This window comes from Indicator indicator, chromosome 4 (assembly GCF_027791375.1).
Source record: "Indicator indicator isolate 239-I01 chromosome 4, UM_Iind_1.1, whole genome shotgun sequence".
Lineage (NCBI taxonomy): Eukaryota > Metazoa > Chordata > Aves > Piciformes > Indicatoridae > Indicator > Indicator indicator.
The window spans coordinates 12,420,908-12,563,112 of NC_072013.1; the positions used below are offsets into that span (position 1 = coordinate 12,420,908).

Consider the following 142,205-nt stretch of genomic DNA (forward strand, 5'->3'; position numbering starts at 1 on the left):
GTCATGGGTGTGGTGTCATGGGAGTGGTGTCGCTTGTTATCAATACAGGCTGTTCTGGTAGCCCTTGTTCAGCTGCTTCTTCCCATGCTTTCTCACACGTGCATGTTTCCATCCCTGCAGCATTCCTGCCAATCTTGGTATTTCTGTTAAGAATTTCTCCACAGGGGCTGGCTTTGCTGGATTGCTGTGGATGTAGTTTGGGGGAAGAGCTGGTTTCCTAAAAGAGATGTTCTGTCACATCTATGGGGGCTTTGTGTAGGTGAACATCTCCATATGCCCAAGTGGATTTGACCTGGCACCAAAAGTCCTTTACCCCTCTGGGGTAGCACCTCAGAAACAGAAACCTGCCTCCTGATATGCCTGGTGCTCTGTCCTGCTGAAACAATTTCCACACTAGGATTGCTTGAGGGAAATGCTTGCTGCTGTCCCAGAGGGGACTGTGCAGATGCTTAGCTATGGATATGGATTGTCCGGAATGATCACTGCTCTCCCTGCTGAAGTACTCTCTTGCCCAGCAGGCATTTTCCCTGGCAAGATGGTGTCTGTGAAGGTGTTTTTTTGCATTATCTGCTGTTCTTTCTGGAGATAATCAGGGATGAGGAAGAGGATGCAGCCATGGCTCTGTGTGTGTCTGACGATGTGTGTTTGGATCCACAGCTGGACCCACTCAGTAGTAAGTAGTCTCACGAAGCCATTGCTAAGCTGAGATACTCACTGGTAGTCCTGTGGCCTTGTCTGTAGCCTAATATGCGTCAGTGAGAGAAAGATTATGTTGTGCTCTAGGATAATAGGTGGAAATGCGATCCCTCTGAGCAGAGTGGCTTCTGCCTTCAGATTGAGATTGGGATGGGGGACATTTATGACCACAGCAAGGGGATGTGAAACTGGAAATGCTTTCAAGCCTAACAAGACACAGCCAGGTTGCCCAGTCGTGCTGCTCCTGTACACTCCTGGGTTCCTACCCAGGCTAGGTGGAATTGGTCCTGGGCTGTCCTGTGCTGCAGACAAACATCTTGAGCTGCTTGGTATCTGTGGAGAGTTGTCCTGGAGCAAGTGAGTGGCCACATGTTAAGACTGAACCTTAGCACAGTCTTTGCCCAGCTTTACCCCTGCTCTGTGCAACAGGGATCAGAACAACAGAGGCCTAAACTCTGCTGGTTGCCTCTTGGCAGGAAAGTGGCTCCTCTTCCAGAGGAATTAGAAGGGGGAACTACAGAGTCTTGACATGCACTAACTTTGCATGTTTGGGTTTTTTCAACAAAGATTGATCTCCCTTACAAAGAAAATCTCCTAATTATTTTAGCAATACATGGATAATCCCACCTTAGTAAATTCTCAGGCATCACCAACATTATTTCAGAGCTTTTTTCACACTGCTTGTCTACTAAAATCACTGTCCTTCCTTCAAGGGTAAGATCCCAGATTATCTGGAACTGGTTTATCATCACTCTATGGAAAAGCTGGATCCCATCTGAAATTTCTCTCCAAAAAAACTGTCTTGGATGTTGGTCTTCATGGGTCCATCAAGGGATTCCAGCTTTGCAGTATTGTTTCCTCCTGTTTTGTTTTGTAAGAGCTCAGGCATCACAACAGACAAATATTTTTCTCTAGACTCAGTATCCAAGACCTTTTCATGCTCAAGGCTGTGAAGATCATGAAATTAATTTGTAAAGTTTGGAGGTGGTCTCCTCAGCCAACTAACCAAACCCATGGTGACATCAGTGGTATACTTAAAAGATACATACCCTTGTGGCTAAATGGAGGGCACTAAGAAGTCATAGATCAGTGGTCATGTGTATAACTGGAAGAGACTGCTAGAAAACAGAAATGGAAACCTTTTGTTTTTTAATATGAAGCTTTTTATTCAATTGTTAAATAGAAAGAGGCAATAACTTAACTGTGCAGACAAAAAGAGGAGCAAACCGAGGGTAGAGAATTCATACATTTATATGGCTTGGGGAATAAACCTTCAGGGAGATGAAAACTTTGATTCTTACTAGAATTAAATTTCATACTGATCCAAGCCAGGATAAGAGCAAAATAGGAAACACATCATTTTGATATTCACAGAATTGGTTCTTCATGAAGTCAGTTGTGGATGCTGGGTCTTCTTTGGATTCTCACTGTAAGTGAAAGTAGAGAAGATTTAGCTGTCAAAGCTCCCTGAAGAAACTGTAGCATCTCTAAAATATATGAATGTTAAATAACATTTTATCTGTGATTTTAACTAGGATTGGTTTGTAGCTGTTAACACTACTAGTTAACAAGTTGTTAACACAAACTGGTACAGAGATGGAAGGCTCTTTCCTTCCATAGTTAGAGTGGACAGAGATAGATACTGCATCGAGGCAATGCAAAATTGCTGCTTGGATATAGAGTTAAGTCACTGGATTTTGTTGGCTTTATGTAAACACTGTGCTTGTTTTTGTCCTATGGCAAGTACAATGTGCTGTGATGTTGCTGGGCTTCCTTTCATCCTAGGGCAAGCTGCACTACTGTACAGATAGGCACATGGGTGTTCCTTATTCTAGCCGATTCAGACTGACTGGGAAGTTTGTGGTAACTTGTGTGGTTGTGGCCTTAGTTATTGATTAAATGGGACTGAAGAAGATGTATTTTAGGTGATCATGGGGATCCTGACCATAGAAATACTGGCATGGAACTGTGTGACCTGGTTTACCCTCTGAACTGTGTCTTTACAAACTGCATCTTTTCCAGAGGAGCAGCCTCTTTAAGTATCAGCACAGCAGAAATAAATCAAAATGCAGTATCACTAGCAGGAACATTAAACTGATGCTGCCCTCAGTAGCTTGTGCTTTGCTGTGGCATATATCTGAGAGGCAGGGCAAACAGAATCACCTGGCTAACGCCCTTGTTCTGAGCATGGCCACACCTGTCTGCATGAATAGATAATCTCACTATAGGTCTGATCCATTATGTTGAAATGGGTCTTGTATAGAGGAGGAGTTCCTCAGGCAGCGTTTTTCCTCTGTGAAGAGAGAGGTTGACATGACACAGATTGTTTTTCTGTGCCATTCTCATTCTCAGACCTACCAGAAGTAAAGGTGGCTTGGAAACCAGCAGCTGTTTTAGCACCATCTGTGACGAACTCTACGAGCATGAGGTTACTTGAAGCAACTAGCTCATTAGGTATCTTTGATCCACAGGTCTTGTCCATTAGAACTGGAGAAGACTTGCTAGATCCATCATAAACTTTAACATAATCACCCTGACAGCCTCTGGTTTTCTGCAGATCAAAGGCATGAAATCGCAGGGAAATCTGGAAGGGAAGAGAAAAACCAGCCTTTAAGAGACATATATGTGACTTTTTTCATGGAGTGTCCTTTAAGACAGACAGAATCCAAGCTGCGGCCAAGCCGAAACTAGAACTGTTTGCCCAGCCTTGCTTGTGGGGTTCAGATCTAAGGGGCCTGTGACTGAATGCTCCCAAGCTTAGGTTTCTTGATTTTGCAAACCTGAAGCCCCACACAGGGAGGTTTTTCCAGATCACAGCTCTGCAGTTGTCTTTGCCCATATCTGGCTTAAGGACATGAGGTAGGGACTGATGTGAAATCTCTCCCATGAAAAAGATCTTATCTGGCAACTGGCATGCAAAGTACAAAATGCTTTATATAGAAAGAAGTTGAGCCATATTCCAGGAGCACTGTTAACCTGTGTTTACCTTTTTGGATCGGGTTCGGAGGAGCCAGACACAATTGGTGTTATCTGAGTAATTTCTTGGGTGGTTGGCAGATCTTAGTGAGCCAGATGCTGCATCGAGAATAGTGCTGCAGCGACCTGAGGAAGAAACAAGGTTTGCTTCAGCAGCTCAGCTTACAGAAGCTCCCACTCATATGGTTACAGTCTCTTCAGAATGGGCTGGTCTTGATTCACTGATCTGCCAGCATTTGTGCCAGAGTACTGGTACATCTTGATAAAAATGGAGAGCAGTGTTGTCCTCATTTTTCCATGCTGCATAAGTATCTGCATCACAAGCAGTGGTTGGTAAAAGCATTAGCTATTATCATTAGCTCCATAGTTCACCAAGGGATCTTTCTGCACCTCCATAAACGGAGTGAGAGGTTTCAGTTCACTGCAAACGGTGATAGTGTTTGTGACTGAGATGGGGAAATCAAGTGTGGTTTGAATTGTCTCTGCAGTGTTTTAAGCTGGAAAGTACTTGGGCTTTCCTCTGTGCAAGGGCTGATAGTAATTCTTCCCATTTTTTCCCCGTTGACTGAACATTACTGAATAAACTTGTACGGTAGAGCTTCTAGTAGAAGTTAAAGAGTTAAAAATAAATACAAATTTAGAACAATAGCTTCAACGTTTGAAAACAGGACAAGGCATCAGGAAACTTCCAGTTCAGAGGAGCCTACAGCTGGTTTGGCTCAGGCCTTCAGTACAAACTGCAATGAGGAACAGAGATGTCCAGCTCTGTGGTGTTTATACTTATCTCCTGAGCTGTAAGAAGCCAGATTACTGCAGTGAAGTGTACAACATGGTATGCTGCTAGGCCAGTTGCACAGCAGCCATGTAGGCCAATGGTGAATGTGGTTTGTTTAACCTGGAAGGAGAAAACATTTTCTCACTGATCACAATGCGCCTCCAGCTTCACCGTTGCATTCTCTCCCACGGTAACCCTACCAGACACTATGAATTTAGGAGAATAATCTCACAGTTTTGGGTTAGAAACTGCTGCCTCCAGAGTGTGTCCAAACGTCCCATGAAGGATCCAAGTAGAACGTGGAAGGATGGCTTTGAGATACTTACGGCAGTTGTAAAGTTTGTTGATTTTGGCCACATCCAAGTTGCTTAGTCCCTGCCTCTGTCCAATGTGGACCGATCCATCAGGAATTGGGACAATAGTTGCTTTTCCAGTGGTATTAGAGAATGTATATCTAAAAAAAAAAAAAAAAAAAAAAGAAATTATGTTCTTTCAGTACAATTATTTCTTTCAGGGGTCAATGCCATGCTTTGGAGGGAGAACAGGAGTATCACCTGACTTTTGGCTAACAGTTCTATTCAGATAGGTTGGATTAAGATCGTAGAATGGTCTGGGTTGTAAGGGATCTCCAAAGGTCATCTAGTCCAACACCCTCTGTAGTAAGCAGGGGCATCGTCAGTTAGAGCTCAGAGCCCTGTTGAGCCTCCCCTTGAGTATCTCCAGGGCTGGGGCCCCAACCACCTCCCTGGACAGCCTACTCCAGTGTTCTGCTACCCTCATGATAAACAATTTGTTCCTAACGTCCAATCTAAATCTACTCTTCTCTAGTTTGAAGCCATTGTCCCTTGTCCTATCACTACAGGCTTTTGTAAAACAGTCTTTCTCCATCCTTGTAGGCCCCTTCAGGTACTAGAAGTGAACTCAATCTCAAGATGCCCTTCTTTGCATCCAAGCTCAGCTATGAGTGGCTCCCAAGTGGCAAGCTAAAGGACAATGAGTTAAACTTAGGGAGTACCTTGTCTGAACTACCTTGGTGTTTTTCTCAGAAGGGGAAATAGGGAAACTGGGAATTAGGGAGTTAGAGAAAAACTGATTCTAATATGGGATTTGAGTTCCACCACAAGCTACTTACTGGTAGTAGTGTAAGTGCTGCTACTTACGGGCCATAGTGCATTACTGAGGAGTAGTCATATGGAAGATCCAGGTTTTTGGAGTTTTCAAATTTTTTGAAGTCTGGTCTGTCTTCTGTAATATATAACATTGTACTTAGAACATGCTTCCTGTCTTCTCCCTTCAGGGAGGAAGGAAGAGTTGGGAACAGCAGGATGTATCTACACCACTTTCTACATTGAGGAGTTCAGAGGTACTTACGTGGACTGATGTAATCCCACATGATCTTCACGTAGTTATCCCTGTCGCTTCGAGAATGTTCATGCAAAAAGCCCAGAGCGTGGTCCAGTTCATGCTGAATCACTCCCTTCCACGTGCACCCTCCTTTCATCACAGACACAATCTGTCCACCTCCCACTTTCCCATAGTTGGACCAGCAGCTGAGGGAGGTATTGCACACCAAGAGAAGGCTTAGGGGATATTTATTGTCAGGAAGGCAAAGGGACAGTGCAGAGGACCTTGCTTCGCATATCTTGTGGAATTGGAAGGACTCCTTCCTGCCTACTCTGGTTGAGTCTACAGAAGGGTGAAAGTGACTATGGCATAAAGAACCACAAACAATCATCACTAAAGCTTCCTGGAAGCCACTGGCATGGACACTCCTGCATTCTGTGTTTACTCAAACAGTGAATTTGACTCCCTAGGAATAACCTCTTCCCCCCTCTTCTTCCTCCCCTCCCCCCCCCCCCCCTCCAAATACTGAACACTGTATCAGAGCTGGAGCTACAATGAATAGAATAGCACTTGTGAGCCAATAGGTTTTGAACATTTTTCTCAAAGGCTTTAATTCTGCCCTTGACAGCCAGTGTGATTCAGAGAACTGCTTATTTCACAAGCTGAACTTGGGTTTGCCTGTACAAATAAGACTCATAGTTATCTGTGAATACAAGACCTTAGATATATTTGCCACCTTAATGGTGCTTTTCCTGCATCACTTTGGTGTCTTTGCTGAGTCTCTGATGTCGTTCCTGAGTCCTTGCACTAGCAAGGTACCCAAGGGACTGTGATAAAGTTTCACTTCCAAATGCATTCTGCTTTCCACTCTGTCATAGAGTGAGCGAAGAGAAAACCAATGTAGAGAGAGCTTGTTGATTTATCATCCAACTCACCCATCAGCAGATTGAATGTTGAGGTAATCACGCTCTGCCTTGCGCTTCACAAAACTTATGCAAGTCAGTGCTTCAAATTCTGCCATGGCATCCTGGATTCCTTTTATGTGGCTCTCCTCTGGAAAAGAAAGGGTTCATTTTGGGGGTCATACATGGGCAATGGCAGCTGCCATTAAAATCTCTCATATGTGCTCAAAACCAGGGTAAATGAGAGACAGAAACAGTAATATAGGCTCTGTCTTGCTTTTTACTCAGTAATGAATTTCATTTAAGATATCAAAAGCCTGGCACAAGGCCCTTTTATCCTGATATTTGTCCAAATGGTTTCAAATGGGAGTGTTTTTTTCTCTTCAACTTCTTGTTTTAAATTGAAGTGGTGATTGTTGATGTGTCTTCTGTCTGGACACTGGAGACAGCTATGGCAAGTTATTTACTAATGAAGTCCATTGAAACCACACTGCTATAGAGAAGACAAAAGCAGGGGTTCTGGCAGGTACCAGTAGAGGGAATGGCTGTTCTTGGTTCCAAGAGACCAGACCCAAAACATCATGGATGCAGACTTCAAGGAAATTGAACCTCTTCTTTTTCCTGTCCAGGTCTTTGTAAATTGTAACTCTCAGGTGCTTGCGTAAGAAACTCCTGACAGTTGATTTAACCAACTGTTTGTGTGTCCTCTAGAAATAGGTTTCTACCTGAAGCTTATTGGATAAAATCCATTCTGGAAAAAAAAAAAAAAAAAAGAGATTGACGTTTACACCTACCGTAGGTTGGATCCAAGATGTAGGGGACACGAACAATCCCATCTCTGGACTTGGGCCAGTTGCAGTGGCGACAGCTGAAGGCACTCCGTACCCTTTGTGGAACTATGTCACCTTCTAGCAAGTACCTAGAGCTGTCTGTGGTGAGAGAGAAAGGAGAGAAGTGTCTGAGCTGTAGTTTGCTGGGTGCTTGCTAAGCACCTTTGGAGAAGTGTCACTCTCTATTCATCCTTCTCTTCAATTTGTCCCTAAGCATCTGCTCCTGGCTAGCATGATAAATGGTCTGTTGGGCTAGATCATCATTATCTGCTTCTCCGCCTTTGCTGCTGTGTCCTTAGCTAAGAGGAGAGATGGGAAGCTCCAGCTCTGCTGGGTGGAATTGAGGGAAGTTAGGGAGCAACTGAAAACAGTTGCAATAGCGAGAGGGATGCTGTATCTTGGTACTGTTTCATCATCCATTGGGTGGCTCTGAACAAAGGACATCAAGTATCTGCCCAGGAAGGGTGCTGGGCAAAGGTTGGAGGTGCCAAGAAGGCAAGCAAACTAAAGAGAGGGTGAGTATTGTCTAGAGAAAACTGTAGGAATGCTTGGTGTCAATCTCTACAGACAGTAGTAAAGCTTCCTGAGTGACTCCTGAAGGGGAAAACAGGAAAGCATCCAGATGGTTGAGCAGGGAATGTTTGGAAGCAGCAAGGAACAGGAAGTCTGCAGCAGGGCACAGATGTGTACTACACAGCCACATGACTGAAAGCGATGCTTGCACTCAGAAGAAAGGCAGTTAAATGATAAAGCATCCAGATAATCCCAGTTCTCTTTTTATGTTCAAAGAACAACAAAGATGTCAAGAACTAAAGCTGAAGAAGCTGCCTGGACAGTTTAGATGCTTCAATAGTTGGCATCATCTTCAGGATTGACACTGTGAGATGGCATGGGGTTTCAGCAGACCACGTAGTCCCTGTGGTCATCTTTTACATGATGGTATGTAAGATGGGCAAAATATTTGCACAGATTGTGGCAAGACATTGTGCCTCCCATATCACCCCCAAGAAGCAACCAAGAGGCACCCGTTACAAGCAGGGCTTTTGTGGTATTACCTTTGTTAACCTCCAGAATCCTGTTAAAAACAACTTCATCTTCAATGTCAGACTCTGTAGGCGATGGAGATTCTGTGCAGAAATACAAGAGTGTCACTTTCTCATTCCCAGAGGAAAGAGGAATCCTGTTTGTTAACCTGAGTTTACAGGAATTCACTTGAATCACATCCTGATCTAAGGTAGAACTTAGCCTATTTTCAGGGACTGGTGTAGTGTTCAGTCATGTAAACATCTTGTGAAACTCCTGGCTGCAGTTATTTTGGCATGAATCCAGTGCCAAGAGCCGTTCTCTTTCCTTCTCTCCCCTTTTTTACCCTAGCCATCCCACTTTAGGATGAAGATGACTCTTCTAAATCAGTTGTCCCAAATTCCTGCATAGCTCCTTTTGCACACTCAGCAGAGTTCTTCTGCACACACCCTTCACACCCAAACCCCCAACACAAGTCACCAGGAGCAAGAAAGGATGGAGAGCAGTCCTGCTGCTTGCTGCTGGATGTACTGGGCCTCTTGAAAACCACTTGAAAACACTTAAATCAGAATGGCATTCCTATTCCATGGGTTGGACTGATGTCCTCAGCTAGGCCCAGAGTCAGGAGCTTATAGGCATTGTGAGCAGAATCAACGAGCTCTGAGTGTTATGCAGTAAGTCTTGACATCAATAAAAAGCACAAGCACATGGCCTCTGTGCTTACCCTAACTTTTGGAAGTGACTTAAGCCAGGACATTATCCAAGCAGAACTATTTTCAGTAAGAGTTAACAGCTGAGGATTTTTAACAAGTCCAAACAATTGGCCCCAAGAGACTGCTTTGCACAAAGTGTTAGAGGGAGTACCTTGATCTAGCATGTCTTCTTTAAGATCAGTCTGGGTTAAGCATGGGTTATTTTCTGGAGTAACTGGGTAGCTAACAATCACTACATCCACACTGAGTAATACATACCACATGCATCGTCTTGTGTAGTCACCTGTAAGAATTATCTTGCATTAGAATTATTTCACACTTAACAGAAATGGTTAATAACATAATATACAAGGAATCCACATTGTGCAGGCTACCTCTGAAAGTATCTTTCACTAGTGCAATCTGGAGCTTTTATATACTGCTCCATGTGTAATCATCTCCTGTAGTAGGTAATTCTTCTTTCATATCTTGGCAAATATGGATATAATAAAGGGATGATCCTAGGAGACTCTGGAAACAGAATCTGAAGTGTGGAGTGAGATTCAGATCTTCTAGATTTATTAATGTTCCCACTAGTAGAAGTGAAATGTTAATGAAATGACCAATGAAGTCCTTCCAGTATCACCTCACAACACTGTGGTAAATTTTTGTCTCTGCCTAGCCCATATCTGGGGTAAACTACAGGAGTTGCTCTATCACCCCATGGCTCCTCAGCAGCAGAGAGGGGGCATTGGGAAAAAGAGAGGAGTCCCCTGGGCTGAAATTAGAGCAGGTTTAATGAAACAGCAAAGCTAACATCAATGCCAGTGTATAAAAGTTGTACTCAGCCCTGCAAAGGTACATCAGCCATGCTAGATGGGAAGGCAGTCCTCAGGAGAAGGAACGCGAGCACGGCCAGGATGGTCTCAGGAAACTTCCCCCTTCACTGAATGTGAGGTTTATGGGATGAGATAGACCGAAGAAGCATCTTGAGTCACCTGTCCTGGCTGACTACAAACTGCCAGTGGCCTGCATGCAGCCAATGACTGGCCTGGGATTCTGTCCCAGCAAAACTAGGACAGTATTGCTTCTAGGGAGCTGTGAAGGTGGGTATCCAGATGTGGGAGCCATGTCTGTACAGAGCAGATTGCCACACTTCCCTTGCGTTACAGAAATGAAAAGCAAGTTTTGCCTATGACCCCAGAGAAGGCAAAAGCTTCCTGGGGCGTGGGCACTGTGGAGCAGTAAATGGAAGATTGATGGAAACTGCTCCTTGTTACACTGAGAAGACATTCCTGCACAGGGTGGAGTCTTGACCTCAATTTAGATAATGCTGAACCCCAAAGTGATCAAAAGAGCTGCATTAGCTGTCCTTACCTCAGTGGCTTCTGTTGCTGCAAAAAGCAAGGAAGAATAAAAGAAAAAGGGACAAATTAGATTCTGATGCAGCCGCACAGCATTCAATGTGCAGGTCCCCTCAGCCATGGGAACTCTTTTGGCAGGTCCCTTTGGCTGGAGGAGAGCCAGGTGCAGTAACCAATGCATAGGCACAGAAATTAAATTGATGTTTATAGCAACAGCTTTGAACACTCCCAGTAGATGGTGCTGAGGGACAGAATCCTGGTCATCTGCTGTCTGAGAATCAGCAAAGCATTTTATCAGCTCCAGTGTGGAAAATGACAAAGGAACCTGGATATCCTTGCTGCGGGTACAGGTAAACCAGCTCTACAGCCCTCTCTGATCTCACAGTGTCAAAGTGTAAAGCTATAAAATGGGATTAAAGCCCTAATTTAACATAGGGTAAATAACCTCAGCAGTTTGAAAACATTCTGAGTCCTAAGATTGACTCTTTTCAGTGTGAGGTCTCTTACTTCTACCAAATGTTGGTTTCTAGATACATACAAGTGGAAAGTCTGGTCTGATATGTAACTTTCTGAGCAGAAACTTTACTGTAACGATTATCATAGAAGTTTAGAAGTTGGAAGGAACCTCCAGAGGTCATCTTGTTTGCTTTCCCTAAGACAGAAACAGTTTTATCTGTGTTGTTCTTTGACTACAGTTAATTAGACCTGTTCTGATGCATGATGGATATACTGCAAGCTTTTCTGGCAATCTGTTCCAGCTTGCCACTAATTGCACTCTTTCTTGTCACTGACACATAGAACAGTTAAGCAAGTAGTTCTTATTTCTAAGTTTTGGGTTTTTTTCCAAGAGAAGATGTGCCAAACTCTGTCACACCTTGCAGTGCCTTTTCCTTTTCACACTGCTTTATTGCCCAGACATACTGAGAGGACTTCCTCCTAGCCATAATCTTTCTAGAATCTGCAACAGAATCACTTCTTTTGAGCCAAGAAGGCTTCAGTCTGTGTGTCCAGACTGTTCTTTGGTTACACAGAATGGAAGTCCAGTGCAGTGCAGATGGTTTATGGTAGAGAAGCTCAGTTAGTTCCTACCAGCTGCACCAGAGAGATGCGTGGTTTTTAAAATACCTCTGCAAGGAAGCAGGTTTTTGGTATGAGTTGACTGGATTCAGAATTCATGCATCCAAGAGGCACTGGATTGACTGAGTAGTCAGTGGACATTCAGCCCCAGGTTCCAAGCACATAAAGCCTGCAACCCTTTAAAAAGGCCAGGTGAGAGCACAGAAGGATCTGCCATGCCCTTGATCAGATGAATATATGGCATGGTACAGCTTTCAAAATGGCACAGTTCATGTTCTCCCTGTACTGCAAATACTGAGAGCTGTCTCAAAAGGCACAAAAAATACTAACAATGGTACATTAAAACTCATTGCATCCCTTTGTCCCAGCAACCCTGCAACTTGTGAGTCCCAGCAACTACCTTGAACTTGAGCAAGCGTGTCACTCAGTTGGCTCCAGATACAATGAACTGTGATTTTATTTCATCCCTTTGCTTCCATGCCACAAATGACATGGTCAGTTCTCATTAGCCGTTTATTTCCTCTGACTAAGTCAAGCAAATTTTTCCAAGGCCTCTTCAACCCACAGCACATCAACCCCAACCTGGCAGTTTCTTGTTGGGGTTCAAGTATACTTCCAGATGTTTCCACAGATCTTGTCTGGAGGTCTGCAGTTCCCTCTTTCCGTTTCCGGAGCTACAAAATCTGTTCAGCTAAGCCTGTGCAACTTGTTTTCTGTCCCAGCACAAAGCAAAGCTTCCTCCTGACACCTTTTACTGCTGCACTGAGGAGGCAAATGGGTAGCAGTCTTTTGTAACACCCAACTTAATGGGAAGGGCTTATTAAAATGTTATTTTGAAGGCTGTTCAAGCACATCCCAATTAACCTAAGAAATCATGCCCCAAAGTATGTGTAAAACACCTCAGTCCTCAGCCCAGGAACAAATCAGGAAGCATGGCCTTACCCAAGAGGCCTGAGAGTGCTTTCACAGGCTGCAGAGCCAAGTCACTCACATCCCGACAAAGTGCATGGTGCACAGGCAAGAATTAACAGTTGTCTTTAGAGTACAGGATAAATCCTACTTACTTGCTGTGCTGTTTTCATGGTTGTCCTGCAAAAACCAAGAGGTAAAAGGCATTATTCTTCCATAGCTCATAAATGCAGCAGCAAGAGCATCAAAGGCCAAAGGGAAGCACTAAGTTACAAGATTTGCTGTATGTTATATTGTTAATATTTTTCGTAATTTATCAGAATGGGTCTCCACAGCTTCATCCCAGGTCAGGTAGAAGACAGAGCCTGGCTGCATGGAACTGCTCTCACCTGAATGGGGAAACTCAAGGTAGTGTGCAGCAGAAATGCAGCAAAGCCGAGGAACATCTTCAGATCCATTCTCCAGGCCCAAGAGAGCTGCAGTTCAGGTCCTTATCTCTGCCCATGCAGGAGCTCTGCTGCTAGATATACCATCAGAGCCAGCTGAGTCACCAGCACCAGCCAATGGCGATCCAGGCAAGAGGAAAAGGAAAACTTCTGCAGCCTCAACAACTAGTTTAGCCTCTGGGCATCTCCTGATGCTGTGCTGTCGCTGTCACTGTGATCTGCTGGGAGCTACAGCATCCCTTGGCTTCATCTTGTCATCCGTACTGCCCTCTGGAGTCCAATCAGCCTCGTGTGTGCTGCTTCTATTTTTTGGAGGAGCCTTCCTAGTGTGTTCACTTTGGCTGCTACTGCCTAAGACCACCTTGTTCCAAGATAACTTGTCAGTGTACTGTGTTGGTGGGATTTCAGATGGTAGGTGGCTTTTTTCTTTATGGCACAGAAGAGACAGGTGTGCGTTACTATGGAGCATACAATACATCACCACTTGGTGGTGTCTTCCCTGAGAAGATATCCTTCATCTGCTCAGCTCATGGTTCTAGAAGTTTTCATTTCCTCCTTTGTATTTCATATTTTCATGTGTTTCGTAAATTCTGGCAATCTGATGGCTGTAGAGTGCAGAAGAGGGCAACAAGCTGGTGAAGGGTTCTTACGAGAATAAATCTTATGAGGAGCAACTGAAGGAGCTGGGGCTGTTTAGTTTGGAAAGATGAAGCTGAGGGCCACCTCTTTGCTCTCTACAACTACCTGAAAGGAGGTTTTTAAGAGGCTGGTGCTGGTCTCTTCTCACAGGTAATTAGTGATAGAACAAGAGGGAATAGCCTCAAGCTATGACTGGGTAGGTTTAGACTGGACATTAGGAAAAAAAATTTCACAGAAAGAGTGGTCAGGCATTAGAATGTGCTGCCCAGGGAGGTGGTGGAGTCACCAACTCTGGAGAGTGTTTAAAGGTTGTTTGGGTGTGGTGCATGGGATATGGTTTAGGGGTGAACTTTCTAGAGTAGGGTTCTGCGTTGGACTTGGTGATCCTGAGGGATTTTTCCAACCTGAATGTTTCTGTGATTCTGTGACTAGCAGTTGAAAAGGAGAAAAAAGACAACAGCAGCATAAGCAGCACTTAGCTCACTTTGAGAATCATCAACAGACCTGCTGCTTGCTGGAGGGCCCTTGGTCCAGAAGTGGATGTGGGAGACAGTGAGCAAGAAATGCTTGTAAGAGGTAAACCATCCACTGAGCTTCTTATCACAGCAACCTCTTGTCAAAGCCTCTTCTTGCAGCAAAGCTCTGCTTGGTGAACTCTAAAGGTGCCATAGCTGGGGAATTTTTTGGTGCCTGATAGACACTTATTTTGTGTCAGAACACATTTTCCATGCAGGGAGAAGGCACCTGAATTACAGACTGTACAGATTCTCTCTATAGACCATGCCAGTGCTCAGGTACCTGCGGAGTAAGTTTTAAACCCATTCATGTTGTTACTCTTTTTCTGCATTAAAGAAGATGTTCTAGGAGTTACTCATGTAGGTGGATGAGTCAAGAAGCAGCAGAGGGCTTTCCACTTACCTGTCTCCAAGTCATGCCTGGTCAAGGCTAGGAGTTAACATGGTATGTAACTGAAATTGCTTGGTGGGGATTATTCTTCATTTTAGTGAGGGGAAGTTCACACATTGTGTGAATACAGTGAGTATTTTAGGGAGGTCTGGACCAACAAAGCCCAGTGATTAACATTACCCCACAGGGAGGCAGTACAAGGGAATACTGCTTCTCCCTCTCTGACCTTGCACTCTGGCTGAAGTATGGTGTGCCCTGGGCACCCGGCAGTGAAACGTAGGGTGGCACATGGTCCTTGTGACCACAAAAACAGATCAAGCAGGTGTTGTCAGTCTGCTGACACAGGCAGTTTGTGTGTCCTCTGTCTGCAGAAACTCCTGCACTAGGCAATGCTGAGTGCCTTTCTTCATGTTTGTGTTTCATAGGGGGGAACATCATGTGCAGCTCTGCAGTCTTAACAATGGTTCTCCAGAGTGCTGACTCAATTCCAGGGCAGAACAAATGTCCCTGGCACCAGGTGTCTTGGTATGCCAAAACCATACCAAAAAGACACTACAGAATGGGGCTTGTGTATAATCTGCTCCCATTAGAGTTCATTAGGGTATAATCTGCTTCTGTTAGAGTTCAGGGGGGAAAGGAAAGGTCAGAAAAAAAAAGTCCGGGAGCAAAAAGAGGGATCAGAGATAGTGAGAGAATAAAACAAAGTTAAAAATTTAGGAAGGTTGGTAACCTTAGCATCTTTGCAGCATGTTGTTGGGAAAATACTACATCCTCCTGAGTGACTGATTAGCTACTTGTACTCAGTAAAGAGAGAGGGAACTGAGCTGGAGAAAAGGATGCTGCCCAGTTCATGCTGGACATGCTAATATGGTGACAGATCACTGCATGACACCTATTCCATATGCAGACACTCTTGATGATAGGGGAAATTGCTGTTAGGATCAAGAATGTGGCACAGAACACACCACTAGCTCCTGTCCTGTCAGCAAAAGTGAAGCTGGTACCTCTAGCAGACAAAGTACCACAGGAATTGTCTTCAATCTTTAGGAACCCACCTGGGGCTTAGCAAAGAGAAGCTGTCTGCGTGTGTAGGAGAAAAGCACGTAGGAAATTTACTCAGGCTCGAGTTCTATCTATATGTCCTAGTTTCTGGTAGGCAGAAGGGACCACAGAGATTTTGCAGCTGGGAACAATGATTGGCAGGTGTCCAAAATGAGCAACAAAACATCAAGAATTACTTGAACAGTATTGTCATCTACAAGAAGTCTGTCAGCAAGAAGTGCACTGCTCCTGAAAGAGCTCTGTGAAACCTGGAGTTACTCCTGAGGACATACACTGCTCTGCAGAGACCTGTGTGCAGAACCAAGAACAGCTTCTGTTCACTTTTGGGCTTCTCACTAGAAGAAAGACATTGAGGTCCTGGAAGGTGTCCACAGAAGGGCAACAAAGCTGATGGAAGGTCCAGAGAAAAAGTCTTATGAGGAGCAGCTGAGGGTCCTGGGGTTGTTTAGTCTGGAGAACAGGGGGCTGAGGAGAGATGTCAATTGCTCTTTACAACTTCCTGGAAGGAGGTTGGAGTGAGGTGGAGGTTAGTCTCTTCTCCCTAATATCAGGTAATAGAGTGAGAGGAAATGGCCTAAAATTGTGCCAGGGGAGGTTTAGGTTGGATATTAGGACAAATTTCTTTGCTGCAAGAGTGGTCAGGCATTGGAACAGGCTGCCCAGGGAGGTGGTGAAGTCACCATCCCTGGAGGTGTTCAATATATGTGTGGCCATGGCACTTTGGGACATGGTTTAACAGCCATGATGGTGTTGGGTTGATTGTTGAACTCAATGATCTTAGAGGCCTTTTCCAGCCAAAATAATTCTATGATTCTATGATGCAGCAATGAAAAAAAACCCTGTTTTCTCTTATGTTGCATATGAGGATGCTCTGTAGAGTGTTCGCAGCAAACCCCAAACCAACAGATGTCTAAAAGTCACAATGCTTCTGTAGCCAATGTTCAGATTTAGCTCAGGCATGTGCCATTTAGTCATATGTGTTATGCAATTATTATTTCCTTCGGAGTATTTCAGTGTAAGCAGTTCCCACAATATAATGTAAAACATCAAGAGCTAGTTACAAAAAAAAAAAAAAAAAAGAAAGAAGATTACTATTACAGTTAACTGCTAACCTCTGTAACTACTAGCTGCTAATTGCTGAGCAGTAAAATGCAGGCAAAAAATACAACCAGGCGCATTTCTGTTGAATTTATGCAATAGTCACCATCCTCAATTCATGGTAAGATGTCACCGAATCCTAAAGGTTTAAAGTCATCTGGCTTTACCAAATCAAACCATTGAAGCAGTGGTTTGTCCACAAGGCAGACCTGCAGTTGCTGTGGATCCACATCATGTGAGTAAACACCACACAATTTCATTTACAGTCCAGGGTTTATGGCAAGTCTGGACCAGGAATATATTCTTTGGGACAGAACTGCTGAACATTGTTTCTCAGGAATGTCTGCTTTTGTGGGGCCTCTCAGTGTTTTGTCTCACTTTGATTTGGAAGAGGAATTCTGGTTTCAGCTGTGGGCTCACTGATTCTCAACCCCAATTCTCTGGCCAGAGAGTCTGCTCCCACACACTGCTTCCAGTTCAGTGCCTTTTAGCCTCCTTCTCACCAATTCCAGGTGTTGTAACACTCTGTTACACAGAGATTGTGTCCTTTTCTCTGCTGTCTTTATTATCAGATACTTCTCAGATATAAATCAGTCCTCACACAAGATTTTTCTGGTCTGGCTTAAGGGACTTTCACCCATTTAGTCTTCCTTGTGATTCAAGTCTTCTTGGTTCTACAATCATATCTTAGTACCTTCCAGGTTGCCTGTACCTTTTTGGCAATGCAGTGATGAGGAGTGGACAAATTCAGGTGAACTCAGCCAGCACTGCACTTGTGAGGACTGAAGCTCTTCTTGAAGCACTGGCAGCTGCTGAGGGTTTTATAGGTAGCCAGCACAGACTTCAGTTGAATGTCAGTCTTCTGTCATAAAAGACAGCTCTAGATAAGGCAAAGTGCAGTTAGAAGCTATTTTCCCACACTCAGAGCATACTTGTTCCTTCTATATGTTTACTTGTCCTTCATGTTCCTCTCTGCACTTCTTTGGATCCTACCTCCCAGAGAAGATCTGGATTTGCTCAACATGATTCCTATTCCTATTCCTATTCCATTGTGCTTCCAGTTTCTGAGGGGCTTTGGAGGGATTCCCATGTCCTTGCTAACACCATCTATAGCGATGAATGTGCATGGTCTGCAGACCTTGGTAGAGCACTTACACATCCTCCATGATATTAGTGACTGTCTCCATCCATAGTCCTGGCCTGGACAGTGCTTCTGTGAGACAACTCATGTAAATGGTGACCATTGCCACGCTACTGATCAGTCACTGTTGATTTTGATATTATGGATATTGATTTCTATTCAAAGAGCCAAACCTAGGAACTGTGACCTTCAGTCTGTCATCAGAAAATAGACAATGAAAAATAAGATGTTTGGGTTGTTGGGTCTTTTTTTGTGATAGATTGTTCTTTACCAAAGAAAACTAAACAGTTAGCAAGACCTAGTAAAGCAACAAATTGGGGAAGTCAAAATGTTGTCACTTCTAAAATAAATGTTGAAACAAAGATGATTTTGATTTCAAAATCGGCTTTCAAGGCCAAATTGAATGAAACATAACTTATCAATTAAAGTAGCATTTGTAATGATCCAGTGATTATGTAGGTTGAGGGAGGGGAGTGGAGGTGATGAAACTGGGACTTGGACAACTCTATTAATGAATTTCTGATTGTCTTGAAAGAAACAGCAAATTCCTTTCTGCTATCAGAAGAAGCCATCTCATTTGTCTGCTGCCCCTAGGTGAAGAATGGAGGGATCAAAGGTTTTAGATGATGTTTCCAGCCAAATGCTGTGCTGATTGCAAAGGAATCCCTGTGATGGGGTAAGGTGCAAGCTGCTGGAGCAGTGCCTGGGGTTATCTCTGGTCCCTCTGCCCAGGGAAGGGAGACATGCCATCACACCCTGCTGCACACGTACAGCTCTGGGGAGGCCTCCTGTCCCTGTTTCCTTGTGACAGGTTGTGCAATGCCAGCCAGGTCTTGGGCTTGATTTCATCTTCTGTGAGAAAGGCAGCTTTTGGTCACTCTAAGTGTGCCATGAAAGTTACCTTGGTGAACGCTGCTTTGGTGATATAACTAAGGGAATCAAAACATGCCTCGTGGGTGCTTCTGAGATGATGCATGGGAGCTGACTGTATGTGAAAAGCACATCCTCTGCCTTTCTTAAACACAGATCTGCTTGATAAAGAGTCCACAGGTAATCCTAGCCATTGTCTCTCACCCCGGAGCACATACACTCCCATACTCTATCATCACCATCAGCTAGCCACACTCCACTGACTGGTTTTCCCTTTGTACCTCATCAGAGAGGCTGGCTGTGCTGCCCATCTCCTTCCCTTTGCTTTTTATTCACTTGCTGGCTTCCCAACTGTCCTCTGGCGTTTTGAATGCTTCAAAAAGGGTCTCCAGAAGATGCTTGCAGTCTGACTGTGTAATTTTGAATGCCAGTTCTGTGGGCAGTGTGAGACTCCTGAGAATTACACCTGTTGACCATGTTAGCATATGGCTTTGCTTCCTCTTGTGGGAGGAAAAGTTGTAGCTCCTCTCAAGCCTCCTGGGCAGGTGGACTTGCACACCTTCCTTTCCTACTTCTGACTTTAGCTGGATCCAGAGAAAAGCACTTTAGGAAAAGTTAAAGCATAGCCCTTGCAGTCCCTACCTTGTTCTAAGAGATCTGCTCTCCAGGCGGACAGTAGTCACTAAATATTGACATTGGAAAGATGGCAGCATGGGTTCCTGCCTGTGACAGGACAGCCAGCAACTTTGTTTTGCTTATTGCCTGTTGTGAGTATGTTGATAAAACCCAGTGGGTCTCAGACAGCCAGGCTAGGGGGCTGGGGGCTAGGGGTCCTGAGCTGGACCTGCAGGGTCTGGCAAAGATACTGCAGTGGAGCTGGGGACAAAGGGCAAGTGAGTGCACTAGCAGGTTTGCAAGGGAGCGTGAAGGAGCACTGGCAGAGCTTTAGTGGGTAGGTGGGAGGCTGAAGGTTTCCCTGCACCGTGATGGCAGAAAAACCCTGTGGTTGGTTGTGCAGTGCAGCCTTCTCCTGGGCTGAACACCTCTCTCACCTCTCATTGCAGCAGTGTAGCTTTTACAGGGAAATAACTCACATTTTAAAAACTCTAACTACAAGTCAAGATTTACCAGTGTTATCTGTCACAGGAAAACCCCTCTTCATCCTCTCACAATTTCTGGTGGCTGCCTGTTCCATGAGGATCCTCTTCCTTTGTGCCATTCTAGGGCTCCTGCTACCCACATACAGAAATGCACCATAAATTGTCATGGATTTACCCTTCCAGCACTCCCGTCTGGAAAGGAGATAAGGGTTGAATGAGTAATGAGTACACACATGTACATCCCCTCCCACTACTGCTTTGCTCCATGTCACCCAGGAATTGTAGGAGGGAGGATCCTGGAGGAGGTGGGTGCCAGTCTGGTGCTTTCACCATTCCCTTGGGGCAGAGGGGACCTAACGGGGAACGGAGCATGACTACTACCTGAACCATAGCCAGTCTATCCCTGATGCTTCCCAGGGGAGCTGTACCTTCATTAACCTTGCCCTGCAGCTGTGATTACATTAAAGAAAAAGCTTCCAAGGGGCCTCTCTTTCCACTCATCTGCAGTGTCTCTGCCATCAGTTTCTGAACATGTTAATGGGGCACGGCCACATTACCCACTATTACCGTTTGTCAAGCACTTAATGTTCTCTCTGTTGCTCAATGAAGACATACCTCTCTTCAGAGAAGCTGCAGTGGAAATAGATTAGAGAGGCTGCCTTGAGGCCTTCTGCAGGAGAGGAAAGCCTAGCTATGTTTGCACAGGTCATTTGTTTTAGATTTATGTCATTTAGAAGTGTGCATGGCCAAACTTTAATCTGAGGGCTTTCAGGTCTAGCCTTTTGGCTTCAGGTTGGTCTTTGCTGTAGTTTCAGTTGTCAGTGGACTCAACTTTGGCTCTCAGTTCACAGGCTTGAATGCAGGAAAACCATCTATTTGTACTGGGAGATTTGAGCTGCAGTTCTGGTTTCTTGCAGGGATGGTGCTGTTATGGGTCTGCAGATGATACAGTGTGAGTTGAGCAACAACTCAAGGTCAAGGCACTCTGAGAAAGCCTCTGCTTAGAGGTCTGCTCCCATCCTTTCTGCATGTATCTGCCATCTGTCTCTGATAAGGAATGTCATAAACAGGATCTGTGAGGATATTTATATTCTTTCTTTAAATAAGTAAATTCTTTGCATAGGAAATAGAAGAAGTTGGTGATGTGGAATATTCAAAGCTGTTGGTTTCTGGAGAGGAGAGAATGGTGGAGTATTTATCCCTTTATTCTGATAATCTTTGCTGATCTAGAAGAGAGAGAGGTCCATATGTTACTCATTTTGGACCATCATCAAAAGGAGAAGAGAATGCAGAGTCCGTCTCTCCAAGAATTTATGAGGGCCATTAAAACAGTTTTTGTGGCCTGCCACTAGATGAATTATGGCTCTACCCTCACACCACTGCTGTTCTGGTGTCTCAAGGTTAGGCAAAGAATCAAGCACTAAGAGGGGTGACATAGCTAAAAAAAAAACAGTAAAATGCAAACAGAAAAAAAAATTTGCATATATCAGATGATCAAGTCAACCTTTTTACCTAACTAACCAGGAAAACTCTCTCACTTTTTGCCTGATCATGCAACTAACTGGACAGCAGTGGTGATGACCTGCAGATCCTCGTAGGAGCAGGCCCATGTTCATCCCTGCTGATGGGTGTATTTGACTAAAGCCTTCCCAGATGGAAACTCATGGGGATGTTCTTTGCTGGCAGTGAAGGCAGTTGGCCCAAATTAGGATCTGTTATGAGACAATTACAGCTTTTGCACGCTCCAGTGTATCACTGCTGTAGCTGATGGTTTAACTGCTGTCCTAGGGTGATCTAGAATAGCCTTTCATTAAGCAGTGTTTTCACTTAAATTCCTCACACTCTGCTGCTTACACACACATCTTTCCTATCAGCTGCTTGTGGGGTTAACAAACCAAGCCCAGGAAAAGGGAAGCGGCGGTGTTTCTCCAGTGATAGGCAGGCACTGTCACACTTGGAGTGCATTTCCTGTGGGATCACATCAGAATGGGTCATTTCCCCTAGGCAACTCTCCTGTCCCAGCCCAAGTTCCTGCGGGTGGTCAAGGGGCTGCCTCGCCTCTCTCCAGGGCTTCTCCTGCCCTGTGCCATTGAAGCCACCAAGGACTTGCAGCTCTTCTCCTGGTGGCAGGAACTGAAGCGGAGAATGAAGGTCTGAGTACATTTGGAGCCTGTATGGTGGTTGTGTGCTCCTCTTTTAAGTAAAATTGTGGAGGCAGGGGAAATACGAGGCTGATCCCTATAGTATACAACTGTCTAGGTCTGTAGCCCTCCACTTGTGTCTGTTCTCACCTGGCCAGATCTGGAAGGGAAAAAAGCTGGGGAGAAAATGGGACACTTCCATCTCTACCTTCAGTTTGGGTATAGCTTCTTCTCATCTGCCTTCCTTGCCCCTCACCTTTCCTTACATTGCCAGGCATGGGGAAGGAGGCCTTCTCCAAAATGAGGTCTGCCCTACCCATCAACAGTGCCACCAGAGGCAGTGGTGACAAGATGTCCTGTGCTGGTAGTGCAGCATGGCAGAATTTGCTGCCTGATAGCTGTAGCCCCATTTAGCCCTGTGATCCTTCTGGAAGCTGAATGTCTGATTTTTCCAAGAGACAAAGATGATTGCCATGTTTGGAAGTGATCCTGTTCTGTGGAAACAGAGGCAAAAGGATTTTATCTTTTCTCATGAGGTGCCTTTCTCATGAGGTTTAGAAGATCAAGCTATAAGCTTTGTACCTTTACATGAAGGAAGTTTCTGAGCTCCTTCTCACCAGGCAGGCTGCAGAGCATAGCATTATGAAGGGTGTGTGTGAAACCACACTCTGCAGAGACTGATGGCTTTTTGCCTTGTATTTTCTCTGCCTGTGACATGAATGGAAGGGGGTTGAGGAGCCTCCAGAAGGCACTGTATATCCCACTGTGACTGGAACAACCCCTCCGAGATTTTCAGGCTGTTTAGGCCACCTACATTGTTTTAAGTAAAGAAGTAGCCTCTGAATCTAGTTGTAGTGTGATTTTTGTGTCCTGATCTGTGCAGAACTAGCCAGACTGGGAAAAGAAGCTGCAGGCATCTGTCTCTCCTACACACTTTGCCACCCAACCCTTGAAGATTACACAACTGTCCCTGTTCCAGAGACAGGAGCCAACCTTTCCTTCCTACTGACTGCTACCAAGCGTGTCTCAATTTTGGAGATAAAGTTTGACGCAATTTTAGGTGAAATGCAAAGCTTAAACTTTGCTGGAACAAAAAAAAAAAAAAGTCTTTCTCTCTTCAATTATAGCTCTGGGGTGAGCTAATCTTAACTGTGTATTTTCATGTGATGATGCCAGGAAACATCTTCAGTGGATTTGGTACCTCAGAGGAATTAGGTTGCATGGACAGCAAGAAGAGCCTGGCACTGACCAAGAAGATGCAGCCTGCTGCTGAGATGGGGACACCTCACCTGAGATTTATGGGCATAAGTGATGAGGGCATTTGATATGTAACTAGTGGTGTGGCAGAAGATGTTGAGTGGTGAATGCAACTTGGATGGGGAAATCATGAGGTTTAACATGACTCTGTTAGGCTTAAGCTCATATGAAGTCTCTTGAGAGAAGACATGAGTGTCAACTTCAGAGTTCACATGTGAGGATTGGTAAGATACTGGTTTGGGCTCTGTAAGCTGTTTGTGAAATACGACAGTGGAAATGACTGAGTCAGGTAAGGGAATCTGCAGTAAGAGTTTCACTCTTCACCATAACTGCATCAGGCTTCTTTGTGTTTTACCTTGGCAAGGCCACTATGCTCTCGACACCATGGAAGTGCCAAAGTCCTGAAGGTGGTGGCTATCACGAGATCATTCTGATTAGGCCTGACTGTAAAGCTGTCAGTAACGGTGCTGGCTGGAGTGCAAACCGTGATAGACCTGTTGCTCTATTCCATACTGGACACCATTGATTCTGGATAGCAATTACCTGTCAAACTTGATCAGGATGAGGTCAGATCTCACTGTGATCTTGATCTGAAAAGCTAAAAATAGCACAGATTTCTGCAGACAGCAAAACCCATTCCAGTTCTCAGGTATTTCAGAGAAAGGCATGGAGGTCACAGCAGTGAAGCAGTAAGGATATTATAAGCATGAACCTATGGCACTCTTTGCACTAACTGTTTGTCAACAAACTTGATGGAAGACATCTGTCTTAATAGCTGGAGGCTGTTTGCTGAAAAGGCTGTTCTTGTAGAGGGTGTTTGTAAGGTCTGAAATGTGTATTCTGACATTTCTCAACTTCAGAACTAGAAACTGCAAGTCTCTCTTACCTGTAATGATTTCCTTTGCTCTTTCCTCCGTCTCTATGTCAAGGAACAGGATCAAGCAATGTTGTCTTAGGGAAAATTGTTCCTGTGCTGTTCTTGATTTGGTTAACAGTACAAAAGTCACTGCAGAAGTGATTGTCCCCCTGTACTTGGCACTGTTGAGGCCACATCTCAAATACTGGGTTCAGTTTGGGGACCGTCACTACAAGAAGGACATTGAGGTGCTAGAGCATGTCCAGAGAAGGGCGGCAAAGCTGGTGAAGGGTCTGGAGAACAAATCCTATGAAGGACTTCATAGGGAACTGAGGGAACTAGGGTTGTTAAGCTTGGAGAAAAGGAGGTTGAGGGGAGACCTTCTTGTTCTCTAGAACTCTCTGAAAAGAGGTTGGAGCCAGGTGGGGGTTGGTCTCATCTGTCTGATAACAAGTGACAGGATGGGAGGAAACAGCCTCAAGTTGTACCAGGGGAAGCTTAGTTTGGATGTGAGGAATAATTTCTTCACTGCAAGAGTTGTCAAGACCTGGAACAGACTGCCCAGGGTAGTGTGGAGTTCCCATTCCTGGAAGTATTGAAAAGCTGTGTAGATGTCTTTCTGAGGGACATGGTTTAGCACTGGACTTGGCAGTGCTGGGCTAGTGGTTGGACTTGATGATCTCAAAGGCCTTTTCTGGCCTAAGCAATCTGGTGACTGTCTGTTTGGCGCTAAGATTTATCACTGCTGAAGGACTTGCAGATTCTGCTGATGGGGGTATCTGGTGTTAGAGAGTGGACTGGTTCCTGATTTTTGTCTTGAGTTGATGCATAGACCACCGACTGACACCACCACCATGACCACATAGCTGCAAGGTGGAAGATTTCCTGTTCTCCAGCCGCAGGACTAGGCGCTTCCTGTTGCCTGAACATGGAGCCAATTATGAGAAATCAGATCTCGCCCCTAGGAGACAGAGGGATTTGAAGACCCCTGCTGTGTCTTTGAACTGTACAAAAAACAAGCTTTTGGTTCCTGATCATCAGGAGGGCGCTTGGTATCACTGAGTCGGTAAGCAGACACATCGCTTGGACTGGCAATCCTCAAGTCTCCCTCAGGGAGTCAACACCATCTGGCATCCCAGTCATCTGAATATTTGCAACATGACAGGGGCAGACCTTGGCCAGAGTAATTGTCCCATCACAGAACCCCCTGGAATCTAACTACACCAGAGGGAGGAATATTGGTGTGGCCCAGATTTTTCTTATAGTAAAGGGAGCCAGACAGGGGATGTGACTGGTAATAATGTTTTTGAGGAGGTGCATAGCAGCTAGACCTGTTTTTCATATCCCTTTGATCCTAACTTTAACCCAGTATTGTTTCCTGATTATTATGAAGCCTCTGTATCCCTGGACTTTTTTGTTCCCTGGTGTATCCACATTTCCTCGGGAACTGGGACTCACAAATCCAATTTTTACTTAACGATGTGGAGATGGTCACAATTGAAAAAAGCTTTATCCAACTTTCTATCAGGAAGCCACAAAATCAAGGGACTCCTCCCTTTTCCATTGTCATGAGGTAATTAATTGGTCTGCTGGAATTAGGGCTAATAGATGAGAACTTTGGCATCTGGAAATACTGAGAGCTTTGGTCCAGGAGATATGTATATGTAATCACTTTTACTTCTAAAAACCTATCTTAAGCAAAGAAATGTGGGTTACCCAGAGTACATGATCCTGTGAAGTTTTTTAGGAATGCTCTAAGCTCCCCACCTTTACAATTCCATAACAATATAGGACAGGAAGAATTACCACGCTGTGATGTACCCAGCAACCTCCTACAAGGCAGCAACATTGATCCATGGGGTGGATGTAAGAGAGTGGACTGGTTCCTGATTTTTGTCTCGAGTTGATGCACAGACCACCAACTGACAGCATCATCATTACCACAGAACTAGTTTCAACTAGGCAGTGAGGTGGCAAGTTTTCTGTTCTCCAACCACAGGACTGGGTGCTTCCTGTTTCCTGAACATAGAGCCAATTACGAGAAACCAGATCTAACCCCTTGGAGACGGAGGGATTCGAAGACCCCTTAAGACCTCCCAGTGATGATACTGATCATGCATATCACCACCAGGTGGTAGGTGTGACTAAGCAAAACTGTTCTTGTAGTATGCTAAGTGGTTACATGAATATACAACAAGGCAGCCAGATAAAAGGAGAGAGACTATCAGCTTTGGAGGGAACGTTCCCCCACCGAGCTGGAAAAGGAATCAGCCTTTGGGACACTGAAGGTCCATGGTGGTGGTAGCTATTGCACCTGAACTTTTCTTCCTTTCTCTTTTTTTTTTTCCCCCCTCTCTCTCCCTCTCCTTTATGATTGTGTGTTTGTTGGCAGGCAAATAGAGTTATTTGGCGCTTGGCTCTGTTTTGAATCTTAATTCTATTCCTGAGAACACCAACAGAATCATCTCCCTAGCTGGCCAGAGTGCAACAGCTTGGCAGAAGACCCCAATAAACACAGCGAGGGTCTAGGCAGAGCAAATCAGCTCTCAGACTTTTTTGGTGTGATTTCCTGTTTGTGCCCCTTTGATAGGGGGAGATGCTACATGAAGTCTCTGAGACTTGAAATGTGGAAAGAAAGAATAAGAGGACAACAGCTGCTGCTGAACTGCCACTTGATATGAGTCACTGACTCAAAATAACATTTCCAAAAAAGAATCTTTTAGGCTTTTACCTAAAAGATGTGGGAAACAAAATTCATACAGCATGTGATGCTTACTGGAATAGCCATCCAGGAGTAGACCATAGGCCTCTCAGACCCTGAGTCCTCGCTCTCACAGGGGCCAACAGTGGCTTCCTAGAAAAGCACACTAGAACAGGATGTATATGATACTTCCCCTTTGTTTTGAACTTTGCAGAATCAGAGTCACAGAATGTTAGGGACCTCAAAGGATGATTCAGTCCAACTCCCCTGCCAGAGCAGGAGCACCTATACCAGATCACAAAGGAACACACCCAGGCAGGTCTTGAATATCTCCAGAGAGGGAGACTCTACAACCTCCCTGGGCAGCCTGTTCCAGTGTTCTGTCACCCTTGCAGTGAAAAAATTCTTCCTCAGGTTTCCATGGAACTTTCTATGCCTCAACATCCACCCCGTGTCCCTTGTCGTATCATTGGGCATCACTCAGCAGAGCCTGGCTCCATCCTCTTGGCACTCACCCTTTACCTCTTTATCAACATGAATGAGGTCTGCTCTTAGTCTCCTCCTCTCCAAGCTAAAGAGCCCCAGCTCCCTCAGTCTCTCCTTGTAAGGAAGATGTTCCACTTCTCTAATAATTTTTGTGTCTCTGTTCTGGTCTCTTTCAAGCAGTTCCCTGAGGTCCTTCCTGAACTGAGAGGCCCAGAACTGGACACAATACTCCAGATGCAGCCTCTGCAGGGCACAGTAGAGGGGGGAGGAGAACCTCTCTCAACCTACTGACCATATATCCCTTCTAATACAGCCCAGGATGCCCTTGGCCTTCTTGGCCACAAGAGCACATTTCTGGCTCATGGTCAACCTTCCATCCACTAGGACCCTCAGGTCCTTTTCCCCTTCACTGCTCTCCAGCAGGTCAGTCCACAACCTCTCCTGCTCCATGGGTTTGTTCTTCCCAGGTGCAAGACTCTAACCTTACCCTTGTTGAATTTCATTCAATTTCTCCCTGCCCAGCTCTCAGCCTGTCTCAGTCTGGCTGAATGACAGCACAACCCTCCTGTGTCAGACACTGCTCCCAGTTTGGTGCCATCAGCAAACTTGCTGACAGTGCACTCTCTGCCCTCATCCATGTCACTGATGTATATATTGAATAGTACTGGTCCCAGTACTGACCCCTAAGGATCAGGTGCTCTGTAATAAACACCCACAAGAGTATCAGTCATGCTAGCCTGCCCTTTAATTCCCACCTTGAACCTTCCTTGCAGTTTTTAGGGTGGAACTGGGAAATTGATTCCTAGTCAGTTTCCCCAGCAGGCTCAGGATTTCAGAGTCCTTCCTTTGCAGTATCTCTTTTGCAGACTGGGGAATTGTAGCTTGCTTGTTTGTTCCTTATGCAGAAGCTGCTCCACGCTTTCAGTCATCCTTTCTAATCCATCTGTGAACTTTTTCCCAGTTTAGTGACATCTTTTTTTATACTGGAGAGGCAAGAACTGCACAAAACGTTTGAAGGAAAGGCAGTCTGCTCCCAACACAGAATCAACTCATGGAAAAGCAGATGCTGCTTTGGCTGTTCTGCAGCTAGTTTGCTGCTTGCACTTCAGTGAAAACCACAACAGCCTGGTTTATGTGTCTTCCTTTCCTTTCTCTGAAAGTTTCTCCTGCAGTGAGAGTGGTACCTGTGGTCTGAGAGGCAGTGGGATGAATGATGCAGCAGGGCTGAAGACACAGCCTCCAAGTCCTGCTGCAAACCCCTGCTTACCTCCTTGGGCTTTCTGCCACAGTGCTACCTCCCACAGACCTGATGTAGCTCATTTTTTCAGAATGCTTACACCACACAGTGCAGGCATTCAGCTCCTGTGCAAATCAGACCCCAAGGTACCAGGCTGACTGTACAGAAAATGAGAAAGAAACGTGTAATTATTGTGTATACTCCAGCTCCTTAACCATAAGTTCAGCCAGCAACCTGTACTCTGCTTTTTCTTTATCTACTCTTTTGTTGGAGGGGGACACACATAAAAGCCAGCTGGTTTCAGTATCTAATCCTGATTCATTCCACAAAAGAGTCCATTTTATCAGCAAACTATTTAGAGTTCATTTGGAAGTAAAACACTGGGTCGTCCTGGACTTGGAGATTTAAAGATAAGGCTGATGGAAGTGGGTAGAACTAAAGCTGGAACCATAGAACCTTAATCCTTGAATTTCCTGGCTTTGCAGCCTTAACACAGCTAGAAAGACAATTTTAGCTGCAAGTATCTGATCTCCAAGCTTTTCTTTGGAAAAGAACAGAAACCAGAAACACTGGCAGGTAACCAGCTCTTCAAGAAGGACATGGTCACCTCTGGGAGGCAGCATTTTATTGCAAATACACAGTGTATGATTTGGTGTTTGAGGCTTCTCAAATCAGCAGTGATTATAAGAAGAGTCTAGCAGAAAAGAGGTAAATGTACACTTGCCTGTGTGAAAATAAGATCTGCTTCCTCACTCAGCAAGAGCCAGTTCTCAGGTGGAAGGGAGATAGGCAGGCATAAAATTCATCCTCTTTTCTTGTATTTTCTGTAACGAGGTAGCAGAGCTCGATAGAAAAGCAGAATATCTGGGCTGTTCATCTGCTCTCAGCAAACACCCCATTTAGGAAAACACTTGCTCATTTGCTTAGCTTCACCTGCTAATTGGGAATGCACAGTCCCCCTGTGCTCGCCACTTGACTGCCTATCACTTTCCTTTCAGTTGCATATGCAGTGATTTCTTTTTCTTTCTTTCTGTCTTTCACGAAGCTCTGTTTTGAGCTGGAACTGGCATTTTGCTTCCTGAATGTCATCACCCCAGGTGCTCAGACCTCACACTAAAGCACAGACATTGTTTTTCTTCTGGGCTGTGTGGTGTGACTTAACTCTGAAATGCAGCTACCCTTCTCTTGGCAGGTGGCCAGTTGGTGCTCTCAGGGGAGTTGTGACTTTTGAAATATACTCTTAGAACATCCCAGTCGGGCCCTGTGCAAACACGAAACAACAGAGGGCACCACATTGGTGATGTCCAGTTTAACCTGTGACTGAATGAAAATAGATCCCATCAAAATAAGCTGCACAACACTTGATTAGTCTGGAGAGGGAACGTTTAGGAAGGTCTGCAGTGCTAAGAAGGAGGGGTAATGGTTTGAAATTAGAGAAGAGTAGATTTAGACTGAATGTTAGGAACAAGTGCTTTACCATGAGGGTGGTTGAGTGCTGGACCAAGTTGCCCAGAGAGGTGGTTGAGGGCCCATCCTTGGAGGTGATTCAAGGTGAGGCTCAACAGAGCTCTGGACAACCTGATCTAGCAGAGGATGTCCCTGCTCACTGCAGGGGAGTTGGACTAGATGACCTTTAGAGGTCCCTTCCAACCCAGGTGATTCTATGATCTCAAGACTCCCCACGATGGTGAACTCTACACATCAAAACTGGTGGAAACTGGCCCCACCAGAACTATGCCTGTTGTTGGAAATCTGCAACGTTTCTGCTGTGAAGCATCAGCTTCCAGCCATTAGCTCCTGTGTTGCCACAAGGGATGCAAGAACCATACCACAGCCAGGTTTACAGTGGTTGCTGGTCACAGGGGGTATGTGGCAGCCTCTTGAAACAGGTACACAGCCAGATCTCCTGAATCCACAGATCTTGGTCTCAGCAGATGTAGTGCCCTAGTCCAGAACCATCTACCAGGAGCCCTACACACAAGCAGAGCTGTACCCTCTTGCATGCATGCTAAATCCTCCTCCTCCTCCTCCTGTGGGCAGCAGAGTGGCAAAAGGCTGCAGAGGTAGCTGGCAGGCACTTTCTGTCAGTCTGGAGCTTTCAGGAGCTCTATATCCAGTAACACCAGCTGAAGCACCACAGCTTGAAGCTTGTTTTCATGAGGTTGATCATCATATATCTCCCTTTTAGAAAATGTTCTTTTCTTAATTACTTCATGTATTTGATTTATATCAGTTTCAGTGACCATGATGGAGGGGCCAAGCCCACATTCCTCTCACAAATCTTCCTTTTTTTTACCTTTTTTTTTTTTTTAGCATATAAATATCTAGAGACAACTGCCTTGACTTAACAGCACTGCAAATGATTATGTCACTGGTCTGTAATACTTCACCATCTGGTGCAGGAATACGTCACCCCTCAGAGGAAGGCAAAAATCTCTTCCTTGAAGCATGTACAACCTGAGGCAACAGCATACAAAAGCATGAGGAGGTGGAGGTAGGCATTGTAAGCACAAGCCTTTTACCTTCACTTTTGTTTTCACCATGCTTCATTTTCTGCTTGAAAAAAATGCATGATGTGGAGAGCCATATGTGCTCTTCTGTCATTAACTGGCTATTTTGGTGCCCAAAGCTGGGTGGTGTAAACACCTTGCTGTGATGCAGCAAGCTCTTTTAAAGCATCATCCTGTTCAAAGCCTGTCCCATTTCTGTAGCAGGCAATCTCAGAATCTCATCACAAGTCCATACAAGTGAAAATATCAGCCTACAGCTTCAGGCTAAACCTAGCTGGCACAAGGATTTCCCTGCAAAAAGCCTCTCTCTGCCGTTTCTCTCTGTTAGCTCATGCTTTTGCCTGGTGAAATGCCTCAGTAAGAATCAGACTATCTCTGACAAACACCAGCCCCTGACAGAGTGGGCTGAATCAGGGAGTTCAGTCTGCTACCATCTTTCATTCAGATGTTTGTTGGCTTGTCCTTGTGCTAGTGAGGGATTCCGGAACTTTAATTTGTGTTCAGTGCTGGAATAAAAGTGGCAAATCCCTGCCCTGCTTCTTCAAATGGTTGGCAATTGCATTAAAAGGCTTTATTTTTCTGGTAAGGCATGAACTACATCCAGGCAATACAAAAGATCTTGTATTTCTTCATCTGATCTCTAGTAACAATTCTTCATTCATAGAAAGCCTCTTTCATATAGCCAACAGAGAGAAAGGCCAAAAATAGCAGTCGAGAAGCTCAGAGCAGGAACAAAGAATCCATAAGCACCAAAGGTTGTCCAGGGCCTTATATTTGGTCAGAATATTCATGTCTGAAGTATCAGGAGTTGAAAACCATGTAAATGCTTTTGTCATCTTTATGTGTACCTTGTATCAGAATCTGGAGAAAATACATGGAGTGACTGTAAAATACGTTGTCAGGCCTGAACCTGCCCATAGAGTTTAGCTTGCAGAACCAGGCTTTCATCTGTCTGCCTTGGCAAGTCTCTTTGCAGTGACAGAGGTGACAGATACAAAAGCTGCATAGTTCTGGACACAATCAGTGTGACTGAGCACTGGGAAAAGTCACTAACCTGACCACATTGATCTTGCTGCCGCTTTGAAGAAAAAAGAAACAATTTTATTATTGGGTGTTAACGCAAGCAAGGATAAAGATGACTTTGAAATACATTCGTGGTCCCATTTTTTTGGACCAGAATGGTTAAAAATAAGTGACCACAATAGATAGGCTCAGTGACTGTGTGCACCAAAGCTGCAGTTAAATCACAGAACATTAAGGACTGGAAGGGACCTCAAAAGATCATCCAGTTGAACCCTGCCACCAGAGCAGGATCACCTAGAGGTCACACAGGAATGCCTTCAGGTGGGTCTTGAAAGTCACTAGAGCAGGAGACTCCACATATTCCCTGGGCATCCTGCTCCAGGGCTCTGTCACCCTCAAAGTGAAAAAGTTTATCCTTATTTTCATGTGGAACCTCCTGTACTCCGCCTTGCCCCCAGTGCCCCTTGTCCTGTCATTGGACATCCCTGAGCAGATCCTGGCTTGATCCTCCTGACACTGCCTTTCACATCTTTATAAAATGATTGAGGTCACCCCTCAGGCTCCTCTTCCCTAAGCTAAAGAGCCCCAGCTCCCTCAGCCTTTCCTCAGCAGGGGAATCTTCCACTCCCTTCAGCATCTTTGTGGCTCTGAACCGGACTCTTTCAAGCAGTTCCCTGAGGTCCTTCTTGAACTGAGGGGCTCAGAACTGAACACAATATTCCAGATGTGGCTTCACCTGGACAGAGGAGAGGGGGAGGAGAACCTCTCTCGACCTGCTATCCACATTCCTTCTAATACGATGTATATGTACCAGTTACAGGCATCACTGCACCAAGACACTTCCAGTCTGTGGCCTGTCACGGGTAGAAGCTCACATCCTGCTAGTGTTCAGTGATTAGCAAGAGCTGGTGTGCTTCCTAGCAAGAGCAGCACAAGGCTTCTGCATGGCTGATATTATTAAAACATGGTATCTGATGGTGATTCCAAACATCTTACCTTTCTCTTTCTGGCAAGGAAAACTTCATTTTCATATATGAGCAGCTAGGAAACAACTTGGAGAAGTATAATATTAAATTAGTGTCTTGCAGAGAGATTTTGATGTGACCTTGCCAAATCCCTTGTCAAATCCCTCTTTAATAGCACCTTCTTCCTCTTCATCTGTTTCCCAAATCCCAGGGGCCTCTGATCTAGCTATTAGATTTCCTTAGCACCTTGAGGAAGAGCTCATCCTGTGGAGGAAACCGAAAGCATCTAAACAGTGTGTCTGTCCTTTTAGTCCTCTTCCAGACTCTCTCCTACTTGTCTTGAGTGCTGATGGAAGTCCATAATGATGTGGTACAGTCTTCAAATTCAAGATAAGACTTTGTGGCCTTGTGGTTATGATGCTACTTGTTGAACTATGGGCTGGACAAAGTAGTTGTTGGGTAAGTCTGCAAATGGTTGCCATGGCCTTGCCTGGCAGAGAAAACAGAGAAAGTTCAGATGAGGAGAGGTAAGTACAAGGATGCTACTCAAGGTTTCAGAAGCTCCTGAGACACACAGAGCAGGAAGCAAACAGAGCATTTAGCCAGACTTCTCAATCCCCTTTGACCACAATGAGTGATGTGGCAGTGGTCCAGCCTGGTGTGGCCATTTTTATGTTCTTGTATAGACAAAAGACAAAGCTAAAGGTTTCCTTCTGTGGGCTGAGCTGCAAAGGCCAATTTCCACAGGCTCAGCGCTGTACTGGGAGATTGCTTCTGCTTAAGTAGTCTGTTGTGATTCTCTTCTTGATAGGTAAGGTCAGGAGGGTTGTAAGTGTGGGCGAGGCATGTGTCTGACAAGTCTGGTAGGGTGAGGAGAAGGCAAGGTGATGGAACGTGCACTGCATCCCTAAGGATGCTGATGTGCTAAAGAGGAATCTGAAACAATTAAAGCAGGAGCTGGATGGGTGAGGGAGGTGAATATGTCATCTATAATGGCTCGCTCAGCTTTGTGGCTGAACGAGTCGTCATGAGTAAGATGGGAAACAGACCAAAAAAAAAAAAAAAAAAAAAAGTCAGGAAAAATCCATAGCAAAACCTGAGCTGCAGAAACTAACCCCCCCTGAATTTCTAAATACTTCTGTGCCCAGAGCTCAATTTATTCCTGCTCCATGGGCATCCTATCTATTCCCAAACAGAAAGACAAGGACTCACCCACTAAAATTGGGAGATGCTTATAAGCAATATTTTGCTTCTTGCTCACTAGTTCCACTCTGGCTCAGATACATAGTGACCCAAACTTGCTGGCCATGAGGTCCAACTTGTGAATCGACCTGCAACGCAGTTGCATGGTCACAAGAAACGCATCAGAAGGTGGCATTTATTCCCCTCTTCCCCAAGCTGGACAGCCTGAGAAATAAGGCAAGAATAAATGAGTCAGAGAAAGTTAATCCCCCCTCAGCTCAAGAGGAAGCTGAGATGGAGGTGTAGCCCTTCAGGTCCATTCATGTAGGCTCTTGCAGAGCCCACCACCTGAAACTGGTGTAGTAAGCAGTGTGACTAATACCTAGCATGCATAGTTTGCTCTGTCATCCTCTCCTGAGGATATGTGCCACTGCCTCCTGTTTGGTAGGACTTCCTGCTGCCTTTGGAAAGAGAAGTGCTGCTTTGCAGCACAGAAAGCAGACCCTGTGCTTTTGAGGGCCAGCTGGTGAGGTGTGGGACAGTGCTCAGTTCTGGCACGTGTTTTGTTTCCCAGCCTCTGGAGGGCAAGGAATTTTTGCCTGGCTTACACACAGGCTTTATTCTGACTGCAGCACTGTCATGCAGTGCTACTTTAACAGGGCTGCCCAGGCCAGCACCTTTTGGCCAGTACTATCTTTGCCTTAAGACAGAAAAATTCAACTTCTTGAGCAAATCAGCCAGCTAGCCCTCAGAACTATTGCTAGATCTGATCCCCCATTTGGATGCACTTTCTGTGAGTTAGCCAGCAAGGCCCAGCCCCTTCTGCTGACGTCTTTCCTCTCTATCAAACATCAGACTTTTCCCAGTGGAGCTGGAGAACAGGCTTCAATGAAAACTGCCTGTTTGCAGCCATATGGAGAGTGCAGGCGCCACGGGCGCTGTTTCCTCCACCTGACCTGGAGCAGAAACTCCACCATCAGGATAGGAAGGTAGCCTTGTTGCCTAGCAAAGGTGGGATGATTTATCTCTGTCTCTAGATTGGTCCCTCTGCTGCACAAGAGAATTGTTTTCAGACTTCCAAGGAGAATGAAGCCAGGCTAGAAATCGGAATGGATGTGTGAGACCTGCTCTCCCAGGGAGGAGAAGGAGTCCCGGGGTTTCTGTGCTTTCTGCTCCCTTGTACCACAGGACCATGGTTTTGTCGGCCCCCGTGATAGCCCTGGGGGCTACCTTAGGGACTGCAACCAGCATCCTTGCCCTCTGTGGGCTCACCTGCTTCTGCAAATGCAAGCAACCTGAGAAAGGACTATCAGAAAAGGACCAAGAGGACGACACAGAAAACACTAAGCCCAGTGTGCTTCAGCCAGTGCAGCAAGTAAGGCACAGTCTCTAATTTACTGAGTGTTTTTTCTTTAAATGCAGAGGGTGGGAAGGTAACTTCTGTCAGGCTGCTCAGCCTGTGATTTTTGTTGCCTGTTTATCTGCTTACTGTGCTCAGAATGTAACAACATGTTAGTGGGAGGAGGAGGAAGAGTAAGAGGGAAAACCAGAGATGGACAGGGTGACCCACAGAATTACCAGAGGAGGAGATAACTGCTACATTGACAACGAGAAAGCTGCTAGTGGCAAAAATAAGGGAGGAGGAATGGAAACGCTGCTGAATCACGAGGGAAATGGTTTCCTGAGGAGAAAAGATTGGACTTCACCAGGTGGCATGCAGGATTGTAGAGAGGAGATGATTCCTGCTGTGGTCTCCTGTAGCAGCTATTTTTCTAACTCTAAGTGTGGTATCTTATGGCTCCTGCAGGGTAGTTCCCTGTCAAAAGCTGGTTTCTGGTGAAAGCCATCTCTCCTCCTCCCTCAGCCTCTCTAAGTGAGGGGATTAATTATGTGTGAAGTTAAAACAAGGCATTGAAATGATAATCAAAGGCAAGTGAAAATCTAGATTGTGATGCCTGGACAATCTCACCACACATGTGAGTTCCTGTTTCACTTACTGTTAGAGCAATGTGGAGTATGGATAATGTCAGGCATCCCTGTGTTGGTGATGGTCCTTCTTTCATGTTAGAATCCAACCCCCCTGAGTTACACCTGAGCTCAGTGCAAGGGGAAATATAGGACCCTTCTAATATGCCCACTAACAGGGACCTCCCCTTCAAAAGGAAATGTTTGACTGATTTCCTTGCTTGCCCATGGCCTGCAGCATGAGCAGTAGCACTGGGCAGGTATCACCTGTTGGCTGTTCATATTTGTGCCTGCATTTCTTTCACTTCCCTACAGCTGTTCAGCCAGATGTACTGCCACAGCAGCCAGTTCCAAGGGCCAGTGATCTACTCTCCAATGGCCTTTGCTTGCATTTCAACTATCTGAGCTGGCTCTTATTTTTGTGTTCCTGAAGAGTGCAACAGGAGTCCTAATTGAACTTCTCTGTAGTGTTTGTGATTACATATTCAGTCTCTCTCTGGTTGCCACTCTTAGGCTCTTCACAGAAACAAGCCCTGGGATTCTCATGCTCCCATTGCAGTTTGGTCTGAAGAAAGATAACCAAATCTACTAATTGCATTGTAAGACCTGCTGCAGATACACAGAACTGCATTGCCAGAGTTTCTGGTTGTGGGGAAGTGGGAAGACAGCTCAACTGATCATGGATGAACATCTGCACTTAGCTCAGGGCTCCTCGAGAGATTGCTGCTAGTTCTGAGTGTTCATCCATGAGCATGGTGAACACCTCCTAGTACCTGTTTGCGTTTCCCTAGGATGAATTTCACCTGTTCTTTTGTTTGATAGTCATGTCATGTCCTTTCCAGGCTCCTGTCTTGCCTTTGCTAACCTGTACAGGAGATTGGAGAACTTCTGCATTTGAGGATGTGCTGTAACACTGAGATTTTCCAAGTTTACATGTCAAAGGAATGAGACAGGTGTAACTCTGACAGCCACATCACTTTACATTGCATTTTTTCTCATTGTCCTCTGCAATAACATTACCCACAGATATCTTTACCATCAGTCTCTTTCCACAAATGACTTTTTGGTGTTATCATCTTCTAGCTCAGAAACCTCTCAAGTCTTAACTCCACCCTTGGACTGGACACTATTCTTTTATACACAGCCTTTGGGAAACATCTTGGGCAAGTGTTCTTTTGTCCTGGAGCTTGTCCTTTAGGGTGTCATCCTGCTTACATGCCTGAAATAAGCACTAAGTCATGGTAAGGTCCACTTAAGCCTCCAATACCCAGTCCTCACAATACTACTTTCATCAAATTTTACTACAACTTGACCAACAGGGATGAAATTATTCAACCTGCCCTCAGTGTATCACTGTTAGCTGAGTGATTGTATTCTCTTTTAGCATTGCAGGCTTTCTAATGAGAAGTATTACTTCAGAAGTTACTGGTTTGGTTCTCTTTTTCCAAGAAATGTGTCCAAATCTGAGACACAGGAACAGGCTGCCCAGGGAGGCTGTGGATGCCCCTTCCCTGGAAGTGTTCAAAGCCAGGTTGGATGAAGCCTTGAGCAGCCTGGTCTAGTGGAAAGTGGACCTGCCCATGACAGGGCAGCTGGAAATAGATGATCTTCAGGGTCCCTTCCAACCCACACCATTTTATGGATCTATGAATCTATGAGATTCTAACAGGTGAATGAACATTCTGTCACAGAAAGTGCAAAACGTTCTTTGTTTGCATATTCCGTATGTTTAACCATTCCTTCCAGCTGAAACAGTGTTCTTGCCAGGAACAAGTGTTCCCCTGTGCTGTCACTGACTCAGGATCAGTCTCTATACCTTGAAGGAATGAATCTCAAATTGAGTTTCATAGATTCATAGAGCACCAGGAGGGAAGGAACCACACGGATCATCTAGTCCAAGCTTTCAGGGTAAGAATATCTTTTAAATGAGGTGGCCGTGCACCCTGTCAAGCTGAGCCTTGGCACTGTCTAATGTAGGGGATGCTACCACTTCCCTTGGGAATTTGCTCCAATGTTTAATAGTCTGAATGGTGAAAATATTTTTTCTGGCATCCAGTCTGAATCTCTCCAGTAGCAACTTGTCCCCATTACCCCTTGTCTTCACCATGTGACTCTTTGTAAGAAGGGAGTCTCCCTCCTCAGGATAGCTGCTCTTTATGTACTTGTACACAGTTAGGAGGTCTTCCCTAAGCCTTTTCTTCTCAGGGCTGAAGAAACCTACTTCTCTCAGCCTACCTTCATATGACAGATCTTCCAGTCCTCTGATCATGTTGTGGCCCTTCTCTGGACCCTTTCCAGCCTGTCTGCATCCTTCTTGCATAGTTCTGAGTGTGTGAGGTTTGATCATCTGTGTCTGTGTGTATAAATTGTCCTGTCAGGACTTCATACACTCTATGTCCTACTCAGTACTTGACATACTTAATTATTGAAGCCTGTCAGGGCCACTGGCTCTGATAAACCTGAGTGACAAAAGAGAGATGAAGGGAGACTGCCTTTTATTCACTCAGCATGTCTGCTGTGACAGTGATGCTTGTGTTTGCTACAGGCAGAGGCTCCCCACAGACATGCCCTGCATATGCAAGGAGGAAGAGACGGAACACAGATACACCTACAGAACAATTAAATGCTGCTGGCAGTCTGCAGAGTCTCAGGGAGATGTGGGTTTCCACACACGTTTTTCACACAATGTGAAGATTCTTAAACACATCTCACAACCTGGTGCATTGTTTGAGCAACACTGGGCAGGGTCTGTTGCATCCTCCTTCTGACTTTCAGTTTCTTGTCTTTCACACATTTTGTGCAGAACTGAATTGTTGCTCACCTCTTTATTGAAGGAACTGCTGGGGATTTGTAAAGAGAACTTCCATTAGGGCACTGCTGTGTAACTAGATCAGCAGACATCACTTGGGAATAGAGCAGGCAACAAAAATAATAAACAGAGGCAGATGCAGTTGGAAGAGGGGGTGGACCAGTCCCACTGAGCTTGCATATGTCGCTCATCTCTAGTTCTGCAGAGCAGACAGACAGGAGGAATATTTAGACCTGGTGGATCTCTTTGTTGCTGTGTGACGATGGATTTCCTGCCTGAATGTCTGGCGTTTAGCAAGTGGAAGGAAAGATTGTACTGACAACACCTCACATGGCATGGTGGTTTTCATCCCAAAGGTTCAACCAAGTGTTTTGTGTGCTAGCAGGCACGATGCTCTGGTGTGATGGTCAGAGGCTGGTGGGGCAGCAGCCTTACACAGGGCTGCAGGAGAGAAAGGACAGCAGAGCACCCACCACGGTAGGCAGAGGCATGCAGAAGGCGACCTGATTTCTCAAGCTATTGTCTAGTGGTTCCTAATATGTTTTGCTTGGTCTGCTTTGATTTTAGAGGAATGGAAAAGTGCATTTAAAGTTTGGATGAGTAACTTTTTATTGCTTGTGTACTGTAGGATTGGTGAGGCTCTCATCTCTGAATGCAGGATGTCACAGACCTGTACCATATGGCTTACATAACATTTAAATTCAGCTGAATGCTAGGTGGGGACCGCACACAGTGACATCTTTCCTTCTCAACCCACTTCTCTTTCAGAGCCCTTGAGAAAATGCTATGTCACATAGTAGACTTCCTAAACACTGATGCTCTGGCTGCCTTGAGAAGATGGAGCTGCTGACCTAATTAGCTCTTCACCACTGCCAAGTGCATGCAACCACAGCGCTAGGAACTCCATTAGCAGGGTCAGAGTGAAGAGCTGAGATCCAGGTCTGCTCTCTTTTCTTCAGGTCTGTTTCTTGAGGAACAGGCATGCTCCCTCAGGGCCTGTGAACAAAGTCCCAGCACAGACAAGTGCTTCAGGGCATTATCTAAAGTAATTATTAATAAGAAACAATGAGACTAATGAAAAACTTTAATTACAATTATGAACGTTTCCTGGCTCACCCTCCATCTAGGCTTACCACAGAATAGGTTGGCAGGCAGCAGGGTTGGAGAGAATCCCACTGCACAATAATCAACCAAAGTGGCAGTTTTACCTTTGCTTTTTGCTTTTTTCTTTCATGTTTTGGAAACATTAATAAAATCTGTTTCAAAGGACAGGGTCATTTGCTAGTCAGCTTCTGTTCCTTTCCCATCAATGAATCCAAATATAAATGAATCAAGAACAATTTCAGTTGTAAGCAGGCAGGATTCTTTCCTGGGACATAAGGAAAAGAGGGCTGTTATATTTGACTAAATATTTGCCATTGTTTTGGGAGAACAGTAATACCCTTGTGACAACCTCTGCTTGGGCTGCCTGAACACCACACCATCTTTCAGGTTCTTCTGCTCATTCCGTGTTCACAATTCAGCAAGGAACTGAAATGTTAAGAACAAATTCAGTCATAAATCCAAAATTAAAATGTGTATCTGAGGGAATTATGTGTCTGAGAGTCAGGTGGAGTTCTGGTCCACGGAGGCAGGAGATAGTCACACAGAATCATAGAATGGTCTGGGTTGGAAGGGACCTCCAAAGGTCATCTAGTCCAACCCCCTCTGCAGTCAGCAGGAACATCCTCAACTAGATCAGGTTGCCCAGAGCCCTGTCAAGCCTCACCTTGACTATCTCCAGGGATGGGGCCCCAACTACCTCCCTGGACAACCTGTTCCAGTGTTCCACTACCCTCATGGTGCAGAATTTCTTAACATCCAATCTAAATCTACTCTTCTGTAGTTTGAAGCCATTGCCCCTTGTCCTATTACTGCAGGCCTTTGTAAACAGTCTCTCTCCATCCTTCTTGTAGGCCAGGAGGCTGAGATGACCACTGAATCAAGTACTCTTGGGGTACCATTGCAGAGATCATTTGTTCAACCAGTTCTCTTGTCTTACCACACCATGCTCCAGGTGTCTGTATGATCCATGCCTTTGCCTTTCTGATGCTTACTACATACTCATGTAATGTTCTGAAGTCTGTGGGTGCCTGCAGCCTCTTGATGTTGGGTTGGACTTAAACATGAGGGTAACCAATGCCATATTACAGTCAGAGCAAAATGAACTTCCTGTGCTAAGTGAAAACACAGACCTGTGAAAGGAGGATTAGCTGGTACAGGAAGAGAGGAATAACCAAACAATGGGGACGTGTCTTTGTCTTGTGGCAGCCAAATGTCTGTAGAGAAGTAAACCTGAACATCGAGTAGGAGGGTTTCAGCTTTGGCAAGAAAATCTCTGGGCATAGAAGCAGTGGTTTCTATAAGCCAAGAAACAATGATGTGAGAACGACCAGACGTGCTGTCTTTTCTCCCTTTGTCTCAGCTCATTTAACAATGAGAGGATCAGAAGAATTAGGCTAATTAATGCACAGTAATAAGCAAGGTTTTCATTTTCAGTTCAACGTTAAGAAAACTGCAGAGCCAGTCCAGCCTCGAGCACTCCTGAAGTTTCCCAACATTTATGGCCCCAAACCGGTAGTAACTTCACCTGAAATTGTTAACTACACGCAATACTCCCTGAAGACCACAGAGGAAACAGCTACTGGGAGGAACACTGGTCTGGATGAGAACAGGATGAAGATACAGGTCAACGAGGAGCTCTTTGTTCTCCCTCAAAACGGTAGGAGCATTTTGGTCTGCAGCCTAACAATTGCTTTTCTGGGCGTGGATCTGTAACGCCTCTGAGCATAATGTGGTTGTGGTTAGAGAAATAAATGTGGAAAGGAAGTCCTGGAGCTCTGGGTTTCACTCTCTTACCATTGTGAGTAAGTTCTGTCTTCAAAGCCTGTGTTTGATAGAAGGTGGGCATGGAGCTCATCAGGGCATTCAGATAACAAAGCTGTAGCTTTGTGTGTGGTTGTAAATCTTTTTGTGCCTAAACCATCTTTTATGTGGAAGAATCTGGTTCACTGCAAGCAGACATTTTGTGGGAATACATGCATTTAAGTATACAAGCATTGTGGGAATACAAGCATTTAACTGAGAGTAGGTACCAGAATATAGATGATTTTATCTGGCCAAAAGCAGGCAGAATGTCTCCTCCAGGACAAATGCTGGCTGTCCAGCCACTGTCCTTGTTGAGGACACTGGCAGCAGGTCTTCCAGCTTCTGCTTTATTTTCTCTGCTGCTTTTTTTTTTTCTACTGGTTTGGTGAGAAGGTCTTTGCTTGTAATGTGCAGCAAGACCAAAGGCTGACGCCTCTGACAGTTTTGCCAAGCTCCCATGGGTTGCTCCCATACTGATTTTTACCGTCAGGATAATTGACTTCTATGGTTACCACATTAATAAATCCTTCCTGAAGATCTGCCAGAAACACAGTGCCATCTGTCATGATTCCTTCTAAGGAAACTCTTTTTGGTTTTGTTTTTTTAAATGGCTTGAGATTATATTTTTTTCCTTCTGGGAGAATGATGGCTACATTCACCCCTCCACCTTGAGACTTGTGAGCACAGGAAACAAAGCACCACAAGAAGCAGCTGCATTGGAAAGAGAATGTCTGAGCCACATCCTCAGGTGTCAGGGAGAAGCTTATAGGGTGGGGAGGCTAGAGGCTGATGGCTGCATGTAGGGCAAAGCTTTAAAGAAGTGTGTTGGTGTAAAAGCCTCTGCACTGCTAATGGCACAAGCAAGTTTGCTTTCTGCTGTGCCTGTTTCATAGCTCAGGTATTCCAAAAATAAAGCAAGGACTGTTGTGTTCTCCTTTGAGTGCCATGTTGAACCTCTCTGGAGTGTGGCTGAGGGGGACTGGTTCCACTCTTGTTTCCTGTGTGAATCAGAACTAACCTTGCAGATGATGACAAAAAGCTATGGCTTCCCTTTTAGTCTTGCAGCTCGCTTTATTTCAGTGTGAAATATGTACTCAATTTCAAAATCCCATGTGGAGAAGCTGCCTCACAGCTTCCCAGGCTCATTATCTGCAGCCTGGTCAAGCACTATGGAAACAGATGTCTTCTGCATGACAGAAAAATATTTAGAGAGATCTGAAGTGAGGCAGAGTTGCATGGCAGTTCAAAGGCAGACCCTAGTTCTCATTCCAAAGGACATAAGATTTAATTCACCAGTGCAAGTTAAAAGCAATTTAAAACAGCATAATCAATGGGTTGGCTTGGAATGGACCTTAAAAATCATCTAGTTCCAACCCCTTGCCATGGGCAGGGACACCTTCCACTAGACCAGGCTTCTCAAGGCCCTACCCAGCCTACCTTTGAGCACTTCCAAGGTTGGAGCCTCCAAATATAATGAGTGTGGTTTAGAGACCTTGGCCTAGGCACAGGGTGAAAGAACAAGTGTGTGAAGAACACAAGGTGGTAGAGAGCAGAAGGCTTGTCTAAGTGCTGTAGAAAGAGCTGAAAGGGTGAGAAAGCATCAAAAAGAAGAGATGGTGGTGCAGGCAGACGGAGCATAAACGACACAGTAAGCCATTTAGAAAAGCTGGGTCACAACAGGGTGAATATGCTCTCCTTGGAAGTGGAGACCTGCTGGCTAAAGGGTTTGTTTCAGTTGCAGGTGTGGTAAAGGACGTGTGTGTTACAGAGCACTTGAACCCCGAGAGGGCAGCCAGCTGTAACCAGGCCCCCGAGCTGCACTACTCCCTCGCCTATGATCAACAGAAAGCTGAGCTGTGTGTGGCCCTTCTGGAAGGTAAGGGACAGAGATCTTCCTTCCTCTGGTGAGTCTCTCTCTTGGGGGTACAAGACACCTACCTGAAAATCAGTGTGTCTCCCCAGGACCACTGGATGTTTCACTGGCTTGCAGAATAGGAGCACTGTGTCCACACAGTGTTACTGCTCCAAGTGAGGTGAAGGGCATGGCTTGGGGACAGCTGTTTGCAAAGCTCAAAAGCAGAACTCTTCTTTTTATTTTTTCCCTTTGGGGACAGGGGGTTTCTATCTTCTTCCTCTCAGTACTTTTCATTCTTCAGCTTGACTCGCTCCCTGCTGCCTCTTCCTCCAGTCAAGTCAAAGGCTGAGCTGGAGATACCAGACTGACCTCACAGGGCCCTGAGGAGAGTCCCTCTGGCTGTGCCTGGCCAGGCTCTGTGTCACTCTCTGAAGTGGGAACTGACAATTGTAACAGCTTCTCTGCTCAGGGCTGGAACATCATTGGTTCCCCTGGGAAAGTAAAATCATCTGAGTGAATAATTCATGCAGAGTGGAGATCTCTGTGGAAAATTAATCAGATCACTCTCTGAAGTGAGAACTGGAAGGGTGCTAAGTGGCAGCTGCTGCTGCATGCTGCCTGCCAGCAGCAAGTCCACTGCTCCTGTCCAGGGTGGACACCTATGCCTGCTGGCTGCCACCTTGGCTCTCCTCCATGTCTGCACCTCCTTGGCTGCCTTGTGACCTCCTGGACAGGATCTGTCTTTGCTCCCCAGCTCCACTCCCCTGAGAAACCAGAAGACTTCTGTGAACCATGGGACCTGGCAGTCCCAGGAGCTGCAGTCTTTGGGCTGACTGCAGCAAGGATTTCAGGTTTGCCCACAAAGCCATGCTGCTTCCTGACCCCTCAGAGCAAGGCAGGCTCCTCTTGCTGTGGAGAGGGCAGCATGGTTCTGCTGATGCTGCTGAGGAGGGTTTGAAGTGCCCTCACTCTAGGCTTTGCAGCACAAAGGGGATACAAATTGGGGATGACTGTCTCTTGACACAGATCTTTTGGGCCGTGGGACGGCTTCTGAAGGAGTCATTCACCAGAGGTTGGACAAGGGTGGATATGTCCCAGGAGGGAGGTCTTTCCCATCTCTGATGTCTGTGACTGTGGCTTTTAAAGCCTTCACAAGAAGCTTTCTTTGTGTGCCAAGGCAAAAGTCAGCAAGAGTTGTCCATCCCTGTGCCATGCTGTGTCTCATCTTATTGTTGCTCTGCATCTTTTAACAGAGCAGGTTTCCCTGAGCTCAGCTGCTGCTCTCCAAAACACTAACAGAACCCTCCTGCAGAGGCAGAAGGACAAGGACATTGTGTAGCATGAGGAAAATGCCACAGCAAGGGCTCACAGCTGCCCTGTGAAAGCAGGAGCAGGGGTCAGCATCTCTGCAGCTGCTCTGTTGGGTGACCCCCATGGATAAACAATTCAGCCACAGATTTTTCAGGACCGTCCTTTGTGAGAGGTCCTTGCAATCAATCTTTCTTTTCCAGCTATGCATGGTGGAATGAGTGGAGACCAGGAAGCTGGCTGCCATTGCTATATCCTGGGCACACTGGTTACCAAGTCTGGCATTGCTGAGGCCCAGACAGAGCTGAAGAAGAAGGTGCTCCACACCCTTTGGGAGGAGGTCCTGAGATTCCCATTAACGGAGGAGGAGATGCCAGAGGGGACACTGACTCTCACCCTGAGAAACTGCGACAAGTTCTCCAGGCACAGCATTGTGGGGGAACTCAAACTGAGCCTTGCAAACGTGAAGGAGTCCTTTGGGACAGCCCAGTGGGAAAGGCTAAAGATCCCAGAGAAGGTATGGACTCGGGCTGGGGCATAGTCCAGAGACACCAATGATTACTTGCTGGGACAAGATGGCTGCATGTCAGTGGGGGCAGGTCTGGAGGGGTGATGTGTGACTGCTCTGTAGCTAACCATTTCAGGAAGCAATCCGAGACCCATCAGCCCAGCCCTTCTATCCACAGCTCCTGGCAGCTAAGCTATGTCAAAGCTCCCTCTCCTCCTCCCTCAGCTACAGGACAATCTGACTGCTATCTCTAATTCCAAGCCATGTCTAGAAAAGGGTACATGAGTGTCTGTGAATTAGTGATGTGGGATGGTAGTGGAAGGAGTTGAAATACCAGAGAATGCCTACAGGGCAGGATGGGGACAATCTTTTAGCAGGGCCTGTTGTGATGGGACAGGGGGTGTTGGTTTTAAACTAAAGGAGGGAGATTTAGACTAGATGCAAGGCAGAATTTTTTTTTTACGCTAAGGGTGGTGAGACCCTGGCCCAGGTTGCCCAGAGAGGTGGTAGATGCCCCATCCCTAGAACCATTCCAGCTCAGGTTGTTTGGGGCTCTGAGCAACCTGCCCTAGTTGCAGATGTCCCTGCTGACTGCAGAGGGGTTGGACTTAAAGACCTTTAAAGGTCCTTTCCTACCCAAACCATTCTATGATTCTATGACTGCAGAGCTGGGTATAGGTAGGGCATACTGTGGCACCCCAGGAAGCCTTCAGCTAGGGGTGAAGAAATGTTGGGAATGAAATATTGGTCTGAGACCAATCATCCTTACTGGGATCAATCCAGCAGTGCTGTTCCTTCTGGGAGATGTCAATCTGTCACTCATTGCAATGTGTTGGTATTCTTAAACATCAAACCCTCCCTTTCTTTCCTTATTCATACCTTCCTATCTGCACAGGCCAGAAAGGTGGAGGGAAAGATTGCAACAGTGCTTGACGCAGGTACAGGAGCTGCTTCGTGTGCGCTAACTCCATTGCACTAGGGGCAAAATGGAATACAGAAAGTTCCACCTCAGCATGAGGAAAAACTTCTTTACGGAGCCCTGGAGCAGACTGCCCAGAGAGGTTGTGGAGTCTTCTTCTCTGGAGACTTTCAAAACCCACCTGGATATGTTCCTGTGTGACCTGCTCTAGGTGATCCTGCTTTGGCCAAGGGAGTTGGACTCCCTGATCTCCAGAGGTCCTTCCAACCCCTGCTATTCTATCATTCTGTGATTAACTTCTTGCATATTTCCTCAGGGGCCTTTTCCCTGCCCTGAACTGGATTGTTCTCCTAGCAGCAGCAGTACACTGAACAACAGGGCAGCAGGACACCGCTGCTGTTGCTACAAACAGGTGCCTATTGTAGGCTGGTATGGGGTGAGGAATGCAAGCACCACCAGTAGTGCTGCTGAGCAAGCTGAAATAAATCAGTGCTTGTCACCACCAAGGTGAGGGCTTGCTACTGAGCTGGCCACAGGGTACAGAGTTAGCACTTTTGATTTCCAGCAATGCTGATTTGTCTCATCACCACTTGCACGCTAGCAGGGCTGGCCACTAAAATGCCTCTGGCAGAGAGGGAGAGGCAGCAGAAACAAATAGATCACAGAATCAGTGAGGCTGGAAAAGACCTTTAAGATCATTGAGTCCAACCGTTACCCAACTACCATGATCACTAAACTATATCCTAAAGTGCCACATCTACAGCTTCTTGAACACCTCCAGGGATGGTGACTCTATCACCCCCCTGGGCAGCCTGTTCCACTGCTGGACCACGCTTGCAGTAATGATAATTTTTCCTAATGTCCAATCTAAACCTCCCCTGGCACAGTTTAAGCCTATTTTCTCTCATCCTATTGCTAGTTACTTGGGAGAAAAGATCAACCTTCACCTCACTGCAACCTCCTTTCAGGGAGCTGTAGAGAGCAATGAGGTCTCCCCTCAGCCTTCTCTTCTCCAGTCTAAACAACCCCAGTTCCCTCGGCTGCTCCTACTATGACACATCCTCTAAACCCTCCACCAGTCTTGTTGCTCTTCTCCAGACACAATCCCGGACCTCAATGTCTTTCTCATACTGTGGCACCCAGAACTGAACACAGTACTCAAGCTGTGGCCTCACCAGGCCAGATGGTCTGAGTGAGTTTAATGAACTTCAGGCACAAAGCTAAACATTTGGTTAAGAGCCATAAACTGAAATGAGTTCCTGGTCTGCTGCTGTAAAGAGAGATGTCCAGGAGAAATCACTCCAGTATAATGATTTAAATTCCTCCACCCCTCCACCCCTACTGTAGCATCTGCTCTGGAAACCATACTCAAGGAGCAGCCTGCTGGCAGCTGGTCAGCTGTCACTGCAGTGCCTTGGTGCACACGAAGGGGCAGTAAGTATTCTTTCTCCAGGCTGCCAGTACAAGGCTAACACTGACAGTGCTGCTGAAGAGTGCCCCAGTTTGAGCTGAGGATGTGCAGGGAAAGATGAATTTGCGTCATCTGGGGAGCCGTGAGAGCCAACCAGGGCTCAGAGAGCTCCTGTACAGATCCTGAATCATTCATCACCAGCCGGAGCGGGAGGGAGTGAGGAAGAGCTGATCAAACAAGAGCAGCTATTTTTGACAGCATCCATCCAGGAACAAAGTTGCTAGGCTCTGTTTAAAGCCTGATGTTTCCTTCAAAAGCCACGAGCCCCAGAGATTTCATTCCTGCCTTCCCAGCAATTCTCCCCGACAAAAAGGAAGGGGCTGGGAAGGGAGCTTACAGCTAACCAGGCAGTGTAATTAGCATTCAGGAATTCATGGGCTGCCCTGAGCAATGCAAAGCGTAGATAGGGCAGACTGATACCCTTGTTTTGTCTTCCTTCCCTCCCAGTGCTAATGGCAGTGATAATAGCCTTACCCCCTTCCCTTTAGGGAATTTCACCCTGCCCCATGCACGTAATCCACTGGTGGCCCCCCGGATGCTTTTCATCCCTACTGCACAGAAAGGAAAGTGAAACTCCGGTGGCTTTCATAAATTTGCGTGGTGCAGGTTATAGTTTTAATAACAAAGGGAAGAAAAAAGTCCCCAAAGCCCAGGGGAGGGGTAAGGAAAAGCATCTCTGGCTTGGTCTCATCATGCAAAACTCCAGCAGAGACCAGCCAGTGTAGGTTTGGGTTTCATGTGGGTACAGGTTGGTCAAAAAATTGATTAGACTATCAGGAGCTAGGAAGCCATGGGCACAAGGTGTGACATGTGCGTGTCGGTGTGTCTGTGCACATTCACAGAGCCTTGCCACCTCCTACCCCCACAACTCTTCACTGCCTCTCTGTGCCTGCAGCTACAGGAGCCAAATCCTAGCCAAGAGGCCTGTCAAAATGCACAAGGGATAAACCAACACAAGCAGCTTGTGACTTGCCCAGGCAGTGTTTTGATTTGTATCTGTCCCTCCGTGTACAAACAGCTATTCTTTCGTAGCAGACAGGCAGCCATCTGAGCCTGCCTCTCTTTGGTTCTGCAGGGGGGGGTTAAGATCCACTTAGCTTTAGGACAGGATTTATGTCAGTGAAATGCATACAAGCCCTTTGTTGCTACCTGAATGCATGAGGAGAAAAAAATAAAAGAGAGATTTACTGGGGCTGATTTGGGACTGAATTTCAGGCTTCCTTGCTAATGGCCTCCCACCTGATTTGTGCCCCACAAATCAGTCATTCCCAGCAGACAGTGATGACAGCTCTGCTTTCTGGACAGGCAGGCAGCTCACGTGCAGCACGCAGGGGCCTGTCCTTGCCTGTTTTGAGCAGCAAGGGTGAAAACTGGGTTTGAAATATTTATGGCTCGCTTAGAAGTGAGAGTGCAGAGCACAGGCATGGCCTGGAGAAGCTTTGTCTGTCCTACAGCTTGTAAATCATGCTAAGGAGTCCAAAGGGAGTCTGCTGAATTGGCATTGGCTTTCTGGGACTCTTCTGGGTCATTAACCTCACAGTAAACCAGATTTCTGTCACAAGCTCCTACTCACTGAGAGAATAACTGCTCCCCTTTTGCCCCTTACCACAGGCTGGCAGCTCTGCAAACCTTGGCATGGGCTTTTTCCTTCCCCACCAGCCTCTGGGAGAAAACAGCACTGGGGCTGTTTTCGGCACAGTGTGGAGATGGGTGGGGTAGTGACATCCCTCTGCTTCATCCTCTGGGGCTGCTTGTCCAGGGTGAGCAGGAAGGAAGGGAAGAAAGACCAGGAGGCTAAGAGGCCAGTCACTAATGTGAAGAAAGGAATAAAAGAAAAGGGGGAAAAAAAGAAAAGTCTGCCCCCCCAGGGGGAGGGGGCACTGCTGCTCACAGGCTTGAGGGAAGACAGGCTTCTGGGGGGGAAGAGTGGAGCACTCTGGGAGCTCAGGGAGGAGGTCAGGCTGGCTGGGTTTTCTCCCATGCCAAGTAAGAGTGTCAGAGAAGGTTCAGCTCCAGCTCCAGGGTCTCGCTGTGTGGCACAGCCCCCTGTATTGCCAGCACTTTCCCAGGGAGATCTACACTCCTACTAGGCAGTGTGGACCAGGGTACACACCTGCTCAGAGCCTCCTGGCAGAAAGAATAGCTCAAGAGTGAATGATGAAAAGGGGTAGTGGAAGTAGGGGACATACAGATTGGTAGTAGGGGACATAAATAAAGGGCAGCTACATAATCTCTCAAAAAAGGAATATCTGACAACTTACACACAGTTCAGCCCCAAATCCTCTTATTCTGACTAAATATCCCACTAAAAGTAGATGTTGGTAAGCAGTTACTGCCTAGTGATAAAGCAGTAACTCACATAATCAGGGCCTTAGGAGTGAAAAATCTCTCTCAGACATCTTTGCCATGTTTATTCCCCTCCAGTGTAACTGGAAAGATCTCCTACACAAAGAGGGGAGACAACTTGGTTGGTCCTTGTACTATTTAGCATGCCTAATGTTGTATAAAAAAATTAACCTTTCTTTAACCTTTCCTTTCCATTTCCAGGAGCCTTCTACAGGTCATGGGGAGGTTCTGCTGTCTATCAGCTACCTGCCAGCAGCTAACCGTCTGCTGGTGGTGATTATTAAGGCTAAAAATCTCCATTCCAAGCAGCTGAAAGATCTACTTGGCAATGGTGAGTAGAATAGCAAGAAAACAGAGACTGTTGTATCTGCCATTATGCAGCTCTGGGAAGGAAGTGGGAAGGATGGTGTGTGGCAGAGAAAAAAAATAGATAGTTGGTGTAGAATGCCAAGGAGGTTTGAATAATGTCTAAAAAGGGAAAAAGCCAAGCCCCCAAGATTAGTGCCTGATGTCACCAGTTAACATTCTCCTGCCTTCATTTTGTTGCATGCTCATTCATGTGGTGCTCCTCTCCACTTCCTGCAGATGTTTCTGTCAAGGTGACCCTGAGGCATCAGTCCTTGAAACTGAAGAAGAAGCAGACCAAGCGTGCCAAGCACAAGATCAACCCCGTATGGAATGAGATGATCATGTTTGAGGTGCCTCACGAGCTCCTGCGTGCCTCCAGCGTGGAGCTGGAGATGCTGAGCCAGGATGGTGCTGGGCAGAGCCACGTGCTTGGCAAGTGCAGCCTGGGCCTACACGTCACAGGCACAGAGAGGAACCACTGGGAAGAAATGCTGCGGAACCCCAGGAGACAGATAGCCATGTGGCACCAGCTCCACATGTAGGCTCGCCATGATTACTGCCAACCAGACTTCCACCAGGCCTTGGAGCTTGGGGGAATAAGCTGCATTTCACCTGCTCCCTTCCCCTCCAGAAAGCTACTTGGCACAGCATTCTTCTTACACCACATTTTCTGATGTTCCTGCCTCAGCCTAGCCCAGGAAACTGTCTGCAAAACATCTTTAAGGGACAATCTCTCACCTAATCAAGTGGTTCTCTCAAAGGAGGGGTCTGTCTGGATGATTTGAATTCTTTTTATTTGCCTGCCCACTGTCATTTCTGTGAGATGCAGAGGGGAGCAAAGGGACAATGGAAACCTAAGCCATTCATTGGCACCTGGCACTGTCACCCACATCCTTTGATGAGTGCTTGCTCTAGAACCACAAACATCTGGCAGGTGTTCTACCAGTCAATGCTTTTCATAGCACTTTAGACTGTGAGAAGTGAAGATCACAAAGCCAAGTAACTGCAGACTCGAGGTAGCAGCATGGCAGAGAGAAGCCAACTGCAGACCCACAGGATCAGCATGACAGAGAGAAGCCAACATGCAGTAGTAGATGGATACCCAGAGAAAGATACAGAACTGAGGGAGAGGATAGAGGGCAAGGAGAGTGTGGGACAGTCAGCATTAGCACCCTCTGTGGTAGCCTTTGAAGCAAACACTGCCAAATTCCTTCCTTTACTTTTGTTTCCTTATATTTGGGATTCATGAAAGCTGCTGAAAACAAGAATGTTTCAGGATCCTTTAGCAGAATACCTTGTCTTCTGACTTTCTACAGTGTCACCCAGGAACGCTCTAGGCATAGACCAAAGGTTATTGTTGATGTTACTTCCAAAAACCTGGACCAGATCTTTCTGCTTCCAACTGCCTTTTCTGTTTGGCTGAGGATTTTTTTTTGTTGTTCTGTTTTGTTTTGTTTTTTTTTTTCCTGAGTTCCAAATACTCTACGTTCTAAGCAACATTTCAGACTAGGCAAAAGAAGTGAAATAATTTCATACCTTAGCAGCTGATTGATGGTTTTGGTTTGACAGTTGACTATGACTTCTCACCCTTGAGAACTGCCATGTGTTTCATCGCTTCCAGACAGAAAGAATTCCCTGACCAGACAGACTCTCCAGGGCTTGTTTTTCTGTGTGTGCTTTCCAGATTTGACGTGGCTTAAACGTTGCTCTTTACTGTCCTTTTTGTGTGTGTGTGTGCCTAGATGGGCTGAAAGTCTGGCATTGGCAGGGATGATGCCATGACCCCATAAGCACACAGTGTGCCCTGCTGCTTTATTTCAAGTAGTAAGCACAGCTGTAAGGGACTTCCATGTGGATCAGATATCCAAGACTTTGACAACAGAACTGTAGAGTTTGTAGCACTGGAAAACTCAGAAAACTTACTGTTTGCAGGGTCTGCTTGATCCTCTGCTTTATTCAGAATAGTAAGCTAAGCTTCACCTAGGGTCCAGCTCATTTTGATGGCTCAGTCAAACAGGTCTAGCACATTGTCAGTAGGAGGCTGCCATCCTGTTGGCAAAGGGAAGCCACCAGAACCAGTGAACTGAAAAACTGACTGAAGCACCAGGCACAGAGAGCTATGAACAGGAGAAGGACATGGCTTCAGCTGGAACAGGAGACTGGCATGGGTTCAGCTGGAAGCCAGTCATGAGTGGTGACTGGGGCTGGTACTGAGACTGATACTGTTGAACACCTTCACAAACGACTGGGGCGATGAGGCAGATAACATAAAACCAGGAGGAGGTGTTGATCACAGAATCACAGAATGTTAGGGGCTGGAAGGGACCTTGAAAGATTATCCAGTCCAACCCCCCTGCCAGAGCAGGATCACCTATACCAGATCACACAGCAACACAGCCAGGCAGGTCTTGAATATCCCCAGAGAGGGAGACTCCACAACCCCCCTGGGCAGCCTGTTCCACTGTTCTGTCACCCTCACAGGGAAATAATTTTTCCTCCTGTTTCCATGGAAATTCCTATGCCTCAGCTTCTACCAACTGCCCCTTGTGCTGTCACTGGGCATTGCCAAGCAGAGCCTGACTCTGTCTTTTTGGCACTCACCCTTTATATGTTTATAAACATTAATGATGTCACCCCTCAGTCTCCTCTTCTCCAACGCAGTCTTGTTGCCATTCAGAGAGATGTGGAAAGGCTGGAGAAATGGGCTGAGAGGAGCCTTCTGAAATTCAGCATGGAGAAGTGACAAGAGAATAACTCCACACATTAGGACATGCTGGGTGCCACCCAGCTGGAAATCAGGTTCCCACAAAAGGCCCTGGTGGTCCTGGTGGATACCACATTGAACATGAGCCAGCAATGTGCTTATGCAGCGAAGTGGGTCAGCAGTGTCTTGGGCTGCACTATGAAAAGCAGGTCAAGGGGAGTGATCCTTCCTCTACTCTGCATCAGTGAGGGCACATCTGGAGTGCTGTGCCCAGTTCTGGGCACCCCAGTGCTAGAAAGACATGGACTTGCTAGAGAAAGTGCAGCAAAAGGCCATGAGCATGGTAAGGGACTGGAGCATCTTCTGTAGGAGGTGAGGCTGGGAGAGCTGGGACTGTTTAGTCTGGTCAAGAGAAGAGTTGGAGAAGGGGCTTCTGTATAAATGTATATATCAATATGTATAAATACCTGATCTGGGGTTGGAGAAAAGGAGATGGGAGACAGACTCTCTTCAGTGATGTCCAGTGACAGCATGAGAGGCAAAGGCACAAATCTTTCCTGTAAAATCCACACAATCACAGAATGTTAGGGGTAGAGGGGGATCATTGAGTCCAACATCCCTGTCAGAGCAGGATCACCTAGGGCAGGCCACACAGGAATGCATTCAGGTGGGTTTGGAATATCTCCAGAGAAGGAGACTCCATGTCTCTGGATAGCCTGTTCCAGTGTTCTGCCACCCTGGTGTTGAGGTGGAACCTCCTGTGTTCTAGCTTGCACCTGTTGTTCCTTGTCCTATAACTGAGCACCACTGCAAAGAGCCTGGCCCCTTCATCTTGACACCCACCCCTCAGATATTTATAGATAGATGTTGATGAGATCTCCTCTCAGTCTTCTCCTAAACTGTTTTTTTTACTGTGAAGACTTTCAAACACTGTAACAAGTTGCAAAGAGAGGTTGTTGGGAGTCCCCATCCTTGGAGACATTCAAAATCATAGAATTGTAGAATTGTTAGGGCTGGAAGGGACCTCAAAGATCATCTAGTTCCACCCCCCCTGCCACGGGCTAGAGTGCTGAACAACCTGCTCTAGTTTACCCAGCTTTGAGCAAGAGTGGATTTGGACAATGTGATCTCCAGAAGTCCTTTCCGCCCTCAGAGTGAGGCTGTGAGGCCACGAAGAGACCCACAAGGGTGCTGTGTACTGCAACCACTGTTACCTTCATCCTGCTGTTCCCTCTGTAGATGGATAGCCAGGAGTTATGGGCTCATTTCAAAGAGAAGGACAAAAGCAGCTCTGACCAACCAACCAACCAGAGAAGCTAAGTATGCCCATGAATCTTACACCCAGAATTGGGTTGATCTCACTCCACTGGCTGGAGGGGATTGAAACAACACCAAAATGGACTTCTTCTTTTGCTCTGTGGGCTTTTGTATAGTAAAACAAGCTTTTGAATAAACCAGACACAGGGATTTAGGGGACAGTGGATTCTTAACAGTTGCAGTGTTCATGGTTTGCCTGTAGACATACCTATAGCTCTGGAATCATCATTCCCAATTCATTGGCCTACTCTACATACAGGCTCCTGACAGCACTGTTAGTTCTTCCTTTAGGGTCATGATAAGAAGGATCACTTCATGGTGTGATGGCTGGCACTGGAGAGCCTGGAGGGCCAAATATTTGCCTTGCTGCCAAGGGATTTCTCTAATTCTGCCTCCCTGCTTATTTTAATGAGCCTTTTAGAAGGTCTTGGTGACTGAGTGTAAACAGCTTTATCTGCCTGTGCCCCTGGTGATGCTGGTGGGCCCTCTCATTAGACAGCAATCCTATAGATTCCAAAGGAGTAGCTCCTTGCAGTCTGATCTTGCTGTGACTAAATAATGTCCCCTTTTACCGAAGAACAACAGGTGAGTGTGCACCACTCAGCTGCAGATCTGTCTTAGGAGGCAAGTGGTAGTGCTGGTCCCTCCTGTCCTGCCATGGGATTTAAAACTGGGATGAGCAGAGGGGTGCAAATAGCTGCATCTCTCCTGGCTGCATCGTTGTTACTGTTGTCTGGCAGCCCAGCCTGCAGAGAATGCTTCCTGCTTCAAGCACAGGCCAGACGTTTTGTCCAGCCTGAAGGTGTGGGGTCAGGGAGGGAGCAGCCATTTGCTGGAGCTGCAAGCAGGCTGTGCAGGGGGATGGTTGGAGCCCAATTCCTGGAGATATTCAAGATGAGGCTCAGCAGGGCTCTGGGCAACCTGATCTAGTTGAGGATAGTCCTGCTTACTGCAGAGGGGGTTGGACTAGATGACCTTTGGAGGTCCCTTCCAACCCAGGCCATTCTGTGATTCTGTGATGATGAGGGATCTGGCTGTCCTGCACAGGAGAAATGCTGTGCATGTGTGGGACTGGAGGGGCTCTGCTGGCAGAAGCTGTTTGTCCCTGCATTCCAGAGCCTGTCTGGGCCCTGTCCTCATCCCTTGGGATTGCCTGTTTGGCAATGCTTGTGCACTCCTAAGTCCCAGCACCCCAAGGTGCTAGGCTGGCCTGAGCAGCCAGACTGTGGGAAGATGCTGTGGTAGATGACAACAGCAAGAACATGAGCACAAAGTACTTGGAAATGCTCAGTGCCCTCACGTAAAACAGCCTCAGCAACGTGAGCCATAGAAGCATCCCCTGAGTGCAGTATGGGCAGAGAACAGAGCCAGCCAGCCCTGCAGTGTTAAGCTGTGAATACAGGAGCACCACAAACATGTCTTCAATTAAAGGGTGCTGCTTCTAAACTGCATCAAAAGAGAAGCAGCAAAAGCCTAATTATGGCAATTAGAGTTCTTAAGCTGCCTTTGTGATCAAAAATAGCCATTAGCTTCCCCAGTGGCTATTCAGTGGCTGCACTGATTATTTTTCCTGCTATAATCCATGAAGAAGCTGGAAGCAAAGAGACTGTAGGGAGGAAGGGTTAAAAAGGAGGGGGGAACAGTTTACCTGGTCAGAATGAATAATCCTTTTAACAAAGGGCCAGAGAGCCAGCAGGTTAAGGGCAGGGATTCACAGTCTCTCATCCAGTGACAGAAACCAAGCAGCCAAACTGCCATAAAACAGACTGAGAAGCACAACTCTGTACTGCATCCAGTGTCTCCTGGGAGAGGTGGTCTAATGTGGTCTCCTCTGGAGAAGGGATGGAGAGGCCACAGGAAATAACTTCTGACTACATTGTTATTTGGTTAAAATACAGATTATAGCCTTGTATTGCTTTGCCTCAGCCTGCCCTCAGAGTTAGATTTTCCCAGAACAGTCCAGTTTGATTTTAGGCAGTTTGCGCTGCAGTAGAAAAGACTGTAAAGCACAGATCATTGACAGACACTAAAACATCTCTGGGATGGTTTGCTAAATAATCTCTGGAATGGTTTAGATTCTTTACTACCCTCAGCCTCCTTCCCTAGTTGTAAGGGGGAATGGTTGCTGCTGGTCTCCTGCAAGGGTGACTCTTTTTCCGTGCACAGTTTTCCCCTCGTTCCTTGTCCCCCTCACTCCGTGTCCCTTGCATGGAGAGATGAACCAGCTTTGCTTTGCAAAGCAGTGACAGAGCAGACATCAATGGAAAATTCCCTTCAACAGGGCTGGAAAATGGTTCAGGCTCAAGTGTTCCTCAGGTGTTGCTAAGCTTTCAACACTTCTAACTAAAGTACTTTGCATTTGGCTACCATCTGTCATCATGTTCCCTGGCAGTAGAGCTTATCGGTACCCAATTCTTTCAATCCAAAATAGAGAGGGTTGTAATCTGGGCTCTAGAAATAAAGCCCAAGGATTGCCCAACTGTTCCTCATATCTAAGATGAACTAAGCACAATGACTTTTTTTAAGAGCTGGGAGCTGAGGTGGCTTGGACCACACTCCTTGGTCTCTTAGGAAGGTCAGTCTGAAGCTGGATTGAACTCAATGGCAGAGCTTTGGCAGTATTTTTTTTCCGTGTTCAAAATGTATCCGTGCCTCACTGTGTTGGGTTCATTTGCTGAAAGATAAGCATGAGGAGTCAATACCAACACTTGAGATCATTTCTTCTGTTAGTTGTAACCAAACTGCACGAGAATAGTGGCAAAGTGAAATGCTGCTTCATGGCCTTCCAGCATGAGAAGGCTTCTCTGCTTCCTTGGTCCTTTGCTGTCCCACGTGTTGTTGTACAGAGCCAAGCAGTGTTTGTCAAGACTTGATATTGTTTGCACAGTCCAAAGCACAAGAACAGAGCATGGGGCTCAGGTGCTGTGTCTGCTGTTACAGCACAACATGTAAATCACCACCAGTAAATTATTCCAGGCTCTATCCATGGTGTGTCTGCCTTGCTTACTCTGGGGTCCCCTCTGCCTGTAACTCACATCAAGGGTACGGAGCACTAGGGTGAGTCACCAGAAGGTCCTCTGAAGGGTGGCATCAAGAGATGGGAAGGGGAGCAGGGAGTGGGGTCCTGCCCTGGCTAAGCATGGGAAATCTATTGGCTTTCTCAGCAGAGTGGCAGCCAAAGAAATCTGTACAGGCTTCCCTGCAGCTGTGAGGAGCCCAGGGAAGAGGATCTGGGGATTGGGTGCCTCCCAAATGCTGGCTCCATCTCCCAAACAAAACTAAGAGGTGAATATCCTGGGGTGCATCAAGAAAAGTGTATCCAGCAGGTCTAGGGAGGTTCTTCTCCCCCTCTGCTCTGCCCTGCTGACACCACACCTGGAATACTGTGTCCAGTTTTGGACTCCCCAGTTCAAGAGAGACAGAGACCTGCTGGAGAGAATCCAACGGAGAGCCACAAGGATGCTTAGGGGACTTGAGCATCTCCCCTGTGAAGAGAGACTGAGAGCCCTGGGGCTGTTTAGTCTGGAGAAGAGAAGGCTGAGAGGGGATCTGATCAATGTCTATCAATAGCTGAGGGGTGGGGGTCAAGGGGAGGGGGCCAGGCTCTTTTCAGTGGTGTGCAGTAATCAGATAAGGAACAAAGGTACAAGCTGGAACATAGAAGATTTCACCTCAACACGAGGAGAAACTTCTTTACAGTGAGGGTGATGGAGTCCTGGAGCAGGCTGCCCAGAGAGGCTGTGGAATTGTCTTCTCTGAAGATTTTCAAAACCCACCTGGATGCATTCCTGTGTGGACTACCCTGGGTGATCCTGCTCTGGCAGGGCTGGATGATCTCTGCAGGTCCCTTCAAACCTCTAACATTTTATGATTCTATGAATTTGTATCCAGTATTTTTAGCCACCTCAGTACTTTTGGGGTACTGCTGGTGATACTCTGTAAACCATGTGTCTGTAAGGAGAAACACCTACTTAGCTGACCCAATACCGTCACTGGAATTAGTTGCTTCCTTGACAAGACACAGAGATCAAGAGCTGCACATGAAAGTGAGAGAAAACAGATTTGGGGGGCAGTTTTGGAAAGTATTTACTCAGTGACAGTTTGGGGGCAGTCTCCCACCCATCACAGTCAGCATTAAAGCCCGAAGAGAAACAACAAAGTCTGCTCAGCTCCTGGGCTGCTGCTGGCTTCTCTGAGAGGGCTGCCACCAGGCTGTCAGTGAGGCAAGATGCTCCTGGAGCATCTGCCATGGAGGTGGACAGAAGGGAGCTGGATTTCTGCTGCACAGGGACTTGAACCTGGGTGGTGTGTTTGCCAGGGACAATCCTTGCTGCCAAGGGGATTAGCATGGGGTTACTCAGTAATCCCCAGGCCAGTGCATTGAAAAGCAGCAAGAGCTGCTTGTAGAACCATTCCTCTCTTAACCTGCTGTTCACTGTCACTTCAGATTTATTAGAGGCTTTTTTCCCCCCACAGGGTATTTTAAATGGGACTGGCCTGTAATCCTCTGCCTGCCAGAAGGGTGGCACCTAATCCAGCAGCTGTTTTGCAGCCATTAGCAGTGGAGGTTTGCAGTGGTTTCTCCTCTTCCCTCAGTGGTTAAGTGGAACAAGCCTGGTGAGGAAGGGGCTCCAAGATTCCACTCAGAATATAGCTCAGACCTGAAACCCACCCAGTTTTCCAGAAGAGCTCTCCCAGCACTATGAGGTGCTACAGCAGTCCAGAGTTTGGCTCTGTAGACCCTGTCCCACCACCTTGCAGGGCTCCTTGTCCCATCCCCACACTGTTCTCCCACCCCTGTGTCCCTCTGGAGGTACCACCAGCCTCCCCAGAAGCAGGGTGTCTGACAGCAGTGCAGGCAGCATGCTTGTTTTTTTTTCCCCCTTGGATCAAAACAACTTCAAACAGGCAGCTTCAGAGCCTACCAAGAAAACTCATTAGTGGATATGCTGTGCTGAGGGAGCCTTTGATTATCCTCCAGATATTTTTAGAGCCCCTGGTAAATGAGCTGTGGCTCCCTTCCTGTGGCAGCAGCTCTGCAAGAAGCAGCCGTAGGTTACAGCAGAGCCAGACCTGGCACTGCCCCAGCTCTCTGGTTAAACACCTTGGGAGAAGACAACACACTGAAACCCACCGATGTGCTCAAATGCCCATGTTCTCCTTCCAGCTCAGGAGAGACAGATGGGAAAGAGAGCCCCCAGGAAGTCCTGCAACCCCCTCTGGTCAGGCCTTCAAGCCCTCCACATCACAGGCACCGCACTCCTCCTGCTTCCAGGAAGAAAAGAGCACACTAGGGTGTGTGGGGTTTTTTTTGTTTGGTTGGTTGGTTTGTTTTTTTTGCTAAATCCAGTGGCAGCTGCTGACCAGCCACCTCTGTGGAGCATGTCCAGGACACCAGCAGAGCTGGGGAGGAGCATTCCAGGCTTTAATGCTATGACAAACATCACAGAGGAATGTTTCTGTTTCCTCTTTGCTCATTGTGACATGGGAACCAGTGGTCCTAAAAATGAAGAGCACCTTTAGATCAGATAAATTGTGGTAAGCTTCCCTTCCTGACACCAGCTCAGATCCTGCACTTTATCTGCAGGGATCTTGCTTTCAAGCCCTTGAAGCTGTCAGCAAGGAGAGTGATCACCACTGATGGTGGTGGTGAAGTGTCTGCTGCACAAAACCACTTGGCAGACACCAAAACCAGCACTCACTCATGCTCTTTGCCACACAGCTGAGCTGCTGAAAGCAGAGCAGCATCTTGCTTTTTGTGCTGCCAAGTGACCAGCAGAGGCAAAACCCCCTGAGATGAGGCTTCTGCCACTGGCTGCTGGGTGCCCAGCAAACCCAGAGCTGAGCCCTGCCAACCACCAGGGGTTTTCTGCTCAAAATTAAGGGATTTTAAATCGCTGCAGTGAAATCTGCCAGAAAATGGCATAGTAGAATGACAATGATTTTGAGGAAGTCACTGAAAGCCACTTTTTCTGTTGGATCACTCATCTGGGGCTGTTTTCTCTTCTGAGTCTGGAAACGGCCTCTCATTGGCAGCCCCTGTGGCTACTGTCCCTGGTTAAACTTCACTCTGAAACCAAAGCTTCTGCCCAGCCCATCACCCGTGGAGCCTGACTCATCCACATGCACACTCCCCCTGCCCCAGAGCCCTGTAAGCCCAAACCTCCCTCAAGGCCAGAATTTCCAGCCCACAAGCCCCATCACACCCCTCAGCACCCTCCCCCCAGCCTATCTCCTTCACACAATTGGTAATGCACCTCAGCTGCCACCCACTCCTGCAGCTAGCTCCATGTCCCTCCTATGCTGGGGGCACCACAACTGGACACAGTGCTCCAGGTGGGGTCTCACCAGAGCAGGGCAGAGGGGGAGAATCCCCTCCCTCATCCTGCTGGTCACACTGCTTTTGATGCATCCTAGGATGTGGTTGACCTTCTGAGAAGGTTGCTGCAACCTTCCTCTGGGAAAAGCGACCTTCCATTCCCAGAACAGCATAAAGAACTAATGACCCAAGTGGATAAATTTAAATGGTTTTTCTTTGTTTGTTTTTTATTAACAACCATTTTACATTACAAGGATAATATGACAAAAGGAAGGTTCTTGTGTACATACCATGATATATCAACATAGCTCTATTCGTATCCAGTGTCCTAGGTCCTTTCACACAGGTACTATAAAGCATAGTCTGCAAAGTAATAACATTTTAATGTTCTCCAAAAGAGTGATATTAACATATTAATACGTATGTAGGAATAGAATTCTAGATATTCTTCTCTCATTTTGTGTGGGTGAGTGGGAGATGGTGTGGAACAATTCAGCAGGGCTGTGCTTGGATGTGAGTATGGAGAGGTCCCAGATAAAATAAAAAAAAAAAAAAAACAAACCAACAACAAACCAAACCTTGTGGGTTGTGGAAGTAGAAATGTGTTTCTGCTAACAGTCAGGTGAGTCTGGGAAGATGCCGTGAGCAGCAGAAAGCCCTGCAGGCCCCCTGCCGCCTTCGGACATTACAGCATATGAGAGGTGGTGCCCCCCGCGGCCCAGCCAGCTTATTCCAGGGGAGGTGCAGTGCATGGGAGCCCCTTGCCGTGTGCCGGGGCCGCAGTCGAGCCCACACGGGGGTCAGTGGCATCTGAGCGAGGGGGCTGGCAGCAAGGGAACCCTCTCTGAGGTTTGTGAGGAACAGGGGCCGGCGGCTGCCAGCCGACAAGTGGGTAGTGGCTGAGGTGGATTACCAGTTGTGTGGAGGAGAGAGGCCGGGGAGCGGGTGCTGAGGACTGTGGTGGGGCTTGTGGGGAGCTTGCACAGCGTCTGCTCATGCAAAACCAGTGTAAGGAGTCATTCAGCTGTCAGAGCTACAGCTCACCCTGACTGATACCAGCAATGAAACGGCAAGGAGTACAGTGGAGGCCGGGCCTGGTGTGGAGCCGCAAAACCAAACCTCTGTGCCTCCCCTCACCCTCGTGGGGAAGCAGCACAGTGACCCACCACCTACCGCCAAGGTGCCTCTTGGGTCCCCCCAGGTGCCAGCCAAGGGCAGGGTCAGTGTGCTGTGAGAGGCTGTGTGAAGGGAGGGATGGAGGGATGGGCAGCTATCCATCCTGTAGGCACCAGCTGACACACAGGGAAAGCTGATCCTTGCCCAGATCTACCCCTAATCCCAGCATGGGAATGCCTGGCATGTGGGAAGAGGTGTCCCTTTGCACGGGCAGGGCAAGAGGAAAGGGTCAGCCTGGCAAGGTCAGCATACCACGTGTCGAGCCCCGAAGGCACACATGCCACCAACCACATCTATGCAATCACATCGTTCCCTTTCCTAGAGAAAAACCACCTGGGCTGTGGCCAGGCAGCCAAGCAGCAGCGGTGAGATCTGAGTGGAGCAGCTGTCAGCCTGACCCAGCAGAGCTGCACATGTGTCCCCAGTGGGGCCTGCATGCTCCCATCCTCACTGAGCCCTCAGCCCCTTCCATTCACGCTGCTCCAGCTCAACACCCATCCCTGCCAGCTCTGCCACACCGCTGCCACCCTGCCTGCGCCCATCAACGCCTTTGCTCTCCTGCTGCCCTTCTCCCAGTTCTGGCTGAAGCCCATGAGTGAACCCTGGCTGGGTGCTGCCCAGCAGGCTGGGTGGGACAGCAGGAAGCTTAGAGGCACAGCTGCCAACTGCGTCGATGCGGAGAGAGAAAAGTGCATGTGAAAGTGAGATATGTGTCTGCCCATGTGTGAGCACGCCAGACCTCGGCCAGAGGCTCGCTCAGGAGAAGACAAGGGTGCTTTCCCCCACCAAGACATTCCCCTGTGACAGGAACCCCCTGCCCCAGGCAGAGTGCAGCCCCTCTGCGCAGGGCGCTGCTCTCCACGCAGGTGGAGGCCTTGGTTTATGGCTACAACTATCCCAAAGCCCAAAGTCTTCAGTGTCACGGGGTGGGGCTTGTGCTAGGACACAGGGCCAGCCTTGCACAAGGGTGGGAGAGTCTATCTCTATATTATATCTTTGTATCTATCGAAAACATAGAAATATATAAATATATAGGATTTTATTTATAGATATATAATAAGCATGTGACTTTACTCCTTTGTACTGTGTGTCTATGTACTGGGGTGTGCGTATATACACGATAGAGACCAGATGCATACGTCCTGTATACATACACGAGCTGACATGCACACACATCAGACGTGTCCCCAGGGGAGACAGGAATTGCATAGGCATTACTGCGCTGGGCACAAGGTGGGGGGGAGCGACGTACCATTGCTCTGCTTGCAGCAGCTCTGCTGGCAGGGCTGCCAGGGGGAGCGGCATGAGCGGAGGCCGTGGCAGCCCGGGGCAAGCTGGCTGCCCTGGCTTTCCTACCCACTGCTCCAACCAACACCGATCCCCTTGAGATAAGGAGGAGAGCGGACCCCTGTGGGCCACCCGCTTGAGTTGTGCTGTGAGGAAGAGATGAACTGAGCCTGAATCACAGCTGAGGGGCCCTGCCAGCAAAAGCACAGCCAGCACCAGGGACCTCACCACAACCAGCCTGAGATGCAAGGCAGGCAACACATGGGGACTCTGCCTGCTGTGTCCCCTGGCCACCTGCCTCGGCTTCCCTGTGCTTTCACTGATATGGGAAGAACTTTGGTCTCTTGTGAGGATCATCTCTGCTGAGTTCAATCTGGTGGCTGGAGGGCTTGGAGCCCTGCAGCCACTGGCGGGCCCTGCAGTGGGGCACGTCTGCATGTACTGCGCAGATTTCTGCTTGGCAGCAGGGTGAAAGAGGCAAGGGCCTGAGCAACCAGGAGCCCAAACCCCAAACTCTGGGGAAGTGTGTGTTACACAGCCCAAGAGTCTAAAGAGGTGTGTGTTATTCACAATCAGACACTGCAGCTAAGAGGGCAGGAGAGAACAAAGAGCTCCTTTGAGAGGAACCCCTGCTCTCTACAGCTGAAGCAGTTCCAGATGCTGTCAGTGACATATTCAAGACAACCCTCTCAGTGCAGCAGGGACAGTGTCAATTAAACCTCACACAGGGCAACCTCTGAAGAAATGGGGCCTCTCTCTGTGGCACACTGAGCCCTCACCATGCCTGCTGCTGCCCTTGGGCCCTGCAGCTGGCAAGCAGGAAGCCAGAGGCACTTGGCACATTCTTCCCTCCTCCCCTTCTCATGCCACCAGTCATGTTTCCATCCCCAGGGCACGCATGGGAGTGACAGATACAGGTCTGAGACTGGTAGGTAAAACCAGCGGCTTCAAAGCACCTGCTCTGTCCAGGACAAAGGCCACCTTTCTGTTGTGATGTGGGGGCAATGGGGAATTATTTGTGCCGGGGGAGCTGGGCTGTGCTCGCTGCTCTGCCAAGTCCCCCATCAGCGATGCAAGGGGTCTGTGACCTCTCCTATGGTGGGGATCCACAGAGTCCCGAGGCAGGGAATGACACTTCCCACTGCCACCGCTCAGAGCTGCATGCAGAGCCATTTCCAAAGGAGACAAGCTCCTTCCTTCTGCCAGCTGCCTGTCTGGGGAAACCCTAATGCTTGCTGCAGGTTCCACTCTGCCACCAGGATCAGAGCAGCCAGTGAGAGATGTCACTGATGAGAGTGGGACATGCAGACAGACCCAAGGAGTGACAAACCAGAGGAGTCACTTCTGAATGAGATGTTGGCAGCTCTTACCTTGCCAACAAGGCAAGGCACCGTTTTCTCCCCTGCGGCCGAAGGACAGAGATTCAGAGCAGCAGCTGTGAATGGGCATCTCAGGGGGCTCAGCACAAGCCCCAGGGAGTGCTCCTGGCAGCAGAGGGGTCTGGAGACCACTTGGACAGGCAAGGAGCTTTCACTGCTGCAAGCACAAAGGGAGGCGATTTCCCCCTGGCCCACAAAGAGCTATGGAGCTGAGCAAAGAAAAGGGGAAAAGAAAATAAAAGGGGAGGAGGGAAACTGTCCCTACAGCCTCTCCAACAGCCACAGCATCAAACATCTCGCTACACCTGCTCCTGCTGCCGCGTTCACACTTGACAAGGACGACTCTCCCAGACCTGCCCATTCCCCTCTGGTGCCTCAACCCACTGCCTGCCTCCAACACTTTCATTCCCCTTGCCCATCTCTAGGTCAAAGACAAATGGAGCAGCAACTCTTCTCTCTTTTTTACCTTTCTTTTTCTTTTCACATCTCATATTCCAGCTGGAGAGGGAGTGTGTCACCCCCTCCCCCTCAAGCAGTAAGCAGCCCTGCAAGCTGTGGCAGTACCCTGAGCAGAGCCAACTCACCAGGCACAGAGGGCTGCAGGCACCTCGTGGGCAGAGTTCCCTCTTTTACGGCCAGGCAAACAACTGCCACAGTTTCCACCACCAGCAGAGGGATTCCAGTTACTTCTTAGATGACCAGGTCAATTTGATCACACAATCTATTGGGAAAGACAGGGAAAAATGCAAACAAAGCCATTGTTTTGCATGGTAGCTGTTGCATATGGGTGCCCCTGCGATGCCCTGGCCTAGCTCACACCATTTTGGTGAGGACCACAAAAAGAAATGCCCGGCACTGGTGGCCCAGTGGCTCTGGTGCCAACCTTCCCCTTGCCCAAACCAGCCCATGGGCCACACAAGCCATCTGAGGTAAGGCAGAGGGGACAGGGAGTAAGTGCTACGGGGTCACACTGCCTGCCCAGCCCTCGCCGGTACATTCGCAGGGTCCTTCCACTCTGTTCCCCACCATGATGCAGAGCCCCACAGCACAGCACAGGGGCAGAGCCAGCATCTAAGGACTGGCCACTGCCAGGGCTTTGGCAGGCTCAGCCTCACAGGGACAGAGGGAAACACTCCCAAAACTCTGCCCAGTGCTGCTCCAGCCGAACCCTGGGGTTGGGAGGCCTTGGCCATTGGCCTCTGTGTGGCATGGGCTGCATGGATCTGCTGAGGGCAAAGAGATTGTGGCAGGGGTAAACGAGACCCAGGTCCAAGTGCGCGATTCCCCGGGGAAGACAGTGTGTGAACCCTGGCAGTGAAAGTGACTCGGAGAGAGATCGGTTCCAAACATGCTACATCTTCATTGAAAACAAACAAAAAAGAGTTTAAAAAATAAAATAATATTATATATATATATATATATATTTATATAAATGAAAAGCTATCAACTAGCAGCAACGGTTCTAGAGATATCTTAGCACCAAGACCAAGGGCAGGGGGGTAAAAAAGGAGAAAGGAAAAGGTTCAGTGTTGCTGATACCACCATCATGTTTCCTAACAACACAGCTTGGCACAAAGCTCATCCTTCTGGGAAGTGAGAACATGTCGCCTCAGACACCCTCTGGACAACAGGTTCTGACTCCCAGGATGGTCTGGTCAGGTTGGTGCTGTCCATGCCACATCAGCAGGGCAAGGCACTAGCATCTGTGGAGTTTTTGCACCTTTTTACTTTGTGGATTTTTTTTCCTTTTTCTTTTTTTTTTTGTTTTTTTTTAATATTTTAATTTTCTGTGTTTGGTTGTTTGTTTTTGTTTTTTTTTTTTTTTTTGCTTTTCTAACCTGAAGTGACACTGTGTGAATGCCTGGAGCTTGTTCACCATACAAGAATAAACCCAAGAAGAAACCCCAAGCCCACAGAAACAATCTCTTTGATGGAAGGTGCAAGTCCCCCCCCAGCTCTCTGTTCACATTTCAGCTGGACTCCTCATCCCTTCAAGAAAAGAAGAAACATTCAGCAGGAAGAAGCCAGAGCATCCCTTCTTCCTGCTGTCACCAGGCTGCTGTGCTGTGGAACATGTTACCTTGGTCACAAGAGAAGACGTGAACCTTCGTCCAACATCATCACACAAATAGAAGCCGAGATAAATCTTGCATTGATAGCTGCTGCCACCACGCTGGGGGCAGGATTTTTTCTTTCAGTCATTCCAAACAAAAATGAAACAAAACAAAACAGAAACCCCACAACAATCCAGGATTATAAAGACATAGTATAAATAATGTAAATTATAATATACTTTTTTTTTTACTTTTTTTTTTTTCCTGTTAAGCCTTTGAATCTCTGCCCAGAGATGGCTCTTGACTCATTGGCTGTCTAGCTTTCACAGCAGCCCTGGGTTTGAATGAATAATTGTGTGTGTGTATATATATATATATATGTGTATGTATATATATATACATATATATATTTATTTTTCTTTTATCTCCTACAATATAAAAATATAAATGCAAAAAACTTTCCCCCCTGCCTTCTCTTATTATACTATTTTATAGTCCGCACGTAACGTCGTGGTACGACACAGGCATGATAGACTGGTACTACAGGGTATCATACAGGGAGCTGGAAGCCAAGTATTACTCTACAGCCCAAAGGTGGAGAGTACCCAGAAAGGGGCATCACAGTTTAGTGGAGGCAATCATTGCTAAAACCAGAAGGAAAAACCAAAGCAACATCCCTTGCCTCTCCCTTCTGCCAGTAAACCTCGGTGAGCGAGGAGAGCTCCAGCTCAGGCGGAGGGAACTGGGTGAAGCAGGGCGCCGGAGGCCAGGCGGACGCAAAGGGTGCTTGGTAGGGAACCAGGAATCTGACAGGTGTCAACAAAAGGCTCAAATGGCTCAAAAACTGTACTGAACAACAAGAGGAGAGGCAGACACTAAAACCGAGGGGAGGGGTGGAAACCAAGCGACCCACCCGCCCCTGAAACAAAACGAGACAAAGACCCCGACCTGACGGACCGACAACACGCATCCAAAGGAAACCGGCGGGGGTGGGGGGTTGTGGGTGAGGCTGACAAAGACCCGTCGTCTAGCTTATAGATCATCAGGTTTAGACATGTAGAGTATGGCCCCAGCACATGCTTCTAAAAAAGTGAAATGTTGCCACCTACATTGCAGCTGCCATGGTTGGAGACACCAGTAAATGTCTACACGTTGTCTCAAATCTTTAGAACTCTGCTTAGCTTCTATCAGACGCACGTCATCTTAACTCTTTAACATTTTCAGTGTGGGTTTCTCCTTAATATATATAATATATATATATATTTTTCATATAATATATCAAAGTTTAGGGTATATGTTAGAAAAAAAAACAAAACAAAACAAACCCCCCTACCTCCCCCCACCCCCAAAAAAAAAAAAATCCCCCCAAAAAATATTCAACAGCTTTCTGATCTGAGGCATTCCTTTCCTAAATATCAGGGTAGAACTCAGAGCCGTGGTCCATGCTCTGCAACATCGGCTTCTGGTCAAGGGAGGACATCCTGCTGAGCATTTCAGCCGACAGCGCATAGCTGTTGCCCGACTTCTCCTCGAACCAGCTATCTAGGGCCCTTTTGCAGTCGAAGCTGGCGATGGGCGGCCCGTTGACGGCGATGGTCAGCAGGTCGCTGAGCTGCTCCAGCGTGAGGCGTGAGCGGTTGTTCTTGCGCACCCGCTGCAGGGCGGTGCGGCCCTTCTCACAGCAGGCCGAGGAGGTGGGAAGGACCTTGAGGAGCTGAACTATTTTGTTGAGGAGGGGGAATCTCTGTTTATATTTACAGATGTGGCTGAGCAAGTCTTTAAAACCATTTTTGGTATAATAGTCCACCTTCAGTTCTCGCCACTCCATCAGCAGGCTCCCTCGGGTGTCCATCCCCTCTCTGCAAACATCCCTGGAGAAGGATGGGACCGTCTCCAGGTGTTCAAAGATCTGTACCATATCCTCCTTCCCATAGCTCATGAGCTCATCGGTGCTTCTGGGCCATGCTGCGAGGTCAAATACCTGACAAGCCTTGACAAATGTCCGGCTCCGGGAGTCAAACCTTTGGGCGAGGATCACCTGGGTCTTCTGGCAGATCTTCTCTCTGATTGACTGGAATTTGGCTTCGGCCACCCGCAGGTTTTTCACAGCGATGCCGTTAAAGCTTTCACGGAAGTTCTCTTCGAACTCCTGCAGGTACTCCCCGGGCGAGTCTGCCAACCGGCTGATCTCCTGGATGGCCTCCTCGATTTTGTCATCCACCTGTGACACGAGCAGGTACTCCCCTTGGAAGACGTAGGCGAGGCGTGACAGCACAGCAATCACATCCAGCAGGAAGTAAATGAGTTTAATTGACTGGTAGTCCATCAGGAACTGCAGGAGGGCCAAGGCAATGGCAGAAGCATCCGCCCTTTGGGTCTGGCCGCTGATGTCTTTGAGATGGGCCACGACCTCCAGGTAGTCCTTAATGAGAGCATTGAGCACATTCTGCTCCCCAATGATCCACTTCACTGCTCGAATGTCCCCCAAGAACTCAGTCTCCTCGCACAAGGTGGCAGCGGTGACCCTTAGCTCACACATTAGTCGGGGTGAGTAACGATAGAAACTGAGCAGCTGCTTCAAGTTGTTCTCCAGCTCCTCCAGGCACGGCAGCTCCTTCCCACTGATGGCGTCCAAAATTTCCAGGTGGGGCCTGTGCACCATGAAGGGCAGGCAGAGAAGCCAGGGCAAGGTCTTTCTGATTGTCATGAACAAGTTGGCTCTCAGGCTGGCGGTGATGTTAGCACCGTCGACTCCCAGGCCGATAGTTGGCTTCTCATCCTGCAATCGTATTCCCAGGCTGGAGAAAGCCCTGTCTAAGGCCTGGAGGTAACTGTCTGTGGTAGAGAAGCCCAGCTCCTGCAGAGACAGGAACTCGGTTGCCGGAGGCCCATCGCTGCTTGTGTACTGCACATAAACTGCAACCGTGTCGGCCAGCACGTCGTCGCTCTGCCCGTCCAGGATGATGCTGAGGAAGGGGGATTGGCGGATGCGTTCAACCAGGTCCTCCCGGAGGGCCCGGGCAATGTGGTGGATTAGGATCTGGCAGTCTCCCTCGTTCATGTACTGATCCACCACCTTGAGTTCACACTTCCTCAGCAGTTCTGCCAGGGGCCGGAAGTCGTAGTAGGGCCTGCCCTCCAGGGCCAAGTGGTAGGCTGTGTTGAAGAGCAGGGTCATGTTCCGGCACATCTCTTCTGTCTTCTCCGGATGCATCCTCAGCTTGTAAAGCTGCAGGCACTTCTTGTGGAGGTTGCTCTGGCTGTGAAGCTTTATCGTGTGGATCTTGAACTGCTTGGAGCCGATGATGAAGGCTGAAGTCCGAGAGGATTGCACCGTGTACTGCCGGCAGACATGGCACCACATTTCGTTCAGCGTCGGGGAGTACCGCAGGAACCAAAACTTCTTCAGCCACTCCTGCTTGAACCGCCGTATCCTCCGGCCTGTGGCAGAAGACATCTTGGAAGGCTCATCTGTAGCAGTGATCATGTCGTTGGAAACCGATTCATCAGCAGAATCCACCTCCTGGTCATCATCCTCCATGATGGTGGGAACGGAGATGATGCTTTCTGAAGCTGCAAGAAAAGGGAAAAAAAAATATGGTATTTGCAAACTCGCTGAGCTAGAGAAGCATTACACCAGTGGCAGGAGCTGGCCACAACCTGCCCTCTCCTGCCCACAGTGCACTACAGGTAGAATTTGAATCAGGGCTTAGAAGGGGAAGTAAATCAATGTTTCTGCTTAGGAACTTTTCTCAAAGCCACCACAATGGACAGCAAGAAAGGACACTACACCCTGGCCATATGCACAACACATGGTGTGACCCAAACACTCCCTTTGGTGAGGGCTCCGGGCTGCTCAACAGCATGCTCCTGGAGGAAATGAAACACATCTTCAGTGAGGGACACACAGTTGTGTTAAGACAGTGGAGGAAACAGAGAGGGCTTCCCAAGGTGGGACCCAGCAGGAGGTAGTTTCACAGACAAAGAGCACATGTTTCAGTGCCACCACAGAGTCATTCAGACCAGCCTGGCAGCGTGGGAGGCACTGCGGAGGGGCTTCCACTGGAAGAGAATGCATCAAAAATACAGCAAAGAAACTGTCTGCAATGGAATGTCTCTTTTATTGGCAGTGCACGAGCGATTACAACGGCAACAACGAGAGCGAGTTGGCATACAGAGTCTTTCCCAGACAGCTTTGTTTGGTTTGTCCACTGTGCCCACAGCAGTGCCAGCTCCTGGCCCACCTGTTCACAAAACCTGGCAATGAACCTTCCGCAGAGCCATGTGTTCACCTGAATGCTCAGAGCAAAAACGCTTTAGACGGGTACACAGCAACACTACTCTCCTTAGGCAGCGTTTGGAGAAGGCTGCTACTCGGCAGGGCTTACCTGTGGGGTCTGAGAACTCTTGGAGCTCGGGTACCTGGGGCGGTAGGACAGGTGGCTCGGGTAACTTCCCAGATCTCAGCATGTCTAACTCGGCCTGCAGCTCCCGAATCTTCTTCTTCAGCCGGATGCAGTTGGGGCAGAAGGAGGTGGTGGGGATTTCATGGGAGTTGCCTTGTGCAGAGGCCAGTGACAGCTCAGTCGGGCTGTCTGCTGTGAGTGACAGGGGCTCTTCTTCCTCATCTTCAAGGATGCCCATCTCTTTGGCTGAGCTGAAAGAGGAACCATGAGGGACCTTCCATTCCCCCTCACTCCGGTTTCTGCCGAAGTTTAGGGAGCTGTGCTGCATGGCACTGCCACACCTCTCAAAGATGTCTTCAGCCTGGTATTTAGATGCTCTCTGGATGGAAAGCGGCGTGCTCGTCGCTAACTGGTTCTCTTCATACTTGGCAGACTCCAAGGAGGCCTCCAGGACGTCCTTGAAGATGAGGTCAATCTTTTTTTTCTTCGTTTGGGGGTGGGATTCCCCCTCGTCACAGCTGCGCTTGTAAGGGCTCTTCCCTTGTTTTAAGGTGGCGAGCTGGAGCGGCCCCCTCCCGTCCTCTTGATTTTCTACATGCTTGTCCAGCTGCTCCCTCTGCCACTTTCTGTCTCCTGGAAAGGAAAATGAGGGGTGGAGATTATAACGGGGAACGCAGCAACATCCCTCAAATCTAAAAACTCAAACAAAAAAAAGATCAAAAAGGCATTTCTGAAGCCCTGCAGGTCTGCACATCACGTCACCCACCAGGCAAGTGACACAACTCAAGTGGACAGCAAGGCGGGCGAGAGGAGAGCCCTGCTAACGGGCACGCCTGCAAAACCAGAGACAGTCCTGGGCAGCCACAGCCGAGGAGGACCCACAACGCTTTAGAGAGAAGAGAAGCTACAGGCAGCTCCTTTTAATCTAAAGGTATGACCAACCTGTGCTAGAAGGAGGCTAGGAGGTGAAGGCCTGACCGCGGTGGAAGCTAACACCCAGAGCCCAAGCGCCGTTTGGGCTGGCTGGAAGACCTGTGTCTGTGTTGACTTGGTAAAAGGTATCACACGAAGAGCAGTGCAGAGATTCGGACCATTCCGTGACAACCCCGGTGCCTGTGCACACCACCGCGCCACGTCTGACAGCCCCCTGCCTGGGACTCTCGTTCAGCTTGGAGGCTGCTCCAGAAAGGCAAAGGAGGAAAAATAACTTGGCACTCTGAAACCCCATGGTACTCATTGCCAACTGAGCTACAAAGGGGTGGATGCCCTCCAAGGATGGGACACTGAGCTTGTCCCAGTGGAGTCCAAGAGTGGCCATTTGGTGATTTAACAAAAAAAAACACCAACCAAAAACAACCAACAACCAACAAACAATAACAAAAGTAACCTCACACAAATTATTAATTGCTTAAAAGAAAGGGAATAGCCATATTTCCTTACCTGGAAATTCAAAAGACGATAGGTTTGCCTCAATTTCCATCATTTCTTCTATCTTGTAAATAACTTCAAGCATTGATGGCTTTCCAAACAAGACGCTGCTTTAGGCTGAGGTTTGGTTTGGTTTAGTTTGGATTTGGCTTGGTTTGGATTTGGTTTGGGTTTGGTTTGCTTTGCTTTTAAAAGTGCATTCATGCTTTCATAAGAGTGAGGTAGCATAAAGCTACCCTTCCCTCGCTAAGGAGAGTAAGGCTAAGAATACAGAGAAGACACAAGGCTCACAACAGTTAAGAACAAGTTACCAGACCAAGGGCAGGCCTGAAAGGCAGGGGGTTTGCAGGGGGTTGAGATGCTGGCTGGCAAGCACAGCCACTTCTGGACTGAGTCTGTCATCACTGAGCTTCTTTTCAATAGGCTGATGAGAACCTCTGCAGGCAAAGCTTTGAGTCTTTGCCTAGTATCTCCCCTATGATGACTGCTGGCAGAGGCAGGGATTTAGAAAATAGATTCTTCTTCAGGCATTGGAACAGGCTGCCCAGGGAGGTGGCGGAGTCACCATCCCCAGAGGTGTTCAAGAAATGTGTGGACAGTTTAGGAAAGATGTTGAATTGCTGGAGCATGTCCAGAGAAGGGCAACGAGGCTGGTGAGAGGCCTTGAGCACAAGCCCTATGATGAGGAGAGGCTGAGGGAGCTGGGACTGTTTAGCCTGGAGAAGAGGAGGCTCAGGGGTGACCTCATTGCTGTCTACAACTACCTGAAGGGAGGTTGTAGCCAGGAGGGGTTTGGTCTCTTCTCCCAGGCAACCAGCACCAGAACAAGAGGACACAGTCTCAAGCTGCGCCAGGGGAGATTTAAGCTGGAGGTGAGGAGAAAGTTCTTCACAGAGAGAGTGGTTGGCCATTGGAATGGGCTGCCCAGGGAGGTGGTGGAGCCACCATCCCTGGAGGTGTTCAAGGGGGGATTGGACATGGCACTTGGTGCCATGGTTTAGATAGGCATGAGGTTTAGGGTGACAGGTTGGACTCGATCTTTGAGGTCTCTTCCAGCCTTCTTGATTCTATGATTCTATGACATGGCACTCTGGGACATGGTTTAATGGTGGTCTTAGGTTGAAGGTTGGACTTTATGGTCTTAAAAGTCTTTTCCAACTAAATCAATTCTATGGTTCTATGACTCTTTATTTTTTTTTTTTCCTTGACCACCTAAGGGGTTCAGCCCTATGGAAAAGCCATGAAACCACAAGGGGTGATCCCTCCTATTTATGATGGGTCTCAGCTCCACTGATGAGGTGGGTCAGAAACCACAGGTAGAAACAAGTCCCGGGCACCATGTTATTTTCCTCTGGGGTTAATAATGTGTGTCACTTCACCATCTGCAGGGAATCAGAAACCTTTCAAACAGTGACCCAAGAGATTCTGGTGCTGCTCCCTGAGCACTTCCCAGTGCCTACCCAGACAGGTCTAGCAGAGCCCAAGTGATGCTTTGTTTTAACAACGCCTCTGCACTGCTTCTGTGAGTGCAGGCTGAGCCCATATCACTGCAGGGTGAGCTTGCGGAGACATCTGAGAGGTCCTAGGGTGGCCTCCACAGCCATGTGGGTTTTTGCCTGAGTGTGTGGTAGGCTACAGTGGGTGCTGTGGAGCTCAGAGGCAGATCTTCACTGGGCCCATAGCTCAGAGCAGATTGTGAGTTACCATTTCACTCATACAAACCATGACACAGGGTGAGTGTCCCGGCAGGGCAGTCACGTGTGGTCTTGGTGCCCTTCCAGAGCAGCTCTTGCTCTACTTCCAGAAAGGACTAAACCACGTGGACAACTAGTGTGTGCATGGAATGTGGCAGAATCACTGAAGCCATCAGTGAGTGATGCTCATTAGCAGAGGAAAGCATGTTGGTACCTATCTTAACTCAGAGGTGAGAATCACCCAAGTATGGCCATCAAGACGTGACACTGTGAGTGCACAGCAGCTCCAGGGTGATGGAGGACAACCAGCTTTTTCAGGCCGTCTTGTCCACCCCACAATTAAAGAGGAGACACCTTTTACCAAGTCAAGGCAGCAACAGCAGCTGTGTGATAACACAGAGGGGAACCTTCACAAGGAAGTCAAGGGGTAGTGTGGCTGCCCCTCCAAGGCTGTACCAGTGTGTGGCCAAGCCTGGAGAGAAATGCCCTTCAGCTCTCAACATCATACAGAGGAACCAACGCAGCTGACGCTACCCTGATGCAAAGGCTTTGTTCCAGCACAGCTACTCTTTAAAGACAACCTTTTGTATCCAGGGGGAAATCAGCCTGACAAGCACACAGCCTCCTGTATGTTGTACACACACCCTAAGGTTGTGAGGTTAAGGAGCCTCTGGCTGATGTCGCGCTGATCCCAAATTATCTTTCTGAAGAAAGAGGAGATAAATTAAGCGAGGAAAAATGGACAAACACACACACCGAGGAAATCTCTTTCATATGCACACAGAACCAGCAGCAGCTCCCTCAAACAGGCTGCTTGCGGGAGCCAGGCAAAGCAGCACGTTCAAAAGAAGAACCTAATACCTGTCTGTGGGGCCACCAGCTCGCAAGCTGCAGGCCAGAAAGCCTTGGGACGGAGCAGCACTGTGATCCCTGGGCAATGCCTCGGGCCCTGGCAGCACACACATGACACAATACAACACATGACAGGGCACAATCGTTCTCCCGTGACCTCCACAAGAGCAGTCACCTTACTCTTCTGGTCCACCCATCCACCCATGCCACGCCACGCAGAGCTCTCCTCCAGAGGGGCTTCCCTTCTAGAAAGGCAGAAGCTCTCCTCACACAGCTCCTGCAGCACCTACTTCACCCACCGCACTCGGTCCATCGAGGGAGGCAGCCCAAGTGGATGGAGGGGAACAGGGTGGAGAGGGAGGGGACTCACCGCTCGTGAGGTTTCTGTTGATGGTCTCCTGGGACATGCTGTGCAAGCGCTTCATGTAGTCCTCACTGTACCAGACCCGCAGCTTCTCCCCAGGGTGGATGTCACGGCAGGCACGGAAGTAAATCCTCTCGCTGTGCTGGAACGCCATCAGGTTCTGCTCCCTCTCCTCCCGGGAGATAATCACGTACCTGAGGGCGAGGTGACAAGGCAGCCATGAAGCACCAACTCCTCTCCTTTGCCCCATCCTTGCACCAGAGCAACAACCACGATGAAGCCAGAATGGCCTTCAGAAAGAGTGATTGACACGGCCAGGCTGGAAAGCATGGGGCTGTAAGCAATGGTGTGCAAACGAGCATGGACACCCAGGGAACACAAAGCCAGTGGTCCACTTCTGTTGGGGAAGGGATGACAACAATGTCCATCCAACCTGAAGGAGGTTGCCCAGGGAGACGGTTGGGGCCCCATTCCTGGAGATATTCAAGGTGAGGCTCGACAGGGCTCAGGGCAACCTGATCTAGTTGAGGATGCCCCTGCTTACTGCAGAGGGGGTTGGACTAGATGACCTTTGGAGGTCCCTTCCAATCCAGACCATTCTATGATTCTCTGACTCTGATTCTCTGATCTCTGCCAGTAAGGGTGACATAGGCTTTCACAGGCAGAAATATCTTTGCCTAGTGATAGAAACAAGGATTTCTGGACTCTTCACCATCACGTGGACGAGCAGAAGGGAGATACTGGACATGGACAGAACCAAGGTGCACAGCTAAAAGCTTTTCCTCCTCCTGCACCTCTTGCCTCTCTCATCCCTCCCTGCTGCCCTGAGGTTAACAAAGGTGAGCAGCAAATAGCTCCTCTGGCTTCTGCTGCTAACAGGCCTTGCCCAGCTGTTCCCTTCCAGCTCACAGCTATCTCTCTGGCTGAAGAAATCCATCAGTTTCCCCTGAACACTCTTCCCTGCTCCACCCACATGCCCACACAGGTAAGGACTCCAGCCCACACCGAGCCACACGCCAAAGGTCACCACCCTGGTGAAACAGAGCACAGCAAACCAGCCTGCAGCAGCTCACACTGCCCGGGGCTCCGGCAGGGCTGCTCCCACTGCTAAGCAACTGTGCCTGTGCTTTGCCACCAGCTGTGTTTGTGCCTCCTGTGCTACCAGGATGCTCCACCATCTTCAGTAACTGTTTAAAGAGCAGGCTCTGGCACTGCCACAATCAGCCAAACATCGGCCTTTGTTAGCCCTTCTTTTACTCCCAGTCTCAAAACAAAGGAGCTCTTAAACCACCAGTTTGTGTATTTGGGAAGGAAAAGGAGCCTGAGGAGTTTCTACAGGGCTGTCACTTCTGGGGTCAGCCATCACTCCACCAAAGACCTTCAGAGTTCCAGGAGAGATACAACCCCTGAGGTACAGCACTGTGCTGTGGTCAGTCTGATATCTGCAGCACAGAGGATCCCAGAGGAAGCTCTCCCAGTCCAGGCGGAATGCCAGGATGCTTCCTAGCACGAGTTTTGGAGACTCATGCAGCTGCTCTGCACACTGCTGCCCAACCATCAGCCAGAGCAAGGACAAGATCAGGCTGCTCCTGCAGAACAGCCCAGTTCCCTGAAGAGGTTTATCACCCTGACATTGTTCACAGCTCCCCCACACCACACACAGGACTCCTATCTTCACAGCCATGAGCACTGAGGAACCCATGGGGCAGGGCATTCCCAGACATAGAGAAGTTTCTTCACCCTGGGTTTCCCATAGGAGAATCTCAGCCACCACATCTTGTGAAAATAATTAATTCAGATGGTTTGGTGGAGAAACAGCTGGAGCTGGGAGACCTCCAGAGAGGGACCCCAAACAGAAATCTCTCGGCAGTTATCCTCTGACAATGTTTGAGATTTTATTTGAGCTACTGCGACACCCAGCAAACTGCATTTGACAGCCAAATTGAGGACATTCCCTAAACCACAACTTTGCATGGGAAGGGGAGAGCCCAGTTAGCTATTCCCACCAGATCCCACTTTTATTAGGAAGTATTTTACCTAGCAGAAGCAATGTTTTTCTTGTCTGCTCTCCTCCTGCCTCTAAACCTCTCCAAGTCAGCGTCCAGTGCTGCTGCTTTCACCAGGAGGTATGAAGAAAGCCCTTAAACAGGCAGTTGTGGGATAATCCAGCCACAAACACATTTCTTCACAGCGGCTGGCAGTTCCTAACTGGTTTGTGCTCCAAGAGGAAGGTTTTACATCTGTGGTGCTTCCCTGAGGTGAGGTAAATGGGGATGAGCTCATCTGCAGAAACGCTCTCCAAGCAGCGCTGCCAGCCCTGGTGAAAGCAGACCCAGGGACACCAATGACACAGGTTATGAAGGGCTGCATGAAACCCAAGGTCTAAGACACCTCATGCAATTGCACACCAGGGGTTAGAGGCAGCAATTTCCCCAGGACAGAAGAAGCCACTCCACAAACCAGCATCCTGCTTGGGGCATAAGCTGCCTGCTGAGGAGAGGAGACTGTACCAGCTTGCCTTCACTGACATGTCTAGCCCAGGCTGAAGCTCTCACATCATCATCAGCCCTCCCTGTGAAGGCTGGGAAATGGCTAGCCCCTCTCCTGCTGCCAAGCACTTAAGCTGACTGAAGGTAAGAAGGGCACTCAGGCTTGGATGCCTGGGATGGGCACAGCTAGGCTGACACAAGGACTGCGTCCAGACAGGAATGGCCCTGCTCCCACAGCCCATTTCCCAAGGGACCATGATCCCCAGAGGAAGGGCAGGGTTGAGACAGACCCAGCTATCTGGAGTTGCTCCCATTCTGCATGGCCACCAGCTCCACATAGGTCATTTCATGTCCTGCTCAGTCCCTGGAATGAGCTAGGCTCAGGAGGATCACAGATTCTGCCCAGGATTAATCAAAAACAGTCACTGCACCAAGGGAGACCATTCATGACCCATTTGTGGCTATTGGTGCTTAGATCAACCCCATGGCTGTTGGAAGGCTCCAGCAGGACCATCTTTCCCATAGCCCTTCTAGCTAGCAGCAAAAAAAACCCCATCCCTCTTTTTTTAAGCCACAGTCCACTAAGGACACCAAACTGCCAAATTTTGGGCTGGCCCGGTCAGCATGCCCAGTAAAACACCACAACATTTTCTGGCAGCTGGGACCATTCCTTCCCTGGAGGGGAATGGAGCAGCCAGGACAGACAGCGAGGAGGAAGGAAAGCCCCACAGCTGGAGATGGCTCAGTTTTCCAGCCACCTCCTCCAGGATATGCCCTGTACCTCCCCTCTGTATCTCACCCTCTGGCTGGCTCCAGCGTGTGGGAACAGGGAAAAGGCCTTTTCCAAATCATCACTGAGCAGGAGATCCCACACAGAGAGGTTCCAGCAGCCCAAGCAGAGGCCATGGGGTGCAGTAGCCACAAACCCTGCTGAGCTGTCCAACACCGAGTGCCTCCTGTAGACCCCACATCTGCCAGAGGTTCACCAGCAGTTTGGGCACAGTGACACGAGAGGAACAAAGGACTCGACAGCAGCCATGGTAAAACTCTGGGATGTTTATTGCATTCTTAACAAAAATACTCCGAAAATGGGATTTTGTCAGCACGTACAGGACATGGAGATGCTGGGGCTGAGCACAGCAGTTGGCTTGCACACAGGCACTTACTTCAAGAGCCAGTTACCGCGATGGGTGTGGGCGGAAGCGTCCTCTGCGAGCCAGAACAGAAAAGCCATTCCACCGAGGGGTCTACACAGGGCAGGAGGTTATGTCCCCAGGTCTGGGCCCATCTGTAACAGTCCACAGAGGAAACTGGGGCAGACATCAGGCAGTTTACAGTACAAGGACCTTGCTCCTGGCTGGCTTTGGGGGTTTGTAGCGAAGGCTGCACACCCTGCACCAGGACTGTGTCCTAAACACGTCTGTGTGGGTGCACTGATGGTAGTTACTATGCCAAACCCCTCCAGCACCTCCTCCTCTGCAGACCTGGGGGTTCCTGGAAGGGATTCCCCTGGACAACATCAGAGCTCATTCTATCAGTACATCCACAGGAGAACATCAGCAGGGACCACACATTATAAAAATATAAAATAGTAGCTTTTATCTGTAGCAGCAGCACTGTATTGACTCAGAAAGCCTTAATTGGTCACTTTTTTGGTTCTCTCGAGATTCATAAATCAGCCCCGCTCCTGCCAGAGTTCTCAATCTTCCCTTCAACTGGAGGGAGACTGGGACTTCTGCAGAATGCAAACTTTACAGCAGAAATAAAATGATAAACCCAGGGAAAGGTGAGCGAGTCCTGCCTTGGTCTGCCCTGCCCTGCCCTGGCACCAGCACTAGAAAGAATGTCCTCTGCCTGGGTCAGGCCTCAGAAAGGAGGTTTTGTTTCCTTGCCAGACCTTCCTGCAGCAAGGGCCTTGACTGCACCACTTAAAATAAATCACTTGGCTTAGAATTAGAGAATGATTAAAAAGAAAAAAAGGCAAAGCAGGTCAGGAATGCCTGACACAGCAGAGGTACAGTGATCTCTCCAGAGCAGAAGCCACTGCAGCACTCTTTCAAAGGACAGGCCAAGCAGGTGAAAAGAAGACCCTTCAAGACCACCATAAATCAAACCATCCTTCTGCTATACTGCACTGCCTAGGTTCAAGGCAACCTTTTTGCCAAGGCTGTAGCCTAGACATGGCAGAGTGGTACACATTCAGGTCAGCTTGAATAGCTTGCTGCAGCTCACCTCCACATACAACAGGACAACCTGGACTGCACCAGTAGCATTTTGGCAACACCTTGGCCCTTTTGCTTGCATGACCCAGATTTTCCCAGGATGGGAGCAGCATGGTAGATACCCATGTGCAAATCAAGGAGAAGACTTCCCATGTGTGACCACTACCCGAGCCTAGTTTCAGACTTGGGGTTGCAAATGGACACCTGATGCAGGGCTAAAGCAAGTTAAAAGCTGTCACATGGTTCTTTGTGTCAGTATAGGGAAAGCAAGCAGCACAACACCAGCATGGCCAAGACTGGACACCCATGTGTCAGACTGCTGGAACAGGTTCAGAGGAGGGCCACAAAGATGATCAGAGAGTTGGAGCACCTCCTCTCTGAGGACACAGTGCAAGAGTTGGGGCTGCTCAGCCTGGAGAAGAGAAGGCGCCAGGGAGACCTTAAGTGCAGCCCTCCAGGACCTGAAGGGGGCTACAGGAGAGCTGGGGAGGGACTTCTGACAAGGGCTGGGAGTGACAGGATGAGGGACAATGGCTTTGAGCTGGAAGAGGGGAGGTTGAGACAGGAGATTGAGACAGTGAGGATGGAGAGACACTGGAACAGGTTGCTCAAGGAGGCTGTGGATGCCCCCTCGCTGGAAGTGTTCAAGGCCAGGCTGGATGAGGCCTTGAGCAGCCTCAGCTAGTGGAAGGTGTCCCTGCCCGTGGGGGTGGGTGGGGTGTGTGGAACTAGATGGTCTTTAAGGTCACTTCCAACCAAACCATTCTATGATTCCAGTCTACAAAGCTGTGAGTTTAGATGGTCAACTCTTCACAGCAAGAGAACACAGCACAGACCCCTCCCTAAACGACACCAGGTGCAACAGACCTGTAGGGAAGCTGGCAGGATTACAGGGATACAAACCCAAGCTGCTCCTGAGGTCAGAAGCAAGCCCTACATCTCTCCTTGTTCCTGTGTAGTCTCTCCCATTTAGAGAAGGGTGAGGCAGCTCAAAACCGAGGATTAGGACATGGAAGGGAATAACATGGTACAGTTCCCTGGAGATGTTGCCATGGTATGAAATCACTGCCTTTTAACTGCAGCAGTGAAGGGTAGATGGGGGTTTCAGACTGGAGCTGGCAAAGATTGAACTCTTGGCTGTCAGTGCATGGAGTACATGCCCTAGCAGCCCTCCTCAGCAATCTGAAACCACACACTGCTCAGACACGTTCTCCTGTCCTCAGCACTGTGCCTTCCTCCCTGCTCTGCACAAGCTCTCCTTTCCCATCCCTCTCCCCAGACTTGTGCCTAGGTCCCAGTAAGCCCTGGATTGCTCATTAGTGCTGAATGCAAGGTCCAAATAATGAGCAGCAAGAGTCTGGAGAGCCATAAGGGTATTGCATCTCTGCACAGTGCATACTGTAATGTGCAGGAAGATGAGAACAGGAGCAGGGTCCATCTGTGGGCTGACAGCAAAGGGAGCCCTGGAGAGCACTGTCTCACTAAGCACCACTTCACAGGCACAAGAAGATATCAATTCCCACTGCATCTCTTGGCTTACAGAGTGCTCCAAGCATGGGGAATCCAGTGGAAACTCCTAATTTCTATGAACAGGAAGAAGTCCTACACCCCAAGCTCTGTAAGGCTGGAGATCCTTTGTTGCCATGGCAGGGGCCTGCCTGGCTATTCAGCTGCCAGAACTCATACTGCTCTGTCAGCTAGCTGCAGGGTGGGTGGGGTTGGGGCTTGCTCACCTTCCCCACAGCATACTGGTGGACATGGAGAGGGCTGTGGAGCATGCAGCAGCTGAGGAAGGGGCACCCTTTTTTATCCTATGTGAAGCAGACTAAAAATGGTGCTTTCTCTTTCGTGACCTGGTAGTCCGTGCAGGGGGAGTCTTTTTGGGGGCAGCTGGGTTAGACTCTGCACTGGGCTCAGGGGACTGCTTTGAGCCAGCTGCTTGCAGAATGGATCCCTGCACAGCCTTAGGATCTTGTATCCTATGGAAAGCCTGGAGCCCATCACGGATTTCTGACAGAGTCTGGCACATCTGGCCAACCTGGCTGCTGAGGTCAGCCATCCTCTGCCCAAGGAGGTGCATGCTGTCTGCCATGTCTCTGTGAACAGCCACCAGCTGCTGGCAGAACTGTCTGAGCAGCTCTGTTTGCTGCGTGTGGGAATGGAGGAGCTGCCGGTCCAGGCTGGAGAGGGAAGGGCTCCTGGCACGGGTGCATGGGGCTCTGGAGCAGGAGGCGGCGTGGGGAGGTGGACGGTGCAGGTCCTGCCTTTGGCTGGTAGCTTCTGTGTGTTCTGATGAGGAAGAGGCGTGGAGGAAGGAGGGCCCAGAGAGCTGGCTGAGTCCTGCACTGGCCCTCTGCAGCGAGGAGAAGCGGTGCTCCTGAGAAGTGCCTGGCACATGCTCGTCTTCGTCAGCTTAAACACAAGAGGAAGCAGAACTCATTAATGTGAAATCCCTTACAACTCTGACTTCTGTTTCATGGGATCTCAAAGCACATGGAAAAAGGGTTGACCCCTCCTCCCCCTCCCCACTCTGCCAGTGGAGACAAGCCTGCAGCTCCTGATGCATAACTGAACATGTACGTGGCTGCAGCGTTAGCGTCGGGGGGACAAGCTCAGCTCTAAGAGGCCTGAAGAGCCTAAAGAACCCAGCCAGCTGAGGAGGAATCCATCTGCACGCAGCCCCCTTCACTACTAGAATGGAAATCCATTTCAGACAGCAGCAGTGGCTCCCTTGAAACCTTAAGCAGCTATGACGCTCCAACGTTTTGGAGGGACTCACGACAGCCTGACACATTCAGCTCCTCATGTCAAAGCCTGCTCCCGCCTCATTTCTGACATCCTCCACACTGACATAAGCACAGATGTAGTCTTTGCTGTTCACCAAGTCTCTGCTGCAAAGCCACTGTGTAGCTTGGCATCACTAAGATAACCGTGCAGTCAGGAGTAGCAGCAACAGGACCCTGCATTAATTGGGCAAGCAGACTGGATGGACAACCAAAGCAAAGCACCACAGGAAAGTTCTCATGAGTCTGGTAATACCTCCTGATGTGCCAGTTCACAGGTACAGGCACACTGATGGCAAGAAGAGATGATGCTTCACCTGTTCCCATGCCCACTATCTCCTTGCACAAGCCATACTCATTTTACCTCTGACACAGCCCAGCTAGCTTCCAAGAGGGAGGCAAAGAAGGACCAAGCACCACTTTGTCAGTTCTTGACAGTTTTTGTCCCTGCTTTCCCACTAACAATATTACTTCAGATAGAAGACCTAACGTGGTAGGACATTAGGTCTTGTATATGAAGAAAGATCTTCCAGGCCATTGGAAGAGGCCATCTAACACCCATAAAGTGTGAGTTGGCTTCTTCCCCTCTTTCTCCCTGTTGTATCTCTTAAAAGCTCACAGACCAAGAAGCTGCACCTCCACACAAGTAAACCCAACATATGCAGCTGGGGAAGGGACCTGCAACAGGCAGTGTGTGGTTCAGCACTGGAAGGTGCTGAGACTTGTGGTGCAAGAAGATGAACTCAGACAGGAGGGCCACCAATTTCTCTAAAAGAACGGAAGAGGGAGTCATTATCATCTCCCTTTCTCACAGCACTTGTGCTGAGCCTTCAGACCACCAGCGAGAAACCGTCAGTGGCCTGGCCTCCGAGCACAGCCACTGTCACGTGTGAAGAGAAAGAGTTAACAGTGCCCATGCCACAAACCACCAGTGATCAGAGACCCCAGGACAGCCCTCCTGGAAGATGTTGACCCTGCAGTGACCTGTTAGTGAGTAGCATGTGATTCTTCTCAACTTGACAGCACTGCTGTTCCGTTGGGGTGCATGCAAGATGAAGAACCCCTACTCCTTTACAAACACTTTTTTTTTTTTTCCACAGACTGGAGGCAGTTGCACTTCAACTGCAGATGTTCCCTCACCTGCATGATTAGTTCAGACTTAGGACCCGTTAAGAGCAATGTCTACCCTTAGAAGACAGCATGGAAAAGGATTAAAGAAATAAAGAAGATGGAAACAGCTTTCCCTCAACCCATCTCAACACCCCCTGAGCAGAGCAGGCTGTCTCAGAACCAAGCACAGCAGTCAGACCTGGCTTGACGGGCACCCTGGCATCTCCCAAAACACACACCACGCTCTTGTGGTGTCAAAGTGAGACAGGCAAGCATAAGACAAAGAGGTGTTAAGGCTGATACTTACAGCTGATGGAAGGGCTGTCAACCACGTCCAGATCCGCTCTCCGGAAGCCGTGTGCCTGGCGTGACGAATGCAGCGTCGACTCGATGGCTCTCTCGTGGGCGGTCAGGACGATGGCCGAGGGCCGCCCCGTGCTGCCGGGGCTGCAGAGGGACCTCTGCATGAAAGCCAGTTTGTCCTTGGTCCTTCTCTTCATGTCGTCCCATCTGTGCTTAATCTCTTTTACAGACCTGGGCACCTGGCTGACTGATGTGATCTGCCTGGCTATGCCTTCCCAGATCTTGTCTCTGTCAGCGTGGGACAGACGCATCGTGTCCCTCCCAAACAGCATGGCTTCATTTCGGGTCACCTCAGTGACCAGAATGTCCAGTTCCTCCTTGGAAAACTTGGGCTTCCTCTTTCGTTCTGCCATGTTCCTTGGGTTGAACATCCCACAAAGCACAATTGGGTAAAGGAAATCAGCGCAAAGCATCCCCCTGCATCCAAGCCCTCGCCCAGTGCAGCACTGGGGCAGGGGAGTTGGGTGGGATCCAGCTCCCCACACACACAACCACCTCTCAGTTTTCCTCAATCGCACCGGGGAAAGGCAGCTGCTTTGTGTTTTAAGAGGAAATGTTCAAGCTTCAGGAGAAAAAAACACCAAGCGACACTAAGTGTGAAGGAGCCTCCTCAGCTTTTCCAGTTCAAGTGACATGTTAACACTCTGCCACCCTGCCTCAGGTAGGACAATTTTGGTGCAGCCTCACAGCACTCCCCACAGCGTGTGTGCAGGAAAATGCCTGGGAGCTTGCAAACACGTTGATGAATTGGCTTCTAAGGTGACATCACTCAAAAATGGATTCTTGAGGAAACGGAGAGGCCTGAAGCACCTCTTATTCTCTGCCTGGCACCACACACAATGGACTCTTTTCCACTATCCTCTCCATCAAAACTTGCAGCATGTTGTGCAGAGGTGACATCAGTTTGGGTTCTTTTCAGGGCAGGGAGATCTCAACTAGACTCACAAGCAAGGTCGGGGCTGTTCCGCCTGAAGAAGAGAAGGCTCTGGGAAGACCTTATATGGACCTACCAGTACCTGAAGGGGGCTACAGGAAAGCTGGGGAGGGATTTATTACAAGGGCTTGTAGCAACAGGGCAAGAGAGAATGGCTTTTTATTGGTGGGGATCCCAGAAGGTAGCAGACAGCTAAACCCAGGGATGCTGGGAACTTCTTTGGAAGGGGTCAGCTGTTTTGGTGCTCCTATCACATAGGTCTTTGTAATTTAAAAGGAAGTTCTCAGACAGAAATCTCCACTAGCATGGAGAACACAACATCTGAGATAGAAGACTTCAGTGTAACTATCAATTGCCCCCCAAAAGCTGTTGCTTACATGCCTAGAAATTCCTGCTTAAAAAGGCTATGAAGGTGTAACACAGAAGAAGGCATCTTATGGTTAGGACACTGAAGTCTGGAAGTGACACCATGGCAGGGAAAACCTATTGGTTTCCCTGTGTGTTGGTTTTCTTTCTGCTTATGGTCCCAAATGAAATGAAAGCAAAGATGCTACCACTGGCAGACAGCATCTGTGGTTTCATTTTATTCGGAACCTGCTGTTGGCATCTCTGCAATGTTAGAGGAATAAACCCTGGCTGGGATAGCTACACCTACATTTAAACCTAAACCCTTGGCTGAATTCCCTATCTCATGGGCAGACTTTAGCCACCTCAAAATGCTTTCTGAGAAGCTGGTCTAGGCAAAGGCCTCATCATGTTCCCCACATGCCCCATGTCTGTGATGGCTCTGCTGGCACCTCCTCAGAGCTGGGTGCCTTCAAGCAGAAGAGGTGGCTTGGGGTGTCCTAATGTGAAAAGTGCTGGTGGAGTGCTGCAGACCAAGAAAAGCCTACAGAAAGGCAGAGTGACCCTTGTCACAAATGGGGTTTGAGTTTCTCCTTATTGCTGTGACACTGCTGTTTAATGAACCTCAGACACTGCTGCCCTCCATCAGAGTGTGAGAAGCTGCTAACAGTAAAGCTGGGAAACCAATAGGAAATGCTGCTCAAATCCAGAGGGATAGCTGGAGGCTAAGTGCACAGATGCATATCACTTGGACACTCATCCTTGAGATATTGCTTTGGTGGAGCTTCATTTATGGAGGGACAGAATGAACATGTGGGGAAGATGGTAATGAACTGATGGAGGTAGCAAGGCACTTGCTACCGTGACCTCAAGGGGAAAAAGAACATCCCAAACTTCAAAGGAAAACAGTTCCCCCAGCTGCACACTGGGAGGAGGGAAAAGGCCTTCATCAAACCCGGGTTTCATGTGCATTCTTGCAGGTACCCATGACAGCATCACCAGTGCCTCCGTGTGGTGGAAACAAACCTCCACAGAGAAGCTGCTCTGCTGACAAGGACTAACAGGATTTTGGAAGGTGGCCCTGGGTTAGGGTGAGCTGACATAAGTCTCTCAGAGCAGCTCAGAGCTGCTGGTGGGGTCAGGAAACCTGCACCCTCCTCTCTGCCAAACCCATGGCTGCTGCCACCAGCCAAGCTGCAGTGATGGGCAACTAGAGCCTTCCCAGACAGGGTATCTGGGATCCTCAAGAGCTTAGACCAATCTGTGGTAGACCTGGATGTTCAGATTTCATTTGCTCCAGCATGACTTGGATTAAAACTATCTAAGGTAACCTAAGCATTCCCCCAGCAAACTCATTACACAAGGAGTAATGAGTTCTGGCCAGTTTTAATCACAAATTCAATTACTGCTGGCTTCCCAGCAGGCACATTAACCTCCTCCTCCTCATAAAAACGCAGTCACTGTAACTGCCAGAGGGATCTTTTTTCCCCTCATGCATTTCCTCCAGCATGCAGGATGCCCCTGGGAGCAGTCACTGTTATTTAAAGTATCTCCCTGGGGATGCTGTGTGGGTTTGAGCAACTTCCAGAGGAGCTCCAGCTGTAGGTTTGTGAATTCACACCTCAGCCCAGGTCAGTCTGGAAGCACGAGACAGTACAGCTTTGAAAACACAAGTGACACTGTAAAGCACGTGAGCAGTGGCACTTAAGGACCACCCCACAAAGATATGAACCAACTGTACTCTTCTTGGCCTCCAAGACATTTCTCCCAGAGCTCTGAAGTATCTTTTTTTTAAACACGGATGACAGTCCTGCAGGACTTTAGGATCCCTTTGCTCTGCATTAATGTCAGTCTGTAAGGGGTAAGAACATTTGCTCCACTTGCTGTGAGGGAACAGAGGCAGTTTAGAGAGTTCACCAACATGAGTTGTGCACCACAGGCTAGTGGCTTTTCCTCCCCCCTTCACATGGGCAGGCACAGTAACCCTGGTTTTTAAAGCATTTTTATTGTTAAAAGGTCCTCTAAAGTGAAAGTGGCTGCTCAGTACTTAAAAGATTGACTGATCTAAGTTGGTCCTGCTTTGCACTGGCCATTGGGGCACCTGACCAGAGCTCTGACATTGTATAATGATTAGATCTGAGACATCTCCATTATAAGGAAGACTTACAGAACAGCCTTGCTCCCCATGACCTCTTTGATACTATCTTTGGTGAGGAGAGGGGGCAGAGAAGGTGGCAGAGAAGGCAGCAAAGGAGAATGTAGGGAGGAAGTCTCACAGCAGCCTTTTCACGTGGACTGAGAGGAAAGATGGGTTTCACAGTATCACAGTATATCACAGGTTGGATCTGTGGATCAGAGTTTGAACTGTGCCAGGTCTGAGAAGCCAGGTACTCATGTGTAAGGAACACAGACTAGAAATGCCCACACTAGCCTGGATACCTCATACAGGAGGCATTCCAATTCAGTTCAGCACCAGCAGTTTGCTGGTACTTTCAATCCTGCACCTCTGTCTGGGCCAAGTGATACATACACAGAGGGATGTTTCCTGGACTTTCTGAATTGCTTTCATTTTTGGTCAGACCACTTAAATTTTTCAGGGGTCCCCCAAAAATGAGTAACAGAATTTCCTCAGAAGTAACCAGGAACAAGGGTTGGTTCTGCACTATCCTCCAGAATCCCCAAATGCTCCCACCAGCAACAATTTATGGTTTGTGCCTGAGAAAGCACCAATTTCACTCAAGGTTTGCTATGGTCTGTAGTAATCAGTCACCGTGAGCCCCCAGGAAAGCAACAACAGAGGAAGGAGCTTGCACAGGTCCTGCAGGTCAAAGTCATGGAGTTTCATAAAGTACTGGAAACAACAGAGCTTTACCCTGGACAGAGATGAAGGGTGCCAGCAGGCAGCTTAGGAGAACATGCTTCCAGCATCAGGAGTTGCCTCGACTGTCTGAAGAGGGAAAGGGCAAGAGGATGCCACCATGGCCATGCCATCTGCTATGCTTGGTGCTATTTCCTCCCTCACCCAGTGCCCTGAGTAAACAGCCACTTGGAGCGAAACCAGCAAGTGCTGCACAGCACACATTGTCCTCAGTGGGAGCAGGACAACAGACTTGGATGTGGCAGTGGGACAACAAAAACCACAGCCAGATCTACAAGGAGAGAGTGGAGGCAGCCCAAGTTTGCCTCCCCACCCCATATTCACCTAGCCAGAGGGTGAGTAGATCTGCTTTGCAAAGCACTCCGTCTGTGAGTGATGGCAGAGAGCACCGCCTGAAAGATAAAGAGAGTGCTGGCTACAGCGTCCTGGAGTACAGCTCCCTGGCAGGACAGGTCCTAGTGCAGGGTATGAACTTCACCTCTGCCTGAAAGCTAACAAACCCAGCAAAGGCTTTTTGAAGACCACCACCTCCACCTGAACTGTCAGTCAGACTATGTGATACTGCTATGCAAAGCAATTTTCAAGAGTAAAACCAGAAAGATCAGCAACAGTGGTGTAGCCCAAACAGGACCTTTGACACACCCTTCCCCAGGGGAGCTGCAAGCAATCCTTTTCCACACCACCAGAATCTTCTCACCTTTCAAGGCTGTACAGAACAGCGCAGTTCACACTCATCTGGAGACTTAACCATGGCAAATACAAGTTCTTTGGTGCTGGCACCATGAGCGGTTCCCATTTAAATCCAGACACCAAGATTACGTCCACGGCAGTAGGAAGAAGAGTTCATCGCGGGGTTTTTGCTTTCCAAGGCTCTGTTTTCCCTTAGCTTTGCTGTTATCCAGATCACAAAAAAAGCCAGATCTAAGCACAAAATCTTACTCTGATTTTTGAACTTGGCATTCTTTATTTCAATATCTATGTCCTCCTACCTATCTGTCCAGTGCTTCTGTTTGGAGTGACAACTCCAGCTTCAGCCCAGGTCTAACATGTTTTCTCATGCCGCAGTGAAGAGCTGCATCAGCTGGAATTCTTACAGAAAAATGAGATCCTTTGCTGAACTTTACAAACATGAGTGTCAGAACAGCTGCTCTCCAAGATGAGAGTCAGAGCAAAAGTGGTGCAACCAGATTGGATCAGCTAGGTCAGCCTGCATCTGGCTGCACTTCACACTTTCCCCACAGAGAGTGGAACTGAGAACTCCAGAGACCCAGGCCAACAAACCAGTTAATAATTCCCATGCTGCTTTACTCTCCTATGATAAAGCCTTCTTGACAACAACCATGTCCAAAATCCACCCCGACAGCAGGCCCGTGGGACAGGGCCTCAGAAGGCAGCAGTGTATGCTTTCACTCAGAGCTCTGGTGACTCATCACTCCCACCAGGCACTCGGGTGCTTTGGCTCCACCTCGGGACGCCTCAGGAGTGACCTATTTTGCAGGCATATGCCAAGACTTGAAGCACTGCAGCATGGTTGAACATGCTCCCTTACTGGTGCACCTAACAAACCGGTACCAGCCCCATTCCTGTCTGGAATTTGGGCTTTCCCCCTGCTCGGGGTCCCGGTGCCAGCAGAGGGAGCACAAGCACAGGCACCATTTCTGCTGTCCTCCTTTGGAGCAGCAGAAACTGGTTCCTCCTCACACAGCAAAGCTGACTCTACCATTGACAGCCACCACAGACAGCTGTTTCAAGGCAAGCCCAGACAGAAAACCAAGCACTCCTTCAGTGTCTGTCAAATGGGAAAGGCCAAGAACCCCCAAACAGAACCAAACTTCACCTTGAGGTTAATGCAAAGCATTTTGCAAATATTTAAACACAGAGTAAAAACCAAAGTAAAAACCAAAATAAAAACGGAATGAGACCTGCCAGCATTTCTAAGAGTGGATAAATAGGAGCATCTTCATCATTTGTCCTCATTACAGAAAACAGCCACCCTTCACACACACCCCTCTTAAGGCCCTTTCATTGGATCTGACTCCAAAGGATTCTCATTATGATAAACACCGAAAGAACAAAAGCACTCCCTTCACGGAAAGGGTTGTGGCATTTTGGTTTGGTTTTCTGCCACAAAAATCAACAAGGAGCATCTGATGGCCTCTCTGTGGAAGGGCCCCAGAAGGGAAAGCAGAAGAGAACTGGACTCACCTCATCCAGTTTGCTTTGGTTTCATCTGTCCCATCAATGGATTTGTAGCGGTTGTTCTTGTCAACGATCTGCAGAGCAAAAGAGCAGATGCAGCATGTCAGGACAGGTGACAGGACAAGGTCTGTGCCTCTCCAATCACTGCTTCAGTTCCAGCCTGAAGTTAGGACATGACACTCTATGCCACAACCTCAGCTCTCCACAATACCACAGGCTGGTGCCCTGGATGTGTGTGCAAGCTGCTCTGAACTGACTTGAAGGCACCTTCCCATGGACAAAGAAACTATAGGTGTAGCTGACATGACTCTCACCAGTCATGAGATATATAAGACTGATGTCTGCTTCAGGATAGGGCTCAGACACACATTTGTTTTACAGACAGAAAACCCTCAGAAGTATTTCATAGCAGCAGCTGCTCTCCATTCTTTTTTCCCCACCTACAAATCAAGTTCCACATCTCATTTCTCATTGTAACTGTTATCCATCGATCTAGTGACATCTCTGTCTCATGGGCCAGCCACAGTACTAGGGCTAAAAAACACAGGTTTTGGTACTGGAGTCTGCATGTAGATCACTTCCTGAGGATTGGAGCTCCTCTTTCCTGGCCTCTTGGGCCACCTGCTCTGCCCAAGTGGGCTGAGAAAGAATGCTGCAGTCCATGAGAGAGCTCTATCCTTCTTCTGTCCTCAAAATGAAAACCAAAGCACAGAAATCTACTGCAGGAGCCCTAGAGGTTGAGTGGGGATGAAAGAATACAGCAAGGGGGAAAGGAAAAGCAAGCTCTGCTTCCCATAGCTGTGAACTGTGCCAAGGCACATGGTCTCCCTTCATGTATTTATACTCCTACACTGCTAATAATTACAGGAGGCCAGTGTTTGCCTACTGGGTTATCAAATCTTCAGAGAAGGGAGATGGCCAAGGTCTCACTCCACAGGCCTATGGACCTACGAGGATGATTAAGGGACTTAAACATCTCTCCTATAAAGAAAGACTGAGATAACTAGGACTGTTTAGTCTGGAGAAGAGACTAAGAGGGGATCTTATAACGTGTATAGATATCTGAGGGGTGGGTGCCAAGAGGAAGGGGACAGGCTCTTTTCAGTGGCACCCAGTAATAGGACAAGGAATAATGATATAAGCTGGAATGCAGGAAGTTCCATCTTGACATGAGGAGAAACTTCTTCACTGTGAGGGTGACAGAGCCCTGGAGCAGGCTGCCCAGTGAGGTTGTGGAGTCTTTCAAAGCCAACCAGGGTGTGTTCCTGTATGGCCTGCCCTAGGTGATCCTGCTTTGGCAGGGGGGTTGGACCCAACAATATCTGGAGGTACCTTTCAACCTCCAACATTCTGTGATTCTGTGAGTCCCCCCAGCTCCGAGCTGCATGGCTGGGTGTCACTTTGCTGGGGAGCCACACCACTCACCAGCCACGAGAAGAATCCTGCAGACTTGTCCTGGCTAGAGATCTGCCCCTCGTATGGCCCGAAGATGTGACCTTTGGGGATCACCTCGTTCATGCAGCGCACGTCGTTCTCCCCGCTGGGCTCCTTCACCACCTCCATGCCGGGCGGGATGGTCAGCGCTGCCCGGTCAGGGATGCCCACGGGCACGGGGGTGTCCGACACGAACACTGGCGGGCCATGGTTCGGGCACTCATCCACGAAGTACTCCTGGCAGGACTCACAGACTGTGGGGCGAGGGGAGCAGGGGTGAGGCTGTGCAGGTGGTACAGATGCCCGCAGAGGCTCACAGGACAGCATATCCCAGCTCCCCACCCTCCCACGGCCTGCCTAAGCCCCTTCCCCAAAGCTCAGCCCTCACACAGGCAGATGGTTCACCAGCTGCTCACTTGTTCCACCACACGTCTCTCAACCAGGGCTCTGCCTCAACCCACACCCACCCAGACAATGCTTGCATGAGCCCTGGTGCCCCTCACAGATTCGCCACCAACAGCCACACACACAGGGACAGGCCCCAGTACTGTTTGCAGAGACAGAGGCTGGGGTCTCCCCACACATCCCTGGTCAGCAGCAATGTCCTCAAGAGGGAAGGTTTGATTCCCCACATATCAGAAGGGGACTAAATCAAACCTCCCTGAAAGCAATCACCCTCATCATGCAGCATTCATTCTGTGCTTGGGAGAGAGGCAGCACCCAGGCACCTGCCAAGTGCCCAGTCAGAGGCTCAGGCCTACAATGTGATATTCTGTAGGTATGCCAACACAACTGGCACCAGTTTTCTTTCCCAGAACACAGAAGGCAAATTGCTGTTATCTGTGCAACACTCCCTTTGCAGTTTCTGGATTCAAGCCTTTGGGTTTTTTTGATTCTTGGGGCTTCCCAGTTCTCATTTTCCTTTCTCCAGCTTGCTTCCCACCCACCCCTCCACTGCTGTATCACCCCACTGCTTCTGGGCAACAGCTTCCTTATCAAATGTGCTGGTCCTTTCAGGACAGCACAAATTTGGCCCTGGCTTTTTGATTCCCTGCTTCCCACCCCACACCAGCAGATCACCAACTTGGAAAGACCAAAGTCTATACAAGCAGCAGTGCTGATTTTCCCTCACCCACAAGACACTTACACCAGAAATCCACTTGCTGAAAGCTCTTGGTCATGATCAAATCCCGTTTCCCTTTCAGTTTCTTGGACTCCACCTCCATGGACTGTGTGTCAGGCCTTCCAGAGCTGGAGAAGGAACAAGAGAGAGATGACATTATCCTACAACCATGAAACTGGGACTCCACACAGAAAGAAGCAGAGGCAATAGGGTCTGACCAACTCTCTTAGTCCCCACACCTGAAGCATAGAAATGATCCAACTTGCCATCCAGCCCGTCAAAAGCTGGTATCTGAGGTGGCTTAAGTCTAAAACCTACAGCAGGCAGCGGCTTCAGCCAGAGCAACTCTGCCAACAGCACATGAGGCAGGAGTGTTGTAGAGGAGACTTCCACCAGCAGAGAGGCAGTATGGCACTGCTACAGCCCAGGAGAAGTGCTGCTCAAAGGCAAGGCCTCATCAGCACCACAAAGCCTGATCTGAACTTACATACACAGCAGACACGTGTCTAGCAAATGAGTAGGTGACCACCCCCATCACCCACTCCTCTGTGAGGTAGACCTCACAAGGGAGGGTTTTATTAAGTTTGGAACTTTGAGAAGCTCAAGTATATCCCTCCAAACCCAGTTTAAGCTAAGAGGAAAGGTGTTGGCAAGGGGGGTAGAGTACATCAGAGCAAAGCTCGGCCACATACCAAGGCTGTCCATACTCCTGGTCCCGGCGCGGAGAGCAGGCCTCTGTTTTTATCGTCACCATCTCCCCTAAGGAAGTCTGGGTCTGGATCAAACAGTCCTTCAAGTTTTCACTCATGTTCTGAAAAAGAATGAAGGCAAGGAGGAGAGAAGTGAGCGGCCAGAAAGCCACAAGTTTCCACCCACAGGCCAGGATGCAGCCTGCACTCCTGGCACCAAGAGCCGCTGTCATGAGGCACCTCCATGTGCATGTAGGTGGAAACCCCTTCCTGTGCTGAGGAGGGAAGAGCAGTTCAGTTGCAGGTCAGCTGAAGAGTGAGAGACACCACGGAGCAACCTGAGGCACAGGGAATGTGAAGCATGCTCCAAGACACCCATTAAAAACGTTACACATGGAATTTAAGACTGATGGGTGGGACGTTATGGAAACACAGAGCACCACTACCACAGAGCAGGTCTTTGGGGACAGAACAACAAGAAAGAGGACCACAAGTCATGCCAGGAACCAGGTGGATATAACATATGAGCACAGAGCACAGTGTGCTACACCCCTAGCGAAAAGGAGCTTTCTGTGTGCTCTGGACACCTCTGACAAACAAGCCAGTGCCTACAGCACCCTGCCAAACTCCACCAAAACTGCTCAAGTCATGCTCCTGATCATCCTGCCCCCTGTGATGACCAGAGCTGAGCTACCATCACCTTTCTGGCATGCAAGCTGCTGTAGTGAAAATGCTTCTCCCTCAGCTTAACCAAGAGCCAGGAACTGCTTAATGATATCTAAGGATGGCAGGCTCCAAAATGATAACAATTCCCTCCTCCCCCATCATGGGGTGGTGCTGAAGAGAAAATAGTGATAAGGAAACTAATGATAATTTGGAACCAGTTTAATTAGGATTTTTGGAAGGGCCATGAAGCTCCAGAGCATCCCATCTTGAGACAAGGAATAAAGCAGTGCTCTTCACTGCATTCACCTTAAGACTTCCTCCAAGGCACACAAACTGGCTGCTCTCAGACACCATACAGGACCGGAGAGACTCACAGTTGCTCCCCTCAAAGCCCCTTGTGATCCCCCTCCCCATGTCCCCTGCCTCTTGACAAGCCCTGCTAAGCTGCATGCTCGCAGTGCCGCAGCAGTTATCAGATCTCTTCTGTCTGGGGAGCTGGTGGAAGAGTCCATCTGCATCACAACTCTGGGCACCCCAGAATTCGTGTTCAGAGGTCACAAACCCCTGAAGACAGGAATTTTCTAATTGCAGACACACTTGTAGGGGGCCGAGCATCATGGGAGCCTGGTGTGTGTTCACAGCAGGAAGGAATGCTATTCCCAGCCACCATGGCTGCTCTTTGTGCCAAGAGGACAAATGAATAATTTTCCCAGCCCAGCTTCTCACATGCCAACGTGCAGCCTGAAAGACCTTTATTGAGCCTGTACCAAGGAAGCATGAGTTAATATTCACATAGTGCCCTGAGAGCAAAGCCCCAGCACACCTTCAACAAGAGACCCGCAAGCACACACAGGTGCTTTTAGGCCTTTACAAGATGCCTAAAACAAGAGATGTTTTCTTTCAGAGGTACCACAGTCAGTCAAGAAGGAAGGTGACATCATGGGCAAGGAGGGGCTGAACCCCTGGCCCCTACTCCAAGAGTGAGAAGGAAGCTCTCCAGTCCTATCCCCCCACTAGCTGGGGCTACTTGTTCTTCCCAGAGGAGAAGGGAAAGTCTCTCCTGAAAAGCCTGCAGTAAAGCAGCTTAGGAGGGGAAAAGCAGCAGCTGGGAGAGGGGGGCAATGTTAAAACCTAAGAAGAGATGGGTACCCAGAGCTGGTTGTGGATGTTGGCTGTGGGGCTGCTGCTTTCTGCCAGAAAACCCCCCATTCTGGAAGCCTGGCAGCCAGGGCAGCTGGAGTTAAAGCACCCACAACCTCCAAGGCTTTAGCAGGAAAAGGTATAGACATCTGTCTCTGAAGAGACAATGGCTTTTCCTTTGCTGCTCTTCCCCTGTGGAGATCCCTCCCTTGCAGAGCCGGAGAGAGACCCTGCCACGGTGCAGTGTGACCTTCTGCACATAGCAGGCCATATTGGTTCCTTAAGGGAGCTACAGCATCCCTCCAACCACAACAACAAAACCCAGAAGAAACCCAGCATTCATTTTACACATGGAGCTCCTGATTTTCCTGTACAGCACATTTTACAGCCCTTCCCTCTCACGGTCCTCCCTGAACTCCCTCCAACTTATCAGCAGCATTCCTGTGCAGCACTCCTGTGCTGACCAAGCAGCACCTTGCACCGAGGCAACACCCTCCCCATTCCTGCTCAGGGCTTCCATCTTTGAGGAGGTACTTGGCCTCCCATGGATGTGTCCCTGTGCCTATCAGGACAGGTAGACCTACCTGAGCCAGTGTGCACACAGCCTAGCCCAAAGCCATAGAATCATTAAGGTTAGAAAAGACCTCTAAGATCATCAAGTCCAACCACCTACCCAACACCTCCATGGCCATTAAACCACGTCCCAAAGTGCCACATACACACTTTACTTCAACACCTCCAGCGATGGTGACTCCACCACCAACCTGGGCAGCCTATTCCAATACCTGGCCACTCTTGCAGAAAGAAATTGTTCCTAAATACCCAACCTAACCCCACCCTGGTGCAGCTTAAGGCTACTACCTCATCTTGTCATTAGTTACTTGGGAGAAGAGGCCAACAACCAGCTTCATTGCAACCTCCTTTCGGGTTGCTGTAGAAAGCCGTAAGGTCTCCTCTCTGACTCCTCTTCAGGCTAAACAATCCCAGCTGCCTGTCCTAAGACACGCTCTCCAAACCCCTCCTAAGACATGCTCTCCAAACCCCTCATATAACATGCTCTCCAAACCCCTCATATAACATGCTCTCCAAACCCCTCCTAAGACACGCTCTCCAAACCCCTCCTAAGACACGCTCTCCAAACCCCTCCTAAGACATGCTCTCCAAACCCCTCCTAAGACACGCTCTCCAAACCCCTCCTAAGACACGCTCTCCAAACCCCTCCTAAGACACGCTCTCCAAACCCCTCCTAAGACATGCTCTCCAAACCCCTCCTAAGACATGCTCTCCAAACCCCTCCTAAGACACGCTCTCCAAACCCCTCCTAAGACACGCTCTCCAAACCCCTCCTAAGACATGCTCTCCAAACCCCTCATATAACATGCTCTCCAAACCCCTCCTAAGACACGCTCTCCAAACCCCTCCTAAGACACGCTCTCCAAACCCCTCCTAAGACATGCTCTCCAAACCCCTCATATAACATGCTCTCCAAACCCCTCATATAACATGCTCTCCAAACCCCTCCTAAGACACGCTCTCCAAACCCCTCCTAAGACATGCTCTCCAAACCCCTCCTAAGACACGCTCTCCAAACCCCTCCTAAGACACGCTCTCCAAACCCCTCCTAAGACACGCTCTCCAAACCCCTCATATAACATGCTCTCCAAACCCCTCCTAAGACACGCTCTCCAAACCCCTCCTAAGACACGCTCTCCAAACCCCTCCTAAGACACGCTCTCCAAACCCCTCCTAAGACACGCTCTCCAAACCCCTCCTAAGACACGCTCTCCAAACCCCTCCTAAGACATGCTCTCCAAACCCCTCATATAACATGCTCTCCAAACCCCTCATATAACATGCTCTCCAAACCCCTCCTAAGACACGCTCTCCAAACCCCTCCTAAGACACGCTCTCCAAACCCCTCCTAAGACATGCTCTCCAAACCCCTCCTAAGACATGCTCTCCAAACCCCTCATATAACATGCTCTCCAAACCCCTCCTAAGACACGCTCTCCAAACCCCTCCTAAGACAAGCTCTCCAAACCCCTCCTAAGACATGCTCTCCAAACCCCTCCTAAGACATGCTCTCCAAACCCCTCCTAAGACACGCTCTCCAAACCCCTCCTAAGACACGCTCTCCAAACCCCTCCTAAGACACGCTCTCCAAACCCCTCCTAAGACATGCTCTCCAAACCCCTCCTAAGACACGCTCTCCAAACCCCTCCTAAGACATGCTCTCCAAACCCCTCATAAGACATGCTCTCCAAACCCCTCCTAAGACATGCTCTCCAAACCCCTCACCAGCTTTGTTGCCCTCCTCTATACCCACTCCAGCACCTCAATGCCCTTCTTATCCTGCAGTGCCCAAACCTGGACACAGTACTCAAGACTCAGTCTCCCCAGTGCTGAGTACAACCCTAGCAGCATGTCAGAGAGAGGACAACCCCTAGGCAAGAGATCCAGCTGCTATTTGGAGACAACACCAAGTCCTTTGGATAGCAAAAGGAGTAGTGGTAGGAAGCACCATGTGCTTCAGCAGACCCAGGACACCATCAAGACTGCTGCTGCTCAGGCTCATGGGCAGTGCCTCATAACCTCTCCTGTTCACTTTACAAAGAAGGCAAGGACCTGGCACACTTCTGCATGGCACATGTTGAGCTCTCCAGTGGCTTTCCCATGTTGCTCACAGCCAGGGAAGTAGAAAACACCAGAACATCTGAGTTGTTAATCTCTAATGCAGGCAACAACATCTGAATAGGGTTAAGCATGAACAAACCTGCAAATTCCTGTCCCCAAGCACGCCGCCTTTATCATTGCCCCTCTTGTAGTTATTAGTTAACAGCCACAGACTCTTATCTGCCTGCATCAGCCTCCAAAACAGAGCTTTAATTTTACATTTTACTGGCACGTTTCCCAGCTGGGGACATTCTTGCATGTGAAAGAGCCATACAGGAATCCATCCCCTGCTCAGCACACAGCTCCCTTCACTCAGTTCCTCGCTGCTGGCCTTAGGGAGGTCATCCCCTCTTAAGAAAGATCTTGCCTAGCACTAGCTCATAAAAGTGCAGGCCCATGGTGAAAGATGGACTTGAATTCCTATGCCTTCTTCTACAGTTGTGTATTATTACCAGAAATAGTCACCCAGAACAGTCAGCTACTGAGGAGCTGAGCAGGGGGAATGAAGCACAGCATTCAAGGCTCCCAGCTGAACCCCAAACAGCCACACAAGACCCAGGCTAAGTGTTTCCCCTGAGGAGCATTCACTTACCAAGGTCCTTGGCCATGCCAACCATTTCAAGCCACTTGATGAAGTACCAGCTGACTGTGCAGTCAATACAAATACTAACAGATCCCACAAAATGTGAGGGAGAACCAGTTTGCTCAGAGAAGGACCATTGCCCACAGACACCAACCCCATGTCCCACCAGCAGAACTGCTTTCATCTTGATGTTTGCCACAGCACTGACTGAAGCTTCCCCACCTGAGGTGTGATGTTCCCATAGGTGAAGCTGTCCCTCACTCAGCCAGGCAGTTCTCCTGAGCTGGGAGGGCAAGACCTGATGACCTGCCTCCCAGCTTGAAGGCCAGGGCTCTTCCCTGACAGTCACAGGGCTGAGTGCAGCTGGAGACAAGCTGGGGCAGTCACAAATTCAAACTTAATTAGTGAAAATTAGATGGCATGGATGATGCAGGATTTGAGCAGCACGGGCTGCCACTAGGACTGCTTTATATCACTGCCAATCACTTCACTACAGCCAGCAGCCTTAAATTCACCACAAGTATGAAACACTTCCTTTGAGTTCTGAATTCTGACAACACAGAAGGAGGTCAGGAGTACAAGAAAGACACATAGAAGCACCACCAGTTTGGTTGCAGCTTGGGAAGCAAGCTTCAAAACCACAGGACATAAACCTGTTTTACAGCAGGGAGAGTAAACCAAGCTCCTTGAGTTGCCCTGGCCCTCAGGGTGCACTGGGGGCAACTGGGAGGCACTGGGAGCTACTGGGAGGGACTGGGGGAGACTGGGAGGGCAGCATCAGGGGTCCTGAGGAACTCACTTGGGGGCCAGGAGGGTCCTAAACCAAGCTGCTGGTGTTGCCCCTGGTGCTCAAGACCATAGAGCACGGAGGTGCCACCACACCAAGTTCTCAGTGTCATCTCAACTGCAGACAGGCAGTGGATAGGGAGAGTCCCATTTGCCAACCTGGAACTCCTCCTGCCATTTCAAGCAGATGTCAGATGCCTCACACTGTCACTCTTACATGGTTCACTGACATGTCATCACAACCTGTTTCCCCAACACTGGACGCTTGGAAGAGTCAGGTGGAAAGGGTGCTGGCCCACCTTGTCTAGGTAGTGCCTTTCCCAAGAAAGGTTGCACCAGATGATCCTTGAAGTCCCTTCCAACCTGGGATTCTGTGATTCTACAATCCTACGAAAACTTGTTGTGATGCACTTCAGGATGTGTTTCAGGAGGAGAAGATGGAAAAGAACCTCTGGAAATAATCCCTGAACTAGTCTTAAACCTGTTTTATGGTGGCTTCTAGTGAGGGTGGAAAATGCTGTTGACTTTACAGGATTTGACACAAAAATCTGCATTATGGTCAGCTGGGAGCATTTGCCCTTTGTTGATCTCAGAGTCATGGCTCAGCCCAAGCCTCTGCAAACCAGGTATTAGGTGGTGCAACTTCTTGATGTCAAGGGTTGAGCAGGGACTCAGCACAGCAGGATGCTGACCACGTAGAGCTCCCATGGAACCTAAAAGCCTCTGAAACAGTGTGGTATGCTATGGAGCCAAAGCAGCTACTCACTACAGCTGGAAGAATGTGACTTGCATTTTAAAAATATATTAAAAATAAGTCCCTTAAACTGGAACGTTTCATTATTGTTGTATTCAGTGATTTCACAGATTCACAATTTAAGAGTAAAAAGGAGAAATGGATCAACCTGACTGATCCTTTGTATATCCCATGCCTACAAACAGGGTAAGGTCTCCATCGGAGTCTAGCAAGGAGAAGAGAAACAAACACTTCACCAGTTCATTTTAGCTGTTAATCCCCATCACAGATGAGCTGTATCTAAACTTCTCTAGTTCTGGACACCAATTCTTTCAAAGGACCCAGCAGCCTGGTGGGAAAGGCTGAAATATCTGGCTTGTTGGGGCACTGCTTGGAGCAGATGGAAAGAATTGCTTTCCAGGTTCGTGGCTGGAGCAAACCTCACCATCTTTGGTCAGGACTTTGCCTTTGGCTTCTTCAACATAAATATATACCTACATTTATAAAGTTAAACAGACACAAACCCCCAGTACTAGAACAAGATGCTGTTCCACCACCATTTTTCTCCCCAAGGACAGAAAAAGAGTACAACTGAGAGGCAGATGTAAGCCTTGCTCCTGGAGGCACTACTGAAAGGTGATAGCAACAGTGACAAGCACTGAATAAAACCACAGCCCCGCCTGTGTACCCATGAAGGATTTCAGCTTTCCAGCACTTTTTGTCATCCTTCTGTGTAACTCTTCCAGTTTTCTCTGCATTCCTTCAAGAAGCTGGCAGCAGAAAGCCACACTGATGGAAGACAGAGCCTTGAAGTAAGCGTAAGGGTTACAGACAAAGCTACCTCCTCACCCTGATTCATTACCTCCCCATTTGTGTGTCCAAACCCAGCAGCCTTTTCCAGCTCGGACCTGGCACAGAAATCTCCCTGGAGCCGCCTGCTCATTCCCCTCCCCACGTTCTCACAGGGCACTGCTCGGGACGCAGCCCTCCCTTCGCAGATCACGTTCGGGATGTGGCTTTCCAGGGCCCTAACTCTCCGCTCGCCCGCGTGAAAATGATTTTGTTTCAATGGCTCCATTTACCAAACAAACTGCAGCGGTCCACCCTGCCTCTAGCAAGAGCTACAATTCACCGAATCTGTCCTGTCCCCGCGTTCTGCCAGCGGTGAGTCACGTTTCCTTCTGCATCGCCTGAAGCTGAACCGGCTTCTCCCTTCATTGAAGGGAAGGGTGATCGAGGCTACCTCTTTGAAAATGCAGTCTTCGTAGATCATGTTGCAGAGACTCTTGTGTAAAACGATCAAGCTCCAGCTTAAAATAGCAGGATTATTTGTTCCCCTCCTCTAGAGGCGGCGATGTCAGAGCCCGGATCTTTTGACGCTGAAAAGCCATTTTCTACATTCACCTTCAAGTTAATCCACAAGCAGTTGATTTATTAGTGTGCTAATACTGTCCTTTAGCTTGGAGTATCCTTCATACTCCTTACTGTTTATACTGGCACTTTGGTTTATTTACTGGATGCTGACTCTCTCTCAGTCACTGCCTTCACTTCCTAAGCCACTCGTGTTTTATTGGTATTCTTTGGCATTAGGCATTAATTGGGTTCTTGTGCACTAAGTTAACTGCCTGATACACCCAAGTACATCCCATCCATAGATCTTCCTTCAAACCGCTGGTAAGCTTCTCTAACTGCTCAGATTTTGTTCTGTGAGAAGTACAAGACACCTTCCATAACACCAAAGTTTCAAGCACGAGTTATTTTATCTTTACCCAGGATTAGTGCCATGCTACCCAATCTATCACTTCATGGGCCATGCCCTTGGCAATTTTCAAAGCCATCCAAACACAATCACTCTTCCAGTCTCCTGGATGTGTTGTGATCCACCAAGACTGACTAAAAATGAACACCTGCAAGCTGGAGACTACCTCTTGCTTATCTAGTGCTCACCTTGCTTCAAGGGAGCATGCTTCCAAGTGCAGCCACCAGCAAAGCTTTGTTAACCCACAGCACCTATGCTACACAAATCCCTGCATCCCTGTTTAGAGGGAATAACTGTTGGATAGTCAACTTATCCTTTCCTGCTGCTGGCCCAGGTGGCAGCCCCATGGCCATCAAGCTCAACAAAGGGAAAGAGCCTTTAAAAAGTGAAGTTTTCCATCAGACAAGATGCTCTTACAGAAAGAAATATGAATTTATTGCCCAAATGACCTTCTAGTCTCCTCTATAAACAGACAAAAAAGCTGAAGCAAGGAAGCCTGGTAAGCAGGCAGCAGGCTGGGCCACCACAGATCTCTTGCTCTTCTGCTGTGCTGGGAGAAGGAAAAGACTTGAGTGCCTTTAATGTTTTATAAGGCACACTTGAGAAATTCAAGACGCCCTGGTCAGGTCCTGTCAGCCTCATTGCACGCTTGGAACCTTGCCACAGAGCACTCAGCACCCACATCACCTGGCCACCCACCATAAGCTCATACACGCCCAGAGGACCCTTGAGTTTATGCAGGTTGGCCAACCTAAGAACGTCCCTGGGTGAGCAACACCAGAGATTCAGGTAGGTGAAAAAGGCAAGGGAAGGTGTGGGGGCAGGCAGGAAGCAAGCCCCAGACACTACTTTCTAAATAGCAGATGTGGCTATTCTGGCTAGTAAACTTCCACTTTAATTTCTAACCCACAGAGATGGGAAATGATTCATGAAAAATCAACAGGATAAAATTAGCTGGGAGGCAGAGAGATAATTCATACAACCCAACCGTCACGAGCTGAAGTGCCAGCACCACCAGGGCTGCCTGGCATTTCAGCCTCTGGTGCCCTTCAGTGATGGGCACCTGGCCAGCAATCAGCTCCACATACATTTCCTTCATGTCTAAATTAGCCCCTCTGGAGAGCACACCCATCTTCTAACAAGACAACCTTTCACTCAACACTTTCTTTCCTGTAAGTTTCAGCTTTTTCTTACTTTTTCTTAACTTTTTTTTTTAAGATTACCTGCAGCACTCTGTCTTTTTCTTCATACTGGAGATTGTTTAGTGGTGTTGGAGGACAGGATAGGATGGACTGATGGGATGGCGAGGTACAAACATCTGTAAGCCATGGCCAAGCTATGCACAAAATTAAAGCCACCCCACTGAAGCAGAAGGCTCAGTGCCTTCTACCAGAGCACCCTTTTCCTGCAGAAAACCAACACCACACAACAGTGACACTGAGTGCTGGTCTGCCTTGAGACATACTGGTGGGTTTTTGTAAGGCTGCCCTTCAATTCTGTCACATAAACCCCACAAGACACAATTCCACCCTCCGTCCAGCCACAGCACAGAAAGTTTCTTGAGCAGATGGTATCACTTACAAATTTCAACCCAAAGTTCTTTATGCCAAAGGGAGATGAGAAACACCTGGGTTTTGGCACCTGGTTATTGAACAATGCCCCTTCCCACCACCCAACTCAAATGCCTCAGGTATCAGACATCAGCTTGTTAAATCTCTGCAGCACTGAAACCTCTAGGCAGGCAGTCTCAGATGCTGGGGGGATTCCCATTCAGCTGGGACCTCTGTGTAGAGATGCAAAATGAAGATGAAGATATTCAAGGTCAGGTTTGACAAGGCTCTGGGCAATCTGATCCAGCGCAGGATGTCCCTGCTCACTGCAGGGGGGTTGGGCTAGGTGACCTTTGGAGGTCCCTTCCAACCCAAACCATTCTATGAAGTCCTCTTTTGGTACCATTTGTCAAGACAGTGCCTGTCCGTTTCTGTTGAAGGATGGTACATGATGGTTCCTCTATGTTTCTTACAGTGATTTCACTCTATTGGGGTTTCAGGACATAGTAAGCAGCTCCTTTCTTTTCACTTGTCCAGAAAAAAATGGAAAGAATATTTGGAGGAGAAAATAAGAGCGTAGGAGCAAATTAAACTGTCATACGTTCCTAAAATTCTCACAAACTGGCTCAGTCCTTCAAAAGCAATAATGAAGACACCAGGCAGAGCAAGAACAAATCAGCCATCCCACAAAATGCAGAGGAAGCAAAAGCAAGAGCCCTATTTACTCCTCCTGGTTCCTACCCTCTTGCAGGCCATTAGGGAGATAAGATCTCCCAGCACAAGAGACATTATTCAGGGCTGGTAAATCTGTCTGCAGGTTAGGGGCTCACGTTACAGGGCTTGGATAAGCACTGGCTGAGCATGGGTCACACCGACCCCCTCTTCCTTGGGGCAGGCAGTGGTTCAGATACTCCCAGTGTCAGACCTGCCAAGAAATCAGATATCCGTGTGCTGAATTCACCACCACCACCATCTGAGCTGCACATTCCCTTCCATACAGAGAGAGGGTGTGCAGACTCTGTATATCCTCACTCAGCTAACTACAAAACAATTTCCAGCCTGGGCCAAGCACTCCTCATCCATTCCTCCAGCCCCCGCTCCTCAAGTGCATCTCCTGCATACAGGTATTGGGTTGCACAGAAATATCTGGTCCTCTACACCATGGACATTTTAAAATGCTGATTAGCAAAGGCATGGAAAGAGCCCAAGGACTCATTCCAGTCCAAAAGGAAGGGGGAGCGTGTCACAGTGACTTCACACATGCAAGACACTGAGGGACTACAAAAGTTCACCGCCCGAAAGAATCCAAAAGCAGCATTTCAACACCTGACTACAGAATGACACCTAGCTAAAAAAACCCCAAGCACCAGTTAGGTCCATCAGACCTAGAGAGCATGTGTTAGCATCTGATTTAGTTGGTGTTAGCTCTCAACATAGCCAGGAGACGCAGTAAGTGGATCCACCTTTCGGGAGGTATCTCCTCTACAGCAGCAGCAATGCAGCTTTCAACTGGTGGGACCACTGCAGCCATCCACCAGTTTGGTAAAAAGTTCTCAAGGAACAAAGTACATACAGATCATGCATAAGAAAGGAGTCCCAATCACAAAGAGATTTAAAAGCTTCTGTCCCTCAAAAGCTTACTGATCTCATTTAGGTCCAAAAAGATAATCCACATGCCCAGACGTGTACCCAGGACAAGTACAGAACCTATTTTGTTGTTCACAAAGGTATGTTCCTATGCCATCAGTGTTGATTCTTCCTTCAGTCCAAGAGTTTTCATTAATTTCTTCTGAAGGGATAAAAGGACTGGACCCTGCACACTGGGGCACATTTATTGTAATCCTCATTAGCTTTTATGACCAAAAGCTTCCCAATTCAAAGAAAGCAGCAGACCACATGAAAAACTCAAGCAGTCTCAGAACAAAAGACCCAACAGCAAATCCTCTCAATAGACATAGATAGGAGGAAGTCGAGGTTTATCCAAAGGGAAAGTGTGAGGAGGAATGTGATAGGAGTGGGAAGATAATCTAAACCAAACTTTGGGTGTCTTTCAAGGAAGATGCTATGTACACTTCTCAGCTCAGCTTGCAGTTGAAGGACTGCATTTAACTCCACTCAGCATATTCCAATACTGTTTATATGATCCATTTGCAAAAGGAAGCTTCACTGTACTAAAAAGGAATGTACTGGACAGGTTGGTTATCAGTCTATAAGCAGCTGATATCCATGACTCACATCAGTTCCCATTACTGGCCTCTAACACTCTGAAATACCTTGAAAGAGTGTTCATGGGGGCCACGGGAACCACATGCCCATAGCAGCCTGATCCACACCAGTGAGCCTAGAGACAGCACTCCCCAGAGCACCAGGATGACCTGGCTTGGTGATGCTCAGAAGGTGAGCTCCCCAATGTGCCAGGTAGGAGCCCTGCTGGCTCTCAGAGCAGACAATTGAAGCAATTCTAGAACTGCTGCACGAGACAATCCCCCACTTCACCTCCCACGTGTATTCAGGACTCTGACCTCATACATCACCACTAATACCCATGGTCAAGCTTCCACCACAAAAGGAGCCCCCAGCTGATAGCAGCACAGGCAGCTGTTGGTGTCCCCCCTCTGGGACAAGTGCCTCTGGTCCAAGTTAAACAAGCCCTGCTGAAAAGCCAAAGCCTAAGGAGGAGAGAAGAGAGGCAGCATAGGAATGAAGCCATTTATCCCAGCATGCTCAAACTGAATGACTTTGCCTACAGTATCCCCTTCGGATGGGCCCCTTATTGATGGCTGTCCGTGACCAAGGGACTGCACTGAAATGGTCTTCTGCAGTACACATTACTGATCTCTCTCTGGAGGCTGCCAGATTCTGCAGCTTAAACACTAAATTATATCTATAATGTTTTTACCTTCTGACTGCAGAGAAACAGCTCCCAGGCTGAAATGCAAGAGTGCTGCCTCCCAGGCAGGAGAGGAGTCTGAAGATCAGCTCTCAAGATATGAGCCATCCTGCTCGGACAAACAGACCAGTGACCAGGAAGCACGACAACAAAGCCTTAGGTGTCAGTGTTTAATTGCTTGGCTGTCTCTCAGCAGAAACCTAGGGTCTTGCAATTATGTATTCAGTTTGGGATGGAGGGAGGACAAGCACTAGTGCTGGTACCACCTTCACCAAGGACAGCATCTAGACCTCCAGAAACCCACCCTGTAAACATGATTCTAGATGCCAACTCAAAATTGGGACCCCCTTTACCTCTGCTTTTCTCCCTCCTTGCTCTCAACCATCCTGGTCTTTTCTGTAAATAGAATATTGTGTGGTAATCACAAGGAGGGAAATGTAAAGCTGTTGATAAGTCTGAAGGACGGGATGCCATCCAGAGGGACCTGCACAGGCTGGAGAGGTGGGCTGAGGAGCATCTCATGAGGTGCAATAAGGCAAAGTGCAAGGTTCTGTACCTAGGTCAGGGCAACCCTCAGTATCAATACAGGCTGGGGGATGATGAGATTGAGAGCAGCCCTGCAGAAAAAGACTTGGGGGTGCTGGTGGGAGAGAAACTGAACATGAGCCAGCAGTGGGCACTTGCAGCCCAAAAAGCCAATGGCATCCTGGGCTGCATCACAAGAAGCATGGCTAGCAAGTCAAGAGAGGTGATTCTGCCCTCTGCTCTGCTCTGCTGAGACCTCACCTGGCGTACTGTGTCCAGCTCTGGAGCCCTCAGCACAGAAAGGCCATGGACCTGATGGAGCAGGTCCAGAGGATGGCCACAAAGATGATCAGTGGGCTGGAGCACCTCTGCTATGAGGACAGGCTGAGGGAGCTGGAGGTGTTCAGCCTGGAGAAGGCTCTGGGGAGACCGAATAGTGGCCTTCCAGTACCTGAAGGGGGCCTACAAGAAGGCTGCAGAGGGACTGTTTCCAAAGGCCTGAAGTGATAGGACAAAGGCCAATGGTTTGAAATTGGAGGAGATTTAGATTGGATGTTAGGAACAAGTTCTGCACCGTGAAAGTGGTGGAACACTTGAACAGGTTGGTAGCTGAGGCCCCATCCCTGGAGATACTCAAGGTCAGGCTCAATCAGGCTCTGCGCTACCTGATCTGGTAGAGGTTGTCTCTGCTTACTGCAGGGGAATTGGACTAGATGACCTTTGCAGGTCCCTTCCAACCCAAACCATTCTGTGGTTCTATTCAATGCTTGTGTTTGCCCTCCTCCCCAAGTTTCTTCTTGATCCACCTTGTCTGCTCCTACCTTCTGAAGAAGGCAGAAGACTGCTCTGTGTTTTCCATTGCTTCCTCTTTTTGTCCTCTTTTACCTGCATACCTCCTCTCTTTCTGAAGCATTGTTCCCCCCACCTTCTTTCTGAAGGTGGCATGCAGGGTGACACAAGTCTGTCTCTCACCATGTCCTCTCGCTTTCCCTCTGGGCAGCTGGACTTGCTGCCACAATCCACTTGCACAGACAAGTTTAAGTTTAACTAGCAGGGATTCCTGAAAAGCAGCATTTCACTGTGCAGCTTTAGAAGGACCACTGGAATGGAAGAAAAAGTGATGCTTGCTTGGTTGGGCTTTCTTAGGAAAGCTGGTTGTTCATGGGTCTGGGGTACACATGCTCCCAACAGAAGGTGGGCATCAAAAGGTCTCCCACTTGAGCTCACACAACTGAGAAACAAGAGCTCTTACGGCTACCCAGCCTTGTATCTTCAGATCAAGTTGTAGCATTTTATTTCTTCTGTCTGGACATCCCCCAGTTAACTTACAGGGTTATTATTTGACTGTCAAACAAAAAAAAAAAACAAACCCAAAACAATTTGTCTTTGGGACTGCACCGAGGTTCTCCATGTGAATTCTCACACACAGGCCACCACCACCAGATTGGCAATAACAATTCTAATCATCCTTCTGCAAAATGTCAGGAGTATCAGGTTTATTTTAAGAGCTCTGGAGATGGTTAGCAGCACTTGCAAGCCCGTCCAGAAAGGCAGAGATCCTGCTACTGGCAACTTTTAAGAATGAAGAGATAGGTAGAACACACCTATTTCTCTGGCATAAATAGACACGAAGGTGAAAAAAACCCTCAGCCCCTCCACATACTTGGTTGGGAATCAACCATCATGAGCCAGGAGTTATGAAAGGAAAAAAGGATATTAAAAAACCAAACAAACCAACAACAGCCCAGAAGGATCAAGTGTACAAAAAGAGCTCTCTTGCCCAGGCTTGTCATTTTTCTCCTCAATACACATACTTTGATTCCTGACTTGGGGCTGCAACTTCCACTCACCACTGCGCCATCACACCACCAGCCTGCTACAGCACAGGAGTTCTCCTGCTCTGGGCTCCTCTTGCAGCACTGTGGACACAACCTCAACCCCTCCTACCCACTTCAGGCATATCCATCTCTTTCCAGCAGGGAATAGGAGCAAAGAACCTGCCCCAAACTCATCCCAATGAGACTGACCTTAACTTAGTACATCAAAACAAGGGTTTCAGGTCCAAGCCTGAGGTTTTCACGTCCTTTCTTTAGTCCTTAATATTTGAAATTAGATATTACCCTCAAAAAGCCCTCCTTCTTAAATTGTCAGAAAACCAATTGCTACCAGCAACCAGTAAAGCTCATGATGAGTCAGTCCCCCCTAAACTGGCCCAGGTAGCACTGTGCTTCACGCATGGTCCACAGAGATGCTTAGAGAAGCAGCGGGCTGCTCTCCCCAAACCAGCAAGCTCCATACCAAAGCCAGTGCTGTGCTGACAGCCAATGACCTTACTTCCCAGTCCAACAGAGCTGCAGGACAGGATGGAACACAGGCATCTCCAGGTCCTGTTGCCCCATACTGCAGCAGGATCAGTCAACTCATGTCTTTGCCAAGAGTCAGGGCATGTGAGACACTGAAACAGGTTGCCCAGGGAGGCTGCAATGCCGCCACACCGATGGTGTTCAAGGCCGGATTGGACAAGCTCCAGTTGTCTGGGAGGTGTCCCTACCCATGGCAGGGGCACTGGAACTAGATGTCTTTAAGGTCCCTTCCAGCCAAGCCATTCTAACTCCTGTGGTCACCTCAAATCCTCCCTGAGGAACATCTCAAGCTGATCAACCTGTCCTCCACCGACACAGCCCCACCAACAGCCTCACACTTGAACTCTCGATAGATCCACGAGTCCCACAGCGCTCAGCCTTGCACCAAGTCTTAGCGCAGGGCTGGAGCACCTCTCGACTCCAACACGGGCGCACACCTGCAGTTCTTATGGATCTCACACAGGACTCTGGAGGCTTTTCCTTGCGGCGAAGGGGAACGGGGTGCAGCTGCCGCTGGGTTCCCGCCGCTCCTGGGGCTTCGCCGCGACCCGCTCCGCCGCGGAGCCCGGGAACCCCGCAGCGATGTCACCGAGTCACCCACTCCCCCCATCGTCGCTTCGCGACCCGCCGCCGCCGCGTCCCCGCCGCCCCCGGAGAGCCCCTCGCAGTCCCGCCCCCGCGTTCCGATGTGGCTCTCGCCGGGCGCCCATTGGCCGCCGGCCGTGTCACTCATCGGCCCCGCTAACGGCCGCTGGGGGAGGGAGGGGGGAGGGAAGGGACGCGCGGGGTGGGGGGGGTGAAAACGACGCTGAAGGGGAAGGGCGGGAACGGCGGGGAACGGGCTGGGCCCAGCGCCCGTAGGGGAAAGCCCGGGGTGGGGTAAAGGAGAAAGCAGGGGGGGTTCTCCGCTACCTGTGTCCGTGGGTCGCCGCTACCGCTCTGCCCGCTGCGGGCAACCCCTCAGCCGGACACCGGACCTGGGCTGGGTTGGGTTTACCTTCCCCCTCTCCTCCTCCCTCCCCTCCGCAGCCATTTTCGTGGCCACCTTGGCTACCAGCGGGGCTGACTCACCTCGGCGCTGCGGGCGCGGGGGGCCCGCCTCGGCGTCGGGGGGCCCAGGGAGACCGGGGGAAGGGAGGGTGTGTGTGTGTGGGGAGCCCGGTTGGCTGCGCCCTCCCTCCCCGCCGGCCCCGCTGGCTAGTCCCAGGCGAGGACGGGTCCCGGGGCCGGGCCGGGCTCGGCGGCGGAGGAGGCGGCGGCGGCTCCCTCCCTCCCGGCCGTGACCACCATCTTATTAGCACAGGAAATGACATGGAGAACGGAAGAGAGGGGCGTTCGGGGGCCGAGCCGGGGGACCCCCCGAACCGGGGGGGAGGCGCCGCCGGCCCGCCCGGCCCGGCCCGGCCCGGCTCGGCAGCGCACTCCGGGGCTGTGGTGCTCCCGCCTTCCCTCCAAACAGCCGAGGAGGGAAAAAAGAATCAAAAACAAACAATACAAAACAAACCCACAAAGCCGGGAGGGAGAAAACATCCAGGAAAAGCCGAGCAAACCCAAACCGCCCCCGCTTCCCACCTCCTGCTCCGGAGCCGGCGGCGATCGAGGTGGGGGATGTCAGGGATGAGCCCCGGCCCGGGGGACCCGGTGCTGCCCCCCGGCCACCGCCACCTGCCACCGCCCCGCCGAGCCGCAACGAGCCCCCGGGGCACGGCGGCAGGACGTGCCCCAGGTACTCCTCCGGTGGCCTGGGGAAGGGGGTGAGCGGCCCCGGGGCCAGCGTCTCTGGCAGCCCGGCGGTGCGCGGCTTGCTGGGAGCTTCATGCCCTTCTGCCAGCAAAAAAAAAGCGGCTGTAGAGACGCTGTGCTTCCTCGGCTCGGTGTCATTTTAAATTGCACCCCCACCCGCAAAACGCACACTCAACCCACCCGATAGCAACGACGGCAAACCGTCCCCTCTAGCTCTGCACGGGATTTAGGGGCAACATGACGGCTGACAAAAAGTGGGCATAATTTAATAAAGAGAGGAAGCGTGTCTCACCAATAAAACAAATCCTAAATAAAACCATCTGCGAGCAGTTAAGTTTGGAACAATGCAAACTGCTAAGCTGCTCTGCCAAGAGAGGCACGCCGGGACTGGGGGGGCAAAGAGAGGGATGGATAAAGTAGCCATACTTTTCCAGTGCCTCTGGTTGACAATGGGGCTGTCTGGGAGCAGGGTTGTGGTGATGAAGTGTGTGCTTGGATGCTTGGAACGACTTCCCCTTTTCTGTGCTCTGCCCCGAGGTGCCTGCTGTGAAAGAACGGTGTGGAGGGGAGAAAAATCGCAGAGAGAAAAAAAAAGCTGTAGCCCAAGCAAAACACAGAGGCCCACTTCTGCCATCCTAGAGCTGCTTCTGTGGCTGTCATGGAGAGTTTAAGGGGTGCCAGGACCTCAGGATCATAGAATTGCTAGGGTTGGAAACGACCTCAAGATTTCATCTAGTTCCAACCCCCCTGCCATGGGCAGGGACACCTCACACTAGATCAGGTTGCTCACAGCCACATCCAGCCTGGCTGCAAAAACCTCTGGGGATGAGGCTTCCACCACCTCCCTGGGCAACCTGTGTGTCTCACCACTCTCATGGTGAATAACTTTTTCCTAACATCCAATCTGAATCTACCCATTTCTATTTTTGGTCTTGATCAGGTCTTGATGCATCACAGTTTAAAAGGATGTAGCCCGAGCAAAACAAGCTTCCTTCTGATGTCCTAGAGCAGCTTATGAGTTTATCTTAGAGAGTTTAGGGGGTGCCAACACCTCACAATCAGGTCTTGATGTATCACTTAAATCAGTAAAAGATAATTGGTCTGGCAAAACAAGAAGGAAATTAATCAGCTTGTGTTCAAAACACACTCTCTTTGCAAAGCCAAGTGGTGTGGCAGAGACGATTGTTCGGAAGTTGGGATGAGTCTCGTTTGTCAGCTCTCCAGCTGTGGTATGCTTTTTGTTCCCCATTTCTAACCTCTGGGGAGAGCATTCCTGCTCGGAGGGTAAGCGTGCTGTGTAATTTTACCCCTCCCAGCAATAGCAGATAGATGTGCTTTGAGGCACTTGCACTTGCCTGGGAAAGGCATACCATAAGCTGTCAGCACCTTCGGACTCCTCAGAAATATTAGATAGAGATCTTCACAGAGCTGCCCGAGTTTGCAGTTTGTGTGCTGAAATGTGTGAGAACACTGAACTGGCAGCGGCTGTGACAATGGGCTTGTAAATATGACTAATGAATGAGTTGAGAGAAAAAAAATAAAAAACCCAACAATAAAGATGGGGGGAAGTCATACAAATGCACGCTGAATGCTGTGCTAATTTGGAGTAATAGTTTTGGTGTAGCTGTTGTAGTCTGAGGCTATGAGAGCAGGCTCAAAGGGAAGCACAAAGCTTTTATTTATAAAGAAAATTAAATATGTAAGTAGACTATAAATAAGAGCTATTATGCCTCCTTGCAAACACGGCCATGCTAATTTATTGGGAGGGAGTTGCCTTGGCTTAATGTGTGTCTCTTGCCATGGCAGGGAGGTTGGAACTGGCTAATCCTTGAGGTCCCTTCCAACCCTGACAATTCTATGATTCTATGTTAAATGTATAGAGGCAAGAGACATGTCCCTGCCATGGCCAGGGACACCTCACACTACAGCAGGTTGCTCACAGCCACATCCAGCCTGGCTGCAAAAACTTCAGGGATGAGGCTTCCACCACCTCCCCGAGCAACCTCTTCCAGTGTCTCACCACCCTCGTGGGCAAGAATTTCTTCCTAACATCCAATCTGAATCTCCCCATTTCTAGTTTTGCTCAATTCCCCCCAGTCCTATCACTACCTGACATTCTAGAATGTCCCTCCTCAGCTTTCTCGTAGCTCCCTTCAGATACTGGAAGGTCACAAGAAGGCCTCCTAGGAGCCTTCTCTTCTCCAGACTGAACAGCCCCAACTCTCTCAATCTGTCTCCAGAGCAGAGCAGCTCCAGCCCTCTGCTCATCCTCATGGCCCTTCTCTGGACACATTCCAGCACCTCCAGAACTTTCCTGTAATAGAGGCTCCAGAACTGGACAGAGTGCTCCAGAACTGGACAGAGTACTCCAGGTGGGGTCTCCGCAGAGCGGAGCAGAGTGGGAGAATCACCTCCCTTGACCTGCTGGCCACACTTCTCTTGATGCAGCCCAGGATTTGGTTGGCTTTCTGGGCTGCAAGTGCACACTGCTGGCTCATGTTGAGTTTCTCATCCACCAGCACCCCCAAGTCCTTTTCTTCAGGGCTACTCTCAAGCCAGTCACTGCCCAGCCTGTATCAGTGCTTAGGATTGTCCCAACCCAGATGCAGGACCTTGCACTTGTTGAACCTCATGAGGTTGTCATGGCCTCACCTCTGCAGCCTGTCAAGGTCCCTCTGGATGGATCCCTTCCCTCCAGCCTGTCTGCTGCACCACACAGCTTGGTGTCATCAGCAAACCTGCTGAGGCTGCACTCAATGCCACTGTCCATGTCACCAACAAAGATGTTAAACAAGCCTGGTCCCAGCACTGATCCGTGAAGGGCTCCACTTGTCCCTGGCCTCCACTTGGACATGAACCCATTGACAGGCACTCTTTGGGTGCGGCCATCAAGCCAGTTCTTTATCCACTGAATGGTCCATCCATGGAACCCAGACTGCACCAGCTTGGAGACGAGGATGTGGTTGAGCAGTGACGAAGGCTTTGCTCCAGTCCAGGTAAGTGACATCAGTTGCTCAGCCTTCATCTATTAATGTTGTGACTGTTCATAGAAGGCCACCAGGTTTGTCAGGCAGGATTTGCCCTTGGTGAACCCATGCTGATTGTACCCAATCACCTCTTCACTATTCTTCTGCCTCAGCAGTGTCTCCAGGAGGATCTGCTCCATGATCTTACCAGGCACTGAGACTGACTGGCCTGTAGTTCCCTGGGTCATCCTTCTTTCCCTTTTTGAAAATGGGAGTTATGTTTCCCCTTTTCCAGTCAGTGGGGACCTTTTGGAATATAATAAAGAGGGGTTTAGCAACCTCATCCCCAGTTCCCTCAGCACCTGTGGGTCCCATGGACTTGAACACTTTCAGGTTTTTCAGATGGTCACGAACCTGATCTTCACTCACAATGGGTAGTTCTTTCTTCCAGCCCCTGTCCTTGTCTACTCTGACTCCAGGAGTGTGGCTGGAGCCCTTGCCAGTGAAAACTGAGGTAAAGAAGTAATTGAGAACCTCATCCTTCTCCATGTCACTTGTCACCAGTTCCCCTGTTTCCTTTCTGAGAGGGCCCACACCTTCCCTAGTCTTCTTTTTACCATTACTATGCCTATAGAAATGTTTGCTGTTCCCCTCGATCTCCCTGGCTAGATTTAATTCTAACTGAGCTTTAGCTTTTCTAACCAGGTCTCTTGCTGCTCAGGCAGCTTCTTTATTTGCCCCCCACTCTAGCTGTCCTTTTGTCCACTCCTTGTAGAGTTTCTTTCTGTGTGACAGCGTGTCCAGCAGCTCCTTGCTCATCCAGGCAGGTCACCTAGCAGTCTTTCCTGTCTTCCTCTTTGTCATTTTACTTTGCTCCTGGGTATGGAGAAGGTGATCCTTGAACACTGAGCAGATGTCCTGGGCCTCCCTTCCCTCTAGGGCTTTGTCCCATGATGCCTTGTCGAGCAGATCCCTGAAGTCTTCATGCCTAAAATCCAGGGTCATAAGCTTCGAATACCTCCTCCTAGTTGCCCCAAGGATCTTAAATTCTACTGCTTCAGTCCAATGCATTTGGTTTGCCTGGCAAGGTCTTGGTAGCAGGGGGGCTACAGAGGTGCCTTCTGTGAAGAGCTGCTAGAAGCTTCCACCATGTCTGATAGAGCCAATGCCACCTGGCACCACTGTGACCAAAGCTGAGCCCAGTGGTAGTGCCTCTGGGGTAAGAGATTTAAGAAGGGGAAAAAGCCTGGGCAACAGCAATTGCAGTGGGAGAGAAGAGTGAGAACATGTGATAGAAACAGGACAGTGAAGAATATGGAGGTGCTGCAGGCAGCAGAGCAGAGATTCCCCTGCAGCCCATGGTGCAGCTCATGATGAAGTGGGCTGTTCCCCCGCAGCCCATGGAGGTCTGTGATGGAGCAGATCTCCACCTGCAGCCTGTGAAGGACCCCATGCTGGAGCACAAGATTGCCAAAAGGAGACTATGACCCTGTGGGAAGCTCACTTTGGGGAAGCTCTTGGAAAGGACCCACAGTTCAGGAAGAGCAGTTCATGAAGAGCTACAGCTCATGGGAAGGACTCACACTGGAGAAGACAGCAGGTGATAACTGAAGAGTCCTCCCACTGAGGAGGAATGAGTGGCTGAGACAACATGTGACAAATTGAGGACCATGACCCCCATTTCCCATCTCCCTGCACTGCTTCGGAGGGAGGATAAAGAGAATCAAGAGTGAGGTCAAGCCCAGGAAGAAGGGAAGTTTTGGGGGAAGGTGTTTTAAGATTTAGTTTTTATTTCTCAGTATCAACTCTGATTTGATTTATTACCAGTTAGGAATGATGTAATTAGGTGTTGACTTTCCACTCTCAAATCACTTCTTCCATGAAATCCTGGAGAGTCTCCCAGAGAGGGTTCCTTTACTGATGCTGAGCCAATGTTACCAAAAATAATGCAAGGGAAAATGGATAAAACAGAATCTGACTTGTCAGCAACCACACTTAAATGGTCCTCAGAGCTCAGGATGCTGGGAGTCAGCTGGAACCTGTGTCAGCTGGAGTGTCTGACCCCAGCAGCAGAAGTGACATTCCCTAAAACTACCAGGTGCTTCTGCCACAAAGAGAGGGAGAATGCTGGAGGTGGGGGGTCTGTCTCCCCTTGGGGACAGCTTTCTGTCTTCCACAGGGTGCCCAAGGAAAGGCAGGAAGTGTTTGGGTACTTCTGCTTGCCAGCATGCACAGCAGCCCTCACATTACTGAGTAGTCTCTTGTTTGAGATGGTCAATGTCTGACATAACCACATCGATACCAAGAGACTGGTGTCTGCTTCCCAGGCTTCAAGGAATGAGTGGCTTGGGGCCCAAGGGCCTCTTCCTCCAGGAAAGGTCACCCAGCAAGCAGAAAGGAAAATCCTACAGGCATTGCCCAAACAACACCTTTCCTGCACCCAGAAAAGACTCCCGTCTGCAAGACCATCATGCTGATGCTCTCAGTGTGAAGTCTGTTAATGTGCTTTTAGTGTTAAGAACACTGCTAAGAAACCAAGCCAAAATTAGGGACAATTCCACACTGATGGGTTGTTGGATGGAGAATCTGAATCCAGATTTTTCCCTTTGAAGAATCTGAAAATGTCCCACAGAAGAAAGAAAAAGGAAATTACATGACTGAGAAGGAAACTGGGCCAGAAACCCGCAGTTACAAATGACTGTAGCAGGGTGGGATGGGCCCTGAAAGAGGCATGGGGGAAGAGCTCTTTGAAGAGCACAGAGCTATGCAGAGCTGCAGTTTGTGTTTATTTCTGCTGTACAATAGAAGTGGCAATGACCTTCACCCAGCAGCACTATGTCTTTGGCCTTGTTGTGCTGTATGAGTCTTCCACCATTGTCAGCAGAAGAACATGAATGCTTTAGCAATGGGTTGCTCTTCATGAACTTTGTGGATGTCACTGGATTAAGCCTGATGAATCACTAGGTAAATATTGCTGAGTGCAGCTGGGAAGCAGGAAACATCTAGGTGCAACCTTCTCCCCTTTTATTTTGTCTTCTCCAGGCCCTGGCAGTTGTGTTGACTCATTTTGAATCATAGACTCAGTCACAGAATGTCTTAGGTTGGAAGAGACCTCAGAGATCATCTACTCCAACCTCACTGCCACAGGCAGGGGTGCCTCTTAACTAGACTTGGTTGCTCAGGGCCTCATCCTATCTGGCCTTGAACACCTCCAGGGAGGGGGCATCCACAACCTCTCTGGACAACCTATTCCAGAGTCTCACCACCCTTGTATGGAAGAGTTTCTTCCTAAGATCCAGTCTAAACTTACTCTTCCTCAGATTAAAACCATTCCCCCTTGTTTTATCATTAGACACCCTTGAGAGCTAACCCTGGCCGCAGCCACTCTGATGCTAACAAGAGAGGAGGAACCCAGGCTATAAGGAGGTGAGGGAGGTTGAGTGAGTCTAAACCTGCCTGGGGTTTAGATCAGTGTACAGAGCCAGGGAGCCCTCCCTGGGAATGCTGTAGAGCTGTGTGGGAATTTGAGGGTATGGTTTAATGCTAAAGGTGTTATGATGCAGCAGGCACAGTCCTTTGGCTGGTACTGCTGCCTGCTCTGAGCTGGCTGGCTACCCCAGCAGAGAATTAGCCTGGGAGTTGCCAACAGCACCAAAAGGAGGTGGTGAGACCATGCTGTCAGGACCATGCTGTCAGGAGAAAGGAGGAAAGCCAGATCTCTCAATAGCCACAATAAGCCACTGGATCAGCCTTGGGCATCTCCAAGTCAGTGCTTCAGGATTTCCTCCTCTGGGGCAGATGGGTGCTGCAGTGGCTGCGCAGCCCCAGCCATGCTGACAAGGCTGTTTGCAGGTCATGACCTGGAGCAGAGAGCTGAACTGGGTTAAAAATAATCCTCCAAAAAAAAAGAGAAGAAAGCTGCTTAGTTATCATAGTATTGGTGCATGCAGGGGATTGCCTTTTACCCAGATTAGTGCCTGTGGCTGTGGGAATGAGCACTCAAACCAGAGCCAGAAACCCAGGGTTTAACCTCACCTGTCCAAGACTAGTCCTGAGAGCCTTTGGCTCTACAAGTAGTGCCTTTTCCAGAGGCTGGGAGTTGGGAATTGGCACTGGTGTGGTTTTAATGGATAATCAGAACTTCTTTTCCATACGAAATGGTCTCTTTGTAGCTGGCCCAAAGACTGGAAATGAGGAATGTCTCTGCTCACAGGCACTTCAAAACTCAGTGATTTGTTCCTCGGCTTCCCTCACATGTTTTGGCAGTCCCTAGGAATGTGCACTTCTGTATATCACAAGCAGCTATGGTTTCCTGAGCCAATTGTGTTTAACTACAAAACAGTCTTTAAATTAAGACAGACACTGAATTCTGGTCTGAAGAAATCAAGAAATAAAGAACTTATCCTTCCCTTCATCCTCATCCTCCTCATTATAGATGTGGGCTTGGATTCTCTGTAGGAATTTGGCTGCATCCACCTTCTACCCACTGGTTCTTTTTATACTTTAATACATTCTTGATATTTCGTCTTGGGGAGATGTTATCTATGCTGTAGTCTGGTCAACTCAAAAGTATTTCTTTCTAGACTGAGCTGAAAAGTGAAATCACTGAACAGAATTAGTTCTATCTCCAAGCAAGGCAGTAAGTTAACGAATAGATCTCGGTTTATTACTAGTTGTTTCTCTCTTGCAGGTACCTTTATAGAACCATGGAATTGTCAGGGTTGGAAGGGACCTCAGGGGTCATCTAGTTCCAACCCCCCTGCCATGGACAGGGATGTTAAGCTCCTGAGCAGGGAACACCATTTTGTGGAAGGATAGAATCATTTTAGTTGGAAAAGACCTTTAAGATCATTGAGTCCAATCATTAACCAAGCACTGCCAGGTCACCACTAAACCATGTCCCTCAGCACCACATCTACATGGCTTTTAAACCCCTCCAGGGATGACTTGAGAGAGGTGGTCCTTGCTCCAGCCCATCTTGTACCTTTGCTCTGCACCAACCTTTGCTGATCCCTCTGCGCATTCTTCTTCCCAGGGAGTCGCAGCTACTCCTTGCTGCTTTGGGAGGACTAGGGGTATCCCTTTTGCTGCTTGCTTCATTGTGAGAGGATGGCCCTTGTCAGGCAGCTCTGAGAGCTTGGCTTTGAGACAGCCAGATGGAATGCCTCCTGCACACATCATCTAGTAATGTTTCATTTTACTGGGGTAGGGGGGACAGGAGTGTTGCTCTTTCAGAGAGACTACTAACATGGTATGTTACAGGCAGCTTCTGCTGCAGTCTTCTACTAGCTGATGTTATCCCTAACAGGATATTTTGTTAAAATAAGTTAAATCAACTGCATGACCATAGCTGAGAGCTCCAAAGCAAAGAGTTCCAGCAAGTTTTCACAGCTGGAGCCTCTGCCATTGACTGCTGCACTGATGTGCTGTGTTAGAGGCACTACACGAGAGTGTGAGCTATTTTCCCTTCTAAATTAGAAACACTTATATTAAATTTAACTCTGAATTTTATTTAGAGGAACCAAATTCACCCACATCAAATAAATACTTCTGAGTGGTTTGCAGTCCCTGAGAAGAAAATGATATTTTTTTTTGCAGCAAGTAATTTCTCACCTGGCTTTTTGCAGTCTGAAATGTGTCACGTTGTTCTGATGCATCAGGGGCTGCAAGGGATTGTGACTAGAAGCTAATAACAACCAAATGGCAAAACGAGTGTCTAGGCATTATTGTCTGTAATGAAAAAAGAATATTGGATGTAATTATAAAGCTTTGATTTCTTTTTTTTTTTTCACTAATCTCAGCTGTGGATAAAAGCATAATTGAAGGTAATCAAATTGCTTCTTAAAAAGGGCATTCAGCAAAAGGGCAGCACATTGCACTTAACTACAGCATTGAGGAGTGTAAGAGGAAAACAGCTTTTAATTTGGTGTTGAAAACAGGGTCTGAAGGAAAACAGTGGTAGGAAACTACAGTGTTAGTCAACTCTCTTGACATTTGGTATTTTCCTTAAAGCTTCTCATCACACAGGTTTCTCAGCTTTCATTTTAAAAATAGTGCTTTCTGTTTCTCTGCCTAAGAGGTAGCAGAAAGCCTGAGCTTGTGTACAAAACGGTTAAAAATTCTTGAGCAAGAAGTAATTAAAGAGCAGCTGCCTTTTTGTTATCACTTTAAATGTCTTGATTGTAAAGCTAATTCTGCCCTTTTTTTTTTCCCTTTCCCCCCACCCCGCTCTAATGACAGCGTGGTTGGGACAAGGACCACATTTTGTGGCCTGTCTGCGTAGCACCTGGGTTGTCTTACAGTCTCTACACCTCCCTTTAATACAGGTACTAGTAAGGATTAGTAGAAGTCATAACAATGGCTGTGGTGCAGGGTAGTTTTAAAGCAAAATCAAACTGTTAAAAAGCATGAAAGGTTTAAAGTAAGGAACTCCAGGAAGAGTCCCACTGAGCTGAAAACAGCATTTCTGTGGGTAAGACTTGAATGGATAAGATCCTCCTTCTTTTCTTATTTGCTTTACCTTTTCTTTCTTTGCACACAAGCTTCATTTTTAAGCTTGTCCGACCCGGTTCTGAGCATTTCCAGGGTTGGAGCCTCCACAGCTTCTCTGGGCAACCTGTTCCAGTGCCTCACCATCCTCATGGGGAAGAATTTCTTCCTAATGTCTCATCTAAATCCAGGTTCTTCGAGTCTGAATCCATCACTCCTCATCCTGTCACTCTATGCCTTTGTAAAAAGTCCCTTTCCAGCTCTCCTGGAGGCCACAGTAAAGTCTTCAGGCAGTTTCAGTGGATTTTCCTATCGAGAATGTTTTGGTCTGTATTAAATTTCACCTGTTAGTTTCATTTAGACTTGTCTGAAGGTACTCTCGTGTTTTTATAGCTAGCCCTTCCAGTTGGAGATAAAAATAAGAATTTTTATTTTTCCTCCATCTACTTTGTGACTGTGACAGAATATTGTTTCCCCACTGGAGCCAGGTGGGGGGTGGTTCTTTCCCCTAGTAACAAGTGATAGGACAAGAAGAAATGGCCTCAAGTTGCCCTAGAGGAGGTTAAGGTTGGACATTAGAGGAAACTTCTTCACTGAAAGAGTTCTCAATCACTGGAACAGGCTGCCCAGGAAGATGGTTGAATCTCCACCTCTGGAGATGTTTAAAAGCTGCAGAGATGTGGTGCTGAGGGACATGGTTTGGCACCAGAATTGGTAGTGTGGGATAATGGTTGGACTTGATGATCTTAGAGGATGAAATGATTCTGTGAGCACCCTTCTTGTGGACCTGTGTTGCTTGCAGTGTCAGCTCCTCAATGTCAGCTCCCCAATGTCACCAAACTGAAGACCACCTGCTTGATCCAGAGACCCAGCTCTAACTCTCCCACAGAGCCAGGGCCCATAGAAGGATGCTGATAACATAGGATCATAAAATCACAGAATCATAGAATGGTTTGGGTTGGAAGGGACCTCCAAAAGGCATCTAGTCCAACCCCTGCTGCAGATCAGAGCTGCCCAGAGCCTTGTTGAACCCTACCTTGACTATCTCCAGGGATGGGGCCTCAACCACCTCCCTGGGCAACCTGTTCCAGTGTTCCACCACCCTCATGGTGAGGAACTTGTTCCTGACATCCAACCTAAATCTGCTCTTCTCTAGTTTGAAACCATTGTCCCTCATGCACATTTTAGTTTCTCATAGAATGTGGAAGTTTCCTTTTAGAGTAAAAATCTTTCTCTCTTGCCAGAAATGCGTGGTGGCTGCTGCTGCTTTCAACTTTGGGAAATGAAAAATTCAACCCAAGGATGTCAGAAAATTCACCATTGGTTTATGAAGGACCTAGATTTGAAACCATTTTGTTTTGGGCTGCTAGAGAAATTTCATTACCAGTTCCCTCTGGGCCACTCAGCTGCTGTCACTACCAATGGACGGAGCATGCAGGAGCAAATGAAATGCTGGAAGATGAATCTCCTTACTTCATACTCCATTAGGAACACATTAAATGACAAACAGCCAGCATCATGTTTGCCAAATAATTTACCAAGAAAAGGAGATTTTAAACAAAACTGAACTTTCTTCAGGCTTCCTCAAGACTATGCAAGCAGAGCAGCAGCTGTAGAGCAGGATTCTTGCAAGGCTTTCCCAGGAGCTCCTCCTTCACCTGGAGAACAGCAAGTGAAGTGTAGTGTTCCTCTTGCCCTTGATGGTGGTGAAGGTTCCTCTTGCTCTTGATGGTGGTAACTCTCCTCTCTGTGGTGAACCAGCAGGTGTAAAAGGAATTGTAGACCAAGTTATGTCTCTAAATATGGGTGTATCCCTGTTTTTCCCATTCCAGCTCATTTCTGAGGAAGATACCTCCCTAAGGATGGAAACAAAGCCAGAGCAAGGTGGAATTGTCAGGAAGATATTTTGGGATTGGAACAGCCTGTACCAGAAAAAGAACAATGTGGCGGGGAGGAAAGGGGACAAAAAACACTGACAGGAGAGGGTGGGGTGTGGAAATACAAGTATCACACCACATGGCAATGCTGGACCCTGTGAAGCTCCTCTCAACCCCACACTGCCAATCCCTCAACCAACATCAAGTTGCAGCTGCCTTCCAGACAGCAGTCCCAGAGCTGCAGCAGCTCACATGGGCAGCTAAAGAGCATTAGCGTGGCAGCAAATCAAAGTAGTCACTGCTCTTTTTAAGTCCTCTACCCTTCTTCTTCAATGATTTGGCTTGTCACAAGAAGCCACTCAGACGGTTTGGACATGTCCATGCTGCAGTTGCACAGTAGCAAGTGGAGGCTCTTGAGCTGGCCTGGAGCTTGCTGTGAAAACAGCTTGTAGCAATGCAGAGCCCAGAATGGGCTGATAACGTACCTGACAGCTAAACGGCTATCAGGGCACCAGACAGTTGTTTGGGAGCTAATTTCACAGAATCCCAGTGTTGGTAGGGGAGATCATTTAAAGCAGGGTCACCCACAGCAGGTTGCCCAGGATCGCAATGTCCAGGTAGATTTGGAATCTCTCCAGACAAGGAGACTCACAACATCTCTGGGCAGCCTGCTCCAGGGCTCCAGCACCCTTACAACAAAGAAGTTTCTCCTTGCATTCTGGTGGAACCTCCTGGGTTCCAGTTTGTGTCTGTCACCTCTTGTCCTGTCACTGGGCACAACTGACAAGCGTTTGGCCCCAGCATCTTGCCCTCTGCCCCCTTTAGCTCTTGCTGAGCATTGATCAGATCCTCTCTCAGGCTGCTCTTCTCCAGGCTCAACACCCCTAGGGCTCTCAGCCTTTCCTCCTCATAGGGATGTTCCAGGCCCCTCAGCATCTTTGTAGCCTCCACTGCTCTTCCAGTGCCTTCACAGTACAACACAGCCATGTCAGCAGGCCATAGAGCACTCAAATGCAGCAGACCTGTCCTGGTTTACATTTTATTTGCTATGAGTTTCTTCATTAGTTGCTACTACTAGAAATGACTTTTGGGCAGCCCCTTTACCCATGGTGGGGTACAGAGCCATGGGTTACATGGCTTTGCTTTTCATCTGTGTTTTTCTGCTTTGCTGTTTTCCCCAGGTTTGTCCAGAGCTCTGTTGTTGCACTGTTTCTCCAGCAAGAGGCATGGGAGGTCTGCAGATGAATCCTGAAGCCACTTGGCAAAGCTCTCTCCCAAAGTCCAGAGAGGGAATGTTTCTGTGCATCTCAGAGCCACCCCCGAAGCAGATGAACGATCAAGATACGTTGCCCAGCTGCTCTCAGGTGCTGTCCCCCTGCCACTGTTTACACACGTTGGGGATTTGATGTGACAAGAAAGTGTTCCTCCATCCTCACTGATCATGCATTTCCAGGCTTCCTGGGTACTTGTGGTGGCATAACCCATCCCAGTTTGTAAGAGTGCATCATAAAGCACAGTTTCACAGACACTGGTGCTGGAGGGTGACACCTTCCTTCCCACTTTCTGTCCTCTAGTCTTGGAGCAGCCACAGTCCCTATCAAAGTGGTGTCAGTGACATTCGTACTCTGAGGAACATTTCATGGGAGCTCTGTTTCAGTTTTTGCTTCCTTTGTGTCCTTCCAGCATTCCAGTGACATGGTTGTGCTGGAAAACACAACCACCAAATCTGAGGGCACAGGCAGGTGTTACCTGCTTGCTGGTTGCCCTTCATGTGCACTTGAGCTATTGTATAGCTCAAGCCGGGATGATGTTGCAGGGGTGGTGGGGGAGCTGCAGAAGGGCCAAGCATCTCTCTACCATGCAGTTAGCAGCACAGGGCTGGGTGGCAAAAGAAGGTACAGCCTCAGCTGCTGTGAAGAGTCTGTTGGTGTGGGATAGGTGTTGCTGAGTGAGGGCTCACCCAGGACCTGCAAAGGTAATGAGAGACAGGCTGCTGAACTTGTGCCTTTCTGCATCCAGCTGTGGTATCCCAGGCACTATGTAATCACCCTCTTCAGACCCACAGTGCCCTGGAAGAGTCTGTGCAGTGGAAAGCAGAAGGGTTTGGCCAACAGCAGAGCTGGCAGGTCCATAGTTGTGAGTGGTGCTATCACTGCACAGTTCCCAGGGTAAATCTCAGCAGCCCTTTACCAGGATGGGAGGAGATTTCCTGTTTTGCTGCTTTTTGGTTTATCTCTTTGAAACTCAGTTTCTCCTGTCACTGCATGGAGAAGCTGAACCTGCCCTTGATCCTCCCTGACTAGATATTTCTCTGTCCCATCACACACGGTGAGGTAGGTTGGACCAACTAATTGGCTGCCCTCCTGTAGCCCCACAGGCAGCCTCCTGGAGCAGCTGCTGAGAGGGGATAGACCCTGCAAACAATACTTAAAGCAAGAGAATAAGGAGCAGTGGTGGCTACCTGAACTTCATCTCCCTGGGGGCCAGACTGACTGCCGCTGTTTGTTAGGGCACATTCCTCACTCTGCTGGAGCCTCTGAAGCAGTGGGATTTGTGGTGTTTACTGAGACTCATGTGTGGGCACCAGCACTGCCTTAGGCTTGCTAACCGTTTGCCTCTAGTCTTTCTGTCAGGAGCTGACAAAGCTTTTTGCCTGGGCTGGTGTTTGTCTCCTGCCTGGAGAGGCTGGTGGAAGGGGCGGGGGTAAGGCAGCCCTCAGAGCCAGGAGGCAGCGGGGATGCTGCGCTGAGGGAGAGCACTGGGTTTGGAGCCTGACAAGAGCAAGTATCAGATGAAATAGGAAGTGCACACATGCACAGAGACATTTTCTCAGTACTGCACACATACACACAAAGATAATTTCCTTGCACCCCTCCGAGTGCTTAGGAAACTAGAAGGGTTCTCGTTCATGAGCAAATGCATCAGCAAACCTCCACCTGCAGCCTTTGCAAAGACAGGCTGGAGACAGCATCCCTGTTCCTCTCCCTTTCCCTCTCCCTCTCTTTCTCCATGTACCTCAATTTCTCCCTTTCCCTCTCCCTCACTTTCTCCATGTCCCTGTCCCTGCCCCTCTGCCTCTCCCTTGCTTTCTTCCTGTCCCTCTTCCTGTCCCTCTCTTCTCACTGCCCCAGTTCCATATTAAAAGTGCTAATGGAACTTACAGTTCCCTCCCTTACAGTTTGCAGGCAGTACTTGGTTCTCCCAATTGTTATTAAAATTTGATGTTTCCTACCTAGAGAGGGCTTCAGAGAGCTTTTAGAAACCCTCTGAGCATTATCTAGGTGTCCTGATTTAGAAATATTTCTCTCTAGGAAGGGATATTCAGTAACTTTTGTTGTTAATACAGAATGGAGCAGAAGAATACATTAATCTAATGGTGTGCTAATATTCTGGTTTCTTTCAGAATCCAGAAGATAAATATTTGTTGGATCCTGATTTTTTTTTTTTTTTTTTTGGGGGGGGGGTGTGCAGGAACATTATAGATACATCATTATCTTCATCTCCTCAAAGAGCTATAGCAATTTTATGATTTCTTTTGTTCTCAGAACATTTTTGCCCTCATTATCCATCTCGATAGTGTTGAGTCATAGCTTTTTTATTGCTTTTTCCAGCTCCCTTTAGAGCCTCTTCATCCCTTTTGGATGCATTTGGACAGGTGCTTGCAGATCCCTGGGTATGTGTTACTGAAACTGTCTGTCTGTAGAACTCCCCTCTGCCAGGATATTTTTAAAGGAATTGATATTTTTCAGTTCCTCAGAGCTATGGCAACGTCTGTAACGACAGGGGAAGGTGTGTTCTTGTCTTAAACTGCTAGTTTTCCCTTGGTCATCATTTGTTCCTCATCACTGCGTCCTCTTGGAGGCATCAGCTGCACTGTGTGCCCTGGAGCAGCACTGCCTGGAGGTTTGGGGACAAGTTGCACAGGGTGAGGAATAGTTCTTTGACCCTCACTGCTCAGGCTGCTCCTACCAACCAAGGCAGGCAGTAAATGCTCACTTCACAGGCGGAGGAATGAATCACAAAGAGATGTGGCCAGAATCACAGAGGCAAGCAACAAGATTTGTTCCCGTTTCAGCTGAGCCCCTAGCCCTGGGCTACACAAATTTCCTCCCTGACATGTGAGCAGATATCTGGAGACGTGGGTACCCACCACTGCCTGTCCTCCTGTGTGCAGCTGTGTCGGAAGCCTCATGTCCCAGCAATGAAATGAAATTCTCTCTTCACTCCAACAGCAAGTGGATCTGTGCATTCTCCTCCTGTCAGTGCAGAGCCCAGTGAACACGTTGAAGTCCTGGGTGGCTTTGTTGCAGCACTAAAAGGTGGAATGATTATTATCTTGGCAGGAGAGGAGGAGGCTTGAAGAAGGTGTCTAAATTATTCAGGTTTCTGAAATGGCAGGAGAGCCATTTTTGTTCTGCTTCAAAGTCCCCAACTGGAATTAGGATGGGATTAAAATGCAAATAAAATTTGGCCTTCACAGTCCCTTGTTCTTTGAGGCTTGGATATGCTGTGTGAAGATGCTTGTGTTATATGACTCAAACCAGCATTTGTTGTGCTCAAAAATGGTTTAGCTTTCTGCTTGTGGTCTTCAAGGCACATGGAAATCCATGGTTTGCCTCTGCGGCACCCTGGAAAGGGAGCAAAGGAAAACTAAGCCAAGGTAGTGCCAAAATTATCTGTGCAGCTCTCTACTCTGGCAGCTGAAGGTATTTAGGGGCCACAGATCAGGACAAAACACTGTGTGGAAAGCACTGAAAAATGGCCCTTTCTTTGAAGATGTAAAGAACTGTAAGGAGCAGCCAGTCTGCAGGGTGACACCATTCCCTCCTCAGGAGTGGTGGGAAGGTTATATTTGCTGTTATCCACTTTCCTGAACAGTAAAAGGACGTAGAAGCAGTTTTGCCCTGCACCTACCGAGTGGAACTCTCGCAGAAGGTGGAAGAAAGGGAATTTATTGAAGCATTTACTGCTGCCAGTGGCCTGGAGACTGAGGAGGATGGAGCTCTAGCAACTTGTAAAAATACCTGCAGCAGTAACAGCAATGCACTTTAGCCCTTCCTGAGCCTGGAGAAGCTCAGACTCATTTGCTGAGCAGGGCTGAGCCTCAGGCAGATCTCTGCCAGGGTCAGGCAGTAGGGCTGACATGGTTCTGGTGCTTGCAGGGGCAGATGATGCTCTTTTTGCCTGTTATTAAAAAATGTTGCTATGGGAAACTCTGTGGCCTCTTCTTGGAGGCAAAGCTGCTGAAGCAGAGCTGAGAGTTAATGCCATGTGGGAGGAAAGCCTATTCTGATCCAGGTGCCTAGCTTGCCATGGACTGCTGATGCTCCCCAGACACAGACCATCCCTCTCCCTGGCTCCTCCACTCCCTGTTAGCCTGCACTGAGCCCTGAAAACGCCTGACTGCTGAAAAACAACACTTGAGGTGTAGCAAGCTTAGCTCCCCTGCCCCCATTGTGTCTGCTTGGCTATACTGGACATGGAGCATGGCAGGACTATGTGGGCCATGACTCTTATGGCCCACAGGCTTCTTCCCTGCATGTTGGGTTCTTTAGCATGGAGAAGAGGAGACTCAGGGGAGACCTTATGGCCGTCTACAACTCCCTGAAGTGAGATTGTAGCCAGGTGGGCATTGGTCTCTTCTCTCAGGCACCCAGTGACAGAAGGAGAGGACACAGTCTCAGGCTGCAGCAGGGGAAGTTTAGGCTGGATGGTAGGAAGAAATTCTTCACAGAAAGAGAGATTGGCCATTGGAATGGGCTGCTTAGGGAGGTGGTGGAGTCACCATCCCTGGAAGTGTTTAAAAACAGCCTGGATGAGGCACTCAGTGCCATGGTTGAGTTGATTAGATGGTGTTGGGTGATAGGTTGGACTTGATGATCTCCAAGGTCTTTTCCAATCTGGTTAATTCTGTAATTCTGTGATTCACACACACACACATACATGTGCATGCATGGAATTGCAGAATCACAGAATCATTTTAGTTAGAAGAGACCTTAAAGATCATATCTCACTGCTAACCCAGCACTGCCACTAAGCCATGTCCCTCAGCACCATGCACGCTGAGGTCACAGATCACCAATTTCTCTTAAAAATCCCATGGGAAAAAAGTTTTCTGTAATGTTTCAGCTTTAGCTTGCAGAAGGTGCAGCCAGCCCCTGCAGAAGTGATGTAAAGGAAAACTCCAACCCGAAAGCCACTGAGTGAAATATGGACTCTTCAGAAGACAAAACTAAAAACAAAACCAAAAAAGAAACAAACAAAACCCCCACAAATGAAAACAACCACACCAAAAAAAAAAAAAAAAAAAAAAAAAAAAAAACCAAAAACAAAAACAAAACCAAATAACAAAGCCACAACTAAAAAACTCCACCAGAACTACCAGAAGTCCTAAAGCCCAAGGAATTCCCAACTAGGGAATGTTTCTGCACAATTAGAACACTGAAGCAAGCAGCCTGCTAAAATGCTATGTTCGTGGCTACCTTTTTTCCCCCTAACAATATGGTGACATTGAGCCACCAGCATCTAAGAGCTTATTGAAGGAGCAGTTGGGGGGAGGGGGTTTGAGGGTCAGGGAACATTGCAGGAGGTGTCAGGGAGGAGAGAGAGAGAAGTTCAGGCTGTCAGCAGCATGGTGAGGAGAGGACCTCTTCCTTATGTGAGCTACCTGAAAAATACCTCAAAATAAAAGGACTCTGGATAGAAAATTAATGTTTATTTCCTCAATATGGAAACCCCTGTGAGAAGGAAAATCACTTTATCCCAGGAGCTGCTCAGGAGAGCCCTCAGGGCAGCATTTCTGCAGCAGCAGTATCTAGACCTTCACAGGAGGGGAAATACAATGCACTCAAATAGAAGTCTAAATAAAAGTCTATGCCTTCAGTTGGTCACTGCTGAGCACAGAATTAAGGAGTGTAGGTGATGCTGGGCTGGAATACTGGGTGGTGTCTCAGGAGCCAGAGATGAGGATTATTTGCATTGATGCCTCTGATGTCCCAAATTTCAGAAGGCCAGCAGCCTGTAGCTGGGTTGGCTGCCTTGAAAATACATTGACAGAATCCCCCAATCACAGAATGTCAGGCATTGGAAGGGACCTCTGGAGATCATCGAGTCCAACACCCCTGCTAACTCAGGTTCACCCAGGGCAGGTCACACAGGAACATGTCCAGACAGGCTTTGAAGTGTTGAGGTAGAACTTCCTGGGTTCCAGTTTTTATCCACTGCCTCTTGTCCTATCACTGTGCACCAATGAAACGAGACTGGCCCCATCTGATTGACACCAACTCTTAAGGTATTTGTAAACACCGATCAGATGCCTTCTCTTCTCCAGGCTAAACAGACCAAGGTCTCTCAGCTTGTCCTCATAAGGGAGATTTCTATTCCCTTAGTCATCCTTGTAGCCTCTGCTGGACTCTCTCCAGTAGTTCCCTGTCTCTCTCAAAATGGGGAGCTCAGAACTGGACACAGTACTCCAAATGAGGCCTCCTTATGGCAGAGTAGAGGGGGAGAGAACCTCCCTTGACCTGCTGGCCACACTCTTCTTCATGCACCCCAGGATCCCATTGGCCTTCTTGGCCACAAAGGCACATTGCTGCCTCATGCTGAACTTGCTGTCCACCAACATTCCCAGGTTCTTTTCTGCAGATGATGCAAAGGAGAGCACAGAAGGGAAGGTTATGGACTCCTGCTCTTTTGGGTTGTCAAGAAAATGAAAACACAGAAGAGGCAGAATATGCTGTGAAGACACCTAGGTGTTGCCCATTGGCATAGATACATCCTCCAAACCTTGAACAAGCAGATGAGCTCTTAGGCAAGCAGTCTTGATGGAAAAACATCTTCTGCAATATCTTCCCAACCAGGAAATCACTGTAGTGGAAGATTTTCTGTGGCTGGCAGAGTCTTTGTAGCCTTGGTGCTTGTTGTTCTGAACTCAGCCTCTTCCATCCTTGTTTTTTTCTGTTATTAAATCCAGATCTGCAGGAAATGAAGCTAATATTTCGTTCTATCTGCCAGCTTGTTGTCCTACCAAGCAGCATGAGAGAAGAATAAATGTGACTGTACCCTGACCCATATGGCCAGAAATTTGACCCTCTCCTGCCACAAACACACATGCTTTTGGGCTTGTTCCTTTGAGAAAGAACATGGGCAAATCCAGATGAGACCAGGCAAGACAATGAATTAGTGAGGAAGGAAAACAGCTAATATTCCCATTTCACCAGGGCTTTTGAATAAATAAATAGAGGAATTAATTATTAATAGACCTAAATTTGAAGTCCTTACTCTAGGCAAAATTCTCCTCCATTGAGCTCTTTGCTCAGCCCCGATGTAGGTCAGAAATTCAGATCTGGCATGAAGTAGATGTTAATAAATAATAATGGTGGGCTGATGTTCTCCCCTCCCAAAAGGAATATTCACTGGAAGGGCTGTGTGGGAAATGGAGATCTGCATTACTCCACTAGATCTTGTTCAAAGCTGGGGAGACGAGGAGGCTAATGCATGGCCTTTGTCTTCCTCACACATGTCTTTGGTTCAATAGGCAGCAATAAAGGCATCCAGGGAAGGGCAGCTCAAGGCCTTCTGAGCCCTGCTTTGAATAGGGCGGGGAGATGGTCTTTAGAAAAGCTTCCTGAGTGGAGGAAACAACAACATAGCACCACTAATCCCATCTACAAAACCAAATCATCCCAGAGGGATTTCCTTTCTTGCTGTCTAAAACGATGGCTAACAGCTTTAGACTAGGAGGCACACCACAATTTGTTAGACCTGGAGTGTTCTCATGATGGACACCAGAGCTTCCACACATGAATGGGTGTCATCCAGTGGATTTTGAGGGTCCCCTGCTCACTGCTCTCATCTGGCTGGGTTTCCTTCTCAGGCTTTACTACTGCCTCTGTGCTGCTTCTGCCCAGCCTCTCCAGCCACATTCAGTCTCCTCTCCTGTCCTGCTGCTTTCCACAGCCATATTTTGTGTCATTTCAGATTCTCCATCCTGCCTCCAGGCCTTCTGACACTTTTGTTTATCCCACTCATCAGCAACCATAGCACATTGGGCTGGCTGGCTTCTTCACTGGTGATGCTGGCCTAAACACTTTGCTTCTCTTCTCCTTCCAGATGAACAAAGGCTTCCAGTTCTTTGGAGATGTGTACACAACTGCTTCCCTGAGCTAAGCCAGCAGCCTTTATCTCCTTCAGATGCCCCCTATGAATCACATCTATTTGGAAAGACCATAAGTGAACACAAAGACCAAACAAGATGCTTGGCAGCAAAGCTGTCTCTTTAGTCAGGAGAGATGAAAGGGAACTCAAAGCAGCTCTGTATAGGATCCTGCAGGTAAATGGCAACAAAAGAAAGTCAGTGTTGTGTTTTTTTCTTGAAAGGCTCAGTGCAGGAAGACTCTTCTCTGTTTGGATGCTACTGAAGTTTCCACATTAGCTCTGGCACATAGGGAAAAAACGAAGGCATCATCGCAGAGAGTTCCAAAAAGCCTTTTTGCCCTTGGTCAGAAGAACTGAGGTTGGCAGATTGAAAGAGGAATGGATGGAAGGAGGAACTGGAACATACCTGTTGAAAGGCATGCAGAGCTGGTGTGTGTGTGTTTAAAACATGACCCAGAGTTTTCCCCAGGGATGTCTCAGTTTGTTTTCTTCAAGCAGGCTGTAAAAGTGCTTTAATTACTAAAGCATGGAGCATGAAGTAGCTCTCTAAACTTCAAAAACCCTGTCAGAGAAGTCAGGTGGGCTGTGATGGTGGAGTCCCTATCCCTGGAGGGACTGAAAAGCCATGGAGATGTGGTGCTGAAGGACATGTTTTAGTGGTGACCTGGAAGTGCTGACTTAATGTTTGGACTCGATGATCTTAACCAAAATGACTCTATCGTTCTGACTTTATAGCAAAACCTCCCCTGAGCCTTCAGAGTTGTTTCCTCTCCAGGCATGGCCAGGGCAGTGTTAACATCCAGGATAAGTAGGGAGAGAGGACCAAGTCATAGAGTTGTAGAATCATAGAATGAGTCATAGAATCATAGAATCACAGAATCATAGAATGGTTTGGGTTGGAAGGGACCTCAAAGATCATTCACTTCCACCCCTACCTGTCATGGGCAGGGACCCCTCTTACTAGACCAGGTTGCTCAAGGCCCCATCCAAGCTGTCTTGGAACACTTCCAGGCTTAGAGACTCCACAACTTCTCTGGGCAACCTGTTCCACTGCCTCCCCACGCTCATGGGGAGGAATTTCTTCCTAATGTCTCATCTAAATCCAACTTCTTCCAGTCTGAATTAATCAACCCTCATCCTACCCACTGCATGTCTCCAGACATGCAACCTCCTGACCTGGCAGGTTTGGAGGGCTGGTGCAGCTCCACCATGGGAATGAGAGGCAGGTATCCTGAGATCAACATCTCAAGCAGTGAAGGCCAGCACAAGGAGGGGAGTATGCAATATCTTTGTCTCCAGCAGAGTGTCTTGTTCAGCTGTGGCTGCCAGATGGGGCTCATTAATTGCCATAGATGTTGAGGGGGCAGAGTGATTGAGATCTGCTGAGGAAATATTAATTGCATAAGAAGATAATGATGGAGGAGCAATTCCCTTCATGAAATGACACTGCTCTGAGAAGGTGGCAGCTCCAGTGCTGGGGCAAGTGGATAATGCAGGGAGCGTGGGGTGTTACAGTACATTGAGCAATTAAACACAAGCTCCTGCCCGAGCTGCGTGTGCCAAGTGAGCAGCCTCTGAATCACTGGCCCCAGGCACACTTCACATTTCATCTCCCTGACATCTTCACTGCCACATCAACCCTGTAGCAGGGATGGTTTGGTTTTCAAGCAGAGTTAGGACTCTCCAGAGCTGCTCTGGGGACCTGCCAGGGTGAGATGGATATATCTCTGGGCCAGAAGATCCCCCCCTGCCTTGGGCTGCAGGGCACTGAGTGGTGTCCTCCAGACACATGTCCCTTCTCCTGTGCACACAGGCTCTTGCCATGGCTGTTGGTGAGCAAGTTCCACCAGTCCCAGTACCCCCGGAATGGTTGCTGTCAAGTGCCTGACTGGGACGTGGTGGTTGACCGGAGGACTGTGACAGACTTGCAGTGGAAGCCTCTGCAGACATGCTCCCATCTTGGCAGGAGGATCTGAGACCCATGGCTGGTGTGAGGCTCCTAGGCTGAAGAGGAGAGAGTCAATAACATTTACTGCAGCACAGCCAGGGCTTGTTGGCATTTCAGCCTTTTCCACAATCTGCAGAGAAAAAAACCAAACCGTTTGGTGTGGTCTGGAGAGGAGAGGATAGGATAACAGTCACTGCTGTGAAACCAGACATCCGTGTCCCCTTCACCCAGTGCTGAGAAGTGCTTTCTCTTCCCAGCTCCACGCAGACAGAGTCTTGTTCTACCAGCAGTGGCTGAGGGCAATCCATCAGGGTGCAAGAGAAGCTCTCTGCTAACAGCCTATGTGCAGCTGGATCAGTGTCCAGAGCTGCTCTTCCCTGTGCAGAGCCATGAGGGTTTCCTGCAGCAAGCTGGCACAGAGGCTGCAGCTCATTCAGTCAGAGGAGGCTGTAGGCAGAGAAGGAGCTAATATAAGATACAAATATGAACACTTCCTGAATTATCTCTCAAGTTAGTCCTGGTTAGACTCTTTCTTGTATTCTTCTGTCCCTCCACTTGATAGCCTTCAGCTCTCTTGCCCATCATCATATCTCCCTGCCAGCTTAGCAGCAGCCCTCTCCCAGCAGCCAGAAATGGCAAGGACTCATGCAAGATGTTCTCTATTGCAGAGTGAGAAGCAAAGCAGCCCACAACCCAGATCTTCCAGGATGACATTTGCCAGCCCTGTTGTGAACATCCACTGTGGGAGAACCCAGCTTTGGGGACAGCACCAAAGATTGCTCTGGAATTGTTATGTTTTGCATTGCAGGAGCACTTCTATGTGCCATGTTATCCACAAGTCCAGTCCAGAGGGCTTTGACAAAGGGGCAGAACTGCAATGAGGTGAAGTGACTTTGGGGTGACACAGCAGGTGAAACCATTGTCAGCTGGCAGCAGAATCCAGATTTCCCAGATTGCACTCTAGCACCTCAGCCTTTGTGATCCACTTGGGTTTTGTTAGTGAAAAATGTTCTCCTTGCCCATGGAAGATGGAGGGTGTGAAGCTGAATAGGAGCTGATTCAGATGAGAACGTCCCAGCAGAACAATTGGTGCTATTTATAAAGAATGCACTCGTTGCAGGGTGTAATTAGAGGCTTTGCCTTCCACACGCCAATTGGAGATAATGACTCTGAAAGAAAGTGAAGGGAATCCAAACAGAACAATTTCTGCCCTCAAACTCACTTGCTAAGAACTCCTTCAGCTCTTCACCAAGGTCTCTTCTGGAAAGCATCCATTCTCTGTGCCCCAGCCAAATGACCAGGGATGGGGAAGCGTCACTGAAATGTTTTTGTTCGAGAAGGGAGCTCCAGCAGTTAGAAATAAAACCTGTGGCAATTGGGATGCCTGATTTGTGTTTGTCACAGGGTTTGGAAGGGACCTCTAGGGACCATCTAGTAAACCCCCCCTGCTAAAGCAGGGTCACCCACAGCAGGCTGCTCAGGATCACTATGTCCAGGTAGGTTTGGAATCTCTCCAGACAAGGAGACTCCACAACCTCTCTGTGCAGCCTGCACTCCAGGGCTCCAGCACCCTTACAACAAAGAAGTTTCTCCTTGCATTCTGGTGGAACCTCCTGGGTTCCAGTTTGTGTCTGTCGCCCCTTGTCCTGTCACTGGGCACCACTGACAAGCGTCTGGCCCCAGCATCTTGCTCTCTGCCCCCTTTAGCTCTTGCTGAGCATTGCTCAGATCCCCTCTGGGGCTGCTCTTCTCCAGTCTCAACAGCCCTGGAGCTCTCAGCCTTTCCTTCTCACAGAGATAAGTCCCCTCAGCAGCTTTGTTGCTTCTGCTGGACACTCTCCAGTAGTTCCCTCTCTCTCTTGAAGTGGGAAGCCCAGAACTGGCCCCAGTCCTCCAGCTGTGGCCTCACTAGGGCAGTGTGGAGGGGAAGGAGAACCTCCCTTGACCTGCTGGCCACACTCTTCTTCATGCACCCTCTCATGAGCACAGACCATGATGACAGATCAGATTATGATGACAGATTTTGGTGCACCCCCTGATGATCAGAGATCACTTCTGAAAGCCTCACCTGTTGATGAGCAAGGGTTGAATGCAGAGCTGCCTTGAACAGTGGAAGCTTCTCTATCCAGCAACCTGAACTTCTGAGGTGAAGCAAAACATGCCTTCCAAATTTATTGCACACAATTAAATCCAGTCAATACCTAGAGCTGTTTGGAAAGGCAGCAAAGTAGTTCACAAACGTCAAGTCAAAATGAAAGCAGAAAGTTGCTTACGAAACCCTTTCGGTCAATATCTTTCCTAAGCTGACAGAAAGGATTCCCACAAGGTAGCTCAGTTTTCATGAGGCAGCATTCTCTGATGCTGTGCTGGTGTTTGTCCATCCACAGCTCAGCAGGAAGCTTGGCTGGTGCTGCCAGCCTGCCTGTGCGTGAGGAACCTTCTCAGCAGTTCCTCAGGCATTTGGGAGATGTTTTGGCACTGGACCAGGGAAGAAAATGAAAGCCAAAATGCTGCCCCCGACATGGTCTTCTGCAGCGAGCTCTCACACCAGCACTGCAGCCTGGGCTGATGCTGGCGTGCTGGGGACAGCCTCCCTGATGTGCAGAAGCAAGTTTTAATTAAATCCTGCCAGGAGGCAAAACTCTTTGAGTCCAAACCTCAGAGGGTGTGAAAACTCTGGTGTGGGTGTGGGAGGTCCTGCCTGCATTTATTTGCCATGTGGGCTCTCTCTTTAATGAAGTATAAATTAATAATAATTAAACCATTTCCATATAGACATCATTGTTCAAAATGATCAAGAATTGCTTTTAAAAGTAGCAAAGGGAACATTTGCAGTCCCCATACAAGACAGCTCTTTTTTTTCACTCCTGTTTTGCAGAGAGGTCAAATGAGCTGCTGATGAGCAGAAGTATCTGGCTTGGAGATGAGACAAGTAGCTGGATGCAGAGCTAGAAATAGACACCAAGAAACTAATTTTTCATTCTGTGTGCCATGGTGTCATTCCTTCTCCTTGTATGTGAGACAGAAATGATAAAATTGCCATGGGAGTGAGTTTTTAGTGGTGCAATGCTTTGGAAGGCTGGAAGGGAAAAAACCCTCTCCTTCCCCATGCTCAGCTCTGTGCTTGGCTGCCTTCGCTGCTGACCACAGTGAAGAGTAACCACCCTCAAGTCTCTTGTCCTAAAGAAATGTGTAATTTCTGACTCTTGCTGGGTGCCACAAACCCCTGGCAAGCACAGGGCCACCTGTAGTGGGCCTTACAAGCATCCTTTGGGTGTGAGGTGGGGAGAAGCTGTTCTGCATGCCAGATGCACCCCAGCAGGCTGGGATCTTCTGCTGAGCTGATGTTCCCATTCCTTCCTGGCTTTGGTTGCTCACCAACTGAAGACGCTGTACTGAGCAAAGCAGTGGCACTTCCTCTCCCAGTATCTTCCTCTGAAATCATAACATACTCCACTGCTTGGAGACATGTTCACTCCTGATCCTTCAGCCACAAATGGGTTTAGATTATAGGAGTTTCTGTGCTCTGCACTTCATTGCTAGTCATTGGTTCCTCAGATTTAATTTCTTCCACCTCTGCTTTCTGGGCTTGTGAAAACCTGGTTAGAATTGAGTGATAAATGCTTAAAAAGTGCTTCCAACATCATGGGCTGAAATTGGGCAGGCTAAATCCTGTCCAAAAGAGATAGGGGCTGAGGTGCCAGGACTGGAAATATGGACCCAAGCAAGAGGCACCAACACTGCAGCCTACTCCTGCCTAAGACACAGTAATGGACCTCCTAGCTGGACCCCAACAACAGTGCAAGCTCTGTGTCTGTAGGTCCCACCTCCAGCCTGGGACCTTCTTTTCACCATGCTCATTTGACCTGAAGGAATAAGCTATGGGTAGGACTGAGGTGTACTCATAACCTTCAGCACAGCTTTACTGGTTCAGCTTAGCATGGATAATTCATAGAATCACGGAATTGTTCAGACTGGAAAAGACCTTTAAGATCACCGAGTCCAACCATTAATTCCTCAGGCAGCTGGTGATGGATGAGACCTGCTTGCAGCTGGGTCCCCAAAAGCAGTTCCCTTCTCGAAGCGACGCAGTCGTGGAGCAGAACAGGCAGTGATGAGACACTGAAGGACCCCAAAACATAGCTTCTTTTTCTCTCCCTGCTAATTGCAAGGCTCGTGTTCCACAGAAACATCCAGCAGCTGCTTGTTTGTGTGTGTCCTTTTGAAAGCCTGGCTGAAACACAAGAGAGGGTACAGCTGGGAGTCAAAAAAGCTTTCAGAGGAGATAAGGCACTTTGCCACCAGCGCTCCCCGGGAGGAGCCTTCTGACAGCAGCACCATTTTCAAGTGCACAGAGTATAAAGTCCTTCTAGAATTTAAATATTTATTAAGTGGAGATGCCAGGGGCAGCCTTACACAATCCAAACGTGATGTGGGTTGGAGGGGACCTCTGGAGGTCATCTCTAAAGCAGGTTCACAGTACATTAGAGGTTGGAAGGGACCTCAAGAGATCATTGACACAAAGCTCTGCAGTGAGCTGGGCAGTAATTGCCTGATGCCAAAAGGACAGAGCACAGAGTTCTTTCCTCCCTTCTCTTTATTATTCATACTTAACTTTTTCCTGGGATCCGCAGCCATAACAGCTCTGGGTACAGAGCCACCCTCTAGGAAGCTACTGGAGGGTGACATTTTAAAAGGGGGGAAGGGATCCAAGCTAGCCCCTGAAATGCAGGATCTCTGCTTTTCAGCCAGTTTCTCTGCTATCCTCATGCAAATGTATGGATAAATATCCCATTATCTGCACTTGACAGACAGCCGTGTCTGGATGAATAGAAACATGCAGCTGCCTGCTCATCCCAGGTGCCCGCAGCTCGCAGCCTGTCTCCTGCCTCAAGGAAGTTGGCATTCAAGAGCTGAGACCATGTTAACCCCCAGACATGAGCTGGGCAGTCACAGAAGTTCGCAGAGACCACCTCATGGAAATAGGTGAGGAGAAGATGAGCTAAGGGTCGGCTCCAGGAAGACCTTAGAGCAGCCTTCCAGTACCTGAAGGAGGCCTGCAAGAAAGCTGGGAAGGGACTTTTTACAAGGGCTTGTAATTATAGGATGAGAGGGGCTGGACTGAAGCTTGAGGAGAGCAGATTTAGACGGGAGATTAGGAAGAAATTCTTGGCAGTGAGGGTGGTGAGGCACTGGAACAGGTTGTCCAGGGAGATTATGGATGCCCTCTCCCTGGAGATGTTCAAGGCTGGGTTGGATGAGGCTTTGAGCAATCTGTGCTAGTGGGAGGTGTCCCTGCCCATGGCAGGGGGGTTGGAACTGGATGATCTTTAAGGTCCCTTCCAACTGAAACCATTCTGTTCTGTGAAACCATGCAGCACACCAAGGAGCAATGGGCTGCAGGTGTGAGCCAGCAAGTTCAGGCTTAATCAGTAACACACAGTATTGGATTCCAGGTGAGGTAATTGAGTGTGTTCCTGCCTCCTACCTCAGTCTAAATAAGGCGAAGAGTCTGCTGGTACTTGGATCTCTTGACGTTTTCTGACTGCAAGTCCTGACTTATCTCTGTGTCTCGCCACCACCATTTGTGCATCACCTAAATTCCACTTAGCTTAACTAAAGCAAAGGTGAGGTACGATGCTTGTTGTAGTTACCCATTCATGGCAAGCCACTACTCACAATCACAGAGTGTTCCATTTCTGGGGAGGATAAACATTTTCCTCTGCAATACGGGGAACTGGCTTTAGACCTGCTAAAAGAGGCAAAATGAAACAGAGTCAACACATGAGGCATGGGACGTGTTCAACCACCAGCACTGGTGCCAGGGCAAAGAAAAATCTGTCAGAAGATAAAGCAGGGTGGAGGGAGCTTGCCACCAGCCATGTCCAAGCAAGGTTTTGCTCTCTGGTTGTGAGCCCCCTGGCATGGCTGTTCCTCAGTGCCATGGTGCTTCCTTCCTCGCTCTCTGGAGAGCTGGGTTGGAGGCTTCCTCTGACAGCAACATGGTGCTGCCCTTGTCCATTGTGGAATGCCAAAGGTGGAGATGTGAGGAGACAGCTTGATTTTGAAGAGACCCCAACTTGAGGGCTCCTGTCAAGCACAGTGTCTCTGGACTTCACACTCAGGTTCATAGAATTATAGAATGCTATGGGTTTGGAATGGACCTCCAGAGATGATTGAGTCCGACTCCCTGCCAAAGGAGGACCACTTAGGGCAGGTCACACAGGAATGCACCCAGGCAGGTTTTGAAGATCTGCAGAAAAGGAGACTCCACAACCTGTTCTGGTGCTCTGTCACCCTCGCAGTAAGGAATTTTTTTCTCATGTTGAGATGGAGTTTCCTATCATTGAGTTTATGTCCATTGCCCCTCATCCTATCACTGGGTATCACTGAAAAGAGACTGGCTCCATCTTCCTGAGAGCCACCCTTCAGATATTTGTAGACATTGATAAGATCCCCTCTCGGCCTTCTCTTCTCCAGGCTGAACACCCCCAGCTCCCTCAGCCTGTCCTCATAGCAGAGATGTTCCAACCCCCCTGATCACTTTTGTGGCCCTCCTCTGGACCCATTCCATCAGGTCCACATCCTTCCTGTGTTGAGAGCTCCATACTACAGGCAGTCTCCAGCTGTGCTGATTACTGACCTTTAGATGTCACCCTGTGGGAAGGTGGGAGTGCTGCTGTTTTTCTTCCCAGGCAGGCGTGATGCCTCCTGTGTCATGTCTTCCCCCACCCCTCAAAGGTTCTTGGAGTAGCTGTGAGAACATGTCCTGCACACATAGACACAGGACATTTTTCTCTAGGCCAGCGTTTCTTTATATGCTTTCTTCATGTATTTGTAAGCAATAAACACCTCAGGAATGCCATAGTGTCTTTCCAGAGACAAACTCTTTTCAGCGGCAGGATAAGGAACTTGGTTTCTCCAGGTTGTCTCTATAACCAGTGAAGAAAAGCTCATTGATGAGGGATGTTAGCGCCTTTAGACTTCATGACTAACCTCTTTACTGGACATTTGTTGGCAGGAGCTCCTTGCTGGTACTCTACACCAAAGGAGCAGGCAGGCTTTTTTCTTTCTAACTGCAGTGAGGGAAGTGCCTGTAATGATTTTATTCACATCAAATATAGCAATTGCTGAGCACAGGGGATGTGCAGAGGTTGCCATGGCTCTGCTGAGCTCTCCAGCTAAAGCAGGACCAGCATTGCTCTCCTCTAGTCTACAAGCTTATGCCCAGCCAATAGCACTTTGTGCCAGGCTCCGTGGCACAGGCAGAGCTAGTGGCAGTCCCTGCTGGGTTGCCAGGGTCCCACCGAGACAGGAATCTGTCCTGGTGTGATGCTGTGCTCCACAGGGTTGAGGTGGTCTGAGGAAGTGGTGGAGAGTGCAGGGCTCCTCTGACTTAAGGGAGGCAAAAGGTGTGATGAGAAAGTGATGCTGATATTTGAATGAAACCTTCTGTAGAGGAGACTGTCTCTCATCACAGCCTCCTAGACAAGCTTAGGAAATGTGGGTTAGATGAATGAGCAGTGAGGCGGATTGAGAACTGGCTGAAGGACCAGGCAAGAGGTTGTGATCAATGGTACATGGTTTCCCAGGGGTCAGGACTGGGTCCAGTCTTGTTCAGCATTTTCATCATTCCCCATCTGTATGAACAGAGTTTACTCTCAGCCAGTTTACTGATGGTCCCAAACTAGGAGTAGAGGCTGGCACCCCATCAGGCTGTGCAGCCATTCAGCCAGACCTGGGCAGGCTGGTGAGTTGGATGGAGAGGAACCTCATGACGTTCAGCAAGGGCAAGTGTAGGGTCCTGTATCTGGGGAGGACTCACCCCCAGGACCAGAACAGGTGAGGGGTTGACCTTCTGGCAAGCAGCTCTGCAGAGAAGGACCTGGGAGTGACAGTAGATAACCATGAGGCAGCGATGTGCCCTCCTGGACAAGAAGACACCTTAATGTGGTGCACCAAGGAGAGTGTGGTCGGCAGGTTAAAAGAGGTTCTTCTGCCCCTCTACTCTTTCCTAGGGAGGCCTTGTCTGGAGTATTATACCCAGTTTTGGGCTCCCCACTTCAGGAGGGACAGGGAACTACTGGAAAGAGTCCAGCAGAGGGCCATGAGGATGACTGGAGCATCTGTCCTATGAAGAGAGGCTGAGACACCTGGGGCTGTTT

The 142,205-nt window shown here is 48.5% G+C and overlaps 3 protein-coding genes across 4 annotated transcripts; 1 reads left to right on the plus strand and 2 right to left on the minus strand.

The window, feature by feature from the left end:
- Positions 1 to 2,088: 2,088 nt before the first annotated feature.
- LOC128981640 (astacin-like metalloendopeptidase) lies at positions 2,089 to 13,046 on the minus strand. Its single transcript, XM_054400557.1, has 13 exons — positions 12,978 to 13,046; positions 12,744 to 12,768; positions 10,616 to 10,632; positions 9,518 to 9,542; positions 8,579 to 8,650; positions 7,488 to 7,622; positions 6,727 to 6,844; positions 5,819 to 5,997; positions 5,608 to 5,692; positions 4,774 to 4,901; positions 3,683 to 3,798; positions 3,055 to 3,280; positions 2,089 to 2,123 (listed from the first exon to the last, which is right to left on the minus strand). Exons 1-13 carry the CDS (start codon positions 13,044 to 13,046, stop codon positions 2,089 to 2,091), a joined length of 1,230 nt encoding a protein of 409 aa, XP_054256532.1.
- Positions 13,047 to 35,400: 22,354 nt separating this feature from the next.
- SYT13 (synaptotagmin 13) lies at positions 35,401 to 51,186 on the plus strand. 2 transcript variants are annotated; one of them, XM_054400609.1, is made up of 6 exons: positions 35,401 to 35,583; positions 41,521 to 41,743; positions 43,625 to 43,765; positions 45,256 to 45,569; positions 50,498 to 50,627; positions 50,882 to 51,186. In XM_054400609.1, exons 1-6 carry the CDS (start codon positions 35,401 to 35,403, stop codon positions 51,184 to 51,186), a joined length of 1,296 nt encoding a protein of 431 aa, XP_054256584.1. The 2 variants fall into 2 exon arrangements, with proteins under 2 accessions (XP_054256584.1, XP_054256585.1); XM_054400610.1 differs by having other exon boundaries at positions 43,631 to 43,765.
- A 17,102-nt stretch (positions 51,187 to 68,288) lies between these two features.
- Positions 68,289 to 94,312, minus strand: PRDM11 (PR/SET domain 11). Its single transcript, XM_054400776.1, has 7 exons — positions 94,197 to 94,312; positions 93,529 to 93,632; positions 92,373 to 92,635; positions 90,954 to 91,021; positions 75,631 to 75,818; positions 71,269 to 71,919; positions 68,289 to 70,453 (listed from the first exon to the last, which is right to left on the minus strand). The coding sequence occupies exons 1-7, from the start codon at positions 94,310 to 94,312 to the stop codon at positions 68,289 to 68,291; spliced, it is 3,555 nt and encodes a 1,184-aa protein (XP_054256751.1).
- Positions 94,313 to 142,205: the final 47,893 nt, after the last annotated feature.

Bases quoted from the DNA above. Each gene is read 5' to 3' on its own strand.
- LOC128981640 (XM_054400557.1), bottom strand. From the start codon at position 13,046: ATGGATCTGAAGATGTTCCTCGGCTTTGCTGCATTTCTGCTGCACACT. The intron at 7,623-8,578 runs GTAATACCACAA...CTCTCACCACAG, and splicing joins GATTCTGGAGGTTAACAAAG to ACAGCTCTAGGTACTTGCTA. The intron at 3,799-4,773 runs GTAAGTATCTCA...TTTCTTCCTCAG, and splicing joins CAACAAACTTTACAACTGCC to GTCGCTGCAGCACTATTCTC.
- SYT13 (XM_054400609.1), top strand. From the start codon at position 35,401: ATGGTTTTGTCGGCCCCCGTGATAGCCCTGGGGGCTACCTTAGGGACT. The intron at 43,766-45,255 runs GTAAGGGACAGA...TTTCTTTTCCAG, and splicing joins GTGTGTGGCCCTTCTGGAAG to CTATGCATGGTGGAATGAGT. The intron at 50,628-50,881 runs GTGAGTAGAATA...CACTTCCTGCAG, and splicing joins GAAAGATCTACTTGGCAATG to ATGTTTCTGTCAAGGTGACC.
- PRDM11 (XM_054400776.1), bottom strand. From the start codon at position 94,312: ATGAGTGAAAACTTGAAGGACTGTTTGATCCAGACCCAGACTTCCTTA. The intron at 93,633-94,196 runs GTATGTGGCCGA...TTCCTTCTCCAG, and splicing joins CAGGAGTATGGACAGCCTTG to CTCTGGAAGGCCTGACACAC. The intron at 92,636-93,528 runs GTAAGTGTCTTG...CTCGCCCCACAG, and splicing joins TCAGCAAGTGGATTTCTGGT to TCTGTGAGTCCTGCCAGGAG.